Raw genomic sequence first — 123,410 nt, forward strand, 5'->3', positions numbered from 1 at the left:
TTCACCCCTACCATCCCTTGAATCACTCCATCTCAAACGGACACTACGCAGGGCGCACAAGATCACTTCTGACATCACCCACCCTGCACACTACGCCTTCCAGCTACTGCCCTCTGGGAGGCGTTACAGGACAATCTCTACCAGAACAACCCGCTTCAAAAACAGTTTCATTCCCATAGCAATAACCATTCTGAACTCCAAACGCTGAGGACTGTTGTTGTTGTGGATTAAGTATAACCCTTATGTATTTATGTATTTATGTATGTATTTATGTGTGATGTAAGTTTGTGTCTGTTTGTATGTACTATATGTTTAATGTAATGTTGGAACCTGTACCAAGAGCTGTACTGAAAACAAATTCCACCAGTCTGGCTGTGTGGTCATTAAATCAAATCATCAATCATCATCATCAAATAATTCTGTGCTTTATTATTTGATTCATGATCAATTAAAGCACATTAAGCACATTGGAGGAGAATCATAACTATAAATAGAAACATAGATGACTTTTTTTTTGCCATGGGTAGTGCTTGCAGGTCTTTCGATGTTCATGGATGTATTAAAGATTACTGCAAACAATGTTTAAAGGTGGCACCTAGTTTATTCCTCTGAAAGATGCTCACAGAGCGTAAAAAAATCTCCACCATATTTCCTCAGTAGGAGACCCTGGGGAAGACCCAGGACACGCTGGAGAGACTATGTCTCTCGGCTGGCCTGGGAACGCCTCGGGATCCCCCGGGAAGAGCTGGAAGAAGTGGCTGGGGAGAGGGAAGTCTGGGCTTCCCTGCTTAGGCTGCTGCCCCCGCGACCCGACCCCGGAGAAGCGGAAGAGGACGGTACGGTACGGTTTCCTCAGTAAATTTGGGCCTATGGAGCATACTCAGTAGAACCAATTGAGAACATGCACATCCACCCTGTTGCCTCTCCACACATTTAAATTAGATCAAATAATTTAATGATCAACCCCCTCTGAACTTAACACTTAACAAAAAGTCTCATTTAAGTTTTTGACTCTCAAATATAAGTATTGACTGTTTGACAGTGTTTGCATATGGTGGAAAATGCTTCTTTGGGTCAGCTGCAATTCTGAGTTTGACCACTAAACCAAAAATCTCTTCACAGCCAAGTGTTTCTCATGGAGGCTTTCCAACAACCTCTGTGAATAATGTTGCATGTTGTATGACAGGGGAAACTCTGGGCTTAAAGCTGGAGGGAACATGATTGATGCAACTCTACTGTATGAGTCATAATATCTACACCCATGTTTTCCTTGTAAGTCCTGATGCTGCTGACTCATCAGGTCGTCTGGATGTCCAGCTGTCCTGATTCTCAGCAATAACTCCCCAGAAAATCACCTACTGTGTCATCACCAACTGTCTCGATGGTGCTTCTGTTGTGTGTTGCACTGGAGTTATTCTCACTGTAGGAATGAAGCAGTTTGACCATCTGATGAATCACAATGGATGGACAGTAAGCTTGTTTTAACCTTTGTGTCGTCCTCCCGCGTCAAATTGACCCAGTCTGTTTTGACTCTTTCTTTCTTTCTTTCTTCCTTCCTTCCCTCCTTCCTTCCTTCCTCTGTCCTTCCTTCCTTTCTTCTTTCCTCTGTCCTTCCTTCCTCCCTTTCTTTCCTTCCTTCCTTCCTTCCTTCCTTCCTTCCTTCCTTCCTTCCTTCTTTCCTTTCTCGTGGACAACAGGAAGGTTAATGTGATTACAGTATATTTGACATGTTGTGGTTAAACTGTTGTCTGACTGAGACGCTGTGACAGAAAACTGAACTTCAGATCAGATTATCTCCAGCTTCCAAACATCTCCTTCTTCTTTACGTTCTTCGTTATGTTCTACTTTATGTTCATAGTAGAACTGCACACAGTTACGCTGCCTTTCTCACTTTTTGTCAACATTGTTGAGGACGTCTTGTTTGATCAAATTGTACTATTATTTATTATGGACAAACTGACTTGAGGATTTATTCACTAAAGTATGAAGAGTAAGAAGTAAAAAAAAACGAAAAAAACATACAATGTACAAAATACAAAAAAACCCCCAGTAAATCAGACCCTCACATCTCAAATTTGTATGGTTTCTCAACACATAAGATTGATAAGATTGGACTTCATGGTTAGGGGAAGGTTGGCAAAATGTAACACAAATCTGAATTCGGGAACCACCCTGAAGCAGTGTAGTTCATCCTGGTCTCATCACCTCCAAGGGCTTCATTTCAGCTCACGGCCCCCCTTGGAAATTCTCCTCCATCCTCTAGCAGTAAGATCCTCCGTGACCTCAGACACACGTCCAGCATTTCCAAACCACAGACTTTATCCAGATAATATGGGATTAAAATCAATTTCAGGAGTCAAGAGAGTGAAACCAATGAAACCTGAGGAATCTTTAGTTTGTGTACTGAGAGCGTGTGTGTGTGTGAAACCACATTATCTCCATGCTGTGTGTGATAGATGATCGTGGGTTTTCTCTCCTTTGACTCCTGGCAGCTGCAGTGACAGATGTTTCACTCGCTGTGTTTAGATATTTAGTGATAAATCCAAGTGTTGTGATTGGCTACTGAAGTGAAAAGAGGATGATATTGAGGTAGAGAGGAAGTTAGGGCAAGAAAGAACAACTGGCTCCATCCTGGAGGTCAAAATGAGGATAGAATAGCTTCATGTGCCACAGCCAGGCAAGAAAAAAAGATCATCATGGAGTCTTTGAGGCTCTGAAGTGATGACTTTTCTATTCACATACACATAATTTTAGACTGAAGGTGAATTTCAGAAGCGGCAAAATTGCATATGAGGCAAAGTGTGGACTGGGTCTAAAGGGGAGGTGTGAAGATTTGAACATTACCTGCTGCTCTGTGTTTTAAATCGAGTTCCTCTCTACATGTGGCTAATTTCTCAGCCCCATCCCAATAATAATTCTATTAATAATTAGACTAATAGATTTATGATAGATGGAAACATGCTGATACCAAAATATAGGCTTGTTTGGGAACCAATAATGAAACAGGAAGCATTCACATGTCAGCCCTACAGATAGTTGTATCCATTTTGGCACATCACCGCCATTAAAAATCTGCTGACTCAGCTATTAGTATTTCATATTTGCAGTGAAGCCATGGATGTACAGATAACTATGCCTGTATTATTTTGATACTGAAGACATTATAAATATATGATGATTCTCAGGCAAACTCTGCAGCCTTTTTTTTCTCTGGTTTCTACAGTATGTGGATTTATGGAGGTTTATTGGCGATAGACATGGGAGTAAAATGATATCCTTGGGACCTGTAAGTCACAAATGATATCAATATTCCTTTCATGTCTGTGAGTGAAGATTTAATCGTGTTTGGACTCCCAAGAATGATTTTTTGACTCTTCTTCAACTCACGCAGTAGTTTTGTCTCACCTTCAGCTCTCCAACGACCCTTGTGGAGGCGTTTGGCTTTGTTCTGCTGGATGTCCATGTCTATTACAGATCAAGAACCTCTCCAAATGAGGCCTAAATCACTAGCAACACGTGTGGACACGAATTTGAAAAATTGCCCAAGTAAAACTCAAGGAAATTTCAATTTGAAAATCAATCTCCTACTGTCAGGCAGAGTCTGTGAAGGAGCTTTGACAGCCTCTTGAAGAACATTTCTGTGTGGGTGTCTGTGTTGTAGCCTGGCTGGAAACTACTATGAGAATTCAAGATTTCTTTTATTCAAGCAAATACAGTACTTTGCATAGCAGCTGCTTGGCCAGCTGAGGGGTCAACCTATGAAATAGACCTCAGAGTCTTGTTTATCACAGCACAGTTAGGGAGAGACCAGCGAATTAGGCTGATCTGAACTTTACAATCCAACCTGACACACACGCAGTTGTTAAACCACAAGGCGCTCCACTTTTGGGACAGTGCAACAATCAGCAGAAACAGTTTGGTATTTTCCAGAGTGCACGGTGTACAAGTGTAAGGGAGATGCAAACAGGTGGGAGGCTCAATGAAAATTGAATCGTAGAAGTTGCGTTTCTGGTGCAACATGACATTGCTGGTATCTTACATGGAGTAAACGTGCAGCAATAACAAGGTAATGCTTAAAATGTAAAAACTCTATTTTAATTAAACACTTTTCATTCAGCTTATTCAGCAGTTGATAAAGCTGCAGCCCCTGATTTGACAAGTACGGCACCACATCATAGAGTCGTTACACACAATGCATTTACCTTCATTAAATCACCTACAAACATCTGTCTGCTACAAAGTAACACACACACACACACACATGTTAATAGTGGTGTCTCACATTTTATTCTTTACATGCATTTTGGTGAAATAGGATGTGATCATTTACAAAGTGAAATGCATTCAAATGACAAATAAAAGCTTTTAACATTAATGACATCAAGGATTTATGCAATTATGAGAAAGAGAGATAAATAAATCCAACTTTGCCCTTCACTCATCTCTTTGAAACTAATCTTGAATAAACCTGTGCACATTTCAGAACTTGAATTCTCTTTAATGTTGAGACGTAGTAGTGAGCTTCCAGGTAATAACATTACAGACTGAAATAACATGGCCGGGTGCAGAAAAGTGTTTATAGAATAATAGTAAGCAACAACAAAAGCCAAGATCAATTACAATCCTCATCAGAACAGATGTGCATATGGTACAATATTCATTAACTAGACAAAGTTCAGAGTTACTGCAGAAATATGTAAATGAGCTGGAACTGTACAAACCCCACGAGATAGACAGAGAGATGTTTGTTGGGTTAAAGAACAAATTATTCAACATAACCAGAGTTTGGAAGTGCTGAGCGGACAGTTTACTCAGGATGAAATGAAGCATCTTCACAAGACGCCTCTGAGATGATTGTTTGGGTTTTTCCAGAGTTTTTGCAGCCGGGTGGTTCATAGAAACGAACAACAGTCACTGAGAGGTTGCGCAGGTTTGACCCTCAGTACAACGTGTTTTTCACTTTTTTAACACGAAACACACATCAACTTTATTTGAGTTGATTTGTGTTTATATATCAGAGTGAATGACGACTGTAAACTTTGTGTTGAGCTGCCAAAGAACTGAAAACAAAAGAAATATTAGACTATCCATCCATCCTTTAACTCATTATTTTTTGGTGTTGTTACATCATTAGTATATCACTTCTTACTTTAAGCCATACATGCCAACACTATATTGTTCAAGTGTCATTATTCTTTATTTTTAAAAATTACATTGAATATGGAAATTGATGGAAAAAGTTTGATTTAACCCTCCTGTTGTCCTCAGGTCAAGGAAGGAAGGAAGGAAGGAAAGAAGGAAGGAAGGAAGGAAGGAAGGAAAGGAGTAAGGAAGGAGGGAGGAAAGGAAGAAGGAAGAAAGGAAAGGAAAGGAGGAAGGAAGGAAGGAAGGAAGGAAAGGAGTAATGATAAAAAGAGGAAGGAATTAAGAGGGAAGGAGGGGAAGAACGAAGGAAAAATTAGGAAAGAGGGAGGGAGGAAGGAAGGAAAGAAGGAACCGTCAAAAGAGATGGGGTCAATTTGACCCGGGAGGACGACAGGAAGGTTAAAAAATGAACCATGTTATACTTCAGATTATAGAATATGTGACAAAATAATCTTAATTTCAACGTCCATTCACTCAGAATAGAGATTCTTTTATCACACAATCACTGTGTAAACTGAACTATTTCTTATTTTCTCACTTATTTAGAGGAACTCTGGAGCTTCACCAGCAGCTTGGTTGTGTTTGATTCGACTTTTCTGCCTTGATTAATAACTTGACTATAATTTTCTCGCCTGTATTTATTGTTGAAGAACCTTATTTACTGCAAGACAACAGAAAATACATGAATTCTGAGGATAAATCTGATAATATTCTGCATTCTTGACAACAAACCAACAATGCATTGATCTACTGACAAATATTGTGATATATCTTATTCCTCTGTGCTGTATACTATTTGACTCAATCACTGCACACACTGCTCACACAACTCACTGGAGCACTAAATGTGGATTCATCTGCCGCTGAAAATACTCCCCAACAAATACACTATTTCTTCTTGTTTGTGAGCAGCCTTTTAGAAACATGAAACTATATATTTGTGAGGTAATTTTTAGCTCACTGCTTCCCAACCTGGACGATGAGATGGTCGTTTGGACACCAGAATACCTGCTTATAGGTTTACTTCAGAAATCAAACTATATGTTTATGAGATGCTTTAAAATATCTTCAGCATGAACCAATGGGTGTGGAGCTGACAGAAAAGGAAGGAGGAAAGTATTCAGAAACCTTACGTATGTGATTTGTTGACAGAAAGAAATAATATAGAATGATGTTCTTCTTTAAACTGATTAACATCTGGAAAAAGCTCTGTGGAGATCAGCATAACCTTGTGCATGCAGTATACATTAAAGACAAACTGGAATGACGTAGTTCTGTTTATGTTTTCTCAGATGGATCATTTCCCTTAAAGTCTGCACTTTGGTTGGCGATCATTTCCACAAATTAACTCTTTTTCCTGATGTTCAGGTGGTGCTTTAATATGTTCTCTAGAATAAAAAGACTAGGAACATATTTTAACTGTTAACATGTTTGACATTAGACATAAATCGGCCAAATTACATCAATCTCTTTTAATTTAGTGGATTTAATCGTCTGTTGCGCTTCATTATTGTATTAAAGAGTCTTTGGCAATGCTTTGGGGCCAGAGGAGAAAACTTTTCTTCCACTGCACTCACCCCTGAGGCTGAACTCCAGCCAGTAACTGACAGAATAACCCAACTATGCCACAGGCGCTGCCAAAGGGGCTTCATCTCTTCTTTCACAGTCTCTGGGGGATTGTTTCTGAAGGCTGAATAATATTCTTCCACCACTCTGGGCAAAAGAAGAGAGAAACGTGGGTCAGGATGCCTGACGGTCAGTACAATGTGTGCTTCACTACACAATCACGCTTTGGTGTTGAACACTGCTGGCTCCGTGTGGACAATAGAAGTCTGGTTAGCCAGCAGCTGATGAGTCCAAAGACTCTAAAACTCATGCCTGAAATATTTCAGTGTTCATCCTCCAACGTTCACCTCTCAGGGATGAAGATGATTGTCCAGTTAAAGTAAATTAAACAGAGGCGGAGAGAAACTGTACATCCAGGAAATAAATAACAGTATACCACACAGTAAATATGTCAGGTTTGATCGAAAGCTTCAGGAAACAAACAAGCAACCAAGAAGATGAACAATAAGAGAAACAAATTCATAAAGGGCTTTTTATGAACACAAAATGCACAGTTTTTGCCTCTCTGCATACAAAACAGAAATTTAAACAGAAATATTTTCAACTGAATATCATAAAATCATGCTGGATGATGTGTTTTGACCCTTTCCACTTGACTTTTGGAATGATTCACTTTAATGATTTTGGATTAAAAAGCATATTATCCAAATCACCACAGCAAGATCAACCTATAGGATGAAGATTTTTTGAGAATGATTTTGGATACAGTTATCAGGCTTTACTAAAACAGTTAAAAAGGGTCCAAAAAGTCCACTACAAAGATCTTTTTGTTTATTATCATTTATCATAAAAATACGAATAATAAAATAATAACTTAAGTTGATACTTTTTATTTAATAAAACAGTATTATTCAAAATCGAAACATTATTTAAATAGATTTGTTTACATATTCACTTTTCAAATATTGATTCATATTTGTGGATATTGTTATGAACAATCAAGTAGTTAAAATGCCCAGAGCTTTAGTGTCGAGGTTCTTTTTATGGGCCTGTAAACTGCTAATTATAATTTCCAAATTATTTTCTAGTGATTTTCCTGGAAAGAGCTACATCTTTTAGCAAAAATTGGAAGTAAAACAGAGATGATGTTCAATATTTACACTTCCAATTAATTTCAAGCATCATCACCTAACAATTAAGTCTTTTGGTCAGCTGAGCATGAAAAAAAAAGTAAAATACGGCTTATAATACAACAAATATGGAGTGATACAGTTTTAAATTAACATATGTGATACAGGTTATGAATAAAATGTACTTTGTGTTGAATAAAGCTTTTCTTTCAAGGACATTTCTCAACCAACAACTCAACACAGCTAACTAAATAAAAATAAAAATGTCTGTAGTTGGTACCAAATTACACAAATCTTCCAAAGAAATAATTAACCTGTAAAATAAAGTGTTGGAAAAATATTCCACACACCAAAAAACTGAAGCAAAATTGAAATTTATTACATGGAAGTGCAACAAATGCTAAAGCAGTTTGTTTTACAAACGTTAAATACTTTAGATAAATTGAATTCAAATGAAGTCTAAAATGACCACAGCAGTACATCAGGCCAGTTTCAGTGGTACTGCATCGTATATCAACCAAACATGTTCATGGGATCTGAGATATAAACCAGTAGAACAAAGGACACACATCGGCACAGACTGCAGCCTTAATGGGACAGAACCAGTTTGCTGATGACTAAGTGTTCTTCAAGAGCCAAACACTCACTGCTAATGACTGAAGGAAGCTCAGTTCTTAAGTCTGGGCTGCAGGCAGAGACATTAAGTGGAGAGATCATATTGAGAAGTCTTTGAGGGGTTTGGTTATTTTCTGAAGAGGCATGCTGTTGTTTCTGGTAAAAGTATTCGGGATGTTGAATGTAATTATGCATCAAAGCTTGTTGACAGGCTGGTTTGAACTCTATGAAAGGGGAGGAAGTGATGACTTTCATGGTTTCCCACAAGCTCAAACCACTTGTAAAAATACTAAAGTACATTTTTTCATAAACTGATGGAATAATAGGGACATACTGTACACTGAAATTTTGATTTTGAATAAATCTTTTTTTTTAAATATTTTGACAAGCAAACACGGATGGATTTTGATAAATGATTAAGTAAAACAGTTCTTGGTAGTGGACTCATAGCTTTAGACTCTTGTTGTACATACAGTATGTTTCTTTAAAGGGTCAATTTGCCCCAATCACAAAAATAAAACAGATATTCTCACTATTTTTTGTATACAGTCATGTAAAGATACTTAGTACAGTTGACCCGAAAGGAATTTCACTTGTGGTGCTAAAATAATACTAATCACCATAAACTTACATATGATGCACTAAACAGAGACATGTCTTAAGAAACAATATCCTGATTACTCACATTGGGAGCCAATCTGTGTAAGCAGTGGTGAAATGTTTGTTGAGAGGTCTGTGGATTATCCAAACTAATGGGGACATTGTTTCTGGAAAGTTTTCCAAATGTCACTTTTTGATTATTTAAGCACCATGTGTGAAATTCCTCCCACTCCCACTGTATTTTTTGTATTTGTGTGATGGCAGGAGATCCAAAAATGCTTTTGTACTCAATGAAGAGCCAATTTGGGCTTGACACATTGCACTCTTTCTAAACGCGATAAAAAATATCCTTAAAAGTCCTTTAGATTCAGAAAGTATCTACAATTTTATTTTGATTCAGTGCCTGGATTTGAAAGATGTGCGTATGTTCTGATTGATTACTGGAAGCTCTCAAAAGTTTTGTGCACGGCTAGACACAACATGAGAACATGTTTTTAGTTTATTTTTTATTTGGAATGATCAGTTAATGATAATAATCTCATCCTGGCAGCACACTTTCTTCATTTTGCTTTCATATAAACAAAGCTATGCTGCATAAAATATTGATATCTAATATTTTAATACAATCAAGATTTCTTGCTTGAACAGTGAATGTGTTGTCATAAATGACACCCTGTGTGATTGCTGAACTTTGGCTGATTGGAACAGGGAGAGCTGAGCTTCAGTGGCCGTTGACATCAACTTGGTTTCTATCATTTATGCTGAAAGTGCCAACTGTCATGCTCTGATTGTCCAATCTGGCAAGTGGAAAGAATCTCTGTCTTGACAAGAGAAAGTGCCTTTTAGGCACTGACCTCTTAGTGCCTCTTGAGTGATTTTTAAAATCAAACAGAACATTCGTCTCAGAAAAGTTGAGTCGTTTCCATTATAAATTCAATATGTGTCAAATGTGTCACTCAATCATATACATTATTAATATAGATATCTGATTTTGTTTGGGGAGTTTTATGAAAAAGCACCTTGATCGACTGGCCTGTGCTCTAAGGAAGCCTATTTGATTATATTCTGTTCTGATTCATCCATCCTGCTATTTCTGCTTTTTTTTTGTCGCCATGAATTGTTTCTCATGGAGGTGAGAAGGGCAGCAGATTGTGTGCCTAAACAGCACAGGGAGTTGGAGAATGTTTGGGTTTGTATGTACAGTCCTGATGAACCTTCCAGGACCCCATAAAGGCATGAACAAAAGCAACCATCCGGAAACATAATAACACTATAGAATAAGGCACATCGAATAGATAGATCATCAATATTTACATAGGATATGGCTCCACACACACATGCACAAACAAACATCACAGTATTAAAAAAACACCAAAACATAACAGCCTACTTTTTTGTCTACCTTTTTTTTTCTTGTCTACCTTCCCACCTTGTGTTTATCCTCTCCTCCCCTCTTTGCTCTCTCCTCTGCTCCCTTTCATTTCCTCTTAGTTACACAGTCTGGCAGCCACGTCAGCTGATTCTGTAATGTGATATGATACAGTAGAAATGCATCAACGCTCTGTGACCACCCCGCAGCTCTCAAACACCCTTTCATAACCAGAAGACTCTGGGATTTAACAGAATAATGTGTGACTTTATCTGTGATTATCATAATGTGGTATCCTTTTAATAATCATGCATGAAAAGGCAGATTTTTTCTGGATTTAGCTGGTACTTTTATACAAAGTGAAGGCAGTGCCTTAAGATCTTGGCTCCATTAGCTACTGTTGATGCATTTTACTATATACTATAAATGCTGTATGGAAGAAACCTGCGCTACGTAATTGGTATTCTGCCACACAAACTGAGCAATGCCTTGTGAGTTCTGACGACTAGATACAGAAACAAATCTTATATCTTTGCTAAACAGTCATTCAGAGTTTCTTCACCTTTTTCTGTTGTTGTACTTTCTATCATCCATGTCCATACAAACTCACCAAAGTTGCTTTTTCAACTTTATACAATAGCTGTAACCTCTGCTGTCTAGAAAACCTATACAGTATTCTGTCCTTTCGGTCCTGCTGGTATTACAGCCATATCAGAAGTAAAGGTTTATAATGTTGGGTGACAGGTCCAGAGTGTGAAAGGTTCTAGAATGTTTGGTGGCAATTCAAGATTGTCAGAGAGTTCTAGAATGTTGGGAGCAGTCCCAGAGCATCAGAGGGTTCTAGAATGTGGGGAGTAGTCCCAGAGCATCAGAGGGTTCTAGAATGTTGGGAGTAGTCCCAGAGCATCAGAGGGTTCTAGAATATTGGGAGCAATTCCAGAGCGTCAGATAGTTTTACAATGTTGCAAGGCAGTTCCAGAAGATCAGAGAGTTCTAGTATGTTGGCAGTAGTTCCAGAGTGTGAAAAAATTCCAGAATGTTGCGTGGCAGTCCAGAGTGTCAGCTAGTGCTAGAATGTTGGGAGTAGTTCCAGAGTGTCAGACAGTTCTACAATGTTGGGTGTAGTTCCCGATTGTCAAACAGTTCTAGAATATTGAGTAACAGTTTCAGAGCAACAGAGAGTTCTAGAATCTTGGGAGCAGTTCCAGAGCATCAGAGGGTTTTAGAATGTTGACAGTAATTCCAGAGCGTCAGACAGTTCTTGAATGCTGGGGGGCAGTTCCAGAGCATCAGAGAGTTCCAGAATTTTGAAAAGTGTGATAGTGTAAAAGGTTCTAGAATGTTGGGTGGCAGTTCCATCAGAAAATTAAAGCTTTAAATAACCAGTGGTTCCAGTGTTTCCCTTGATTCTGGAACGCATAACAGAAACCTCTTATGTCACTGAAGCCGCCAGCAGGATGATGTCATGACACTTTCCCAGAATGATGTGGCCAAAGTTCAGAAGCAAGAGACGGCTCCATAAGGTCTGGTCTGGGAACACCAGGACCGCTCTAGAACCTGGTGCTGTGGCTGAAGCTGTCGGACATGATGATATTCTTGTAGAAGTTGTCGGAGCGTGTGGAGCAGTAACCTTTTACCTTGTCGATCATCTGACTGACGGGGAGGATGGAGGAGGAGGAAGAGGAGTTGGGCTCTATCTCTGAGGAAGTAGAGGACGAGGAGACGCACTTGGGGCTGGTCTGATTGGAATAACATTTATCTGCAATCAGAGAGACATAAGCATAACAATTTAGTATAGTTATAATTATTCAACTGTTAAAAAGAAAAGGTGAAAATGTTCCTTTAATTTCATTAATGATGAGGTATAGTTGCAATCAAATAAAACTTGTCAACATTTATTTCAAGTTTTTAAGTATTGTATATAATAATATATAAACTAAAGTGCTTGGTAATTTGAGTCAAATAGAGATGATGAATTCACTTTCATGGGATTTATTAAATACCTAATCAAAAACATACACATCACTACGATTTCCAAATGAAGCGGCCACACAATAAATACTCTTTAATTGGGTGTTGTAATGGGTTTTTGCTGACCATCCATAATAGGCCCTTGATTCTGTTTCCTTATTCATAGAAGTATTTATAGAAAAGTCAGAGTGCAGTGTTAACCTCTAGAACAATTGGCTCTCTTGCGAGGCACTGTGGTAGTTGTCTAGTGTTTTTTTCCTCTTCTCTTCCAAATTGTTGGTTTGGCGTTCTTCCTTCCCAGGGTACTTGGAGCCAACCGATAATACAACCAGGCCGAGAGAAGCCACACTGGGTCACGACGAGGCTTCAGAACAGCAGCCTCATTTATAAAATCATATTTGGATTTCATTTTCCACTTGATCCAGAAATTACTTTTCAGAATGTGCACATACCTGATTTAGACAGACAACTGTGAAGAGTGGTATATTTGGATATTATTATGCTGTGGTGTTATTTGGACCTTGAAAGCTCTTATATATTGTCTTAGATTTAGGCGGAGATGTGTTTTGCTAGAACATCACAGAGCAGGATGGGAAGCATATGGAAAGATGGGTGGTGCACAGTGTCTGAGATAGAAAGCTTCATGGTTGACTACGTCATTCTGTTGAGACCGCCAATGAAAATATGAAGAAGCAGAACAGATATGTTTTGAAAGAAATTATTTCACTCTTGTATAAACTATAATTGACATTCTTTTCTGAAAGTATTCTGTGTATGATTTGTATAAGGCCATCTGGCACCGCTGATGGTATATCATCAACACAAATTCAACATATAACAGAGTTAATTGTCCATGAAACACTCCAGAAACCCTGAAATATTTTGGCGTGCAGCTGATCAAAAACAGGGATGGCTATTTAATATTGATGTGCTTAGGTTTTAATAAGTTTTTTTTTTCAAAGATTTATTTTTTAATTAGGGTTTGTTCTGATTATCCCACTACCATATGGTAAAGTGATTAATGTATTTTGTTGTATACAATGATACTTTAAAAATTCGATGATTGTTGATTGTCTTCTTGATTTTTTAACTTTCTCTGGGTTTGGAAGCTTGTATGAATATGCGGATGGTTGATCATAGTTACATATGACACACATAATTAAGATTGCATTCATTCATGCAAACAAAATATCATCTTCAGGAAACTTGAAACAACTAAACAGCAAACACCACCACTGAGAAGATGGTTCGTATTAGCTCAAATGCCGATTAGCAACTTTTATCTGACAGTCAATACATCGAAAGTGTTTCAAAGCAACATAAGGCAAGGCAAGCTTATTCATACAGCACATTCAGCAACAAGCCAATTCAAAGTGCTTTACATAAAACATTAAAAACACTAATAAAATGAAAAGGAAACACTCCACAAAAAGACAAAAAAAATGAAAGAGCCAAGAGAACAGAACATAAAAGTAACAGTGCAGTGTAAAAAATGGTTTTAAAAGGCATTGGCAAGACCTGCAGTTTGTTGGAGTTTGTTGGAAATATGTGGAGCAAAAAATTAACGCTGCTTCTCCATGTTTAGTTTTGACACTGGGACAGAAACTGATCTGATAGGTCTGAATGGTTCATAATGTAGCAGTAGATTAGAAATGAATTTTAGCTTTATAAATCAACAGTAGTATTTCTTATATCAATTGACAGATGGAAAGCCAGTGCAAAGATCTGAAAATGGGAGTGATATGAGCCACTCTCTTGGTCTTAGTGAGGACTTTAACAGCAGCGGTCTGTATCAGCTGCAGCTGTTTGACTGATTTGTACAGTAGTTGAGTCTACTGCAGATAAATCCATTTTCCCCCTAAATCCTACTGAGGACTAACTCCTTTAATTCTTGATATATTCTTTAGGCGATAGTAGGCTGCCTTTGTAATAGTCTTGTTGAAATTTAGGTCAGAGTTCATGACTATGCCAAAATTGCTGGCTTACTTTATGGCTTTTGACTTTTAATCGTTCTTCCTTGTCTCTCCAAAAACAATTACTTCAGGTTAGATTAGATTACATTAGATTAAAAAGTCTTTATTGTTCCCGAGGGGCAGTTTTATTTGCAACAGCAGTCGACAACCAAATTCACACCATAAAAAACACATCTTCTTTATCTTTATTTGTTGTTGGACTATAACACCCTGATGATATTGTTATGTAAATCTTTGTTAACAGTTTTCTATGATCTGAGCCAGTGGGAGCATGTAGATGTTGAACAGGAGAGACCCTGGAATAGTGTTTTGAGGAGTTTTTGTTCACTAAGATGTGAAAAATACCTATAGAGACAAAATAGTCCCTGCTCTTCTAGTAGGATTCAATGAATTTAAGTACTTTACCAGACTTTCCCACTCAGTAAAATGTTGTGGTTGACTGTGTCGAATGCAGTACTTAAACACAGACAGTGGCAGAATTTCAATGTTAGTATTACTGGATCTAAGTGGATGTCATTGAAGATTAACAAAAGCAGTCCCAGTGCTGTGGTGTGGTCGAAATCCTGACTGAAAGATAGCAAAACTGTTTTTTTAGTGCCAAGAAGCTGTTCAGGTGTTGTTCAACAGATTTTTCAATTATTTTAATTAAAACAGGAGCTTAACATTGGTGTGTCTAGATTGTTCTTTTTCAAGAGTGGATTGATGACGGCAGGTTTTAGGGCCTTTGGGTGGATACCTGAGAGTGAGACATATTGACAATTTATAGATAACCTGATGCCACATGCAACATTTTTGAAAAGTGTGTTGGCAGAATATCAAGGCAGCAGCAGGAGGATTTCAGATGTTGTTTAATGTCCTCCAAGTTTTTCATGGTTGACTACGTACATAAAATTATGTTATGGTATGTGAACTGACATACCATAACACATGGACAACATGTATCCCGTACCTGATATGAAGGCACTGACTATTTGTCTAATTTTCTGTATTTTGCCAGTGAAGAAGGAAGTAAATTCATTGCAGGCTTTGATGGATAGAAGATCAGACACTGCTTGCTAGCCTGTCGACAGCAGCAATCAAAGAATGTGCATTATTTCGGTTTGTGGTCAGAGAACAATGACCGCCAGTTCCAAATTATAATGCAATGTCTCTCTTTATAGATGTCATAATAAATCTGGATTTGTTTTTGGCTATCAGCTTTTCAACACTCTTTTCTATTCTTTCCAGCATGGCATTTCTCCATGGTGATCTTTTCATACCCGAGATCAGCTTAGCAGAAGGAATAAATCTTTCACTGATGTTCTCAGTGATATACCGTTTTGTGATTTCCTGTGTTTGAACATTTGTGTGCACAGAAATAGTACTCACAAATAAAACACAGGATGAACAGGTAGAGCAACATAAGTCACCACAACCTTGGAAATGTTCAGACCCTTGGAGATAATTAAGTCATGAGCGTGCCTCCTTGTGTGTGGGCTCCGGGACATATAAGTCCATAATTATCAAAAACACCACTGACCTGGGGGTTGTCAACATGAAGGTTAAAATAACCAACATTATCTACACAGCCAAAGTCAATATAGAATATAGAAAGCAGTTCAGCAAAGGCAACAAAAATGGCTGCAGAGTACTTAGGTGGCCTGTAGAATGTTTAGAAATATAGCTCCAGAAGTGAAATTCAGAGCTACATAAAAAGAAGCAACATTTTCACACGATATCTGTTTGCTTTGGAGTGAGTCATTAAACTAAGTAGAAACCCCCTCTCTTATGCAATCTAACTTCACTCAAAACAGAAGTTGGAAGGTGTTGACTCCATAAGAACAGCTGCACCGTTATCTTGGTCTGATTATGTTTCAGTTGAAAACAAAAGCACGATTGTGCGTGATAATAAAATAAGCTTTAGTTTTAGTTTGTAAAAGCATGATCAGTCCAGGCTTTTGGGGATAGGCTGTGGCTGAGTAATGAATGCTGAGTTTGATGAATCTGCAGTTTTGGTTGGGTGTGTCCTGACTCTGCAGAGTCACCATTCTTTTTGCATAACCTATTAAAGACGAAACTGAGGGAGCTACAGGCACACCGGGCCCTGGCTTGTCAATGGAAGAGAGTCATGAGTATCATCAGCCTTGCTGCATTTTATACACAGACAACAGCTTCAACTGGTCAGTGAACTGGACCTGGATGGAGGTGAAAGAGGTGGATCCCCACAGGTGAGGACTGAGCCGGTTCTCCTTCAAGATTTATGCTGTGCTGTTATGTCTTACTCTTACAGTATTTCAATTCCTCTTGTCTCTTGTATAGGGGATAGGGGATAGGGGTGAAGAATTTTACTCCTGATGTGTTGTGGAAAAGTCCATCCGCCTTTAAAAGATATTGATGATGATGATGATCCCAGAGGTTTCCAAAAAGGTTAAAATTCTCAATAAAATGCACTGAACATTTGAAAACCATATGTTCAGTGCTGAATCTCTGAACTTCTTTTCTGACTGGTGGTAGAGGGCCACCGATTGACACCAAGTGCTGACTGTTCAACAGATCAATAAAGTCTTGTTTCAACATTTCAGACAGTTGTTTTACAAGACCATTGGCCCCATGTGTACTATGATATTTTTCACAGTTCGGTGTGCAGCCACGATACGGGGATTCTTTGTGCCAAATCAGAAACCATATCCTTGGGAAAGCAGTATTTTGGTGTTTTAACTGCACATGCTTTTTACATCTTTTATAGAAAGTCACTCACAATCAGAGCCTTAGGCCCAGTCATTATCTTTCTTAGCGTTTTGTTTTCTGATTTCCTTTGTCTTGACCCCGAGAGGTTATTAGACAGAGATCCAGGGGTCCTGCATAAATAAATCTGCTTTCCAGTTGCAAACTTGGTTGTTGGAGGTTTTTTTGCTAGTTTGGCCTTTTACAACTATCCACGGCTGTGTCCTAAGAACAAGGGTTGAAGAGGCTCTCTGCCTAGATGATAATGCAGGCCAGCCGGTCACATTTCAAATACCAGGGTGCTGGGAAATTATTTACTCTTAGGCTTTCAACCAAGAGACCTCCAGGGAGGATCACCACCTGTAGATTTATTATCCGATACACAGCCCTCCTGTTTCTTGGTTGTCTTGTTGGTGTTGATTAGCCATGTATTAGTTTGATCTTATCCACTGTTTTGAGTACATAGTAAAGTGGTGTGTGTCCTACATGGTCCATTCACTTCCACATTCACTTCTAACAGTGAATATTGTCTTCCACACTGCAATCTCCTGTAGAAGTTTGTGGTTTGTGTCATCTGTGGAGAAGGTTGGCATCTTGGTGCCAATTTGCTTTAGCTATACCACATTTCCAGTCATTGCTTTACAGGCTTGTGCTGTTGGTAGGTCATGCTCATGTAGTACTGAGGTCATAAATGTTGAAATATGGCAATAGGTGACTATATCTACAAACATGTTCAGTTCCAGTAATTGATAAGTATCCAAAAGTTACTACTCACTTTTCCACATAAGAAAAACAAAAATATCAAATAAAAATTAAATGTGTCAAACATGAAAGTAGGCCGAATATCTTTGGGTTTTGGACTGTTGATTGGACAAAAAAAAGGACATTTTTTGCTATCTTAAAAATGTTTAATAGGTAAAACAATTAATTGAGTAAATAATTGTGGGATTCATCACTAATTAAAATCATTAACTACAGAGCCTTTGGGGGTACAATCAGGATTAGCCAAGAAGTGAGATAGATCAACATTGCTCCGATCAATGGGAGTGCAAATCAGCACACACACACGCACATTTGTACATCTAAAATTGATGCTAATTTTGGAATACCATCTGGAAAAAAATCACCCATTTTCAGGGGTAGGGCTGGGTGATACAACCAAAATCTCATATCCCAATATAGGTAATTTCATATTCCGATATCAATACCTATCCCAACATAGCACATTTGAATTCAGTTAGTAAAAAGTTGGTCCGTGGATAATATGAAACTATAGATATTTTTCTATCATGACACAACATATACATTTTCATATCACACAACTTTTGAGAGTTTTTTCTTCAAAGGTGTTGCTGTGAAGTACAATCATTTTTAGGTGCTGATGCTTTTGGACCAATGCTAGCAGCCTCCAGGGTTTTACACCTTAGAACTTTCCTCCTAAAGTAATGGAGCTAAACTAATACAATTTGGGGCCAAATCAAGCACATTCAATCTGTCTGCTGGCCCTCTGCAACCATGAAATGTTTAGCGTGTCATTGTAAAGCAGGCAATAATTCAGCAAACGCCTGAATCGTACTGTTCAGCCAAAATCTTCCTTGGCATGAATACGCAGCTCAATCAGTGCTCTTTGTCATTCCTGCTATCACAGCCTAATTAAACAATAGAGGAATTAAGTTGTCGTGTTGTCTTGGTCAACATGCAATCATGCCTGATTCCTCACATCTCGTCCAACTGGTGTCCCCGTATGACATGAAGCTACAGGGTCAAGAGACTGTTGCCTGCTGGCACACGCCACAGTCACGACTTCGCTAATTCACACATCCTGGAGTTCCACTGTGTCAGCACTGATTTTGCCCCTGGCTCACCCTGTACACTAAATCTGACTTTTGAAATGCCCTATGATTGGGATGTTTGTCCTGCATCCAAACTGAAACAGAGGCGTTGTTTTGCCATATCCGCCTAGAATACACTCAAGAGTGCACTTTAGCACAGTGTTGGAAACTTGAAGGTCATAGCAGCGGGGTGATGGAGGGGGTTAGGGTTTAAATTGTGTCAAACTGAAGACTATTAGTTCAACCTCTGGTCATAAAATACATCCTTTGGAATGGAGGGGTTCTCTAACCTCAAACATCTGGAAACTATAGAATGAAAAGCTAAAGCTGGCAAAGAGGTTCAGAGAGACTCTGCAGATCGAACCCAGAGAGAAAACCGAGAGGAGAGGAAGACTCCAGCAGCCACTACAAGACACATACAGATGCTGATTGTTTCCATTGTAAGTTCTGATCCAGTGATATGTCTGGAACCGACTGCACATACTTTTACAAATCCCTGCTAAGAATCTTTCTTTGGAGCAATAAAACACACAGAATGGGGAAAAGCCACATATATAAACCCAACAGATTTTATTCGTTACAACTGGTCAGTTTATATAAGGACCATTATGTTCGATGTGGACACAAACTCTGCAGACTACAATGGAAAGAGAGGGCTGTTGGTAATCTTCTCCTCCACATTTACAAGCTTTAAATGTCATAACAACGTGAATCTATAAACACCACATTGACCTTAAACCTTTTTTAACAATACATATAAGAAAGAAAAAAAAAGTAGCTCCTCCATCTTCAGGCTGAAGTGCCACTGACTGCTGGTAGATGCTCCAACTGACTCCCATTCAAAAAGCCTCAACTTTTCTCTACAAATACTAAGTCAAGTTATTATGGTTAAAGTCTATAAATTCAGGCACTCAAATGTTGGTGCTCATTTTGGAAATTTTTGCTCTGTTAACTTGATTTGAAAACTTACTACACTCACTGACTCTGAGACTCGCACTGAATTGGACTTTTGGACCTTCTGTGTCTCTTGTCTCTTTGTTTCCACTTCAGGAATTACATTAACAAGACCCTCAAAGGATGCTCACATGCAATATTTAGGTAGGTTTAAAGGATTTTCTATAATTCTCTTCTTGTCATTCAACAAATCCCATGTTTGTATCCAAAACAACAATGAATTGAGCTACTGACAGATATTGTGTGATATCTTATTCCTCTGTGCTGTAGACCTCTGTTGTTCTCCAAAAACTATTAAAAACATATCAGTTCGCCACACTGCTGCACTGCGTGACATGTTCCTTCATTGTGAAGAGTTTGTTTATGTTAGTTTGTTTAAATATGTCTTCAAAAACTAACAGCAAGCACATTTTGTGTCTCAGGAGAGTAATTCCGCCTCTGAGCATGTGCAGAGAGTGCAACGACACCAAGGCTTTGTACTCAAGTTTTAAACATTTTCATCAACATTTTAAAAAGGCAAATGCTAATGAAAATATCAATTAAAAGCCATTTAAATAATGCATAAGCTGTATTATATGTTGGTTTCCATGCTCTAAAATATCTCCTACTGTACCTGTTTAAACATGACAAACTATGAAAAGCCAGAAAAACTGGAAACTAAACTCTAGATTGTTTTTACAGTGTTAGGTCATGATTTGTTTATGTTTGTACATCGTTGGACTCTGCCAAAAACTGCTTAATGTCAATGTGATCAACGCGTTTGGCAGCAGCAGCAGCAGCGACACACTAGATTTTATTCTCTGCCAAGAAAAAGTTTCTGTCTCTTTTTAATATCCACAGTACATTGAGAACCATGAGAATATGAGCTGATGTTACTGTAGAGACAGAAAGGAGGAAAGAAGATGAATTATATAACTATAATGTTTAGGTTGAAATATTTATATATTTCTTTTTTTCATTTTATTTGAATGATTTTGCTTTAGAGATCACATTTCAGCTGGTTCAGGCATTGACCTTTGTGCTTCTTATTCCACAACAGGCTAAAACATTGTAAGGTATTGTGATGGCCTTAAAGTAACATATATGACTTGTGGAAGTGTATGGTCACATTTCTACTCTCTTTCCACTCCACTACATTTTAGAGGGGACTATCGTCTTTTCTACTTCACTACATTTATTTGACAGCTGCAGTTACTTTTCAGATGAAGATCTGATTTGACACAACGGATAATATAACAAGCTTTTAAAATATAACACATTAATAAAGATGAAACCAAACTGAGCTGCCAATAAAATGACAAAGACATCAGTTGGGAAGGTGCATCCGTCATGCCTGGAAACAAATCAGGTGTTACATCCAAAATTGTTTCCCATAATGCTCATCTGTGGTTTTTATAAGTTTTACAATCTGGATCCTGTTTGCGCTCATAACCGCCACGAGTGTTGTCAAGAAGTCACGCTGTAAAGTCTGATCACAGTTGAGGCCAATCTGACAGAAAGTGGTCATCTATGATTAAGTTTTATTTCCACTGGAGGATGGAGGATGGAGGACAGACCCCCTCCCACACGCACACTTACTTTTTTACAGTGTTAAAAAAAATGAACTAGGTTGATCAAAATGGATTCTGCTTTTGTGATTTTCATTCATTTATATCCTGTTATTGGATGTTAAACATAGCCAATGTTCCAAACTCTGAGGTAAATGTGTGTAAAAATGCTCCCTGTAAAACAAAAGCCAGGGAATCGGGATTCAACTTGCTCTCAAACACTTCCTTTGCAATATTTTTTACTTTTTTTTTTTTACTTCTCCAATGAGATCACATCATATCAACACATATCCATAAACAGTTGTCCATTCAGTAGTATTGGTTGCTATGGTGTTGCTGATATTTTTCCATGTGTTGTTCACATTGTCCACCCTCACACTTTGGATCTAATTCATCCTGCTACTACAGTTTGTTTATGTTTCCTACTGGAGTCTGAAGAAGCTTCCTGGAGCTGGCCAATCTGAACAGAGTGGGCTCATCAGCATGAGCACATGGGTCCCAACCATAGACTATATAAAAGAAATGGACGTAACATCAGTGACGTCACCCAGTGGTTTGTGGACTGCTGCTCAGAAGCCAATAGTTTTCTAATCTAGGCAGCGCCATCTTGAAAACTTGAAAACAAAACACAGATTCTACTTATATGGCCATGGGCGGAGCCATGGGTGGAGCGGGGAGGTTGCTATGGTTACGAGGGCTGGAGCTCGAGGACATTGGGCAATCAACCTGTCAATCAGGACGTAGCCACGCCCTAATGCATACCCTGCTTTATCGTCAAATATAAAATCAGGGAGGCCAAAATTTCACAAGTGAACATCATACTGCATTGAAGAAGGCTTTAAACTAGCGATTGAGACCATAAACACATTTTGAAAACGTTTACTGAGGTTAGAAATCAAGTGAGAAGTTAGTGAATTCTCCATTGACTTGTATAGAGACGGAAGTCCTTTTGACACCAAAACGGTCGCCCCCTGGTGGCTTTTTGATAGAATGCCGTTCTAAGTTACTTCCGTGTTGGCCTCATTTCAGAGGACCGGAAATCCCCGCCTGGTTGCACTGCACCTATTTCTTACTTTCCCCCTAGTAGTCTGAATAATTCACTGCTGTTTGGCGTTGTCTTGTCTTTCCGTACACTGTCAGTGTCTTTTTTTTGTGCTGATATGTAATCAATCATGAATTTGATTTTTACTGTGTGGGAAAAAGGACGTGTGGCGTGACAGCATGAGAATCTTTCAATTGCATAAGTCTCACAGTCAGTGTGTGAGAGTTGGCAGCCACGTGACACTTAAGAGCTGATTTATTTGGTTTCTTCATGAAAGTCCCACCTCCCCAGCCAAATCCTGTCTGATTTTACAAGCTAACGTTAGGTTGGCAGGCAGGCAAAGTTAGATTATGCTGCTGACCAACATTTTCTAACAAACTGAAACTTATGGTACAAATAGCCGCTGTCCCCTTGGTAGTTGTTCTAGGCTAACTAGTTATAAATATAAAACCTGCCCTATCCTCTTGCTGAAACTGTATCCTTTAGACACTACTCAGGGATGAAAACACCCTCCTCTACCTCTAAATTTGATCTGTTTTTATTTACAGATAATTCTTCTAAAAATATGCCTGAACTCAAAGATAATGCAATAGCCAGCGCTTTGTTGTAAAGCTGGAAATAAGACGTTGAGCTGATTTTAAGATAAATCCTTTATAATGCATTTATGTTTCACTACTTGTTACCAAAAACATGACAACTAAATTCTTATTTGTTACTTGCCAGATATATATTTTTACCTGTATTTAAATAAAGAAAATGACATGTCTACGCTCTGAGAACAAACCTACTGAGTTATCTTATCATTGTGTAGATCCACATGTTAGATCCTTGGCAGAGTTATCTGACACACTGGGTCATAAATCAGTAATAATGTGAGGAATGACTGAGAGGATAAGCCAGAGTCTGTATTTTTGGTGCTTTGGTAAGTCTTGCCAAACTTGGAAAAAAGATATACAGAGAAGAATTCCAGATACTGAACAAGACGCCGCAGCCTTCAAACTAAAGTGCTGCGTAAGCTAAACTTCACAGGGCAGTAGAGTTGTTTTTTAACATAAGAGCAAAAGATGAACTATCAGAGCTCTGATTCTTCATCAAAGTTGACAACAAATTTAAAATAAGTACAGGGTGACCATGAGGACACATATATCTAAAACTGTAAAGCAATTTAATTATTACAATGCAAGATTTTTACAACTCCCATCTGTGTTATGATGATTGCCAGCTAAATTATACAGTTTTACCCCAGAAAAGTTAGTTAAATAGGGGCAGTAGCTTTATGCTTCTGAGATAAAGTTATAGCAGAGATGTTTGGATTTGGGTGACAGCTTGCAGGGCAGTAAGATCTCTTATTCATATAAATTCCTGTAAATTAATCTAAGAGTACCCAAAGTAAATTGAAAGCTGTCCTTAAACCATCTGGAGGACATGCATAGTTTTATTTTGTGTGAAAAGGTTCACACTCAAATTTTTTCCTTAATGGTTAAAATCAATGTAAATGCTACTGACAGTAAGTGTGTTGACTTATCAGCTGGAAAATACAATGGGACCACAGCATTTAGTCTTCTTATCTAGTCCAAATTCAAAATTTGATCACCACATCCTGCAATCTGCTGTTTGTTCATCTTCAACCAGCACTTTTTGTGGCACATACAGTAAACCACTGTAACCTTCCACCTTGGTCAGTTTTAGGACTCTGAACTTTTCCTGCTCCTCTTTGGGAATCCCTCTTCCTCCCCATCACCACTTTCCGCTGCTGACTCAATTGTCAAGAACTAATAATATGCTCTTTAGTTGTAGTAGTTAAAAGCAGCATATCCTCATAATTAAACCACAGAATTAGGTCTAAAATTCATCCAGTAAAAAACAGCCTATAGTATAGTTTATGCCATCTAACTGTGAGCTGTGGTAGGAATGACCAAATGATCTCCATAATGAACCACAAAACCATCATATCATGCTTTCCAAAGTCATTAAAAATCACTAATTTAATGTATTATTGTGTTAAAAAACCCACTATGGTTAAAAAGTGGTTAAGTTTTAGGCACAAAAAACCAGTTAGTTAGGGAAAGATCACATTTGGGCTAAAATCATGTGGAAAAGTGGTTTATATTTCTTATATTTTTTATATCGCCATGGCAACAGTAAACACCACAATGTTGCAACTCCAAACTGCAATGATTCGGATGATTAGAGCGTATCATCCGTGTATTTACTTGTACACTGAGTCAATAGGGAGTGTTTTTGGGGGATGAAGTAGGACTGTATTGGATTTCTATCACTTAGAAAAATGAGTTATATGAAGTTTATTAAAATCCACTAGTTTGCTTTTCGTGTTGATGAGATTTCTTGATAATAATAATAAAGTTAAGCACTTTTGCCTGCATTGAACAGCCTACCCCGAATCACCAGCTGTAAAAAACGATTCTGAAAGTCAATACTTGGGGAAAAAAAATAAGTGTAAATGTGTGTACGTGATTATATCTGAAGTTCAAATCCCACAAAATGTGTTTATTTGGTCATGCAGAAAGTGTGTATAATCACCCAGTTAGAGAAAAATGTCCTGCTGGGATTGTGTGGTTGCGTGTGAAATGAAATATGGAAACAGACAAGTGTATTGATTCCTGTGGGTGCAGAACACACGCTAACACTGGCATATGTGGTCTAAAAGGCTGGAGCACCACATCTATCTACGCGTCAAGATTTACAGCGACATTAAGCATCACTGATGAGCAAATTCCCCAACGCCTTTGCAATGAAAGGAATTTGTTGACTGCGTTGATGATATGCTAGAGAAAGCACATGTTTTCCCTCAAGAGGTTACATTTGCCCTGCAGCTACTGCATCATGGGAATGTTAAATCAAGCTGAGTGTGATTGTGAAAGACACTGAAAGATGATTTTTTTTTTTTTTTTTTTTTTAAACAAATGAAGCAACTATGTTATATTTCAGGCAGGCTACAGAGTTAAATACACAAGCAAACACAGAACAAAGTAAAGAAGTTTTTTGTTATGTGTACCCAAATGCAGGAGGACTTCAGGCTGACTAAGGATAAAACAACTTCTTAATTAAAGACGTGTGCAAGCAACAAAAAAAAAAACTAAAGCTGGCAGGTCAAAGCAAAACTGAAACACAATACAACACAATCAGAGCAGAAAGAGTCTAACAACACTGCACTGAAAATCAAGATCTAAATACAAATTGAACTAATGAAACAACAAGGAACAGGTGACAAGATGCAAAGGAAGGAGGGCACTGCTAACGAGACTGAACGGAGAACAGGTGTGAAGGGGGAAAAGCAAGCTGAGGAGGAAATGCAATGACCCCCCCCTCCAGAAACACAATGAATACAATCCAACTAATAAAGGCATCTTAACCTTTGTGTCGTCCTCCCGGGTCAAATTGACCCCGTCTGTTTTGACTGTTCCTTCTTTCCTCCCTTCCTTTCTTCCGTCTGTCCTTCCTCCCTTCCTTTCCTTCCGTCTGTCTTTCCTCCCTCCATCCCCTTTTCTTCCTTCCTTCTGTCCTTCCTTCCTCCCTCCTTCTCTCTTTCCTCCCCCCTACCTTCCGTCTTTCCTCTGTCCTTCTTTCCTTCCTTCCTCTTTTCCTTTCTCCTTCCCTCCTACCTTCCTTCTTTCCTCCATCCTTCCTCCCTCCCTCCGTCCTTTCCTTCCTTCTTCCTCCCTCCATCCCTTTTTCTTCTTTCCTTCTTTCCTACCTCCCTTCTTCCTTCCTCTGTCCTTCCTCCATTCCTTCCTCCCTCCCTCCCTCCCTTCCTTCCTCCTTCCTCCTTCCTCCTTTCCTTCCTTGACTCGAGGACAACAGGAGGGTTAAATGACATCATGCCATCTCTTCACAGATACAACTTAATATACAGAGAGGAGGGCACTGCTAACGAGACTGAATGGAGAACAGGTGTGAAGGTGGAAAAGCAAGCTGAGGAGGAAACACAATGAAAAACACCCAAAAAAACTAACTAATAAAGGCATCTTAAATGATATCATGCCATAAGTCTTCACAGGCACAACTACAAACAGCTTTTTCTCCACTGAGTCCAGTTCAAACTGAAAGTGGATAAAAGGCTGTGGAGCCTCTGGGGGGCTGGTGGAGAATGGCAGCGAGGGACACAGAGAGCCAGACTGCCAACAGAACCGTAACATTTTTGCCAGTATGTGTAAATGGGCAGTGAAGTGTTAAATGTTTTGAGCGTGATCAGTTCACAGCCCATCTCATGTCAGTGTTAACGTCTTTATTATTTCACCGAGACCACAAGCTTTTCTTTAACCAAGTGTTTTTTTGTTTTTTTTTGTTGTTGCTTAAACCGCAGATATTGAATCCAGAAGAAAAATGTTGGCAGTGAAAAGTTTGCAGATATTAACGCCATGAAAGAGAGAAAATAAATGATAGATGGCTTTTTGTTTTTCCCTGAAATGGTGAAAGAAGAACTCAGACTCCTTAAATCTGCACTCATCGATATTCTTTTTTTTTAAATCAATGCATCAAATAATTTAGTGTAACAAGAAAGGTGTCACTTATTTTGACAAAATGACACAATTATTAACAACTCTACACTTCCCTTCAGATCTACACATCCTTCTAGCTCTCTGTATCAACTTTAAAAGTATATATATTATATGTCATTATACTATATGTTATTTATTTTTTGAGGCTGCAATGAAGTGCCCAAAAATATCAGCTATGTAGGTTTAAATAGTGGAACAGGTTAAAAAAAAACCCACTCAATTAAAGGATAAGTTTTTTATATTGTTCTTCTTGTCAGCACATGTCATGTTGGGATCATATAACAAGTATTATGTTTTATCCAAAGCAGAATATACCTGATTCAAAAATTATTTAAAACATATCAGTAAGTCACACCATTGTACTGGGTGACACATCACTTCATTATAAAGAGTTTTTTTTTACTGACAGGGCCCTTAAAAATATATTTAGAACATTCATTACTTTTTTTTTTTAAATTAACTTATAAATCTTTAATTAACATTCATAATTTTTTTTATTTACAATGCACTCATTAAACCAGGGGTGTCAAACATGAGGCCCGCGTGCCAGAACCAGCCCATGTAGGAGTCCAATCCGGCCCACTTTCCTTCCTGTCTTCTCTTCCTTCCATCTGTCTTTCACTCCTTCCTTCCATCTTTCCTTTCTTTCTGTCTTTCCTTCCTGTCTTCTCTTCCTTCCATCTGTCTCTCAATCCTTCCTTCCTTCCTTCCCCTTTCTTCCCTCCATCTTTCCTTCCTTTGTCTTTCTTTATTTCTTTCCTTCCTGTCTTCTCTTCTTCCCTTTCTTCCTTCCACCTTTCCTTTCTTTCTGTCTTTCTTTCCTTGAAGGAAGAGAAGACAGGAAGATCAAATCAGGCCATTTGTGACCCTGAAGATGAGTTTGACACCCCTGCATTAAACTAACACATTATTTTCTTGTTTATGGTTAAAATGAACCATCCAAATCCTCTGTATGGCCTAAACACCCCCCTCTATGTACATGAAATGGTTCAGTCCTGCCTCCTACTTTCACAGCTCCATGTCAGTACATTGTGTACAGTTAGTACTGGACTACAGGAGAGTTGATAGCCTTCGCAGGCAGAGGTGTGGTGTGACCTGTGTGTGGTGGTGGGGCCCCCAAAATCCCTGGTGGTCTCACTGTTTAGCTTGTTGTATTCATGAGGCTACATACATAAACTATAACAGGATTTCAATGTCAACTTCTCAACTACATCCGTACATGTTGGAGCTGAAATACGATCCAAAACGAGTGAACAACTTGTGGAAAACCAAACAAGAGAACACACACGTCTATTTTGGGTCATGTGCTAACAATCTGATGTCATCATCATCTCTGTTTACTGAACACCTTCAGCTGGAAGGAAGGAGAAAAAAAAAGTATCACGCATAGTGTGAATGGAGCCTGTTTGAAAAGAAAAAGCTTCCTATTCAGGAGTACAAGATGTTTTCATCACAGCTTTGAGGCAAATCTCTAAACTCTCAATCAGAAAACAAAAACATCTCTCCTCACCTGTTTCATCAGCTGATAATAAACATCACTCCTGTTTGAAACACCTGTCTGTCTGGTAAGCTGTTAATAGTTTTGTTTCTTACTCTGGTGAACAAATTACCCCAAATTATATCCTAGATTATGATTATTGTGTGTGTTTGTGTTTGTGTTTGTGTGTGTGTGTGTGTGTGTGTGTGTGTTTGATGGGGAAGTCCAACATTCACGATTGCCAAGACAGCTGGTGAGCAGAAGACAGAAGATGAACTAAATCCTTTGCAGCTGTGTGAGTTGGATGATAGTTCAGCTCTGGCAGAAATAAAACAAACTCACTTCTTCCACTTCTATAACTGGCTGATAAAAGAAAAAAAAAAGATCAAGGTTTGGATTCCTAAATGCCTTAAAAAAAACCCCTCCGTTGTCAAATTTGTCATTGACAAATCACTGTTCTTAAGGATTAAGTGTTTTTCTAAATTCTTTCTCTCATATGGAAACCCTTTCAGAAAATTAGATTAAGATGAATTTTTCACCTAAAACCAAAGAGAAAGATATTACTTCATTCCTGCACTGTTAAAGTCCAAGTCAAATTACAATTAGTCATTCATTTTGGCTATCAAAAATCATGTCAAGGATTTTTTTTTTTAAATGTAATGTTAATATCTAATCATTAAAAGGAAAACATCGGTAATTGGTAATAATACACAAATCATTAATAGCTCATTGTAATCCATAAATAATCATCATGTAATCAAATTATTAATATATTCAAATGGTCCTGTTTACACTGTTAGATGTTAATAGCTTATGACACCAATTAATTTCCTCCCTCAGATTTGGCTGTGATGTAGTCGAGCAGAGTGTGTTACAGAGTGAGACTAGACCAGCGTCTGCATTTAAACTCTTCAATGTGCTGCAGCTGTGTGCGCTGTGCAGCTCAGATGAGTGTGTGTGTGTGTTGATAGAAAAGACAGATCAGTATTTATATGGAAATATGACCATATTGGATGTTTCTGCACCTCAAACGTTAGCCCACAAGTACAGTTGGAAGTGTCCTTTATGTAGAACGTTAGGGTTAGGGTTTCTTTTTCTTCACCTTTCTTCACCTGTCAGACCTTCAGTTAATGTTAGCCTTTAATCTTTACTTAATCTTAACCAAACTATAATTTCCACATTCAGATCAGATATATCTTCACTTCTAAAGATCTCCAAATTCTACTCAGTCTAATCAGGCCAGTCGGGGTAAGGTTTTGTTTTACTGCAGCGAGTCTCCATGTCAATATATTCAACACCCGAGTGGAGTCAGATAGCCTGAGTGTATGTTGTGTCAGCTCTGATCATGTTATACATTATGTGTTTTGAGGTGAGACGAGAATATAAACTCAGTGTAGACTCAAAAGAAAAACTGAGGAAGGAAATTAGGAGAGAAGGAAGGGAGGAAGGATAGGAAGGAAGGAAGGAAAGGAAAGGAGTAAGGACGAAAAGAGGAAGGAATTTAGGAGAGAAGGAAGAAGGAAGGAAAGAAAGGAGTAAGGAGGGAGGGAGGAAAGGAGGATGGAAAGGAGGAAGGAGGAAAGGAGTAAGGACGAAAAGAGGAAGGAATTTAGGAGAGAAGGAAGGAAGGAAAGAAAGGAGTAAGGAGGGAGGAAGGAAGGAAAGGAGTAAGTACAAAAAGAGGAAGGAATTTAGGAGAGAAGGAAGGAAGGAAGGAAGGAAAGAAAGGAGTAAGGAAGGAGGGAGGAAAGGAGGAAGGAAGGAAGGAAGGAAGGAAGGAAGGATGGAAGGATGGAAGGGGGAGAGAGCAAAGAAAGAGGGGAGGAGGGGAAGAACAAAGGGAAACTTAAAGAAAGAGGGAAGAAGGAAGGAAAGAAGGAACAGTCAAAAGAGACGGGGTCAATTTGACCCGGGAGTTTTCTTTGGTGAGACAAAAAGAGTCAAAAACCAAACTGTAAAATCAGCTGTTCCTGTTTTATGTGAATAGTCGACAAAGAAGAAGAAAAGTCCTGAGCTTATTTTAGGAAAAAATAATAAGTAGATTTATGCTGTGAAATTAATTTCAATTCCCAGACATTAAACAGGTCAGAACCTTGTGTTTTGTCTATTTATTGCTCAGTTGGCTACAGAAGCTTTCATTTTATTTTTTATTGTCAGTTCAAAAGGTGAAAATCGAGCTTTCAGTCATATAGCACCAGACAAAAGTTTGGACACACCGACGTTGTTTTTATTTCACTTTTTGATTTATAAACATTGAGTTCAAGTATGTCTTCCACGCGTCTGCTTCGGATCCACTATTGTGTTGTGTCTCTGGTTGCTGTCTGTGTTTCCATCCACCTGTTACTATGCACATTTTCAATCTCAGAGTTTAAGCAGCAGCAATAAAACGCTGTTATTAGTTGGTGGATAGAGAGTGAAACCATTTAGTCTTTAGTTTTATATTAAATGTGCAATACTAGAGCAATATCATTTTATTGGTCTTATAGATTTCATTAGTTTATTGTATAATGGATTACCTAAGGCAGGGCTGTCAAACTCATCTTCATTCAAGGGCCACATACAGCCCAATTTGATCTAATGTGAGCCGGATCACTAAAAGGAGAAGGAAGAGAAGGAAGAGAATACAGGAAGAAAAGATGGAAGGAAGGAAGGGAGGAAGGAAAGATGGATTTCCTTTCCTCCCTTCCTTCCTTCCTTTCCTTCCTTCCCTCCTTTCCTTCCTTATTCCTTCCTCCCTTCCTTCTTTCCTCCCTCCCTCCTTTTCTCTGTCTTTCCTCTGTCCTTCTTTCCTACCTTTCTTCCTTCCTTCTTTCCTTTCCTCCCTCCTTTCCTTCCTTCTTTCCTTTCCTCCCTTCTTCCTTTCCTTCCTTCCTTCCTCCCTCTTTTCCTTCTTTCTTCCTTCCTTCCTCCCTCCCTTCCTTCCTTCCTTGACTCGAGAACAACAGGAGGGTTAATGACATCATCTCTTCTGCGATAGTGTAATGACACTTACTAGAGCTATTTATTTCCTAATATGCACAAAATAGGACATTTTCTCGTCAAATTTGTGGAAATTCAGTTCAAATTTGCTCTATATTTTGGTGGAAACTTGACTACAGTGTCCATCTGCTTATAATAGAAGAGTGACGTTACTGATTTACGCAAATAAGGCTTAAAATTAAACAATTTGACTGGCTGCATGAAAACAAATAATCTATCTTTGAAGACAAAATCTGAACATTTTCATTTCTCCCTTTTGGTTTCTCATTTTTCCTCAAACTAGAAGACAGGACACGTTGTTTACAGAGCAGAAAATAACTTAATTTATTTTTTAACGTCATAAAAAAAGCTGAAAAATTGACGTAAATTAAGTTTTGACTTTGCTGGTAATGTATCGTAACTTGAGATATCAGCAAGAGATTTCAAAGTTTCTGATTTATGAAAAACTAAAGAGGAAATAAAAACACTGTTAGGCACTAAAGCTCTTCCTTTATAAGCCAAAAAACATTGCTATTTTTGGTAAACACCCAGGCATGCTAAAACTTTATACTCTGTCGACCCTTTGCCTGTCGGGGGTTTATCACTTCCCAGCATGCATCAATGTCATTTCTGTTATGGCTCCATGACACATAAAACTAATCTGCTCAAGCTTTTATTTTTTTTATTAAAATAAAGTTGTGTATCTTGTTTTCAGAGTAATTTAGAGAGCAGGTGTTTGAAGAGATGTCTAAAGGGAAGTAATTACCTCAACCCTTGACTTCATGTTCATCTCTTGCCAAAATCTTCCCTCCACACATTTGTTGTTAATTTATATGAGCAAACCCAAAATTATGACATCAGTAAACCGAGTCGTGTGTAAACCACACCGTTAGCCTGCTGTTACTCTTCTTTGATTAACAATCCAAACAGATTGCAGTTAAACGTGGCAGATGTTAGCTTGGAAGCAGTCTGTCGGGGGGCGTGGGTGGGGGGGGTTGGGGGGGTGGGGCTTGTTTCTGCACCCTGGGTCTCTCTGGGTGGGTGGAGTTGTAGTTTTTTTAGTCATGTGTTAAATTGGTGAAAAAGTGAGCTCCTCCCCACTCAGTGTTTCTCAGGCTGGGAACAAGATGGGTGGCATGTGACATCACAGTGACCAGCCAATCACAACACACGGTGGTTGCTGTCCCAAAATGTCTGCTAGCAAAGGATCCTCTCGACCAATTCAAATTAGGTTTCCTCTTTTTATTAAATTTTCAGATTCACTTTGACCACAATCATTTTGGGAAATGCAGTGTGGGTCATATGGTGCTACAAGCGGGGGAACTTTAGCTTTACCTTCGTTGGTCCTCCGCTCTCGCTATTCGTTGATAGAGCTTTCTACACATCAAACACAGAGGTAGATACAAGAACATGTGAAACGGCCACAGAAACAGTACTGATTTGTGGGCTGCAACAATTACCCAATAAATCGATTAGTCTATTGACAGAAAATTGATTGACAAGCAGAAATCCCCCAAAAAATCAGCTGTTAAATGTGATAATTTGTCTGTTTTACATCATTGTAAATTAATATCTTTGACTTTTGGAGTGTTGGTCAACCCACTATACACCTTATAGTGAGTGTGTGTGTTTGTGTGTGTGTGTGTGTGTGTCACCTGTGTTACTGTGTCGTTTGGTGAAGGGGTTGAGTGTAGCTTTGGCCTTGGAGGTCCAGTTGGCGGTGCTGGAGCCGAAAGAACTGGACGACAGAGACTTGCCCAGGTTGTCTGAGCTCACCTTCTTGGTGTTGTTGGTGGCAGTCTTACTCCAGTCTGCAAAACACAAACCATCTGGTCAGAATATCACATTTGTGCATATTAATTATTTTTAAATGTCTTCCAGTGTGTCAGTGTCTGCATTTGATTGACATAAGCTAGCATGCTATCAGCAGCTAGCATGCTAACAGTTTTAGTTAACAAACTGCTGTAGCTACAAGTAAAGGAGAAACAGTGAGTCATTAACGTTTTAGGGACTTTTGAAGAGCAATGACCAAACCAGCATTTAATGAATCCAAAGTAACATTTCCATGTGTGTTTTCAGGCTGTTTAATATGTTGAAGTTTAACAGCTACGTAGCGATCAAGTCTGCTAACTCACATTAGCGGAGTACCCGATGAATGTTTGTTTGGTGGCTCGTTCAACACGCTAAAGGACATGACAAGCTGGTGTTCTTAACGTTGAGATAAGAGAAGACTTAAGAGGGAAAGTTATTGTGGTTTGTTATTCAGAGTCTGTGTCTTTTGATGAGAACAAGGTCTACTTTCTCTTTTTCTAGCTGATATAGGCCGCAGTATTATCTCTATAGGCACAGATTGGGTGTTTTTTCTGTTATAAAAACTTGCTAACTTATCATGTTTGGAAAGTTTTAATGATACATTTTTTGAAAAGAACAAAGAGGAAGTGATGTGTTGTTATTGCAAGAACATTTTCTTCTAAAAACTGAATAATTTGGTAACTGTAAAAATGTGAAAATATCAGAATAACATGAAAAATAAAGTATCTCGTTAAAACAAGAGGAGTTTCTCGTCATAACCAAAAAAACAAGAGTAAATATTCTTTGTAACATGTTGACCTAGCTTTCAATTAAATACCTCAACTGCACATAAACTTCACACTTTTATGCCAGCTCTTCTTCCCTTCCTTCCTCTTTCCTTCCCTTTCTTTCACCTCTCTGCCTCCCCTTCCATCTTACCTTCCCTCCAAAATCTCTGCCTACCTTGATCCTGATTTCAATCGGAGTTCAAGTTTCCTGTGGCCTAAATACCGTTTCAGGAGCTTTTCCAATTAAATAGTGAATGAAGACTTAAAGTTTTAGGAATTTTTGGTATGAAAGTCAAAAGTATAAAAGGTCTTCTTGTAAATGAACTGGCACCGGCACTTGAAGAGCAGCCGCAGGACTTCCTGATCTTTCGGAGACGACTCTGTTTTTATCTTGTTTTATTAGCTGCAAAGCCCAGGTGACTTAGGTTTTATATTTTAATAAAGTTCCTTTCTCTTTTTTCTACCGTTGTGGGAACTTGGCAGGAGTCCAGCAGACAGATTTGACTGGACTCCTGTGGAGAGAAATGAATCAGTAGCTTCATTGTTCTGTGGTAACAATCCAAGTAAACAGAGAGACAGAGACAAACAGGTACCTGAGTTATCTGACAGCCTGAAGCGTCCGCAGCAGAGGTATCTCCTCCACTGTTTCTGGACGTTTTCTTTCAAGGCGCAGTGGAAGATAAATATGAAGAGACCTGCAGAAAGAAAACAGCAGGATAAAAGCATATGTTAGGTGTGGTTCTAATTGTCTTTTGAGCCCCTGAAGTCTAGTAAAAGTATACTTTTTTAGCCAAAATGATAATAAGTATGACACAGTCTATTACTTTTTAGGTACTCTAAATTATTATTTTGGCTTTATTTGACAGTTTTCTCCTTGTAATGGGTCCCAAATGGAGTTCGAAATAAATGACTTTCTACTGGGCCAAAATAACTTTGCCAGAATAACACACTGGGCCTGATGCAAGAGTGATTTTCTTATTAGAAATCTATCAGATAAATCTATTACTATTATATTTGTCTCAATCACAAGCTAGAGACAGACAGTTTAACCCTTGTGTCGTCCTCCCGGGTCAAATTGACCCCATCTCTTCTTTCCTTCCTTCTTCGCTCTTTCAATTTTTCTGTCCTTCTTCCCCTCCTCCCCTCTTTGCTCCCTCCTCCTTCCATCTTTCCTTGCTTCCTTCCTTCCTTCCTCCCTCTCTCCTTACTCCTTTCTTTCCTTCCTTCCTTCCGCCTTTCTTTCCTCCTCTCCTAAATTCCTTCCTCTTTTCGTCCTTACTCCTTTCCTTTCTTTCTTTCTTTCCTTCCTTCCTTCCTTCCTTCCTCCCTCCCTCCCTCCCTCCCTCCCTCCCTCCCTCCCTCCCTCCTCCTTTACTTCCTTCCTTCCTTGACCTGAGGACAACAGGAGGGTTAACATCGATGTAAATGTGCTGCGGTTGGCTCCAGTGGTGGAATGGAAAAAATAAATTCACTCACTGTCACACTCATTGTATGTGAGTAAATTTACTTTTTACATGTACAAATGGATAAAAAAATATATTATATAAAGTAGAGTTGCGTTCAAAATAAGAAGAAACCTGAAAACAATCTCAATCTCAAGCAGCTCATGAATCTGTGTTGTGTTGTGTTGTTCACGTCGTTCACATCCTCCGCTCTGACTGGACAGATGTTTTCTAAAGTGTAGCCGCCGCACTAATGAACCAACAATGTCTGTGATTTGTTTCCACATGTTGTCGTTCTCCTTTTAACAGTCCCAGTGGGTCGTTAAAGACGCGTTATAGAGAAACCGGACTCTGCAACAGTCAATCAGCTTTAGTGGAGTAGAGTAATAAACAACTCTGAGCTTCTGTTTCAGCACCAATACAAACAAGCGTGACTGACTCTTGCTGGTTGTCGCTCGCACTGCGTTAGAGGATATTTGCACAGTGTGACGGGCGCTGGGCTGCAAATCCAAGTTTTAAACCAGTGATGTCAAACATGCGGCCCGTGGGCCAGATCCAGCCCGCCAAGGGGTCCAATCCGGCCCACTTTCCTTATTCCTCCCTTCCTTCCTTACTGTTTTATTTTCCTTCCATCTTTCCTTTCTCCCTTCCTTCCTTCCTTCTTTCCTTCCTTCCTCCCTTCCTTCCTTCCATCTTTCCTTTCTTCCTTCCTTTATTCCTTCCGTCTTTCATTGATGTCTTCTCTTCCTTCCTCCTTCTTTTCTTTCCTTCCTTCCTTCTGCAAATCCAAGTTTTAAGCCAGTGATGTCAAACATGCGGCCTGTGGGCCAGATCCGGCCCGCCAAGGGGTCCAATCCTCCTTCCTTCCTTACTGTTTTATTTTCCTTCCATCTTTCCTTTCTCCTTTCCTTCCTCCCTTCCTTCCTCACTTCCATCTTTCCTTCCTTTATTCCTTCTGTCTTTCATTCCTGTCTTCTCTTCCTTCCTCCTTCTTTTCTTTCCTTCCTTCCTTCTATCTGTCCTTCCATCTTTCCTTCCTGAAAATGAGATTGACACCCATGTTGTAAGCCCATATGAACGCCCCATAACTTGACGGCCAAACTACATTTTTAATTTCCAGATATGAGTTGTGATTTGCCTAAAGTCCTGTATTAATTGTGCCCTCTTCTCCGCCCTTTGCTTCATATAAAAAGCATGTTACACTTAAATAATCTCAACACTTTAAAGTACTCCATGGACTCTGACTGTTACAACATCAGAATCCTGCTTCCAAAAAATGGACTCCATCCATGTTTTGATAAATGAAACCTCCCCAGACGTCCTTGTTCTGTCCGAAACATTTGCTTTCATCTAAAATCCCAAATAATGACATTACCATAGATGGATAAAATTGTTTTTAGATGTGGTTTAAGTAGTAAGGGAGGCAGAGTCCTGATTTATGGAAAAAGACTACCTCACTGTCCATGAAATCATCTCTTACTCAAAGCACAAGAAATATGAATTATATTGTTTTGGACCTCTGTTTTAGGAGGAACATGCATGTGACCATTGTTGGTATGTATCATCCCCCTTTCGCCCCCTGATGCTTTATCAAAATAATAATGGGGGATTTTAACCTGGGCTCGCTCTCTGACAGCTGAACTTACTCCAGCTACAACAGTCTGGTTAGCACTAGTCAATGATAACATGTCTCCTCCCTGCATAAAAAAACAATTTTGTTCTGCTCTCTTCACTGAACTCTCAAAAGCGTTTTGATACCACTAAACATGAAATCCTATTTTATAAACTACAACGATGTAGATTTACACAGAGTCACGCCTAACTGCTGAGTTACCTTGCAGCGAGTTGAAGATGGAGAACAGGTAAATGAAGGCCAGACTGACGGGTCCCCAGGCGAACAGACCGAAGCCCCATGTCATACCCAGCAGGAAGGTGAGACTGACGACGCTCCGCAGGTTTCGTAGGACCTGAAATCACAACAGAAGAGCGAGAAACTTTACTTTGAGGGGCCTCTGAATTTCGTTTTTTAACAGAGTAAGTTGGTTATTTTATATTAACACTTACATACAGTTCATATTCTGACTCATAATTAGTCTTTACACTAATTTACATTAATAAAAGCCACATCAGTCATTAATAATAATATTCAACATGTTTGAATGCTGATTTTTGATTTTTTTTATTAACACAGGTCAAATTTGTACATTTGCATAGATCAGCTGCACAAAAATTAAAAACATAATGCATTTTATTTTCATTATTCTATACTGCGGGTCACATTAGGAAAAGTCCAGCTAATAGAAATGTGTATTGGGTGTTTTTACAGCTCTCAAATGGGTCAAACTAGTGTCTGCACACGTGTTCTTGTTTAATGTGTTGTGAGTTTTAATATTTTTCCTTCCTGTTTTATTTTATTCTTCCTTTCCCATAATTTTTTCTTTACTCCTTTCTTTCCTCTTCATCTTTTACTATCTTTAGCATCTTTTACATCTTCTCTTATTGTCTTCACATTCTTTTATAAGAGAACATTTATGAATATTTAACAGGTTGCTGGGTTTTATCATCCTACTTTTACCATCTTATATTTTATTGAACTTTATTTTATACCCAAGTGTTTTTTATTTTATGAATCTGTGTTTTTATTTGCTTTTCTTGTCTTAATTTGAAACTTTGGCAAGAAAGTTTATTGTCGTATATTACCATTAAAATAATCATGCTGCTGTTTTAACCATGAATACAAATTTTTAAAAAAGAAAAAGAAAAATTTGCATATTCGGATTCTGCTTTGGAAAATGGCAACTAGATGAATAAATAAAGAAAAGAAAGTGCAATATCATCTTTTCTTTGCACACTCTGTTGGTTATTGCTGCTTATAATTATTTAAATGTTCTTTGTTAATAGATAATGTGAAAGTGCTCCAGTTTTAAATCAATGATTACTTGCAATAGAGAATAAAGAAACCTGACACATTCGAGATGAGGTTTGTGACTGGTGACTTTGACTACAGACCTCCTCTCGTAGTGTGCGGTTGCTGCGTTTCCCGTTGCGGCCGCAGATCTGCAGCATCACCACGATGAACATGGCCACGTTCAGCAGAAACACCAGACAGAAGTAACCGACGCAGGTGGTGTAGAAAACAGCTTTATTATCGATCCAGCAGCTGAGGAGAGAAACACCAACTCTGAACCATGATCGCTCAACTGTCACACTAACATATGTTTGACTGTAGATAATTACACTGATTTATTATTGTAATTGAGTGGTAACTTACAAATCTGAGGATGCCTCTCCTGTGTCTCCTTTGCCATACTTCTGCAGTCTGTAAGAGTTTTTATCCACTGCAACAACAATCCCCACCAGCACAGCAGGAAGACCTGAAGGAAGAATCATCATCAAACATCATCAGAAATCCAGTATCGTTTTCCTTGAATCTTCGTTGCTGTAATGCCATTTATATGTGCTGCTGTCTGTTGCTGTATTTGTATGACTAACGATAAAAATCACAAATTGGCAGTGTCACAGAAAACTCTTTATGGTGTCTTTGAAGTTTGTGACAAAAATGTTCGCTGCTGGACATGAGAAATTGAGCAAATAGAGATAGAAGAAGACTTCATGGGAAGGTAGTAAAATACTTAAAGGTGTGTTCAAACAGAAAATCAACCAATTAGACCACTGAAGCCAGCCAGCTGTAAGATAGCTACAGTAGCATGATATGCACTGACCACTGACTGTGAATTGAATTTTAGAGTCAGCATGATTGCATATGAAGTCAATGGAAAGACATGATTAGGTGCAAATTTGCATGGAAGGATGCAAGGAAGACGGAGCAAAACATTTAATATATTTCTGTAAAACTAATTATATGATAGATTAGATAGTTGTGTCACTAAACATTGGTTATGTTGTAGTGGGACATTATATTATATATTATATACTCTGGAGTACTGTGCTGTTGTCTTTCTGTCTTAAATGGGAATGTCCTCTGTTGTTATATTTGTCTGACAGTTGCCAGAGAAACACAAGTAATATCCAACATAATGATAAACTAAACTAACATAAATGGTCCAACAGTCAAATGCACACAAATATTAAAACCAAAAAAAGACAACCCCCCCCAAAACACACAGACAGTGCATTCAAACAGAAAGCAAGGACAATTTTAGCACCTAAATATGCAGCAGAAAAATATAGTAATAAAATAAAATTCAAAAACTTTTAAAAAGTAATTAAACTAATCACCACCTTACTAAACAGGCATCGCAAAATTTAGCATGAGAGGGGTTAAAGCAAAAACTTCAGAGCCATCTGTAAATGTTTAGATTGAGGTATTTATTTAATCACATGCATTGATTTTTAACAAGCACTGGATGTTGAGAGAGCCTGACTGCATTGCACAATGGAGTTCAATTGAGTTAACCAACCTCATAGCACATAGAATAAACAAAAGTATAACAGTCACTATTTTAGCATTGCAACATATTTAAAACCAATGGCCACTCACCCCATCCGACGATGCAGAACTTGAGGATGTATCTGCGTATGTAGGTGTTGAAGACTTTGACCAGAGCGATGTACATGTGAATGGACTCCAGCCCCATCCAAGTGAATGAGGTCAGCAGGAAGTAGTGTAGGAAGATGGCCACCGACATGCACAGCCAATCGGTTTCCAGACTGGCCAACCAGCTGTCCAATAGGAACACCATGTTGAGGAAGAGCAGGGATGTGCTGAGGTTCATCAGGATCTTGGAGGGGTAGTCACGCCGCAGTTTTCTGTGGGGAGGAAAAGGAAAATAGATGTGGTTGAAACTGGATTCTGTTTACAACCTTATTTGTGGCGGTTTCAGCTCATTTTCAGTTTCACATATTCACAGTCACTCATCGTAACCACCTAAACAATTGGTTAGTTACATTTATTTTACATACAGTGTAGCTGCTGGAAAAAGTTCTCATGTTTCTCAGATTGTTGCCAATAATCTGAGGTTTTGATGCCTCCTTAAGTCTGAATGAAAGGTTTCTGTGAGCTTATCAAGGGAAGTAAATTATGGACATACATACGTTAACTGTAGATTAAAATGAGTCTAGTTAATAATCCAGTTCAGCAAAGCTCAGAACATGGATAGCACATTATGTAGATCAGTTTGAAATGTTCAGTGTTGATTTTACTGCTCCTTTTTAAAGCCTTGCAAGGCCAGGCACAGATAAGTTGTTAAGTTCCTAAAGTGGGAAAACCCCCTCTGTATTTCTCCTGTTATATGGCTACAGCAATGCCACAGAGTTGTACAGCACTTACTCAAACTGGGAGGTTTATGGATCCAGGTAGACTTTAAAAAACAGACTTTTTTGGTGTTTTAATAGGCAAACTAGTGCTGTAGCTGCAGTCTGTTTAACACACTTAGGGAAAGACCTTAAAATATGCCCACTATGGGAAATAATGAGCAGCACAGTCCTGCAGCTGAACAGCAGACTCACTCGAAGGCGATGTAAGTGAGCAATGTGGCAGCGGAGAAGATGGCGGAGATGCCGCAGCCGATGTAGGTGATGAAAGTCAGAATCCTGTTGTTATGCTGATCGATGTGAGGTGAAACTCCAGAGATGTCCTGGAGAGAAAGAGGCAGAGGGAAATGTAGTATGGTCAGATCACTTTAAGGACTTTATGGCACTTCACAAATGTTCAAACAGAAAGAGGAAGAGATGAAGAAGAGAACAAAAACCAAACTAAACTAAAAAATATTTACTGTTCCACATCTGTCTTCTTGTTTTATATTGTTTGGTTTAATAATAACTCTTAATGTTCTGAAAGACATTATTTCATATGCGATAAACATGTGAAAAATGAAGAGGACTGTAAAAATAACCAGAAATCATTAAAAATTCAGTGAATGCTTGAGAAATTTTGCAGTTTTTAAAAGACAACTGGGAGAAGTGCGTCAGGACAGCTGAGAAAAATCTGCAAGACATTTTTTGTTTTATTTCTAGCATGTGTAGTTCAGTGAGTGTGAGTGTTACCATGAGGATGCCAAAGTGTGTCAGGTGGTTACAGAGACAGATGGTCTTGTTGCTGGTGGATTCTTTGGATGCGTTGCAGCCTCTGCTGTTCCAACCTCCGGCTCCATCTAGTGGCAGCACAGAGGTGTTACATCACAGTCACCTCAGTACCTTTGACACTTAAAAGCTTTAAATAAGGCAGTAAATGTTTGTTTGTGAAGAAGATACTGAAAGAAAATGTTGTTGGAGATTTAAAAGATGTGTCTTTTCAAGGGGGAGTCTTAAAACAATATCAGATTAACACCTAAATGTGTTTTTCATGCTGCTATCATTCCTATTGTTCATACTGTCACTGCACCTTCTGTGTAAGTTGGCACCAAAATCCAGTGTGTCCACAGTCATGTTGTGCAAAAATGCAATTAAACATTCATCTGAAGCTTGTATGAGGCTTCAGCAGTCTGAGTTAGTCATAACAAATGGATATCTGACACATTTACAGTCTTTTTAGCATCAAATTCCCTCTTAGTGTTTCCCTGCTGAGCTGTGGTGGAAGTATAGAAACAAAAATACTTTGGCACTAAAAAGACTAACATTGAAAGATATCTACTTGATTTGAATCATTTGGACAGATATAAAGCTTCAAATTTTCACACAGAAGGAGGACTGTGGATTTTGTCCTCCATGACTTACATTTTAAGTGCATTATGAAGGGATCTTCTAATGGTCAGTATGAACAGGAGGAATAATTACAGCAAGAAAAAACTATTTGGTACCTGACTGTTGTTTTAAGATAACCTTGAAAAATTGTCAGTTTGCGTGTCTACAAGTGTGCTTAACTCTGGACATTTGTGAGCTAGGGTTAGGGTTAGGATTAGGCACTGTTTCTTCAGCCTACATTAGTTAAAATTCTCAAACTGATGAATATAAAACTGACTGGACACTCAAGAAAACTCTAAACCTGATGAAGTCAACATCTGCAGGAAGGAGGTGACAGAGCCACTGACAGATACCAAAAAAGTTATTTCACAACCAGCAGAGTCCCAGTAGATGAGACTTTAACAGATGGGATGCTTTTCTCAGAGCACTTGCGGTATATTGCTTCTTGTGGAGAAGTGAATGACTCCCTGCAGATGTGAGGACCTGTACTGAATCTAAAACATTCATAGTGACGACAGATGTAGACAGACTTACGGTTCATACTGAAGTCCCAGAACATGCAGATTGGCTTCACGTTGGGCTGACAAGATAGAAGAAAAATTAAATAGCATTAAGTTTGTGAGAGTAGCCGCTCAGATCCAACTTATAATCATTAGTCATGGAGAAGATCAGCTGGTAACTGGTTTAATTTCTAACATGATGTATTAGATTGAAGACATTTTCTTTACGAGATATTTTGTGTAAATTGTCCAGTAAGCTTCAATTAATATATTTAATTACCTATTTACTGAATTCTCTTTATACTCAAGACCATAAAAACTGGATTTTATAAATAAAAAATAAAGAGAAAAGACAAAAAAGCAACAAAATAAAATACAGTAGGAGAAAATTAAATTAAATTAAATTAAAAACAAATTAAAATTACACAAAAAAATAAGATACGAAAATCAGAAGAAGAATGACAAAGAAAATAACAGTAAACAAAAAAATGTATAAATTGAATCGTAAGTCAAATTAAAAAGAGAAAAGCTAATAAATAAAGGTAAAAAATATGAATGGAGAACAAACGAAATAAAAAGAAGACAAAACATACAATCAAAGAAGATGCAATGCAACTGAAATGTGATGCAATAAAAAGCACAATACCACTCAAACACACACTAGTAGACAGTTTAATCTGTACCTGTTCAGTGAGGTGAGCGATCTCGATCTCTACTGGATCATCGAGGTTATAAATGGAGAAGTTCCCAACGCTGCTGGCCACGACATAGCTGTTCAAAAACTTATCGTTCTGCTTTTTCTGAAAGAGAAGAAAGAAAATAAATCAATACTTCTATTTCTTCCTGGTTGTTTATTTCTTAATTTTTTCCCCCATGATGTGACCTGAGGCGGACTGACTGACCTGGAAGAGGTTTATGTTGTTGAAGAACATGAAGTTGATTCTGGACATAGATGATTTGTCGGCTGTGTTTAGAGAGGCTCTCGACAGCAGAGATGCAGGGAGGGTGACCTGAGCTAACGGGTTAACTCTCTCCGATTCAAAGTGAATCTGAGCGATGAGTGGAGACAATCAACAGTCAAACAGACATAATATAAGCCATTTTCTATCTACAGGTGACAATAAGAAGGTTTCCTATAATAAAATAGACCTTGGTGAACAGATGAAGCCTGACAGTCTCTGTGTTACCTGTGGGTCGGTGGTGTTTGGAAGCATGAAGGCGCTAAAGGACGTCCCGTTGAACGCAGTGGTGTTGAGGGCCGAGACTCCCACAGCTAGATGCTTGGAGGTGATACTGATGGACGGGCCATCGAACTCTATCTTCTGAGCCAGCTGATCAACAGCCTTCAGAGCTCTGCGGGAGGGACACAGACAGAAAGACAGTAAATTAGTATAAGTTTTCTGACTAGAGTAAAACAAATCAATGATTAAAAAAAAGAAGAAGAAAAAAGTATGATGCAGTACAATGTAGGTAAAGTAAACAAGAGCTCAGCAAAGGACAGTGAAGTACATTAAAGTTCTTTGCAGTACAGTAGAGTAGAGGTACAGTACAGTAAAGTAAAGTACCAAAGAAGTAGAGCACATTAGTAGTACAGTAGAAGTTAGGTAGGGCTCTTAGAGCTCTTAGCTTATGCTGCTATAGGCTTAGACTGCCAGGGGACTCCCATGATGCACTGAGCTCCTCTCTCCTCCTCCCTCTCTCTCTCTATCCATCCATCTATATCCATTAACATTCATGTACTATTAATGCATTAAATAACCTAAACTTCTTCCCCGGAGTTGTCTGTGCTTTCTGGTCTCACAGATAATCTGGGCCTGTAGACGTCCGGATGACAGATTCCAGTCCCGGACCTTCAATGTGCTTCATTGTTGATTTTCATTGTGCTTCTCTCCTCTATCCTTCCTTTCTCTCCTCTCATCCCCCTCTCTCTCTCCTCTCCTTCCTCTCTCTCCTCTCCTTCCTTTCTCTCCTCTCAACCCCAACCGGTCGAGGCAGATGTCCGCCCACTTCTGAGTCTGGTTCTGAGGTTTCTCCCCGTTAAAAGGGAGTTTTTTCTTGCCACTGTTGCTCATGTGGGAATGTTGGGTCTCTTTAAAGTTAAAACCTGAAGAGTTCGGTTTAGAACCTGCTCTATGTGTAAAGTGCCTTGAGATAACTTTGTTGTGATTTGGCGCTATACAAATTGACAAGATTGATTGATTGATTGATGATAGAATACAGTAGCGGTAGAGTGGAGCAGTACAGTACAGTAGAGTAGAGTACAGTAGTAGAGTGGAGCTAGCAGATGATGAACGTACGTCCCGGAGGTGGCAGCGAGCACCGTCTCGGAGCTCGTCATGACATTGGAGATGATGGTGACGACGGTGGAGGCCAGTGTGGAGTTGATCTTCGCTACATTCACCAGCTGCCCCACCTTCGTCACCACTTTGGACACCTGGAGAGAGACGCAGCACATGAAGAAGAATTTATTCCACCTCCATCTCCGCAGATTGTTCAATCAAACATAGAAAAGTGGACTCTCACCTCTTCATTGGACAGCTCGTTGTTGGAGATGACGGCGAGTTGACCGGCCACATCAGCTGCATTTTCTGCACAAAAACACACAAAATGACTGATTTAGCAAAGAAGGTACATATATTTCATTTTAAACACACAACTTCATAGGAAAGTGCAAAACAGGTAAAAGAAATGGAGTAAAAATAGGAGGCTGGGATGTGTCAAATATTCAAAAATGGTTTGGTGAAGCAGATTTTATGATCACATCAATCCAGTACTATAATTCTCCTGTTTCTCTTCTATTATGTCTTAATAGATCGGACACAGTTTAAACTATGATCCACTGAAAAGGAGTTATCATGATTTCATCTCCTGCATAAATCAGCAGAATACAGAGTTGTAACGGACCAGCCTGATGTGTGTGTTACTCTGTAGTGAGAGGCTGCAGAGTTGTCAACATATCTGAATGAAATGAGAAGCTGGGGTACAGTACAGTGTGTTTTTAGAGCATCATCTCTCAAACCAGCTGCCTCCTGTGGCCGACAACGACGCTATGAGAGCACTGAGACCGAACCAAAAACAGTAAAGTTGAAGCCGGACAGCTAAACAATGAGCTGAAACTCACTATAAAGCTCCATAAAGCCGAGAAGAGCTGTAGAGTCGCTGGTAATTCTCTGTAGGTTCATCGCTACGAGCAACGACCAACACATTACACACTGACAGCTCAGACACTGTTATTATGAAAATATGGATTATAGCCACTTTAACCACTTTAAGTGTTAATTTGAGATGCAGATTCAAACACATCTACAAGTCGGTGGGTGTTTAAATGAGACAGTTTATCTAGTTTCTACATTATTGCACCATTTAGAGCTTTTTCTTTATTGCACGACTCAATAAACAACCAGCTCAACCTTCACAGTTCTAGTGTAAGGAAGGAGGCACTGCTGGTCTTTATGTTTCCCTTTTCATGTGCTTATGATTGAGCTCTTTTATAGCACTTCAAATTTTAATTGTTCATTTTGCACTGTATGTTCTTTTAATAAGTTTAAAGCAAATCATTATTTTATGCTGCACTCTCATATTTTATGCTCCATTTAAGTCTAGCTTTTTGTTGTAATTGGGTTTTCTTGTTTATAATTGTATTTTTAAAAGCATTTTTTAAAATGTAAATCACAATAAGTTGCCCCTGTGTATGAAATGTGCTATATAAATAAACTTTGCCTTTGGTCTTTTATTTTATTTTCTTACACGGTGGATTATATTTTACTTCTCTCATCGTAGGTTATGTTCAATATCTTAGTTTGACTTGGCATCCGAGCGCACCGCTGCATTGTCTGGTCGATCATGACTTACATTGATCATGTTGGTCATGTGATTGCAGCTGTGTGCTTTACTTTGCATGAATGCACCACAGCATTGCCTTGAGGACCATGTGCTCATTGATCATTAATGCACTGTGTGATTACAGCTGAGTGCAGCAGTTTTTGCACTAATGCACCACTGCATCGTCTTGCTGGTTATGTTTTATTATGTATTGCTTGACTGCAGCTTTGTGTAGCACTTTTACCCCAAGACAAATTTCCCCATGGGATATTAAAGTTTATCTTATCTTGTCTTATTTGCACCAATGTTTAATGTTGTTGATAAAATTAATAAGTGTCAGCAGAAGGATGTTGCTCCAAAAACAGATGTTTATTCTCAGACCTGATTTCCACCAAAATACCAACAACTTTCTTTGCATTGCCTAATTGTAAAACCGCCCTCCTGTTTGTTCTTCTCCTTCCATCTGTGCACTCTGCAAACACTCTGAGAAAATGGAGTTACTGAATCTGTGCTATCTATCTCTATTATTTGTTAAATTTGTATATATACATATATATTTTTCTGGTTTAGATTCTGCCCTTCTTGCATCAATTTAACCTTGTGATTTACTCTGAGTTTGAGATTGGCTGATGGCTGAGCGTACCTGCTGACACCTCGATTGTGTCGATGTCCGTGCAGTTACTCAAGTCTGCCTCTGACCAGTAGGAGGAGTAGTTCTGTTTATTAATCAAACTGAGAAACAGAGAGACAAAGAGAGCATGACGACATGAACAAGACAGTTTAGATTTCAGGTGAAAATTTAGTATGAAAACTGTTGACATTATCTGTGTATTACATTTGACAGTGGGAAGAAAGAAGGAAAGTTATAAATAAAAGAAAGTCTTTAATAATCATGTTTCTGCCTTATTTCTGTTGGCAGCTCAGACAAATACAGACTATTTGAGAACTGACATATTAGGCTTTTAAGGGACCTGCAGACATCTTGGCCACTGTATCAATAACTCATAGATCACTATCAGTGGTGCAATAGCTCATGAGGGAAAAGCAAAATAAGTTCAGAAGATGAACTAGTCTGATTTATCAACAGCAGACAGTATCTTCCACTTAATAACCTTCTGGATGGGGTTTAATAAAGATCCCCAGTAGACAGCTTTGACTGCACACCACAGTGTGAGTCAGCAATTTGTTAGCACAAGGTGAGAGCAAACTGATCTATTGTTTGGTTTTCAGTGATTAATGCAGAATAGCTCGCTGTATCATCACGCTCAGAGGGAGAGCTCAGGGAATTAGATTTCAAGGCATGTTCTGTGCTGTAAATATCAGGATGAGGGTGACCCTGGTTGAAAACTGCTTCACTTTACAATCTCACAAAGAGCAGAAAAGACTAACTTTTTTTCCTAAAAGTATTATTGCTGAATTATTGTTGTTTTTCTTGTGAGGACGGTTAAGTTTTCCATTTCTTTATAGTGTCATTGCTGTGTGGTAAATAGGCTAAATTTGCATTGCTGGGTGAACAAAACATACATTTAACCACAATAAATGCATGAGCTGCAACGATTAACATCAAATAATCAATTTTGGAGTTTCAGACAGTTCAGATCAACTTGAGCTCAAGGAAAGTAATGAGCATTCATAATTATTCATTATTATTAAATCCAATACATAATCTGTAGATTAATGCATTATGAAAATTATTGTTAGTTGCAGCCCTGATAAATTTATGATAAGCTAACAAACTCAGGTCTCTCAAGTTGATTTTTATAACATCTTGAAATGACTGGAAACCAAACAAACATCAGGCAGGAAAAACAAACTTAAAAAATGGAAAATTTGATCAAGGATTTTGAAAATGATGGTTCTTTAAAAACTTTTAATAAAATGTTCTATTCTGTTCAATAAAACAGTTTCTGCTCTAATAAAAGGATCTTGATATAGTTTTAAGCCAAATTCATTCAGTTCAGATTTGTGTCATATGTCTCTGTGGATGTGTGTGTGTGTGTGTGTGTGTGTGTGTGTGTGTGTGTGTGTGTGTGTGTGTGTGTGTTACCAAGTCCTGGAGGTGCTCTGCTCCTTGTTGGGGAAACAGGGCAGGTTCTGAGTGACGGTGGGTCTGCTCTCAGGCCAGCGGTAGTGTGGCTGACTCTGCTCTGGACAGTTGTCTGTTGTCAGGAGTGGACGGAGCAGAGCAGTTATTCCACAACATACAAAACATATGAAAGAGATTAATTAAATACACGCTAAGCAAGAGAGACAAAGTTTCTCACCAATTAATTTGACATCGAGGGGGGTGGTCTGCATCTGCAGGCTGTTACCTATCTGTTCCTTATTACTGGCCAGTCTGGCAGACACAGTAGCTTCCCCCAGACTCTCACTGGTGATGTAAGAATAAACCAGCAGGGCCTGGCACGAATAACTAGAGGCAAGAGTGGAGATTAAAAAAGACTTGTACTGCTGCTGACAGTGTGGACTCAAAGCTTTGAAAGGATTATAACAGACAACAATCTGAATCATGCACAAAAACTAGTTTGAAATAGAAACACCCCAGAAACTCTGAGGGGGATAAAAATAGCTGATATATGAAGTATATAACAAATTCAATGCAGCAAAGTCACAAAATGATTGTTTTACCTTGTTTTACCTCCAGTCTTTACCCCAGGCTGGACACTGGAGAGAAGGAGGGTTGAAAGAGGTGAGAAAGCAGCAGTGGGAGTCATTTTAAGAGGAGGAAGATGTTTGCCTTTGTTATACACTGTATGTACACTTTGGGCTGAAATAAGTTCCAAATGTAAGGTTTTAAAAGCCCTTCAGTGCAAAATGACCATTATACATCTGTGAGGTCAATAAAAGCCCTGAAATGTTTTCTCTAAAACACTGTTGGATCTGTTTTGGAATAAAATAATTTCTACTGATGTTATTAACACTCCTGTTGTCCTCGAGTCAAGGATGGAAGGGAGGAAGAAGGAAGGATGGAAGGGAGGAAGAAGTAAGGAAAGGAGGGAGGAAGGAAGGAAGGAAGGGAGGAAGGGAGGAAGAAGGGGAGGGAGGAAAGGAAAGAAGGAAGGGAGGAAGGAAAGGAAGGAAGGACGGAGAATAGAAGGAAGGAGGGAGGGAAGGAGGGACGGGGGGAGGGAGGGAGAAAGGAAAATAGGAAGGGAGGAAGTAAGGAAAGAAGGACAGAGGAAAGAAGGAAGGGAGGAAGGAAGGAAGGAAGGAAGGAAGGAAGGAAGGAAGGACGGAGGACGACATGAGGGTTAAAATATCTGCATTCTGATACAACTCCCCACTATCAAGTATTTGCAAACATCAATTCTTTAGCACCACAGATGAATCTTAGATGCTTTACCTGACAGAGTCGATATAGACTGCATGTGTCCAGTTCTGAAATGTTTTATTCAGCTGTAAGGGAAAAAAACAACGAATAAAATTAGTTTCTTAACCAATAACATAAACTGGTATTATTCTAGATTTCCATCCTCTCTTATCAACTCCATTTGAAGATTCAAACTAGTTACAGTATCTCCACCGAATGTTTATCTTGATAAGCCAGGCTCCTAATATTCACATAACAGTAGTAGATGGAAGATTTTATTTTGCATTTTTTTGGAAAATTGTTTAAAATTGGCGCTACTGTACATTTGGATTTAAGTTTAAAAGCTGAAATGTTACTTTAACTTCAACTTCAACTTTATTTATATAGCACTTTAAAACAACCACAGCTGAAACAAAGTGCTGTACATAAATAGATAAAACAACACAGGAACATAAAACAATTAACAGGAAATAAATACTAAAATAATGCTTTATTGTTTTTAAAACAAATTAAAAACAATAACTAAAAAAACAAACAAACCATAAAACACTAAAACAGGAACAGAGTCTCACGCACGGTTGAAAGCCAAGGAATAAAAACGGGTTTTAAGACGAGTTTTAAAAATGGACAGTTTAAGTATGCTTTCTACATACTTTCCCACCATTTAATACAACTTTAAGCCTGCATTAATGATGTTTGGTCCACTAGTTTTCAGAAACAAGTAGTGAAGACAACACTGGCATATCAGCACCTTTAAGTTGAGTTGCTTATTTCCACATGCAGCAGTTACAGAGCAACATTATAATTAATTTAGAGTCATGTTTCTGTCCATTTGTCCAATATTCACTCTCTTTTAGCTCTGTTTTTGTTCTCTACCAACTCCTGAGGGAAACATCTGGCTCTTTAGCTGCTAAATGCTCCTTTATGTCCACCAGCTAACTGTCTGTTTAATGGTTGGTGCTGAGCAGGTATAGTGTACAGTGGCCTTTTACAGCTCTTTCTAAGCAAACACTTTAGAGTGCAATAAAAGTGTTTCTGACGTTCTGGAAAATAGTTTCTTGCCATTTGGGGGCCAATGACAGTCACCTTGCATACATTACCTTATAAAGGCATTATAAAGTACAGCACTGGCTGTATAAAGCTGGACATATCTTACCCAGAGAGCCACAGCTTGCTCGATATCAGCCTGTGAGAGCGACGAGCCGCCGTCATCCACCACAAAGGAAAGCCGGTAGTACAGCTCCTCTGCAAATGTAGATGAGTGGAAAGAAAGATACAGAGAGAGAATAGAAAATAATACTTCAGTCTCAATTTGGCACAGGCTATTTCATACGTATAATGGAACTTTTTTTTTTTTTTTCATTTTCGCACCAATGCCACATAGCAGGAGATGAATCGAGCAGTTGGAGCTAATCGAGTTATGTAAATATCCAATTTTACAGTGTAAAATGATGAAGGGGGGCGGGGGTAGTGTGTGTGGGGGTGGGGGGTGGCAGTCATTATGGTGAATGGGATCATTTTGAGTGTGTTAGGAATCAGAATAAGCTAAAGAACAGGTTTTCTGCCAACTGCTCTCTATCCGACTGTATCTTTAACTAAAAAATATATATATTTTTTAATGGATTTTACACTTTTAAACACATCTGTGTGGCTGTAGTCTGGCACCTCAAATATTTACTCCTCAATAACAGAATAACCAACTTAATCCCAAAATAAACACATATTGGATATAGAGACATATACAGCCTACTACTATTACTAAACCTTTAAACACATGGATGATTCTACTCTTAAAAATCTAAATATATAATTATTTATTAGGCAAATGTCTGAAGATGGTCCATAATTATAAAAATCTGTTATTTTATAGGTTTCTAATTGCAGAAAAGGTAAAGTTTTGATGATTTTACGCTGATTTTCTTCATATATGTTGAGTTGTATACTTGCCTTTAGCTCTATTTTACAATATTGTATGTTTAGATGACTTGCTGCATTTTGATTAAAAGTCTGAAGGTTAGAATTGCAATTAACTGGTATAACTGGTATTAATTAATGTACCAATTGAGCTTGGGCAAAATGATGGACCTTTAAAATAAAAGTTTTACCAAATAGGTTTTATTTGACCATGGAAAAGTATCCTAATTACCTTCTTTCTACCTATCATTTGGCTGCCATCACCCCATTAATTCTGGAGAACACTCAGATAATTAAGTACACCTCGCTAAAACTAATACAGTGCAATAAAAAAGCAATAAAATCAAACCCTTGTACTTATTATATTGAGACATAATGTTCAATGTTTGAGTCTTTTCTAAAAGGTTTTCATTTATTTCTTGTTGGTCTGGTGTGTGGTGATGTAGAGGTGTGGGTGTTTTGTCAATTATGTTGTTTGTTTAATTATTGCTATTATTATTTTTGTTAAAATGACTCTGTTGAAAACGACTTTGGGGCTTATTCTCTAATTACATTTCAAATAATTCAGCCTTTTGCTCATTTTAGACGGTGTAGTTTGTGCTGCTGTATAATTATATTCCTTTATTCAGACATATGTTTTTAATCTTCCATTATACCAATTGTTATTATACACCAATATAAAAATTATATCCTTCATGAAGGGAGGATTTATTGCAGGGATAGACTGTTAAACTGCACTATTTTTAGCAACAGGCATACCTAATAAACTGGCAACTGAGAGTATATTTGTCTGGATGAGTTGAAATAAATATTAAATCCTCTCCATAAATAATAAGCTAATGAAACATTCTTACCACTACGGCTTAACACATATTAAAATAATGCTTTAAAACTCAGAGCTTTCAACTGGAAATTGGTAAACGACACATGCAGAGTACATAATTACATATTTAACCACAGATCTATGACACTCAGAGACTGTGTATGTAATAACTAACAGACTTGGGTGGTCAGAAAAGTGAAACAGAAATGTCTACTGAACACCGAGAGCTGATTTTCTTTGCTGGAAACATGATGTTGCCTTTTACTTCACAACCATGGAAAGGTCAGATATTTCATAGATTTTTGGACTAGAAGACATAAATACTTATATTTAACGTGAAAAGGCAAAAAGTTCCTGCTGCAATGAACACCAGAGACTCGCGATGATCAGTTGGTAGTACATTGTACAAGTGTCTGTATGTATAACTCAAAAAAGTGTCTTTAGTGTGTCTTTCTCTGTGGTATCAAATTCCTAATTTCAGAATAAATCTTCTTATTCATTACAAAAATGTCTTTGTATAATGACTGAACCTCTTTCATTAGTCAAATAGTTATCTAAAACATTCAACATCTGATCTTCTCTTTAGTTAAAAACACATGTAAATAATGTTGTTAGTCCTATTATCTTAAATAAAGTGAGTTCTCCAACAACAGACACACAGTGTGTTAAGACTCTTATTTAAATGTCCCAAACAGCAGCCTGTTTTTTTTCAGTGATGTGGCATTTTAAAGCCTCCTGCTATGTATCACATTGGCCACTAGGTGTCCCTCTGGTATCTACAATTGTTAGTAGGTGCGATTGAACAGTCAGAAGACTTCTACTCCATCAGTTCTGGTGTGAGACCCTGCAAGCTGCAGACTTTATGTGACATGTTTTTCAGGAGTTTCGGGAGCAGCTGGTCATTTCAAACATTTTGACCAGAGTTATTTACTGTATGAGAGTACAAGCAGCAGAGCAGGACGTCTCTACCAAAAAGCTGAATGGACTGAAAGACTCAGAGAAGAACAGGGAGGTCGAGTCAGTAGGAAATGAGGAGGTAGAGACAGAGGGAAGTCCGTCTCTCTATAGCATAGATGCTGATGATGGGCAGATGAATGAGAAAGTGACAGTGGAAAATAAAAGACAATGGAGAGGAGTGAGGCAGAGTTGCAATAAATTTGTTTGAACTACAAGTACCAGGCTAAATACTGTACTACAGTCTGATTGGACAGCTCTACTCCATGTTAATGTCCTACAAGTGGCCCAAAATCATGACAACCAATCACCAGTCGCCAATACCTGAGGGATCCCATCCAATCTCCTGATTGATAGTAACAGTGTATATATACACCACTACAGCACAGGTCAAATACAAACTAGTGAATCTAATTACAAATATAAAAACTGCTATACTGCAAAACCCATCCACCTCAAGTAGTAATCTAATCATGTATTGAGTCTTAAAATCTTGTTTTTTTTAAAAGGAAAGTGAAAATTATAGGAAAGTGAATCATATGTGAAAATGTAGTATTAGTGTCTTTACTGAAAGACTTTTGTTTTAAATGAAACAATAACACACTATATAGCCAAAAGTGTGTGGACAAATGTACATTACAGCCATATGTCATAGTTCAAACATCATGAATATTAATCTGTTGCTATAACAGCTCACAGCTGGCGTTCCTGTTCATCCAAAAGGTGTTGGATGGGACTGCTGTCAGGGCCAATCAGGCTCTTCCAAACTAAACTGGGAAAACCTGGAGCTGGCTTTGTGCACAGGGGCATTATCACAAATGAGAAAAACACTGTTGGAGCAATTAGAATTAGGAGGCCAGGTCCAAACCATTAAAATTCGGATCCAGACCAGGAGTGCACTAACATATGTGGACAAGGATATCCCTATACTTTTGGCCATATAGTGTATACTGCAATCTGTAAGAATAAGTCATTAAGTTTAGTTTATATTTTCTTGAGTTAAACTTTAAAAAAGACTTTAAGACTTCATACAAATTACTATGATGATTATTTTTACAGTGCATGCTACTGTCATTACAGATGATTGTGTTTTTGATTCTCTACATCTACTGTTTCTTTTGTTACTGCATGACATACTGTTCCCCGATGACAGTCCACACAGACATGTAAAATGAAAGCGTTCTTTACATTGGCATGGAAACGTGGGTTTTGCAGCTAAATCCACAGTAGGGTATCCAGGAATAGGGCGCACCGTGGCCTTTTTGAGGGCGCCGCTGATAGTTGATGTACTGAATGCTTTGAAAGGAGCTGTTGTAGAGGAGTTCTTTGTGGTCAAAAAATGATGAGCATCAACAACCGCCGGTAGTGTAGGGGAAACATGGACATATTTGTCTTTGGTATTGCCGTCACTGTAGTCTCCTGAGCTCTGATTCCCACTGTGATTCGACTTAGCTGTGATCATACTAGGCTTTGAAATGGTTGAATTTGTGTTCACGCTGAGTTCTGGCATTGGTTTGTTGCCTGTCATGTTCCCCTGAGATGCTGCTTCAATTCCTGTGTCTATCAAACTTGTGGCATTTTTATCCTTTGTAGAGTCTGTCATTTCAATTGGAGCTGAAGAAGAGTCTTTGAGTGTTAGAACAGTGGTTGTGTTTGACTTGGAGAGGTATTTTAAGCCAGCTGTATTTGTGGTTTGGTTGTCACTCACAGGAGGAGGGAGCTCCTCAAACCCAGAAAGAAAATTTAGATCTGGGGCATCGATAGAGGAGCCCGAGGTGGAAGGAGGGATATTTAGGCCAGAAATGTGCAGGGGTTGTGGAATAACCAGAGCGGTGGTGGATTGTGTTGTTTCTGCAGCGCTAAGTTTATAACTGGGTTCAGAGGTACTTTGCATTTCAACAACAGCAGCTCCTGGATTCAGACTTCCATTAAACAATGCATCCAGAGTTACATTCTCATTGTTGTTAACTGCTGAAGAAGCCAGTCCGACAGCAGAGACATGTTCATCCGCAATATGGATTTTTGGAACAACATCTGCAGGGTCAAATAAAGTAGAGAGATGTGACAGTTTTCCAGTCACAGTGAGGTTATTTGATGCTTTAAGCAATAACATTGGCCCGTCGACCAACCTGGAAGCATTCATTGACTGTGAGTTGTTTGCAAGCTGTGGCGAAACCTTGTCCTTGTCATACACTTCAGCAGAAACAAGGGGTTGTAAGTGGCTAGATTTCAATTTGTCATGAGGGAGTGAGGTAGCTTGATCCAAAAGAAGTGATTGGCTGACTGTGATGAATTGCTGGACTGACATACTAACAGGGTATGTGGAGGATCTTTGGAAGGACTGCGAGTAGTTGTCCAGAGTGGATTGAGTTGTTGTGGGCTTGCTGTCAGTCGGCCGAGTGGGCAACAAGGGGCCAATCTCTGCCTCTGCCATGCCTGCAGACATCGCTGGCAATGCCGCCTGGGTGGGAAGGAGAGGAGAGAGAGAAGGGTTGATGATAGATGAGACGGGAAGGGAGGAGGTGATAATGGGGGAAGAGATTTCAGGAGAAATGGGAGAAAGGTGAAGAGAGGGAAAAGGAGGTGTGAGGGTTTCTGCAGGAGAAATAGAAGGCAAAACAGAGGGCAAAAGAAGTGAGGAAGAAAGTGGAAAAGAAAAGAAGTGGGATGATTGCTGCAGCAGCCCACCAATGTCAACATGTGCCTCCGCATTTTGTGTGTCCCACCCTGTCGTCTGACTCATGTCTGGTTCCTCACTTGCATCCAAAAACTGGCTCATGTGTCTTTGAGTGGTATGTGCTGAATTGTGTGTGTGAATCAGACGGCTGGGGTGTTCAGTGTGAGTTTGTGACAAGCCTGAGTGGTGCGTATGATCCAGCCCTGAAGCGTGCTGGGGGGTTGCAGTGCTAAGCTGTGCACTCAGTCTACTGTAAAGTGCCAGTGTCTGGGTCTGGGCCACGACAGAAGTGGGGTGATTAAAAGCATCGTCAAAGCCAGCGAGTGCCTGTGAGTCTGTGGGATTAGTGTGAGCACCAGTGGCAGTGTTTGTGTTCACCTGGTTGTTGGTGTATAAACGGGGGATTGCATGTGGCAAATTCCCTGGATCTCTGTTAAAGGTCAGGGTGGAAGTATGTTCTATTTCTGACCCCGATAAAGATTTATGAGCCAAGAAAAAAGTGTCTTCAAACACAGGATTAAGGGAGGATGAGAGGGAAGACACTGTGATTTCATCTCTCTCTGTCCACTCTGTCACCTTGGCAACTTGCATCATTGTGGCAGGAGGAAGAGTCTCTGAAGATACAGTTAGCAACAGGTCGTCAAGGTGATGTGACAAGGGACTCAAAATTGAAAGTAAGGGGTTTGAAGACAAAGAAGCAGAGTGCAAGGGCTGCATTCTTTCATTTGCCTGAAACAGAGCAGGGGGGTGTTCAGAGGCCCAAATGCCAGCTGCTGGCAGTGTTGCAAAGCCAACATCAGACTCGTCTGGCAGATGTGACTGGTCTGGCAGAGTATACATGTCACTCAAGTTTCTCTGATCAGACTGAACCAAGAACTGACTGACAGACAGACCGGCTGCATGAGAAGACGGCCACAAAACCTCAGACGAATCCATCTTTGACTGCAACAAAGTTGGGGATAAGGGTAAATGTGGTGTGGTTACTGGAGAACTGGATGACAAATTCTCCATGGATAATCCTGAGGGAGTTGGGTCAATTTGACTAAAGGAGTCTAAATAAATTTCACTTGGATTAACTCGTGGCCCAGATTGGGCATCAAGGAGTTGATTACTCTCGGAGAAGGGCAATCGACTCCTGAGAGGTTCTGTCAAACTTTTAGAGGACTCCTCAGCAGAAAGTAAGTGGTAGTCAGGGAGCAATGCACCATCAACAAATGGCATCTGAGATTCAGTTGGGGCTTTAGAAAAAAGAGGAAGTGACAACAAAGATGCTGTGTCAACTCTTGTTACCTCAAAGTCCCTTTGAAGGTTTTGGGAGAGAGACAGAAATGTCAACACAGATGGCTGAAACTTCCCGCTAACTCCATCTGAGTCTGGAACGTGATCAGACTCAACAACACCGTCTGTTTCTGAAAGCATTTGCTCAGCTTGCTTAGGTGAGGGAGGTAAGAAGAGGGAGGGTTGCTGAGGAGCAGTGGAGGGTGAAAGAGGAATGGAAGCAGACAAGACGAAAGGAGAGGAAGAGAAAGAAGGGATGGTGTTAGAGGAGTAAAGTGGAGGGTAGGTTTGAATTGGTAAAGAAACAGCAAATGGGGAGACTGACAATGAAGCAGATGCTGACAAAAGGGGAGGAGATGGTAAAGAGGAGATTAAAAGTAAAGGGGTAGATAAGGAGTCAAGAGGGGATACAGAGGTATAAGAAAAAGCTTTCGGAGAAACAGGAGGAGTGGAGAAAAGTGAAGGCCTATTGAGAATGAAGTGAACAGAAGAATGGAGTTGTGTATATGTGTCTGTACTATATATATATAAATTGTTAATCAGATTACTTGTGGCTACTGCAAGTTCAACTTCACTTTCAAACACACTGTCCAGTGGGTTTAAAGAAAATGAAGAACTGGATATGTTAGCTATATTTTTCTCCTGTTGCACTGAAGAAGATAGGATCTGTTCAGGGAAAACTTCTTTAGCAAAGAAGGCAGAGGAGCTTAATTGTACCGTGGGCAATGACGGCTGAATGAAGAGGAGGGATGACAGAGAGGGAATATGGAGAGATGCTGTTTCTTGAAAAGTCAATGTTTCCAGTTGTTCAGTGGTAGTTTGTGTGTAATAACTTTCTTGTAGCTTTTGTTTGCTGGAACTTGAGGTGTTTGCGACTCTGTAGTGAGTTTGAGCTCCTGTCAAAGTCTGAGTAACAGTTGGCATAGGAATTGGAGTCCTGCTGATGGTAGATGTATCTGACATCGATCTGTCTTTTGTGTGATTCAGAGGAAGCTTAATGCCTTCTGCTAAGCCAGTGTTTCTGCTCTCCGAGTCATCATGAAAATGAGTTTGGGTTGGCAAATGTTCACTTGTGACAGGAAGGGAAGCCGATTTATTGAGTAATTGTTCGTTTTTGGCATCAGGGCCAACGAAGGATGGGGGGATAGTGGCGGGTTCATCCAGGGAAGAGGCAGAATCAAACTCATACAAGCTGAACGTAACAACCTCCTTCTGGAGCTCTGTCAAATCATACACAAATGGCTCAGTTCCTGATGTGTACTCATCATTCAATGGCTCCAGAGGATCCGTCCAGTTAACCGTGGCAACAGTTTGGTTTTTTGCACCACTCATGCTCAGCAGGGACCACTGTGGCGCAACAGGTTTGTTCTTTCTGTTGCTAAGTGATGACAACGATGATAATAAGGATGAGGATGATGCCCCGACTGCTGGAGAAGATTCTTGTGTATGTAATGCCTCATCTTTATGTTGCCCCTGAGATGACCCCTGAGATGGGATTGAAATCCTTGATTCTGTGGTTGTACGGGTCTCATTGTTTGGACGAGATGTAGGCTGAACTGAAGTCTGTGAGCGACCAGTTGTGCTGGTCCCATGCAGAAACTCTGGAGTATGCGTTGCGTTTCTTAGCCCGGGTAAATGTGTGTACTCAGATGTGTGTTTGAGTTTGCTTCTTCGTGTAGTGTATGTAGATCTGGTTGTGGATTTAAGCTCTGTTGGCAAAGCAGGTTTTGTGACATGAGCCACTGTCCTAGCTGGTGCTCTAGTGGTGGTTGTACGTCTTGCCCCACTTGGCCTCTTCTTTCCCTGCCAGATCAGAGGGGTGGAAATGAACCCCAGGGAAGTCTTTGAGATACGATGGCTTCGGGGCCTGGGGAAGGACGCGGGAGGTCTAGGGGGAGATGGTGCAAGTGAAGATGGTGGTTCGGGGGCTGGAGCTGGAGGACTTGACAGACTGGATGCAAGGGACCTACGATGAAAGGCTCTTCCACGGAGTCTAGGAATGGAAGCAGACCTGGTTTGTCTGCCTTTGAAGGGTACAGGAGCTGGAGGTCTAGGGGCTTGAGAAACAGCAAACCCAGCAGTAGTTAATTCAAAAATACTCCTTAGTCTTCTGTGGCGAGCAGATGGACCCGCAGGTAGATGCTTGGACTGGTAAGCCAGGTGTTCAGGCTGCTGACGTGTAACTACAGGAGCATCACTGGCCGAAGCTTTGGTTGGAGACGCCATTGTGATGAAAAAGCAGGTTACAGATGATAAATAAAAAATAATAAAAGGTAGGGCAAAAACCAGAGTAGTATACACCTTGGAAATGATATCACATGGAACAGCCCAAATTTCCTTTAACCATGATTATTGTTAGTATAAGAAAATGTAACCTTGATTGCAGTTATGTAAACTTTTTTTCTTGGCTTATCAGAGAAAAGATATAATCAGTAATTGAAGCCAAAAGAAAAACATAGCAGGAAATTGTTACAGCATACATATTGGTAGATTGGTACAGTAAAAGCTAAAACAGTACAAACGTATGTACATTATGTATACAAGTAAACAAACCAGAAGAGACTAGTTTAGCCTGTTAAATGAAATAAAATGTTAGTACCACGACAAGGAAAACAGCAACTACTGTTATCAAATAATCTGAACACAGTTTAATTTATCGGATTGATAACACAGGGCACTAAGTGAGATTAAAAAAACTATTATATATTTAGTAAAATATGATTACGATAATACTAGATCAACTAGTCTTTTCTGGATGATTAAAAGATTAAAAGATTAAACCTGTGATAGCATAGATTACTATGAATGAGAAACACAAGGCGGAAGATGGAAATGACAAAAGAAGAGTGTATCACACAGACCTTAGTTACTAAACTAGGCATGCAAGTGTGTATCTTACCCCGAGAGGAAGAAGCAGTAACAGTTGTGTTAGTGGTTGGTTGGTTAGTAGTTACTGACAGGGGAGGAGATGTTACTGCAACTGTTTGTGGAGATGAAACTACAGCAGAAAAGAGGAGGAAGGAAGGAGTCCCAAAGATAAGGTAAGACAAGTTGAAGAGGTGTGAGATGGAACGTTTGCACAGTTTGATGTTAGTAGTGTGAGTGGTTTGGAAAATTGAAAAATCACCATTAACACAAACAGTGTTTTCTAAACCCCGCCCAAAAATCAAACACATTCTCAATCACAACGTCAATGATTAACACGGACATTTCACACACAAGGACAGAGTCTCCCTTTCCTTGGTTCATTATTTAACAAAGGAAAATAGTGATAGTCATTTGTGGTGCTGTATGCTGTTGAATTTTTGCTGATATGAAAACAGATGAAATCATTTTGCAGACATGTCAGAAAACTGGTTAAGCAAAGCTGCTTAATCTGTTTGCTCATTGTTAAGATATGCACTTGATAGCAACATGTTTGAAGTCATTTATCAAACAAATGTGCCAAACATTCACAGATGATTTAAGTTACGCAAATATGAGGATTTGACTATTTTTTCTAGGTATTTTCAACATTTTATGACATTTTATATAAATAGAAAAGGTCAATATATGAAAAATACAACTAGTATTATTATTTCTTAAAACCTGGTTAAGCAAATTATTGCTCATGCTTGTAACTCAGCCATAGCAAAAGGTTAATTAAGTTAACTGTATCATGCAAAAAGTTATTTAAACACTAAAGACTGCATTAATCCTCTGAAAAAAGCAATAACTACTTGTTAAATGTTGTGACATCATAACTTGGGTTTAATATTCGTATCATCAAAAGTGGAGCTGTACCCATAATCATTTAACCAGGTCAGGAAATAAGCTGACTTTAATTTCCCTTAGTTGTAAATTACCCAAGTTTTACTACTCAGTTATTACTGTTTGGCTTTGTAAGGATGATTTTTCCAAGCCTGGGGATGTGGCACAGCAGCAGGTCTGTACAGTCACATATTTACAGTTCAGTTATTTCTGCAGCTTGTTTGAGGACAAACTGTTGAGTAATCAATGACCGTATGATTTAATCACCCAAACATTCTCAACATCAACTGGTACACAGCCAAATTGTGTATCATTTTGTCCTTACCAGCATTTACACCAACCAGATTAAACCCACAAGCACTCATAGCAGCGTTAAGCATTTTGTATGTTAAAGCTAATCTGTTTTAGCAGCGGCTTCACTCCAGTGTTGTAGCTCTTACCATGCGTTGTAGGGTTAGTAGCGTTGTTATTGGTAGTAGATGAAGCAGTGGGTGTGCTGCTGGTTGTCTGTGGGGCTACAAGGAAGGTAAACAATCACAGAATATCAGAATATCATATTTTAGGCATCAACATGTGAGCAGATTACTGTATTGTCACGTCAAACACCTGCAATGAATTACAAATTTGTTTGTTGAATTCATTGCATGAACTATTCTTAAAGTTCAAGGGACAACAAGCTGTAGCGGGTACTTCTAAACATACAGTAGGGTCTAAAAGACTGAGACCATTTTCCCATTTACTTTTGGACTGAGAAATTTGGGAACAACCTGTGAACACAGCTCCATTGTTGGGACAACCTGCAAATGCAAAAGCTTTCCGAGTTTCATAGCTTTAACTAAAACCTGACTTGAATGATACTTACAAGTCAGAAGCTGGTAATTAAAGCCATTACAGCCATAAGATATGAGTGGCCTTACAGACTTGCACTATCAAAACTTCATGGCAGCTATGGATGTTAAATTGTGTTTTATGTCTGTTAAAAAGGTGAAATTATCAACTGTCCACTGTAGGAAATTCACAATTAACAGAAAACCTCATATCATGTTTTTAGAAAGACCAGTTGATGAGAAAACAGGAAGTTTGCTTGACACTAGCTTGTTTCAGATTTTGACTGAAGCTAGCTGAAAAGAAGCTAAACGTGGTGGTACTTCTGCTCTCTGTCAAATCTTTGTTCATATACTGTACCAACACCAACAAGTATTTGAGAGGAATGAAAATGAGTAAGATTTAAATCTACAGAAAAATAAAATGATTGCTAAGTTACAAATTATATTACAAAGCAAAATCAGCACCTTGACTTACAATGTTAGCTCATTGACTGTAGGCCTATATAAATATGAAAGATGCATCTGGACTTCCTGCCCCCATGCAAAAGTGAAGCCAAAATATCTCCTCTCCAGGAGCTGCCTCTTGCTTGTGTGACGCCATTTGGAGCCAGAGTCTGTGTAGTGGCAGGATGAAAGCCTGTGTGACACGCCCCTTTAGCTGCCCCACTATCTGATGGAGGTTTGAGAGTGGCTCCCTAAAATGAAAGTTACTGTCTCTGGGAAAAATGTATTTCACATGCATGATTTATCTTTGCTCATGTCTCATCTGTTAACATGGACAGGGGAAGAATTTATGACCTATAATGCTGCTGTTTTGGCTTCACTTTTGGGGAGCTGTCATGACCTCCATATTTATAAACAGTCAATGTATTAGCTAGTGACAATAGTTAGATATGGTTAACTACCTTACCATGTGGTGTACTGCTTGCAGAAGCAACATTAGTGGTAGATGATGCAGCAGCGCTGGTGGTGATGGCTATGGCAGTGGTAAGCATAACTGATTAGCACAATAAGTCAGCATGTCAGTGAAGTAACAAAAAATACACAACCACACTATGTTAATGGAGGAAGCTCCTAGCCTGATTGGTCCAGCTTTGAGCCATCTCAAAAGTCTTTGTTGGAGTTTGGTTTAATTTCTATTTAGCATGCTCATTTCTGTGTGTATTTACCATTTACAAGGAATAAAAATGCTATAACCCTACCAGACCCGGTCAATTAATCACTCAAAATAAATGCCCCCTGTGTGCTGAGTTACAAGTGAATAGGAGGCCATTTTGATAGACATTGTCGGCCTTTTAACAGCCAATTAATGAATAATAAATATTTCTATTCATCCAGTAGTTCAATAGCCACTTTCTGAAGTAGCTAAGTAGCTACTAGCTTCAAAACTATACAGAGCCCCCAAATTTGTGAAAGATTATATATTTGTATCTATCACACAAGTTATGGGCAAATTAGTTATATCATTACTAAAAATGATTCTTTTTTTTTTTGTAGGGTTTTGCTAACCCTATCCCTAACCCTGCCCACTCAGTGTGGGATTCATTGCTTGCAGTTAATGAAAGAAATGTGACAGGAGTGTGAAAACAAGGCATAATTGAACATTACTGTCTTGGTGTTCAGGAATATATTCTCAAAAAATGTTTAAAATTAGCCTTGATTTCTATTGAAAACCTTTCTGTCTCATCCAGGTCTGTTTTGAAGACTTGAGTTATTACTTTTTTTTGTATGGGAAGTATAGAGATGCTCATGGCCAACAAAGCAGCAAAGCAGAAGAAGCCTTACCAGTGGAGGAGGAGCTGGTTGTGCTGGTTGTGGTTAGAGGCATGCTAGGAGTGGTGGATGGAGATGGACTGATGGTAGTGAGGACTGACGATGACAAATCAAACATTACAGCACAACGAAAGGGACCACAAAGAAAACAAAAAAGGTTTTAATACTGCCAGGGCATTGAGTTATTCATTTCTTGCTCAGGGCTAATTATGCAGCAAAGCAGATTAAGGCCTTACCAGTGGTGGAGGCACTGGTTGTGCTTGTTGTGGTTAGAGGCATGCTAGTAGTGGGAATGGTGGATGGAGATGGACTGATGGTAGTGAGGACTGGCGATGAGAGAATACACATCAACATAAGGGACCACACATAGAAAACTAAAAGGTTTTTAATGCCACCAGCTGTTCTTTAGGTGCAACCAATGCTCTTTTGGGTGGAGGTCTTTGAAGATTTTTCACATGCTCAAGGATAATATCCCTCTCACATGTATCCCACTTCGAGAACAGAATTGTCCTTTATCAAAACAAAAACAAAAAAAGTCAAAGAACATAAACTGCTTTTCACATATTCCTGGTAACACTCATGCTACACCTTTTCAGATGGAAAAAGAATGACAGGATGGTTAACTAACTAATGAAAAGATTTGATGAACTCATTATTTAATGTGGTTGCAGATAATATTTATCTAGTCTAAGTCCTCCTCAGCTAAACATGTTCATCTGGAACAATTAGCTTTGAATCTTCTCCTAAGTAGATAATGGATAATACAATTTCAAAGTTTAACTTCTCAGAGGTGCAGTAGAAGTAAAAAAAAGAACAACTTTTGACAGGCAAGGTTCTGATTTTTATGAGGTTTTTACTTCAACAAAAAAAACACTAAATATAAATGACTTGTAATCTTACTTTTGGATCTTAAATGAGCTCCAAAATTGATTGAAATTTAGAGATAAGAGAAAAAGAAGAAATAAAATGAATTATTTGGCTTTAATTGAATAGAAAAACCATCAAAAAAAATGATCAGCACAGCGGCTGAACAACATTAATGAGATTTAGAAAAAAGGGGTTCAGGTGGGAAAAAAAGGAGGAAAAACAGGAAGCCAAAGGACATGGAGAAGGAGGTAAGATTAGGAGGAAAAGAGGCATGAGAAGCTATAGATAAAAAGGAAAGAGGAGGGAGTCAGAGGGCGAGGATGAGGGTTGCTTACCGTGGGTGGTGGCATTAGTAGCATGGATGGTGTTAGTGGTTGATGGGGTGGCGGGAGAGGAAGTGGCTGGTGGTAATGACAAAGGGGTTGGGATGAGAGAGAGAGAGAGAGAGAGAGGGAGAGAGAGAGAGAAAAAAAAGATGCAGAGGATGATGAATGTTTGTGAAGCTGCATGACAAAAGATCCTCTTCAGTGTAGAACCTTTAATAGATGGTAGGAGGTATGGAGTAGAAAATTCCTTAGTGTATTTTATAGTTTTCTAACAGTTTTGTGACATAAAATGGGCAACCGGTTGCTCATTTTAAAAGATGGACACCGAGGGCAATATTAGCCCAATACAAACAACATTCACATGAGTTGATCTACAACAAATGGGAAAAGTCTGCAAGAGATTATACAAGTGTGACAGTAACATTTCTTAACACAACACTAGAAAACCTCACACAAAGACACAACCTGAAAAGATTTAAGATAACATCCCTTTGCCAGCAGCTTGTGACAGTCCAAATCTAGACTTAAATGGACATGTAAGGGTCATAAAGAGCCTCACTCTTGCATTCAGACTGAACGGAAAGAACATTTTTATTCACACATTCTGTCTTTCTATGTGACTGGTGACTGGGTTTGACTTTGACTTCCACCTTTCTTATTCTTTGCTGTAGTGAAGAGAATTGGATTTTCCTGGATGGATTCACCTTTGTGTAGGTTAAGTTAACTGAAGCACACCTTTTCTCATTGGTGACCCTGGTGCATCAATGGACACAAAGCCTGGCATTCAATCAATGACCAAGACTTTGAGTTTCTAGGAGTGCCAGAGGTGTTGCTCTCTTCTTGACCCTGCACTCTAAAGACCGGTCTAATTCACAGATTTAACATATAAGCTTGTTGGTGCTCTCCCATGGCTCGTTGGGCTGCTGCAGTCATTTCTATTCTGCTTAGCTTAATTCCCTTCTTAAACACAACCCCACAAAAACTGACCTTTAGAGAAATGTCCCTCTGAGGCCACCATAGCTCAGTATAGTGTGAGAACTGACATTTAGCGAGTGGAGTTGGGTCACGTTGTCAGCTGGACCCAAGCTACTGTTCAGACCAGTTCCTAGCGGTATGTCCCGAAACGTGACTTCCTGGAACAAAGGTGATCGGCTGGAGTCAGATTTTCTTCAGGATCATGACCCCTGCATGGACAGTATCCCAGCTTTAATGTATTTGGGGTTCACTGCTGCAGCTGAACAGCACCCTGGGGTGATTTCCCTCCTTTGGATCCTTCACATGTGTTCTCTTGCAGTACTCTCAGGACACACAGGGATCATTTAAGGAGAATGTCATGGAGATACCATATCCCCAAAAGATTCTTTTCCACATCATTTACTGAGAGTTAGCAGCAGAAAGTAAATGCGTGTGACATTCCTACACTCTTTTCTCATCTGCTGGCACTTAATCTTATCAAGAAGGGTTGGCTAAGAAAAAGCAGAGAGGACCAGCTGTGTGCTCATTTCAACAAATTGGAATGAGATACTTGTCCGTCCTTTTTTCCATCTCTTCTCTTCTCCTTCATTATTCTTTAATCTGTCATTATTATTTGGATCAATCACTTAACTCTTTAAGGCTATGTCACACTTTGCGAATGTTGGGCCAAATAATACGAAATCTGATTAAATCCTTGGTCGTCAACCCAAATCAGAGTCCTAAATAGGCGACCAAAGACAGAGACAGCAATTTAGGACGAGATTCTTACAATGTGACTACTGCTACGACATAAAATGGCAACTAATACACTGGCCGGCAAGACATTTCATAAGTTCAGGGCGAAAAATAAACTCACAGTCTGTATAATAGATCCATGGCACACTAAAATGATGAAGGTGACTCTAAAAAACAGAAGTTTGTGTATTTTTGCTGCCTTTTCAAACATCAGAGCTGCAGCTTGATGGCAAGAAAGTTCAGAGCCCAGAATATACTCAGTGCTTTCAGGAACGTGGATGTTCTGTGAACCAAACTCAAGCCAGGTTGAGGTTACAGAGTTTCTCTGCACAAGACGTCCAGTCCATTTCAGGGGTTACACAGCATTAGAGGGTTCAGGAAACATTGGGCGCTCTGAGCATTTGAGGGTTTCCTAACAAGGCACAAAGAGATGAGACTGACAGCAAAAACCCTCATTCTGTGAAGCTGAATGTGAAGTGGATGGAGCCGATGTTGCCAAGGTTGAGAGTTTGACTTCCATTGAGTTCACTCATATTAAATATGTATGTGGTCACAAAGGAAAACCTCAGTTATATACATTCATCATTTTTGGCAGTAAGTTAGGGGTTCCATTCGCTGTGTACTTCAATGAAACATTCACAGAGTCCATTTCCCAGCATTCAGACTCCCATGACAATGATATATACTCCTGGTACCTTAAATTGCTTTAGATAATACCAAAAGGTTTTAGAATGAAAACTCCATAATACATTCTGTTTGGTTTAGAAATTCATAAAAGTCTGCATGAAATTGAGATGAGCTTAATTTCCAAACACTGTGTAGATGTAGATGTGTTATTTTTAACTTTATCAATTTCTTCTCCAACTAGACTGAATGTGTGCTTCCATCCTCCTGTCTGGTTTTGAGTGGAAAAGAAACATTTATACACTTGGCTGAAGTGGATAAAAGCACTGTTGTACCGCTGTGAGACACAAAAATGGCGAACTTCAACAAGCTAACATCAATGCTGTGACATTCCCAGCATTGTTTTGCAGGTATTTGGACACAACCATATTTTGACCTGATGATGGCGCCAATAGAAAAGTTAAGATGTAACAAAAGTTCTTGAGTGGAAAATGAAATTTCATGGCAATACATTTCACTTACAACCAAAACGGTCAACCTCATGGTGGTAATAGAGAAAAATCAGAGGACCACCAAAGTCATTAGTAATTACTGACATGGAACCATGATTGTCTGTACCAAATTTTGAGCCACTGCAACCAGTAGATGACATTTTACTAGATAATTGAAACCATGACCATAACCCAAGTTGCGAAGATAGTGTTAACAATGGAGGTGTGTTAATTTTTTCCTACCTGGGCAGCCCAGTCCAGGGGAGTCACAGCTGGTTGTGAGTGGTGTGTTGGGCGGGGAGACACCTTTGGGGGAGGGGTGGGGAGATTAAAAAACAGAAAGGTTAATCAGTTAAAATGATCAGGGAATATGGTTTAAATTTTGGGAAAAGGTTAGCAAGAAAAGAAACTCTGTCTCCTAGATATAATATAAACTGAATTGTTTAAGTAATAACTGCCTGGATTATGATCAAAGTCAATATTTTTTTGGATGAATGAAGCTACATTTATGTAACACGCTGGTAGGGAACAAGAAGGTTAGTGAAAGATTGTGGTTGCAGTAAAAATGTCAATAAACACGTCATGACTCATGCCTCAAGTCACTGCAGACTTTTTCTATATCAACTATAATTGATGACTGTGATCTTTTTCTGACCTCAACTACAAGCTGCCAATGCCTTAAAAACATAAATCAAACATTTTACAGGCTGATATTGATTTTGTCAGTAGAAAGATGAGATATATTGTCACTGAATTTTATTTTTATGTTCAGTATCAACATTTTTACATTTGCTCATTATTAGGGCTGCAACTAACTATTATTATCATTATTAATTAATCTGTCTATTATTTCATTGATTAATCAACTAGTTGTTTGGTATATAAAACTCAAATGTCTTGTTTTAGAGAAATTTGAAAATATTGTGTCAATTTTGAATTAATCAATAAAGTTACCCTATACCTATACCTATAATTTCTAGGAGACAGGATTGAAAAAAGCCAGGTATTCACACAGTGATTTAATTCTTTGAAGGGTTGATGTACAAAATTAAATGAGATGCCATAATTTGAGGTCAGTAGATTAAATTTATAAAACATTATACACAGCATTATATGTAAACTTCTACTTCTTATTTCAGCATCCATAGTGAAAGTATTAAAAAAAGACATGAAAAGATAGAAAAGGTTTTATTCCCAGATTTCCCAAAAAACATTTAAAATTCAAATTACATCAACAAAAATGATGAGATATATTGACTGAAAAAAATTCCACCTACAGCAACGTGCGTGAGTAGGCCAACATGAATCTTTGATATTTTGCTTAAAAGAAACTTTCTCACACTGGTTTTTGATAGCATGCTAATTCCCAATCAATCAGACTCTGTGGGTTGTGGTGGGAAACAGATTGGCTGCTTGCAAGGGATCAAACCCATGATGTTTCATTTCAGGGACAGTCTGTCTAACCCACTATGCGCCTACAGCAGCCAAAAATCAAGCGCTCCTCAAGTATTTTGGCCATTTGAAATGTAATCCTGAGCCTGGCGGCGGCCCACACATACTGTATATTCACTGGCCTTCAGAGGGAGTGGGAGACCAGCAGGCAATGAAAGCAGAGACTTTGTCCAGACTCACTCACACAGTAACAGGAGGAATGTGTTCAAGAGAATGTCATCACAGTGATCGGCCCAATGAAAATGCAGTAATTCAGTAATCGGGGATGGCATGTAGTTCAAAAGAGGTGAGGAGGACTGAGGATTGTGCCCAGTCATAATCTACCTCTCTCTCTCTCTCTCTTTTTAAATTTTTCTTCCTTCTCCTTCACCTCTTGTCCTCTGTCCTTCTCCTCTTTCTTCTTTAACTGTTTTTCTTTCATACTCCTCTCTTTGCCTCCTCCTCTTCTCTCCATTTCCTCCCTTACTTATACTTTTTATCCTCTTCCTCTAGTTAAGGACTTGCATTTACAGGCAAGGTGTAGACATTCGCTGTAATCCTATAAAAAAAAAATGAGAATGATGTCTTCTCATTTCTAGACAAAGGTGAATTAACATGCTTGTCAAATTTAACCTGTGTCTGTGTGGATTTACTAATTATTTTAGCTACCAAACAGTATTGCAAAACCTTATTAAAAACCTTTTAGCTCATGAACAAGGTGGTGCTGGAAGCTTGGTCAAACAGTGACTGCAGGGCTGGCAAACTAACTGCGAACATGCTAAATAGCTGGTAACATCCTAGCCTATAAAAGTTGCTCAGTGGTGCATGAAGCCCACTTTCTCACTGTGAGGAAATTATCTGGATGAAAGCATACTGCACACACTCTGTGAGCCCAATGAGCCCACAGAGCATGCTCACTAGAGACTTTCACCGATTAAGACGGCTAACTTCCGGTTTAACCCTCCGGCTTCATTGAATGTTGATAAATAAATTAAATCGTGGAGCTCTCCTTAGACTTACATAATGTGATCCAATCGATTGCAACACATTTCTCGAGGTTTGTAATGCTCAAAAAAATGAAAAAATGGATCCACTAATTTACAGTTGTCTCTTTCTCAATGTAAGTCTATAGGACATACAAGTCTATAAGTAATTCTATAGGTTACAAATGTATTCAAATCTGAAAATTCAAAGGTTGGTTCAAAGTTTGTATGCTTTAGTGTCAGTCAAAGCCTTTAAAAAAACTTTCTCCTATATGTGACCTGATGAAATACTGAAAGGAAGGGGAGGGTATATTTTAAGTCTTGCAGACCTACATGACCCCCCCCCCCCTTTGATCCCCTTAACCTACCTATCTCACTGCTCCTGCCTAAACCTAACCAAGTGTGTGTGCCATGTAGTGAAATGGGTGTGTCGTTTAGATACAGCGAGTCTGCACATACACCTACTTGGGAAGGAGCGCAGGTGTAGTCGTCCTTTAACCCTCCAGTTGTCCTCCCGGGTCAAATTGACCCCATCTCTTTTGACTGTTACTTCTTTCCTTCCTTCCTCCCTCTTTCTTTAATTTTTCCTTCATTCTTCCCCTCCTTCCCTCTTTCCTGCCTTCCTTTCTTCCTCTTTTCCTACCTCCCTCCGTACTCCTTTCCTTCCCCCCTTCCTTCTTTCCTAACTTCCTTCCTCCTGTCTCTCCTTACTTCCTTCCTCTCTTCCTCCCTCCCTCCTTCCTTCCGTCCTTCCTTCCTCCCGTCCTTCCTTCCTTCCTTCCTCCCTTTCTTCCTTGACCTGAGGACAACAGGAGGCTTAAACACGTAATGGTATGACACCACAACTTCTTCCATTTTGGACTCCATCTATTCTTTCTTCATACTTGTTCATCATCTTCTTCGCGATCAATTCTCCATTTCTCTTCTGTTCCCTTTGCCTTAATTTTGTTTCTCAACTTCCTCTTTTCATTTTCTGCCCTCTCTTATTCTCTCAATTTTATCCTCTTCCTTTTCTATCTTCTTTTAAATCCTGCCTCTCTCGTCCCGACATTACCAGAAATAAATTGCTTTGAGCAGCACATTGTGATTAGGGAAAATGAACGCTACCTTTGTGCTGCTTTAAACATCAGAAACTATTGGCTAGAATGGAAGCATAGCACTAATAACGAGCTATCATTAATGTAATCATACAGCTGCAGGTAGTGGACCACATTTCACTGTCATTACTGTCAAAATATGTGCATGACCTGCAAGAAGAAAAGTGGCATTTCAATTGTTCAAAATGCAAATGGTTGAAAGATAAAATAATAATAATATTTCTCTGTCGCTGTAAATAAAACATCTATTTTTTCCCCCTGTATGTTTTTATAAGAGTGTCAGTAGCTGATGAACTATAATTAAACTAATGACTCAACACCAGGCAGCACACTATAATTCACTGTCATTATTGCGAAAACATGTTTATCATTTGCAGAGGGAGAAGCTGTGACATTTGGCTCATATTTGGGTTTTTTGAATGTGGTTCTCTCTCAGTTAAAGTAATATTCTGCAGAATTTTCACATAAAATAATGAGTTGACACTTACAACAACACTGTGGCATTTTAACCAATATTAAGTTTATTAAAAACTTTTCCATTTGCTGTCCTGAACACACACACACATGGGTCGGATTTCAGCGGCAAAAAATATCTCGTACACGACTGGAAAAGACGGACCCAGAATTTTAGAAGACTTTCTTTCTTTGTGGTCTGGCGAGGTTACGGATGGATTAACTTTTAACAGCCGCCATTTCAATTAAGCTTTACAACATCATCTCCAGTTTTCTTCTTGAGCTGTTGCTTCTTTAAAAGGAATTCCAGTTTATTGCAGTTTGGGTTTTATTCTCATCGTTTCATTCCAACATTTGTACCATTAATAATACCACTGTTCTCACACTAGTCATTTCTGTAAGATGTTTGAACGTGGTGAGATCACAAAAAAAAAAAAAAAAAAGAAGTCTTGACAGGTCAGGGAGCAGTCAGACGTTAACAGTTTATAAACCTCGTTGACACAACATGCATAACCTTAATAAGTACATTAAGTGAAAGTTAATGCAGGAAGTAAGTGTGTTAACAGCTTTTTGGTCATAACTGTACCATTTTCTATTATTTTCTCTTCCAAATGAAGGTTTAGGGGAAGTGGTTTCTTTTTAGTGAGTCCCATCTTCCCACATCTCAGCTTCAAGAGAACAATGTTATAATCGCTGATACAAATGATGGACAAAACGAGATAAGTAATATGTTTTCTTTTAAGGAAATATCAAGGACAGAGACTGAAAGGCATCATCACAAAGTGTGTGTGTGTGTCTCAGTGTCCATCCTTTCCCTCTGGCATCAATAAGAGATGAAAGACCAGACACACCTATCAGAGCAGGCTTGCACACATGTTTAAAGGGTCATACAAACCTAAAATACACAAAGTACCTTCCCAAGTAAGCTAGGACAAACGCACAGACACACACACACGAACACACACACACACACACACACACACACACACACGCAGACACACACACAGCTCGACAGACGCCTGGCGACAGCTTTTTCTCTGCCTCCATCAGCACTGGCCTCATTACCGGACCAAAGAGGAACATAAAAATGGCTTCAAATGGTCCACAGCGCTTTGGTAGTCTCGTAAAAACAAAACAACATTTTCAGGGTAAACAAAATTAGGCGCACCTCTCCGTGTGGAAAGAAAAACGAGTGTGAAATGAGTGTACTTGGAAAAGACGCGACGGACTTGGAAACTCTAGTAAGTAAACATTCACTCCAAAGCCTGAATGTCCAGTTGGAGACGGGAAATCCACTAATAAAAACAAATGTAAAAATTGCTGCCAAACCTTAATTAAGTGTTTTATGCCTAAACCTACCTAAACCTTGTTTGAAATGAAGTACTTGACTCGACTTTGATTTATTATAAAGTCTGACCAAAGTCCCATTTAATCCTCTCTGCGGTAAAACAAAAAAGCATCAACATGTTGTGTTTAAGTATTGTTAATGGTTTCTTATTATAAGAATTAAAAGAAAAGAGTCTTTGGAGAAATATCACATTTTCTCCTTTTCCTCTCGGCTGGCTGGAGGGGCGTGTCGGTGTCAGAGATGGATTGACCTTCGCTGGAGAGGTTAAGATGGTGTTGGTGTTTGATTGACAGCAGTTGGAGGGTTTATCGGTGTCTATTGGCGCTTTTCCACTCGACTCGCCTCAACTCTTTTTTTGTGTTTCCACTAGGGATAGTATCTGGTACCTGGTACTTTTTTAGTACCTGCTCTGCTGAGGTTCCAAGCGAGCCGAGCCGATACTAAATGTGACGTCAACAGACTGCCGGCCACTGATTGGTCAGAAGAGTTGTCGCTGGAAGAGTCATGAGCCGTCCCAGCCATACGGCTCAATGTTGTTGCTTTGTGTGTGACAGAAAGCCTCATACAGCAGCAAGTACACCATTGCCTCCATGTCCTCCATTGTTTTTGTTTGTGTCACGTATAAAACGAAGTCACGGCAGTTTCGTGGAGCTGTTGCTATGACGACCCCGCCCACGTTGAGTAGGTACTTCTTTGTAATGGAAAAGGTCCTTCCTGGAGCCGAGCCGGGTCGAGGTGAGCCGAGGCGAGTCGAGTCGTGCTGGAACTGTGTAGTGGAAAAGCGCCATATGTTTGACTGACTGGCTATTTAGTTTCAATTAGACTTTAAAAAGACTTTTAAAAGGTTCTGACAAAAGATGTCATCCTGCAGATACAGCCGTCCTCAAATTAGTCATTCTGGGAGGTTGAAACATTCAATCTAGTTTATTTTAGTTTAAAAGACTAAACCAAACAACACTTGGTAAGCTCATTGGTAAGTCCTCATTGAACAAAATCTGAAACATGTAAGCTGCAATTTGGAAGGAGATACAGTGAACAGAAGATAAAAGCAAAGCAGTTAAATATAAACATATTTTGTTGGCGACAGAATCGCCACTGGAAGGACATTTGAGGATTCAGAGGCTTTAATGTAGCATGCTGTATCTGGTTCTGTAATGTGTAAATCAGAATTAAATCCAGTTTGACGGATTGTCTGGTTTTTGTTGTCTGTTTTTGTTTATGCTGTTTTTTTTTCTTTGCGTTCTGTTTTTGCAGTTTTCTTCATTTAGTTCTCAGTTTAGTTGTTTCTAACTCCCAGCCTGCACCAGTCCGGGTTTCTAAAGTATCTAAAAGTTTGCAGCATAGATCAAATGTGATCATTTATCTATTATTAAATGCATCTTTCAGCTGGCAGAAGAAGCACGTATAGAACTTGGAGTGGAGAATATCAACGTTTGTGCGAGGCTGTTGCTCCGAGGCTGAAAAATTGTCAAAACATTTCTGGCTTCAAATATGACCTTACCTACCGGCTCTAATCCTTTCTGGAGTTCGGTATACGTCCATGTAAAGAAAGTCAAAAGACTAAAAAACACAATATTTCACTTAGACAGTCCCTGCGGTGCTGCCCTTCTTCTACTCACTGCTCTGGACGACTCTTCATATCCTCCTCTTTGTCAGATCACATGACTTTTATTTGTGTTTAACGAGTGTTTTCACTATCTGTTAATGTAATCTGTGACCCTGGATTGAACCTTTGGCTCAGAAACCTGTGAAATGTTGGTGACATCTGCTCATTTCTAATCTCTACACAGCAGATCTCTGTAAATGTCGAAATGAGTCGATATGTCACCTTTTTGTTAACCAAACTAATCCTCTGTTTCTGTTTCTGTTTCCTGCTGCTGTAATCACACAGTTTCCCCCTCAGGGATCAATTAAGCTCCTCTTTGTTTGACACTAATTCTGTAATCAATGTGGCTGTGAGAGCATGGGAAGCTTGTTGGGTTCTGTCACTTTCTGCTGTCTTACGTTTATATTTCAAGTTGTTTTTTCACATACCTTTAAGTTGAAATATGCTCCAAAGTGTATCTTAATGTGGAAAGGGATTTTTAACCTTCCTGTCGTCCTCCCAGGTCAAATTGACCCCATCTGTTTTGACTGTTCCTTCCTTCCATCTGTCCTTCCTTCCTCCCTCCTTCTCTCTTTCTTTCTTTCCTCTCTCTTTCCTCCCTTCCTTCTTTCCTTCCTCCATCCCCCTTTCTTCCTTCCTTCTGTCTTTCTTTCCTTCCTTTCTGTCCTCCCTCCCTCCTTCTCTCTTTCTTTCCTCGCCCCTACCTTCCTCCCTTCCTTCTTTCCTTCCTCCATCCCCCTTTCTTCCTTCCTTCTGTCTTTCTTTCCTTCCTTTCTTTCCTCCCTCCTTCCTTCTCTCTTTCTTTCCTCCCCCCTACCTTCTTCCCTTCCTCTGTTCCTTCCTTCCTCCCTCCCTCCTTCTCTCTTTCCTTCCTTTCCTTTCTCCCTTCCTTCCTTTCCTTTCTCCCTCCCTCCCTCCCTCCCTCCTACCTTCCTTCCTTCCTTCTGTCCTGCATCCTTCCTTCTGTCCTTCCTTCCTTTCCTTCCTCCCTCCCTTCCTTCTTTCCTTTCCTCCCTTTCTTCCTCCCTCCTTTCCTTCCTTCCTTCTTCCTCCCTTCCATCATTCCTTCCTCCCTTCCTTCCTTGACTCGAGGACAACAGGAGACCTATATGTGACTCATTGGTCAACCTGGCAGCTGCACAGAGATATTACCTTCTCCAATTTTTAAGCGAGCAATCTGTCTCATATCAGATTTTTTTGCCAGTCTAAACACATAACTGCACGATAGTTCACAGTAACGTCACAGTCTGTCACACGCTAAAACTAAATGATATTAACTGCAGCAGAGACTCGCCTTTGACTGGTAATGTTATGTAATGTTAAATTAATCAACCACTTGATAAATTCACTGGGATTTGGCAGGTTGACGATGCTAACTTTCATCCCTGCAATCCTGCATTCACGGTGTCATCTATAAATATAATCTCCTTTACAACTTTTCTATTGCTTCATATCAGCACACTCCCACCTCGATGTTTCACAGTCAGCACTATGCAGTCACTGTGGTAGGTCTAAGCCAAACAAATTTATTTTGGATTCATCTGACGAGAGAATATGCTGCCAAAATTCATCAGGCCTCTTTTCACATTTCCTTGGAAAAGTTTAATCTAGCAGTTTTGTGCCATTTTATGAGCAATGGTTTTGAAACAATGGAGCGTCATCTGTAGAGGTTGAACTCATGCAATGTCTTTTACTTTGTCTGCGCTAATTGTAATTTAACACTAATTTCCACATCAATTATTGTTATATACTGTTTGTAGAAATGCTTCCTGCACACAAGCCAGGGCTTCAACTCATCCTGAACCTCTTCTTTGCAAACCTTTTTCTCTACCTTGCTGACAGGCTGACATCAGCATGCTTATAAACAGCTGTCCGTTCTGGTTGTTCATGTTGTCCACTCGCATATTTCTGACCTGATTCAAGCTCTAACACAAAATGTACAAATGCATCAGAGAAGTTGACATTTTCGAGTAAAGAAAAAGTAGTGACATCCTGCTGACATAGTTTGTTTCATGGTTTGTTGTTTGACGTAAGCTTCAGTGCAGCTGGAAGTGAACCAAGACGCAGGGTGGCCTTAAAGAGACAGGTACTGAAACGGCCTGTTAGAAACAGAGGCTGGTGGCAGTGTTTAGCTCAGTGGGTAGAGCATGTGTTGAGGCTATAGTCCTCACTGCAGGCAACCCCGGTTCAAATCCCGCACCTAGCAGTCCTATCCTGCATATCATTGCCCCCCTCTCTGCCTCCCATTTCCTTTCTCTCTCTCTACGAACCTGTACAATAAAGGCAAAAAGCCCAAAAAAATATACTTGGAAAAGAAAAAAGAAAAAAAAGAAACAGAGGCTGAACTGAGGGGCGGCATATAAGATCAGTATGAACTGTATAAGGAGCTTTAAATTGTAAATCATGCAAGGATATATAAGTAAAGACTCAGAATATAAATATAGACCTGGAAATGTACATGTCATATCCCCTTTCCCCAAGTTTTGCTGATATCTATATAGTGTGCTAAAGAGAAACATTTGATGCATGTGTTATCTTGAACTACATACACACAGATATACTGAAAAAGAAAAAAAAAAAAAAGTTATGGATTATTGCTGCAGGCTAACACGTTCTCGTCCATGCATCACAGCTCTGTTAGCGCAGGCAGATTTATACATGAACACACACAGTTACAGACGTACCCATACATCAGCAGGGTGTTAGCAGCACTCACCACTAGTTGGCGCAGCAGAGGTTAAGTGAATGCAATTAGGGTAGCAGACTGTGAAGAGAAGGACAGATTAGTGGACATCAGCATCTGGGAAACATGTCACTTCAGGAAAATATCAGCATCAATTCAAATTTGCAGAGAAATCGCAGATGAATTAGTCAATAATGCAATTAGTTAATAATGGCAGTTAAAAAACACAATGTCAATAAACAGCAGAGGCATCATGGGAAATAACATCAAAGTAAGGTCAGTTAATTAATAACAGGCATAACTTAAATAATCATTAATGTCATTAATAATCACAGTCATTTAAGCAATCAGGTAATGATGTGTTAAACATGGAGGGTAAAAGGTTTCAGGAATTAGACAGATCCCTCAGAAACAAAGGGATACAACATCCCTACAAGGAAGACATAAATGATGAGTTTATTATGTATGTGTCTCACCTCATGTATTGAGAATAAACAATCTCAGTGTGTGTGTGTGTGTGTGTGTGTGTGTGTGTGTCCTTTCAATTCAACCGCCAATAAAAATCTCTATGACAACGCAATGCAAGTTAACAAGGTCATAACTACCATTAAGGACGTTGAGGTCATGTCCTTTTTTGTTGACTTTGGGTTGCTGTAATTTTATTCTGCATACAAAAAAATTAAATGCTGAATATTTGGCATCCCATAAACCGTTCCAGCGGCTTTGGAAAAGGATTTTTATGTGGTTATTGTACTTTGTTGTGTAAACAACATATCAGAAATGATTATTATTAACATTATTATTCAAAAGATCTTCCAAGTAAAATCCAGCGTGAATATTAAATGTTTTTTTACCCAAAACTGGAGGTTGCGTTGGCCTCATTTGGAGACAATTTTCAACTTTTAAACAAATCCAAGTTTTATAATGAAATATATCATTATAATTGATATTCTGAGTGTGTGTTTTTACTTAGAAAATAAATGGTTTGGACAGGATTTGTGTCTTCAAGCTTGTGCTCCTGCCCCGTTGGGCTGCTGTGACAGAGTTGACATAATATGCTGTCATTGCAATAATGGCCTAAAGTCTGACAATAAGATTTTCCTTTAATTAAGTTATAGTATACTATGTAATTACACAGCATATATTTATGTACTTATATCAGCATGTGTGTGTACTCCATCATCTCATAAAGCCATCATCACGTCTGTTATTTCAGGTTTTATGATCATGTGTTCACTATCTTCCTTGTTTCTGTTTCTTGATTTCTTTTGGTATTTTTCTTTATGCAATATTAATGTCATGTTTATAATGTTGTTTTACACTGATGCACTAATTAATATAATTAATTTCAGTGCTTTAAATCAATGTGGTTATTAAAGCAGTTCATGCATGCTTTGGTTTACAGTCTCTCTCTCTCTCTCTCTCTCTTTCTCTCTCTCTCTCTGTCTCTCTCTCTGCAGATCACAGTAGATACAATTTCACGCAGTAAGAAAAGCTGGAGTGACTCTGTGTGTGTGTGTGTGTTTGTGTGTGTGTGTGTGTGTGTGTGTGTGTGTGTGTTTGTGTGTGTGTGTGTGTGTAGCAGAGAATCGGGCAACTAAGTGCAGATTCATGCACCCCTGGATTACCACCCCATCCCCTTCCCCTTCCCCCTCCCACACACACACACACACACACACACACACACACACACACACACACACACACACACACACACACACACACAGAGGCCCATTCTGCAGTGGGTACAGTACAGTGTTGGCAGGAATTTCACTAAAACCGCTGCGGCTAACCTCCTGCGGCTGAACACTCATTTACAGCGCTTTAAATAAGAGGTACTACTCTGTGGACACACACACACACACACACACACACACACACACACACACACACACACACACACACACACACACACACACACACACACACACACACACACACACACACACACACACACACACACACAGAGTGTAGTCTTACACTCTCTTTCACGGTTAATACGGTGAGAAAATGGTTGATTATGTAAACTTGGTTTTTAAGTGTGTCAAGAGTGTCTGTGGCGTTTTTGATTATAATGTTCTTATGAATACTGTGACAAACCTGACAGTAAATAATCTATTTAATCTATTTAAATGCATGTGATTCAATTTGTAATAGAGGTCATACAATTACCATACATACAATACAAGGAATTTGACCATCTACTTTTAGTGTATTTTATCAGCCAACTGGGTTTTTAGAACAGAGCAGGAATCAGAGAGATGGTTGGTCTGAAGCCAAACTGGCTGCTGGAGTCGATTAACTCAGCAGCCGCAGTCAAAATTTACCAGAATTCGGCTGAAGTCTGGTTGTATTTTTCCATCCTCATCGCAAACAGACTGAAACGTTTAGTACTGTCAGTTCCTGCTGAATATTAGCAATAAAATAAAGTCACAAAATGCCAATTTTGCAACTTTTTGTTATGTTTGACTCATAAATTTAGTTGCACAATGAAACCTGTAGAGTTTTTAATGTGTCAGCATAAGATTATGAATTCCTTGTTCATCTTCTGTTCTGAGGTCAGCTGAGATTATTTCATGTACTCACTGCAGCTGAGCGAGGTGTCCGTCTGGGCCAGAGTGGACGGGATGCTCCAGTAGTCGTTGTCCCAGTCGACGACGTTCCCTATCGAGTCGCAGGTTAACATGTTCAGCTGTTGAGCCGTCATGGCGTAATCCCACAGCCGCATGTTATAGACGCTGCCGTCGAAGCTATGCTGCCCTGGAGAGAGAGAGAGAGAGGGAGAGAGAGAGAGAGAGGGACGATAAAAATGTTTCAACCGTTGCAGATAGTATCCTGTGATTTTCCACCTCAGCGTGTTTCCAGGTGTAAAAAGTCGTATAAAGCCTTTTGTGTCTCCGGAGGAAGTTCATGATGTCACTGAAATGACATCACCAGTTGATGCTGAAGACTACAAGTTTAAAAAGTTAAAAATCTGGGGTTGCGGAGTTAGAAAGAGCGAGGTTAGCAGATCTCTGTAGCCCGCTCCTCATCTCTGCTGGAGTCGAGCAGCTCCAAGCCACATTATTACAACACTCCACGATATCCAGGTGCACTGTGGGCAATGTAGGCACCAGGTTTTGACAAAGGAGAAGAATGTGTGGAATAAAAAGGACAACATCTCTTTCACACTGTTCATGCTCTTCCTTCACAGTATCTCCTCATTGTCACTATACCAAACTTTTTTCACTTATAAACACCTCAGTTATTAATTACTGGGTGATTTATCATTAATGAAGCTTTCAGAGAGCAGAGAGAGCATATTGTTTAAGTTTATGGAGAAAAACATTCATCATCACACAATTAAGTATTATGACCCTGTGTTAAAACCTACAACAGGCAAAATCACTCCAATCAATTAAAAAAAAGCTCTTTTACAAAGGAGACAAAGAAGCAGAACTTTAACTTCTACTTAAGAGCTAGTTAACGCTTAAATATGGTCATTTAAATGCAATGAATTGTCAGTTATATAGAACTCCAAAAAGACTCAACTTTCACCCGTACTCAATCTGGTTTCCAACTACGTCTTTAGACTCACAAATCATCAAATCAAACTCTTTCTGGGAGGTGAAATATCTTCTCAAGACACGTAAAAGTACAAAATTAAGAAGTAATGTATTTGACTTACCTCCTAACCGGAACTCTCCACCTCCTGTTACCGAGCGTCCTTGAGATTGAGTGCAGGTCTTGGTCCAGTATTTGCTACCGAAATAAACCCCTATGCGGCCGTTGGCTGAGGACCAGAGCACGCAGAAAGGCTTCATGGAGGAAGTGAATTCAGCGGAGGAGATGATGGACTCGATGGAGCATTCCACTTCGTCAATAATCATCTTCATGGTGTCCTTGTCGGAGCCCAGACTCAGTGCTTTCTTGCTATTACTGTCAGTGTAGGTGAAGAGCCATTCTTTCTGTTGAGGTACAAAGACAACTATTAAGGCGTTTAGGAGGAAATACTACAGTAGACATGTGGATGTTTTTCCCTGCTTAACTTGCAGGTGTAGCCACAACAGTTATATCTGTAATTTCCTAAAAAAAAACAACACAATAGTTGGTATTTTGCCAGACGGGGAGTTCCGGTCCTCTGAAATGAGGCCAACGCGGAAGTAACTTAGAGCTGCATTCTAGCAAAAGGCCACCAGGGGGCGACCGTCTCTATACAAGTCAATGGAGAATTCACCAACTTTTCACTTGATTTCTAACCTCAGTAAACGTTTTCAAAATGTGTTTATGGTCTCAATCTCTAGTTTAAAGCCTTCTTCAATGCACTATGATGTTCATTTGTGACATTTTGGCCTCCCTGATTTTATATTTGACGATGATGATTTTATGATTTGCTTTAAAATCATTAAAAGGACAATTTAGTTTTATATTTATTTAGTTTTTATGATTTCACCACTTTTTTGCCCTTTGGATTAAAAGCAGACATTTTATGCTGGTACCATGAGAAAAAAAAAAGAATATCTGCATTTATGTGTATTTATACGTTTATTTTCACATTTTAACCCTTTTAAATTTGACTAAACCACATGGACACACAAAAAAACCCAACATTGACCCTTATATGAATATTTAAAGTTTTAGAGAAATACTAAAAGCTTTCAGGGTCTTTAATGTCAGCAGGATGAACCATAAGTGTGTGTGTGAGTATGAGATACCTGTTTCTGGCTGTTGCGTTCCACCTCAAAGCACAGTGTGAGTTGACTGAGTGTCGGTATGGTAACAGAGCTGGAGACTTTGGTGACCTTGCCATTGCCATTGGATATGCTGACCTTCTGGTTCCTCAGCGCCACAGCGACTAGCCAGGAAAGGCGAGAGGAGAGGAGGAAAGGAAGAGAAAGAAGGAATGGAGTGAAAGACCGAAAATGAAGCAAGCAAGGAGGGACGGGGAGACGAGAAGAGTGAACGAGAAATGGGGAATGGAAAAAGTTAGAAAGAAAGGAAAGATGATTGAGAGAGAAAAGCAAAGAAAGACAGAAAAGGGCCGATAGTGAAAATGTGAAAGAATAAAAGAGGTATGAGCAGGAGGAGGAAGAGATTACAGGACAACAACAACAGGAAGAAAAAGTGAAGAAAGAAATGAAAATAAGACAAAAACAGGAAGGAAGTAATATGAAGGGCAGTTTGATAAAGGACAGAAATAAAGGAAAGAGAGAATGAATAAAACGGTGGTTGATTTGAAGAAGAAAGCAGTTCAAGTAAGAGAGAAAGGTAGGAAAGAAATACAATCAATCAATACAATCACAAGAAAGAAACTGAATTTTATCATTTTTTAGGTTGAGAAAATTTAAAAAAGACACTTCCATCTAAAGATCGTCCAGTTCGCTACGTATTCCACATTTGATTAAAGTTTGACTGAAAATAGGAAAACACGAACACTGCAAGACTCAGGTTTAGAGGCTGTCTCACCTCAACTTTTTTTTTTCTTTAATCGAAACTTTGGACTGTCTCGTTTAAGTTCTGACCAGTTTTGATTATTTCCACTTCACTTCTGAGAAATTACGTTTTGTCCGTGATTTTGGCAGATGGCTAAGAATACTACAATACCCACGAGCCTCATCTTCGCTATGGAGAAGAAGCCAGTCAGAGGAATAATAAATTCAAAACGCTTCATTGCTCAGAGAACAAAACACAGTGACACAGTTTCTGAATTCATCCAAAAGTCAACCAAAATTGAAAAGTGAACTAGTTTAAGATGTAGATTTGTATCAATGATTGGATGTTTCTTGCTGAAATGCACCTCGGTAGTCCGTAGTTAACATCTACCTCAAAGTTTCTAGGTCAAAAATCTTCTCTTTGACCTCCGTTGTTCATCTTTTGCCCTCATAATTAAACCTGGAGAGTTTCATGCTGATACAAACAGTAGAAATGTGAGCAAGGTAATTCCAAGTTAAGTCCAAAACAGTTCCTCTATTCTCAAAAAATATACCTTAGAAAAACATCCACCACATGATGAATGTTTTATATCTATTCTTCTGAACACACTTCATTCCCAGGTATTGATGAATCACAGCTATTGTCTTTTTTTTTTTTAAACCTTCATGTCACAAAGCTTTTTCCCCCAGCAGATTGGCTCTGGCTTGAGCTGCCAGCCGGTGTGCACAACACTCACACATATAATCACACAGATGCACTAAAGCACCGAGCCACCAAACGCTGCTGTCAGAGCAGCCCAGTCTTCCTTTGATAGGCTGATACCTCTGACTGTCTGATGTTGATCCACCTGCCTTCAATCTATTAATTAATTAAGTGATTCTTTCTGGCAACCTGAGGACAGAAAAACTCAGAAACAAGCTAAAAAAATTGACACATCCAGCAGGTACTGAGCAACATCATTCATTTGGAGTCGTGTTTCTGTCCATCTGGTGAATATAAGTCCAATATTCACTCTCTTTTAGCTCTGTTTTCTACTCTCTACCAACTCTTTAGCTGCTAAATGCTCCACTATGTTCACCAGCTAGTCTACAGCTAACTGTGTCTGTTGTTAATATAAAAACATACTGATCAGTGGAGGTTTAAAGCTTTATATCTTTTGAATCCCAGGAAGTAAACTGAAAAAGATTTGTTTGTCCTATTTGTTTTCTGGTGAGCTGATAATTTTTTAAAGTGAATATGATACTAATGACCCAATGATACACATTAAGTGCACCATCTACCTGCTACACACCTCAGTAGGTAAAAAAAATACTACAGTGATGTATGACAATAGGCGCAGTTTGTTTTAGCTAAGTTTGTGTCTAAACTGATCCCAGACCTGGAAATCATATCTTGGCCTGCACCTACCGTGTATGAAGCTAACACTGAATCCTGTCTTCGGCACGCTGAAGTCGGAGGTAAACAAAAGCTCCATCACGTTCCCCGTCGAGTTCAGCGTCAGTCCTTTGGCCGTCAGCCCACAGAACTTAACATCGTTGTTTCCTGTGTTCACCACCACTCTGTCATAGATGCAGCCCGGCGCCTCCTCCACGTCAAAGTCCAGGAAGGACAGCTGGATTATGAAGCCAGCAGGGGCCTGCATGGTCCACTTACAGGCCTGGGAATTGGGGTATTTCTGGGGGTAGCAGGGCGACGTGAATCCCCCCTGGGACTCCGTCAACACCAGGTTACAGTTCGTGGAGCCACAGCCCAGCACTGGGGGTGATGATACATTCATGAACTTTTCAAAAAGGGACACTGAAGCTTTTAGGGCAAGGTTATACTGGGAGGTTGGATTACATCACTTAGCGGACAAGATGCTAGTAGACAAGGACACAAGGTGAAAGAAGGGTAGGATACAAATCAGGGAAGTAGGTAGATTTCAAGGGAATCCTTTTTGAGCCAAGTCAAGGAGGGCAGACAAAAGTTTTCAAGAAGGTTACGAAGACTTAAAAAGGACTCACGAGACAAAACCAAGACTTTTATACGAGACAAGGAGAGTAGTTTAGGAATTATCTTTAAGAGGTGGCACCCAAGGAATCAGGACACAACAAAGAGTAGACGAGACAAGACAAGTTTTGGAGTTAGGAAAAGGTTGAGCAGCCCAGAGAGGAACATTTCAATCAATCAATAACTGAGAGCAGTTTGATTGCTTTAGAGAGAGAAGTGGACGATCACAGCTGTCACACCAGCTCATACCTCTGTATGACTCAGGTTAGAAAACAACTGGAGAAGTAAAAACCATGCACATGCAGAACAATCCTGCCAGTTAGATTTTTAAAAAAGTCACATTTGTCTTTGAGAAATATTTGGGTAAGGACATGTAGTAGATGGTAAATGTTGTCTTAAATGATCCAAAACGGGAGCTACTGTATATGACGGATAAGAATAAAAGATTGTGCATTGCAAACCACAGCCAGTATGTTTTGTACCTCAGACTGCATGTATGGAGTCAAATTGTCCCCTTAAACTTATATTTTCCTATCAAGATGCTACTGCTGAGATTTCAAAGATAAATGAGTCATGCACAGTACATTTTTTCTCTAGAAGCAAACATTAAAACATATGCTGAAATTCCGTCGATCAGTTTGCATAGGCATCTGATTCTTCACTCGAAACATGAAACACGTTAGCCTTCATCAACAAACCGCTAGAAAGATGAGCCGTCCCTCACACACACACACACGCACACACACACAAAATAAGAAAAAGAAAAAAAAAACAGACAAGAGCTGAAATGGAAAGTGGAAAGAATGGTTTGTCTCACTCGCTTGGAGTAACAATGGCCTCCGTTGATCTCAGGCTCAGCCTTCGCTGCAGCCAAAACCATAGCCAACGCACTGGAAACGTCACAAACACGAGAGAGAGTGTGTGTTTCTGTGTGTTTTAACCCTTTTTCATCCAAGAAAAGCTGACTGAGGTCACATTTTTCTGCAACATGGAGCCTCACAGTGCCTTGCTCGTAGGCGTGTTGACAGAAGCTACTGACTCGTGCAGATTTCACCAAACAAGTCCAACAGTTCCGCTTTTAAAAAAAACCTCAAAGTCACTGCTCAAAATGCTGCGTGTGTGAATATTAGTTATTTTCACTTTTATAAGACTGCTGTAACGCTGCCTGGACCTCAAATTACAGAGAGACTGAAAAATCAGCAAATCCACAAAAATCAAAGTAGTTTAACAGTAAAACAGCAATAAAAAAAAATAAGTCCAAGAAATTTATGTACCAAGAAATTGTTGGGAAGAAACTTTAACCTCCATTTAGTCAAAAACGCAGTGAGCAAATATGTATTAATCTATAAATGTGCTATTTAAACAAAAAACATGAATAAACACACAAGTTTCCAAGCTCTTCTTAACAGCCAAAGAAGGTGTGTTTTCATTTACTGTGACAGTAAATCCTGCACCTTCTTTGATTTACATTCATTTATTCAATTTGAATGGAAGAGACATAATTTGGTCTCTTTTTCTCCTGTTTCTTCCTGTTTTAAATCTGCCTGCCATCATGTTTTCACCAAGTTCTCCAAATTGCCGTCTAGCACCTGTCTAGAAAGGTGCAAGATATAAACTTTTCAGACTCCTTTACTCCTTTAATTTGAAGCTGGTGAGTTTAAATAAAGTCTGTAAGCGCACACATAAGTATAAATTCTACACATGCATATAGAGCAGTGTTGATATAAAGTCTTCTCAGTCATTTTTCCAGCCAAAGGCATCAAGCGTTTGATGGCTCGAGGTTCTCAAATTTCAGAATTTGCTGCTTTTCTTGCTGCACAGAACGTGGGAACCGCTGCTCTTGGATACTGTGATGGACGCTTTTCAGTTTTCAGATGTTTTATAGACTAAATGATTAATCAATAAATGAAGAAAATAATCATTAGTGGATGAAGTAATTGTCCAGTGTGTTCAAGCAAATGTGCACATTTCTGCTGCTTTACATTGAAGTCAAACGCTTTTCTACTGTGAGTGTACTGTGTGTGTGTGTGTGTGTGTGTGTGTATGTGTGTGTGTGTGTGTGTGTTTTGGACCGAGCTTCAAAAAAGCACCAAACTCCTTTTTCCCACTAATGGAAAAACTAGAAGCAGCCACACGATTCACATACTGAGCCTCTCTCTCTCTCTTTCTGTGTGTGTGTGTGTGTGTGTGTGTGTGTGTGAAAGAAAGAGAGAGAGAGAGAGAGAGAGAGAGGGAGAGGGAGAGGGAGAGGGAGAGGGAGAGGGAGAGGGAGAGGGAGAGAGAGAGAGAGAGAGAGAGAGAGAGAGAGAGAGAGAGAGAGAGAGAGAGAGAGAGAGAGAGAGAGAGAGGGAGAGACAGAGGGAGAGAAAGAGAAAGAGAGAAAGAGAGAGAGAGAAACAAAGCTACTTATACTCTACAAGCTGAATGAAATCAGTGAATCAGACCAAAGAAGTCTACACTCCCCGAGAGTGTGTGTGTGTGTGTGTGTGTGTGCGTATGTGTGTATATATGTGTGTGCGCGTGTGTTTGTGTGTGTTAACAAGCAACATAATTTATCCCCTGAAAGCCTACAATCTGCCTCTCAAGTTTCCTCTGCATCCTCTCATCTACAAGCGCAGCTCTGGAGGCAGCGAGGCTTTCGACCCGCCGGATCAGCAGAAGCAAACACAACGACGCTCACATCAGGAAAGTTTTGTCTCCAAGTGTCACAGTTATAATAATCTCTACTTTCTCTGTATACTCTTCTGTGTCACATTAGCTGTAATGTACTTCATGTGGCAGGATACCAGGATACACTCATGAATCCACACTTGCCAACATCACTGTGCAGTCGCAGTTGAGGCAACAAGAGATTTACGTATTCTTGATTACAGAATAAATATTTTATATACTAGCAAACAGTTGGTTGGAGAGAGAGTTTAGTGTCTCTAGCCAAGTGTGGTTGTGGTCAGATGGCAAAAAAAAACCCCCATCTGACCACAAAAACTGAAATCAAGAAAACTGTTTATAAGTTTGGAATACAAATATACATGTCCACGTGTCGAATTCACCTTCTAACAGCTGTCAGGTCTGGTTTGGTTTTGGTTGGAAAAGTGATGTGAGTAGACGTCATAGGGTGTCTTCTATCCCCCTGTTCATTAAAGATCCTAAACAGGAGGAGGAGGTAGAGGAGGAGGAGGAGGAGTGTCGAGCTAGAATGAATGCTCAGTTTACTTTGTACTTTCAAGGTTATACTGTAATTGCAGTTTTCAGTTTAGATGCTTAAATGCAAAGGGTTCGGGTTATGGGTTAGGGTTGCTGCCTCTCTAATCATTGAAGTAAATCATTAAAAAAAAAAAGAAGAAGAAGAAGAAGAAACTTTGTATTGTTCCATGAGTTACAGTGGTTGTAGCCTGATTGGGAGCGTAGGCCTATCATTACACACAGACATAAATTTCAGTGCTTTTGTCGTATTTTTGGACATAATAGTCGGAGACAATTCTAACCTTGTGTCCACTGGGTCTCACACCCTGTTCTTTCCCTACTTTTCTGTCTGTACGTACCCAAGTCTATTTATGCTGGACCGGCTCACATACATGTGACAGAATAAAGAATAAAATCTTGCAATAAATTTTGTCTGTACCGTATGTTGCCCTAGCCAGGTTCTTTTAATTTTATACAGTGGGTGTGTTTGGTGTCTGTGTGTTCTGGTTTTTGAGTTATGATTCGGAGGATTTATTATTTCTTTAAAAGACAAACAGAAAAGTTCCAATCCTAAAAACAAAGAAACCGTCTTGAATCAGCCAGCGTTTGTGCTGACTGTGCAACTGATTTAACAAGATGGCTGTCGGGGATCTGGAGGTCTTTCTCTGTAGGTGATCTCCACACTTAGTCAGCAAAGCAAACTTCCTTTACTGTATCTTATTCCTTACATCCCTGCTGTGGAGGAAGCACCGCTGTTCCTGGTACACCGGTAACCACTGTTTGTCCTGCATCTGTCCTGCATTACCTCCTGCACACAGTGGCAGTTCCCCCTCATCTTCATGTAATTATCCATCATCTGTCCCCCATTAGCCACAGAGGGACACTGTTTCTTTAATATTATACAGTGAAATCAAATCAGCGCTTTGCAATGCAAATCTCTTAAACTGTTGAACCAAAGTGTTGCTCCATTCCTGATATGAATCTGACAGCTTAGAAGAAATAAAACATGATTTTTCAGTCAGAAGGAAACTCAAAACTGCAGCAGAAAGGCAGAATATTCTAACTTCAATGAACTAACTAACTTCAATGAAAGAAATAATCGCAGGAATTATCACGTCATTTGAAGTGAAAGAAAGTTTGCCATACATATGTAAATGAAGAGAAGATTTGACAGAAGATTTCATCTCACTGTACTTTAAAAATGACTTTTTCTTGTACCTCTGCTACTCTCTACTTCGCTTGAAAACCTTCTGACAACCACCAGAGAACATTTGTGAACTTATATTCAAGTAAAATATGGAGGAAGAACTTCTCCTAAATCGCTCTGACTTATTTCTTGTTTGTAGAAGTTCTCCAACAATGGGAGAAATTGAATATAATACTCATACATATGTTTTAATTAGTGTTAAATCACCTGAAAATAAGAATAGTTGTGTTTTCATTACTTTAGAATGATCCATTTATATCTATAGGGAGTGGGTCCACCTCCACGAAGCCCACCATGTTTCTACAGTAGCCCAGAATGGACAAACCAAACTCTGGCTCTAAACAGGATCTTTTGTGTAAAATTGATGCCTCTTTTTTCTCTGATTTCTTTGACTAGACTTATTATTCATGTTTAGTCCAAACATTATGATATCACCTGTCACACTAAATATAAAAATATGTCTTTTAGGTCCATGTGTTGAGATTTAAATACAAAAAATATCAAAAAGATTCAAAATATAATGTAATGTAAAGCCACTATAGGTCAAATTACAGTAAATGTGTCAAGTCTTCATGTCTAAAAACACTTCATCAGGCACACAGTGGAATTTAAACATAACTTTAAAACATTTAAAGCAAAATAAGCCAAATGTTTCAGCTTTAATTTCCTCCTGAAGTTTATAGTTTAGTGCTTTAACTATCAGCCTGGAGGTGAGAGGAGCAGGCTGGTGACATAATGCACACACATGCACACACACGCACAGTGAAACTTTATTTGACAGTGGGGATTGTGTGTGTGTGTGTGTGTGTGTGTGTGTGTGTGTGTGTGTGTGTGTGTGTGTGTGTGTGTGTATGGGCCAATCAGGAAGCAGGAAGTCCCCTGATGCAAATATATAACTGTGCTGATAACCAAATGTGGGAAGCAACAGGAGAGATTGGTTTCACAATCATCTGCCTCACTGTACAACAAGACAATATAACAAAGTACTCAAGTACACTTTAGAAATATTAGTATATGTAAGAGGGATTCCTTGTTCTACCTAAACCACATTCATGCCATGAGTGATTTCTTCCTTCTCAACATACAAAGCTCATACAAGCTCATGTGTGAACGTCCCCGCAGACAGCTATTGCACAACACTGCAAATCCTCTGAGGTACTTGAGGTTCATCAATAACAGGAATACATCTTTTCACATGACTTATAATGATTTATCATTCCAAACTTCTCTAATCTTCATGTGACCCGGAAATCCATCAGATCTGGCATCATTGAGGACGTTCCAGCGCTTTTAACTCTTCACAGAGGAGCCATGGAAACCAATTATTCCACATAAAGTAGCATGCAAAAAGTTTTAAGCACTTAGATGTTTAGATTTGTATCCATAATCCAGCCAAACATACAGCCAGAGTCATAAAGAACTATCTACAGCAACAAGAAGAACAAAGAGTTCTGCAGCAGATGCTTTGGCCCCCACAGAGTCTTGATTTCAACATCATGGAGTCAGTCCCAGATTGAACAGGCATACATGAAGAGGCAGAAAGTGTGAAACTTCTCCAAGATGCAGGAAAAACCGACCTGCTAAGTACCTGAAAAACTGTACAGTATCGCTAAGATGATTCCACACTGGTCTGCTGGCATTTTACTTTTGATAAGACCAGTTTTCTAGGACAGTTTCAAGTGTAAGACAAGACACTATACTGACATGAACACGGCTCGGAGTCGACCCTCGATGTATAAATAAAAGTTAATAACTCATTTATTTGATTTCGTAACCAACATCAGCCTAAAAATTTCAGGCTTTGTCACACATTCTGTAAATAAATTCATTTTCATTCTATTTGACTTGGCTTTGATTCTCAATCCAATTAACACACACAGGCTGAAATTTATAGCAGTCCACAAAGGAAACACTGACACAAGACTGCCAAGGCTGTAAAATATTAACATCTCAAATTAATTCCTTAACGCTGGAGAAGTCTTCTGTTGACTCAGTGACAAGCCGCCGTCTTCGCGCTGCCAAAACCAACCAGCCATCTAAATGTAAATGTGTGTATCTATGCCAGCAGTAATCCTGCAGACATTACACACACACACACACACATACACACACATACACACACACACGTTATTAATGATGTTAACTTGTCCTCTCCCTCTCTGCAGCTCTGTCTTGATGTCTCTCTTTATTAGTTAACAGTCCAGCGGCAGAGCATCGTTTCAACAGCATGTGAAGAGGAAGTCATAAAGTTTTATATTTGCTCTGATTAGCAGCAGTGAAGGTGACTTACAGCCAGCGAGGAGGCATTAAGGTGCCACTGTTGAATTAACTCCTTTAAAATGGGTACGATGAACGCACCTCTAATAGAGAGACATAAAATATGTCTGTTTTATTGCACTCCTGATCACAAACAGGTGGAGAGAGAAGAGGAGTGGAGATGGGAGGAGAAGAAAGGGGAGGGGAGGAAAGAAGAAGACAGGGAAACAAGAAAAGGGAAGAGGAGACATCAGGAGAGGAAATGAGGAGGCAAGGAAACAAGCAAGAATAAAGGAGATGGGAAAAAGAGGAGAGAGGAGACAAGGGGAGAGGAGAGGAAACAAGCAAGAATAGAGGAGATCGAAAAAAGAGGAGAGAGGAGACAAGGGGAGAGGATAGGAAACAAGTGAAGATAAGATAAACAAGGAGAGAGGAAACAAGAGAAAGTAGAGGAAACAAAAGACAAGGAGAGGAAAAAGAGAAGAGAGGAGACAGGATGAAAAACAAAAAAGAAATGAAGAGGAAAGAGGAGAAGAGAGGAAATAAGAGAAGAGAAAAAGAAAAAAGGAAGAAGAGGAGAGGAAACAAGAAGAGAAATGAGGAGAGGATAGTAGAAGGAACGAAAGGAGAGGAGAGGAAACAAGAGGAGAGGCAAGGAGAAGAAAGGAGAGATGAAACAAGGAGTGTCAGAGGTCAAGCAGAAGAAGAGAGGAAACCAAAGAAAAGGAAAGTAGAGTAGATCAGGAAAGGAAAGAGGAAGGAAAACAATGAGGGGAAAGGAACGGTTGACTGAAAACAAAAGGCAATAAGAAGGAAGGAAAGAAAAGGAATTGAGGAAACATGGGTGCAGGCTATTCAGGGAAAGAAGGAAAAGACAGCTTGATATTGAGAGGAAGTGAAAGTAGAGGGAAATATGGAGAAGGTTAATAAAGAACGAAATGAAATGAAGAGCAGAGCAAACACATCAGGAAAGAAAATTAAGGAAATCATTTGGGAAAAGGAAGGAGAGGACGGAAGGAAATGAGAAACACGGGGAAGGAAAGACGTCACGACCTCTCTCATTTACATTTAATGTGTGGAGGAGAGCACAGATGTCAAATATTGGAGAAGGAGACAAAGGTAGATGCGTGTGTGTGTGTCTGGCTCTGTGTGTGTGTGTGTGTCTGGCTCTGTGTGTGTGTGTGTGTGTGTGTGTGTGTGTGTGTGTGTGTGTGTGTGTGTGTGTGTGTGTGTGTGTGTGTGTTTATGTGTCTGTGTGAGACAAACAGAGCAGAGTGACGAGCCCCAGAGGTTTAGCCTAATTGACATAATGCAGAACAGGCACTGCAGGCAAATAAATTGGTGCCAAACATGAGAACAGGTGTGCGTGCATCCTCACACGCGTGTCCCTATAGGTTCCCCTCCCCGTGTTACAGATGAGAGAAACTCCATAAGGAGCCATTTAGTGTCTTTGACGTACTTTCCTGCTTCGACAAACAGGAATCAGGCTGAGATCTGAACCGAACATGCTGCTACAGTTTATCCTACTTTACCAGGAGCTTTGAAGGTCCTGTTACGGGTTTGAAAGCTATAATTGTAGCTAATAACACTGTGAGGTTTAAGAATACTGTGCACTGAGGAGGAGGAGGAGAAAGAGGAGGAGGAAGAGGAGGAGGAGATTAGTGGAATCCCTTAATTACGATAACTTTGATATGACAAATATGGCATTAATCCTCTCAGGAACACGACTCTCTGTACAAAATCCATCAAATAGCTGTTGAGATATTTCACTTTGGACCAAAGTGGTGGACAGAGTGACACTGCTATCTGCTAGCGTTGCTGAAATGCTACTTTCATGCACAACATAGCAAATATACACACACATTTAAATATATATACACAAGAAGAAGAAGAATATGCTACTGCAGGTCGCTCACAAACGTCTACAGTTTCTGCACAAAACAACATCAGCGAGTCATTCGCTTCAATAAAACTCGTCACAGACCAAATAAATCCTGAGCAGAGATGACTCAACAAACACTGTTTCAGGTTTTAGATTTCACTGTTTTGTGTGTGTGTGTGTGTATGTGTGTGTGTGTGTGTGTGTGTGTGTGTGTGTGTGTGTGTGTGTGTGTGTGTGTGTGTGTGTGTGTGTGTGTTTACTCAGCATGTGTGTGCAAGGCTGTTTGGATAAAGTGAGAGGTGAGATCAGGTTGGGCGCGGGCTACTGGGATGGCCTGCTGTTTTATAAGCTTCTGTGTGTGTGTGTGTGTGTGTGTGTGTGTGTGTGTGTGTGTGTGTGTGTGTGCGTGTGTGTATGAGTGTGAATGTGTCACTCTTTCATTCGCTTCAGTTAATTCACCCTCCAACATTTTCTGACACCTAAAGAGTCCTGTGACACAACCAACAGCTGTAAAACACGTCAGTTAGTTCAGAGGCCGAAGCTAATGACGCTAATGACCGGTACTGAGAGAGCAAGCGTGTGTGTGTGTGTGTGTGGCTGCTAATTACTGGCTTTACTCTGAGTTGACAGAGTTCGATTTGTCCCAACACTTTGTATGTCTTCATCGTTTATAATTGCAGCTTTCATTCCACCTTGATGTACTCATTTTCCAGCAGTTATTAAAGATTTGTATAATCAAAGCAGCACTTGAAATTTTAATTTTGAGGCTTTATATGTCTTTATAAGAGCACACAAGTACGAGCCATACACTCTTTTCTTCACCATTTGGTCTTTTAGCAAAGGTGAATAAGTACATGTATTAACTGAAGGCTGACTAAGCATTACTGTATTTCTAGACTTTTACCACTAGCTTCTACTGGTGACCGATATAAACTAATTATTATATTAATCATCATAAAGCTGATTGGTTTGTTTAGAAACTGTCAAAAGTAAATCACCACAGCTGACAATGTTGTCTTATACAGTTTAATGTGTTTGGTGAAGGTCAAGGGAAAACAATGAAACAAGGTGAATTATATGTTAAAAAAAAAAAGTCACTTCAAGAAAAAGGTCAGGGCTTCAACCTGCTCTAAACGCTTTGTTTGCAAAGTTACCTCTACTTCCTGCTTGTGATTACGTCAGATTGTTCACATATGCCAACAAATGGTTGCTAAGGTCATTACTAAGGTGTTTCCATGTGTTCACATTGTCCATTAACCCTAACCCAGATCTGATTCAGCTCCAACGTGTAGTTGAGAAGTTAACATTTGAAGTAAAGAAGGAGAAAAGAAATGAAATCCTGCTACTATAGTGTTTGTTACATAGCCTCTGGTGCTGGGGGAGGGGGGCCTTAAAGAGACAGGAGCTAAAACAGCATGTTTGGGACAGAGGCTGAACTGAGGGGCTGCATTAAACACACAATATAAGATAAATAAGAAGCTTTTAACATCAACCTGAAAATGTGCAGAATATGTCCTCTTTAACCCTCCTGTTGTCCTTGAGTCAAGGGAGGAAGGAAGGGAGGGAGGGAGGAAGGAGGGAAGGGAGAGAGGAAGGAAGGAAGGGAGGGAGGAAGAAGGAAGGAAGGTAAGGGAAGAAGGAAGGAGGGAAGGGAGGGAGGAAGGAAGGAAAGGGGGAAGGAAGGAAGGAAGGGAGAAAAGACGGAAGGGAAGGGAGGGAGGAAGAAGGAAGGAAGGAAAGGAAGGTAGGAAGGAGGGAGGGAGGAAGGAAGGGAAAGAAGGAAGGGAGAAAGGAAAAGAGGAAGGAAGGAAAGAAGGACAAAGGTAGGGGGGAGGAAAAAGAGAAGGAGGGAGGAAGGAAGGGATGAAAGGAGGGAGGAAGGAAGGGAGGAAAGGGAAGAAGGAAGGGAGGTAGGAAAGGAAGGATGGAAGGAAGGAAGGGAGGAAAGAAGGAACAGTCAAAAAAGACGGGGTCAATTTGACCCGGGAGGACGACAGGAGGGTTAAAGTCCCGAAGCTTGCTGAACTACAACATAATGAAATGTAAATGCATCACATTTCAACACAGTTGGTTTGTTTCTGCAGAAATACAGGAGGCAAAGTCTTTTGGTTATTTACGATGAGAAAGGGAACAATGGACTTCCTTCCCAAGTGACTGTTAACCGAAGTGGTTTTGAAACATATTTCTGTCTTTTAAATATGAAGGTTTAACAATAAAGAGAAAGGACTGGTTTACCCACTCATTTCAGTGTCCTCAAATGTTATGAATGGTTAAAGTGATGTAATGGATGTGTATCTACTTCCAGACGTATACTGGGAAATTGCCACCAGCCATAGTCCAAATAAAGCTATTCTGTGGTTGTACATTCTGTCCATCACCCACTTTGTAAAGTTTTATTCTATTCAACGGGACAGCTGGTAAAATGAGAGAAACGAGTGATGAAATTTCGTGATGAGCCAGCTGCTGTGGCTGAAAAACGCTGCTGAAATGAAGTTTTGTTTCCTGCAGCAGAACACTGAAACCTCGACATGTGGGTACACTTCTCTGTCAGAGGCAGCGCCGAACTACAACCCAAACTACTGTTCATTTACCCCGATCTGACAGAGACGGGAAACAAAAGGCTTTTGTTTTCACGCTGATGTGGGAGACAGGAGGTTTGGCAGCATCACAGCTCTGGCAGTGTGGCTTTCTTTCTTGGCTTTTTTTTTTATAAAAGAAGCTGCGATCAATGAAAAATGAGCAGAAGAGTGAAGAGCGTAGAGGAGAGAATGTTTTATTCCCTCAAGCCAGATTTACAGCAATAATGATTGGATGTTGTTAGTAAGTGGTTCTCACTTGCCTGTGAGAGTATATAAAGTATAACTGTCTGCCTGTGTGTTGGATGGACTGTACCATCCTGCTTGCCCAAAGCATTCTGGGATAAATTGCAAAACCCCTAAACCAGATCCAGATAAGCTTATTTTCATTGCTGCTCTGTTTCATGCTCATTTATTTTAACCCTGACATATTGTTCATATTCTGGCTCAATCAGTCTCTACACCAATTCACATTCATAAATTCCCCCATCAGTCATTAACCAATGTTTGATTAGTCTTTCTGTGTGATTCATCCTACAGAAAAAAGACATTCTCAATCACTATTTTATGGTCCAGGAGAACATTTGATAGAATATGAAGTATACAGCAGCATGTAAATGCTGATTTTTGAATTTGTGTTTGCATATATAAAAATGTGTATCAGCTGTACCAAAATGTAAAAAAATGATGCATTTCATTTCCCATTTTCTGATACCGTGGGTCACAGTAAGAAAAGTCCGACTATAAAGAAATGTTTTACTGTGTTTTTACAGCTCTCAGATGTAAAAACATGGGTCAAATTTCACCCGGAACAGTATGTAAGGGTTAAGAGTATCTGTTCTTCTAAAGGCCCATTTATGCTCAACGTTAAATACGGATCTGGATACAGACGGAGCCTTCTGTCCGTGCTCTGCGTTCATTTCATCCGTATTTCTGCACGTTTCCATAAAGCTTACGGATACGGACCAAACGGAGCAGTACCACCGGAAACCATGGGGGGCAGTGTTGCTGTCACTACTCGATACGTAGCTCTAGTGAGAGACAAAGAAGAAATAACAATGGAGGAACTTTTTGAGGAAAGGTTTTGCGAGTTGGTTAGAAACTTTAAACATATCATTTTTGTCTTTTATGCAAGAGGAACATTATCAATATCTCCTCCACAGTCGCCATGTTTGTTTTTGAGTTTGTTGTTTGTCATAAACTTTTGACTCTGTGCTGCCCCCTGGTGGATTTATTGGTTAACATCCATGCCAACGTAAAGGACGCATGGAAGTATGTGAGCAGTGACCGTAACATTGTTTGAAACGGACGGATACATTTTCGTACGTACGTTGAGCATAAATGGGCCCTTAGATGATTTGCTACAACCCAAACAACATATAGAGTAACAATGATATATATATGATACAATGAAAAGGTTGAATACTTTAAAAGAAGTCTCAGAAGTCTCTTTCTTTAATAAAGGCTGAACACAGACAGATGTCTCAGCTTTCTTCCGTGAGGTCGAACCATGTTACACTTGAGGTTTTTTCTACTGGCACAATGTGAACTGTGCAGGTGGTGCTGATGACACTGATTAGTGCTGGCATGTCAATTAGACACACTTAAAACAAAGGCCAAACCAAACCAGTGAAAAACTAAAGAACAGAAATGAAGGTGATACAATTCAGCCACAATTTCCAAAGGTTGTCTCGGCTTTCCATCAACATATTGGCTCAGTGTTACTCACCAAAATACAGATCATGTGTATCTTTTGTGGAATTAACCCTTACATACTGTTCATATTCTGACTCATAATTAGCCTCTACACCAATTCACATTCTTAAATTCAGTCATAAGTCATTAATAAATGATTGATTGATTAACCCTAAATAAGCTGTCAGAGAGTGTATTCTATATATTTATGGAGAAAAAAGACATTCACAATCACTATTTCATAGTCTTGCAGATCATTTTATAGATCCAACAACATGTTTAAATGGTGATTTTCAAATTTGTACATTTGCGTATACAAAAATGTGCGTCAGCTGCATTAGCATTTTTGTATATTGTGGGTCATATTAGGAAAAGTCTGGTATTTGAGGGTTAAAAGAGATTCTCTGTGCATCTTCCAGCAATGTGCAGCTGACTCAGATGCTTCCCAGATCAGGGAGAAGCAAACTTAAGAGAGAAAAAACTGGACTGCACACTGACAGATTTGCAATGTTTCAACAACAAGTCTTCATCAGAGTCTAAATGGAAAAAGGCAAATTGATAATGTAGGATAGGTCTACACTGAGTCATATCATTGGGAAGATGGTGGAGCAGGAATTTAACCCATTGGATAATAAGGGCAATGCCAGAGCCAATGTCCAGATGCCACAACTTTATAAAGACAAACATACAAATTTATTTTTCAGTTATATAAAAATCCGGCACAAGCGCTGCAACAAACATATATCATGTATTAAAATAAGCTTCACTAAAGCCAAAGGGTTCAACAGTGTGGAGAATATGAATCCAGCTTGCCTCTTTGTGAAACAGTGAGCTCGGTATATCACCTCCTCTGGGAGATTTTTTTTTCTTTTTCTATTCAACAGAACTTTAATGAGGCTGCAGAGCCGTGCCATAGCATAATCCATATTTTAAGTCCATATAGAAACTCTGTGTTCAGTTCAGATATGCAAATCTTTTAGAGAACTTTTGCTTTGTCTGACATACACGGGTATATATATATATTTTGTTTAGCATTTACACCATGTGTGTCGAAACATTAGTCCCTTTGCACTATTAAAGGATGAAGATCAGTCTTTTCTTTCTTAAATGTGTTGAAAAATATTTCCTTCCTTCCATATTTTTTAAAATCACCCATATTTACTAGCTTATAATCTTTTCCTGGCACAATTGCTACATTTTTTGTTGCATTACAGCTACCAATAGATCAGTGGAACAAAATGAAACCATTGGGAGGACTGTGCTTCCCATCACTCGCCTGCATTAGACAAGACACACTCATTAAAAAAACACCACAGAGGTCAGAAGAGGTATATTTAAGTGCCTTGGGACATTGTGCACAAGTCTAATATCTTTCTAATACTGCACAAAATGGACCAAAGACAAGATTGATTTTCTGCCACTTATCCAGGTCTAGGGTGCGGCAGGTTAAGCAGATTATGACAGAGTGTCTTCTCCTGGTTAGATATGCTAGAAAAACTCATAAGGACGACATCCAGGAGGAATCCTAATTAGATGTCCAAACTACCTCAACGGTCTCTTATTGAGCTTTGTCTGGATATCTGCCCAGCCACACTGCATAGGAAACTTATATCAGTCGTTTGTATCTGCCATCTAATTTCTTTTCGTCGAATACCCAAAACTCTTGACCGTAGGTGACAGCCTTCAAGCTCAGCTCCCTTTCCTTCAAGCTTCCCTCCATACCTCATTCCTACTCACATCCCTTCATCCTCTATTCCCTCCTCCTAATCTCTATCCCTATTCAAATCCACAGCATACCTCTCCTATCTCCTTCTAGGTACCATCTGGGGTTCGTAATCAGCTCGGGTGGAGACAGGCCAAAGACTGAACCTCCACCACTTTGAGCCTCCTTCCACGAAGTTTACATATGACATCCACCTTCACCCCTCCCCCGTCCGCCATCCCTCTTTTAAATCCATTCATCTGTCCTCAATATCCAATATCTCCTGAATTCCCATTAAACGTTTTAAATGACATATTGTTATGGCCTGGTTCTTACTAGTGAAGCTCAAATTAATAAACCAAAGACTAAATGACTAAAAACATCTGTTAGCTTAGCATGAAGAGTTATTTCTCAGTTACTGTAAACTGCATGGATACCACTAATACACAAAAACACACAAATGTCTCCAAGTATGCAGATAGAAATAAAACAAAGTAACATTTACAATCACGACTGATTGATTGTTCAATTCATTTTATCTTTTGACTCCTAAAACTGTTATTTTTGGAAGTTATTGTTACAGCCTGTGATGCTACGGTCACTTTGCCAGCAGCTAATTTACACATTAGTGAAAAAATAGTAGACACCAAGAACTTTATATGACCTGGTTCAGCTGTTGAACTCACTTTCCATCCCACCCTGACTCATGAGAGACTCTGAGATCCTTGAAATCCCAAACTTGGGGCAGTGACTTCCAACCCAGAAAGCAGGGGCAAGATAATACGGTTAAAAGAGTAATGTTACAATGTGTTTCTCATTAAACTATATGACTCTTTGACTGCCAATGACAACTTTCAGCATCATACTAATCTGTTACTGCACATGTCCAGTCCATTAGTAATAATAATAAAAAGGTTAGTTGCATTTTTGAGATTTTACTGTTGAGAAAACTTGTCAAGTTGCTCTCATTTGACCTGGCATGACCCTGATATCAGTATTGAAGGATTTACAAACCTTACTCTGATCTGTAGAGACTTCAAACCAAAAACCACATAAGCTGCAATAGCATGTGAATGAAAGTGCAAAAGGTCAAACCTTTCCTGTGACCCTGGAATTATGAAAAGGAAACAAGAGCTGAAAGAAATGGCTGAAAAGATTTTTAAAAAATATTTTTTTTTTCCATATCTGACACCGTGGCATGTGACATTTCACTGTGACTCAAGGAGCTAAGTGATACTTCTAGTGATAAATGATAGTTTACGGTTACGTTAAGATACTAATAATACTCTCTCTGCCTCTCTCAGACACTAATCCTGTAGATTAGTCTGCTTCCATCAACCTGCCCTTCTCTCTTTTCACCTTTTTGTCCTTTCTAGCGTTTCTCTCACATTCTTTCACTTGCATTCCTCTCTCCTCCCTCATTCATTCCTCGTTCTCCTTTAGCCCCTTTGTGTTATCTCCACTGCTTTTCTTTCTTTATCCCTTTCTTTGCTTTACTTCCTTTGCTCTCCTACAGTCTCAATACCGTTTTATCCACATACTGTGTATGTCTGTTGGTACAACAGCCTCCTGTGTTTGATGAAATGTAAGAATGTCTTTGTGATCAACGTCTGTCTGCAGTGCAAAGTCATAAAATCCAAGCACTGTGAAAAGTAAACCTACTTTAAGAATCCGTTAGAGGTTATACAAATTGTAAAAACCTCAAAGAATGTCTTCACGAATTGTAAGTTTCCTTTGGAGACATTATCATACAGACGCTGCTTTATGACTTGGATCAATTCTGTGTTATAGAGCTATAGGTTTTTACACCATGGTTTCCATCTTCCACAGTTTCCACTTCCTGGAACTGTAAAGCTTCATTTGGATAACCTCATAAGACCAATCAGGTCCAGGCAATATATCATCGTGATAAGTGTGGAATGTGATTGAGATTAAGTAATGTGTAGGACATTTTTTGAGCAACCACATCTTAATGTGCGATTAAACTGCCTTTTTTAAATACTTTCTCTCCAACATACCTGCTGAAATCACTCATCTTGTGTTTATTTTAATGAAATACTGTTCCATCATCCACTTATGTAGCTGGAGTCCCTATTTCAATGCAGCAAATCAAATTTTGCATAAAGGAAACTATCCTCCCAAGAAAAACAACATAACAGGCTTATTCAGTAAGTTCAGATACTGTATAAGTGGACAGATTTCCCTATTCAGAGGAGTGGCCGACGGATGCATTAACCCAACAGTGGACTTTACCATACAGGAGAGAAAAACTCAATTATGATCCTCCTCTAACATTAACCCTGTAGTTATTATTATAGCCATGACAATAAAGGAGCTTCACTTTAAGGAACTGGCACCTTTTAACCCACACAACAAGTTCTCTAACCTTAAAGTGATCAAAATGAGCATTATCACATCATAAAACATCATTATTTTTAGGGTCGCTAGTCGTCATAGTGAGTGCAGAAGGTCACACTGAGCTTGATAGCACCTGAACACAACACTGTGACATTTAAATTAGCAGCGATAAGCTCAGTTGGAGAACTTTAATTACAGGTTCACATAAGGTGACATATTTGTTAGCGAGCAGGCCAGAGGGAGGAACTGAACTCTTGCTCTTTTTCTCTCTCTATCTCAATCTTACTCGCTCTCTCTCTCTCTCTCTCCGCAGGTGAACGCTGACTCACTCTGCCAGGTGTTTGTACTCCTCCCTCTCCTCCATCCTCTTGTCTTTCACTAGGAGATAATTGAGAGTGGCATCTGAGGGCAGGTGGGTGGGGGGAGAGGAGGAGGAGGAGGAGGAGGAGGTGAAAGCTAGAGATGACCGAAGAGGAGGGAGGAGAGGAATGATCAAGGAGAAGAGAAGCAGGAGAGGACAGAGTGATGCCTTGTTTGTGTTTAATGCAACAGACACCAGACACCAGAGGGAGGACACAAAAGACCTGAAAAAATTGAAATCCTTAACAAATATTATAGTTTTATATGCAGGTTTATGAGTGAGGTGCAGCTTCACTACTTTTTCTGTACTAGGGGTTTTTAAAGTCTGACACTGAGCCCCCCCCCCCCCCCCCCTTAGACAAAAGTAAGGCAATTTAAAAATATGCAGAATCAGCTATTAGCAGCTCCATGGATATACAGACATCTATCACTGGCTGGGTTACTCTGATAGTTCTGCAGTTATGGGAAGCATTTTTTTCTGTGGTGTCAAAGCAGATTTATGGATGTTTATTATCAGAGGTGATATCCTCAGGAAGTGAAAGTCACACTAAATCTCACTATCATGTCAGTAAATCACATATTATACAAGTAAAAAGGTGTGATTTCTCTTCCTAAGACGTTTTTACGAGCTGTTTGTTTTCAAGTGGTGTCTTTACAAAAAATATAACAGTCACTGTATTGTGTGTTGGCTACTGTATGTTCCTCAATAAAAAGATCACACGCACTCTGTCATCTTTTAGCTCTTTTCTACTTCCGTCACTCTGATGTGTGCATTTATTTAGCAGGATGCGATTAGGTAAAACATCTGGTTCGAGACCCCCTCCGGTCTGAAAGGTGTTTCTTGTTTTGCTCCCTCAGCTGGATCTTGTTTCTCTTCTCTTTGCAGAATGACGTTTTGTCCTGAGTCTGTTTTCAAATGCATCTGCTGAAGGAGGTAGCGTGTGTGTGTGAAGTTTCTCTGTGCTCATTTTTATTTATCAGTTTAACCAGGCGGGAAGTTCTGGTCCTCTGAAATGAGGCCAAAGCAGAAGTAATTTAGAACTCCATTCTAGCAAAAGGCCACCAGGGGGCGACAGTTTTGGTGTCAAAAGGACTTCCGTCTCTATACAAGTCAATGGAGAATTCACCAACTTCTCACTTGATTTCTAACCTCAGTAAACGTTTTCAAAATGTGTTTATGGTCTCAATCGCTAGTTTAAAGCCTTCTTCAATGCAGTATGATGTTCATTTGGGACATTTTGGCCTCCCTGATTTTATATTTGACGACAAAGCAGGGTATGCATTAGGGCGTGGCTACGTTGTGATTGATAGGTTGATTGACCAATGTCCTCGAGATCCAGCCCTCGCAACCATAGCAACCTCCCCGCTCCGCCCATGACCCGCCCCATGCCTATATAAGTAGAATCTGTGTTTTTATTTTTCCCAGCATGCACCTGAAATTTTCAAGATGGCGCTGCCCAGATTCGAAACTATTGGCTTCCAAGCAGCAGTCCACAAACCAATGGGTGACGTCACGGATGTTACGTCTATTTCTTTTATACAGTCTATGGTTTAACCCTTGTAGCTACGAGTGTGATTTGGGACATCACAACTAGTTTGAAGCCAGAAGAGGTTCACTAGCATGAGGAAACATCCAGTGCACAAACACTGAGAATGGACTTCACAGTTAAAGGAAAGGAAAACCTTTGAAATGAATATTAACATATTCAGAGTTTCTCTCTTTTAATGAGTGAGGACGAGGAGATGTGTTAAGAATTTTTAACAAGATAATTGAACTTTTTGTGGGGAAAAACATCTTAAAACATGCCTGGAAGGGATATTTAACTCTGAATGCAAGACTTTTACTTGTAATTGAGTACTTAAGTAAAATATATCACTACTTCATTCACCACCATCACCAAAAAGAAAAAAAAAGAAAAAGAAAAAGAGAGCTCAGAGAAAAGACGACTGAAGGAAAAAAAAAGAAAATAGGCGAGAAGAAAAAAAAAAGAGTGATGAGGGGCGGAAAGCAGTCTGGCTGATAAGATCTGGATCGTCCTCAGCAGGAGCAAACGCCCACGTTGTGTTATGAAATATGTATGGAGCAGCCGTCCTCTGCCCTCTCTCTCTCCATGTTTCTATTGTATCTCTCTCTCTCTCTCTGTCTCTCTCTCTCTCTGTCTGTCTCTCTCTCTCTCTCTTGGTAGGACCACAGAGAGGAGGAAGACTGATGGGATACTTTTTAGTGTTTGCAGTACGATTCAAATGTCACATCTTGAAATTATGGCGTCACAGATGTGATTTTAATCATTCGTTGTTGACAATAGACTCACACAATATCCCTCTGTGTCTTTCTAAATCAAATCTGAATCTTCTTTCTTCCTCTAAAGAATCTAAGAAACAAAACACTAACCTTTGTTTTCAACTAAATCGCCATTAATCTCCGACTTTCTACGCGTCTCTAAATCACCTTCAGTCTCAGCACTCAGCTTAATTGAACTTGCTTTTTTGCTGCCATGAAAGCACAAAGTTGTCAAAAATCAAGATTAATGACCATAAATGATCATCTCAATCTCACTTAATCAAATTCCCTCCCGTGTATCTGTGGTTTTGTTTTGTGTCTGGTTTGTTCTCACACTAGCAAATCACCCTCAATCAAGTTTTCTGACTATTAAACCTTTTTGTTCTTTTAATTCATTTGTACTGATTTGTATATTTATTAATCTTTGTCCTATAGGAGAGATTTAAATACAGCTTGCATCCAGATCAAAAGTCTCCATCCTTTAATATGAATATCAGGAGATGAACAGCTGCTTGTATTAATTCTCCAGTCGGTGCCATTAAACCATCTCAGAAGAAAAGGGCACGACAAGTTACGGTCTCTTCATCCTCATCATTTATTCACTAAGTCTGTCTAGATTTGCTTTTTTCCCCACATAAAAACTACTTTTACACAATCAGGAAACAATATTTTAGTCTCATTTCCTGCGTTTCCACACAGGACTTCTCATGCAGGTGGATAGAAACAAACTTCATGACATATCTGGATGCACACAATGATCCTCTGCTCATGCTATGTTTCCAAATTGCACGCTGATGCTTTTAAAACCTCAGATGGAAAACTATGGAGGCTTGCAGTGATTCTTTGTGGTCTGAATTGAATTAACCATAATTAAAACCATAATTACAGCTAAACAATAAGGGATAGTGTTATATTTACATTGCTATAATTAGTAATTTCTCTCCAGTTCATTCCTGTCTGGGTGGAAAAGCCTCTGAGATCATTGGAGGACACTTAATTAAAAGACAAAAAAACAACCATATACAGATAAAAAAATATATATCTGCAGACTTTAGTTGGAAAGTACACACTACGCTAAGTAAATGTTTATCTTCTCTCTATTTCAAGCCACCAAACTTAAACTATAACTGTGTTTTCCTTGCCAAAAACACAGCTTTCCAGATTATATAAATCTTAAAAACGGCAGCTTGGCGTTTCAGTGTATACAAGGAAAACCAAGCTTTCACAAAAACAATGATGTGAGCTGGACTTTGTGCCGCCTAACAGATTGTCTCTGTGATTATCAATAAAGCTGAATACATGGCAGAACAAAGCAGCAAAGCATCGTGGGAATAATTTCAACTTCAATTTCAGCTTTATTTATAGAGCACAACATGGTTGATCCAAGGTGCTTTGCACAAAAAGGAAGAACACACACAGAAATAGAAACAACCCAATAAAAAAGAAATCAGAAATAAAAATGTATGGTCATAAAATACATAGTGACAGTTAGGCACAGTTAAAAGCCAGGGAGTAAAAGTAATTTTTAAGGTTTTTCTTAAAGCTTTCAATAGTAGGAGAGAAACGAATGGGGGGAGGAAGAGAGTTTGGGGGCAGCAATGGAGAAGGCCTTGTCTTCTATAGCACTTAGTCCTGGATCTGAGGACAGACAGGAGTCCCTGGTCAGAGGACTTAAGTTTTTTGCCAGTGTGGTATGGGGGTAATAACTCCTGATCAACAGATAGAGTTTATGCTCCATCATTAAATGACACCTGCATACTTAGGCTTTACACCATCAGGATTTTTGGGGCCGATCACCGATTAGCGAGTTTAAATAAACCGATCACCGATCCGATCACATGAGGGAACAATACGTGTATTTAAATAACTTCTGCTCCTCCTTGTGTTCCTTATCCAGGTGCCTGGTTAAATGTGTGATGTTGAAACATTGTGCAGATGCTCCTCCATCAGGTACTTTAGTGTTGCACAGCTAGAGAGAGCTTGTGTTTTATCTGTATCATGTACTCCGAAGAAGTCCCACACCTCTGACATGCAGCTAATGATTCAAAATTCAAAAAACTTTATCGTCCGTCACATCACAACAGGGCTCAAAACTAACTGTCGGATTCAAACAAACACGTCGGTGGTGTGGAACTTTTTCGGAGTTAAAGAGATAAAACACAAGTCATCTGTAATCTATGTAACGGGAGCATCTGCAACAAGTTTCAACATGACAATGACGACATTGATCGGACATTACAGCCGATCTCACAAATTGCATAAAATCAGATCAGCCGAAACAAACAAACTATGTCAATGAAAGGATGATATATGGTAAGTTAGACTGAATTAAAATGGTAAATGGTTTTTCTGGTTTTCCTAACACTCAAAGAGCTTTTACACTACAAGTCACATCCACCTATTCACACACACGTTCATACACTGATGACACGGGCTGCGATGCAGGGTGCAAACCTGCTCATCGGGGGTGGGGGGGGGACATTAACATTCACTCACCGTTTGCACAGCCATCGGGAGCAATTTAAGGTTAAGTATTTTGCTCAAGGACACATCGACATGTGCGCTGGAGGAGCCAAACGGCCGATCTTCCAATTAGTGGACGACCCGACTCTTGTGCCTCCTCCTGAGGCACAAGCCGCCCCACAAAACACAGTAAAGGTGAACACAGAGAGCAGGTTGAGCACAGTCATCCTGTTGTTTCTGTATTTTTGCTTCTTTGGTCTATTCTGTACACAACCTTTCCTATCTGTACATCATAGGAGAGGCATCACTCCTCTGTTGCCCTGTTAAAAGTTTTTTGTTTGGGGGGGGGGGTTGTCCTCATCTGAATCTAAGGGTTGAGGATGCTGTATTGCTGTACATCCTCCTCATGATGACATCAGAGTATTCATGCGTGCCCACAAAAGGCCGTCTGTTCTGGTGCCTCGGTTGCTAAGGTTGTTGCTATGATGCTTCCATATGTCGTTCATGTTGTTCCCTCTCATAGTTCAGCTCCAACACGTACAGGTATGTTTGAGAAGTTAACATTTTGAGTAAAGAATGAGACAAAGTGAAATCCTGCTTCTATAATGTGTAAACGCAGCCTCCAGAGCTGAAGGAAGCTTCCTGGAGCCGACCAATCAGGAGGGGGATCTTAACCTTCGTGTCGTCCTCCCGGTTCAAATTGACCCTGTATGTTTTGACTGTTCCTTCCTTCCTTCCTTCCGTCCTTCCTTCCTTCCTTCTTTACTTCCTTCCTTCCTTCTTTCCTTCCTTCCTTCGTCCTTCTTTACTTCCTTCCTCCCTTCCTTCCTGTTACCGTCCTTACTTCCTTCTTTCCTCTGTCCTTCCTTCCTTTCCTTCCTCTTTCTTCCTCTCTTCCATCCTTCCTTCCTTCCTTTCCTTCCCCTTTCTTCCTCCCTTCAATCCTTTCTTCCTCCTTCCCATCATTCCTTCCTTCCTTCCTCCTTTCCTTCCCCTTTCTTCCTCCCTTCATTCCTTCCTTCTTTCCTTCCTCCTTTCTTTCTTCCTCCCTTCCATCCTTCCTTTCTTCCTCCCTTCCATCCTTCCTTCCTTTCCTCCCTTCCTTGACTCGAGGACAACAGGAGGGTTAAAGAGACAGGGACTTACGACCAGCCAGTTTCAGACAGAGGCTGAACTTACAGTGAGTATAAGATCAATAAGGAGTTTTTAATAATAAACCATGTAAAGATATTCCAGTAGAGCCTCAGAATAAAAATATAGATCTGAAAATGTGCAGAAACTGTCCTCTTTAAAAGTCAGTATAACTCATGATGCAACACTGCCTCCGTTAAAAGCCTGATTGGTTGATTCTGTCTGACGTTTGCACCATAAAAGACTTTGTGTCCAGCCAGGTATCTGTCACTCCTTATAGATGTTGGCTGGGATTCAGTTTTGTTATTTACCGACTGAAGAAAAGACAAAGAAGAACAAGGTTTATGTTGTTCCTGTGTCTCTCAGTGTATAGATGTCTCCACTAAAATCACCTGGAAACCCTACAGTGGACATGAAATCAGCTTTTTTAAAACCTTAGATGAGAACCTACAGTATAGTTTTAGTCTCTGCTTCTTCTCATCCAAGTGCAGATTTAGCTCCACACGTCAGTCGCTCTGGTAAATTGTGATATTACGATTAAAACAATTAACGCATATTCAAAAAAAATCTCTGCAGTATTTACGAGAAATTGTAATTTTGCTAATTGACCACAGCTTTTCTACATGAAAAAGGTCAAATCAACAGACCGCTTGCGATTTGGACCAAATGTCCCATTTCATGACGCGGTAACTTGCGGCTCATTTGAATTCAGTCAGTCAGAAGAATGCAAGGTGATGTTGTTTAGACGGACGGAGGAGATGGACATCATTTACCTCCAACATAAAAATGGGCACTGAGGGAATTGAACTATATATTTTTATGTCAATAGATTTATTTTAATGGCATTATTGAGTTATTTTATTTGGTGATGATGTTAAGGTTTATTTGATGAAGGCTTATAAATGTGACTTTAGTGCAGTATTTTCTTTTTTATATAACTTTGAGCACTGAAGATATGACTATACAATAAGGTTTTATCAAAAGGAAGTGATTACATTGGTAGCAGTTTAAAGAAAAGAACTTATTATTTTCCATTTACTTGCAATTTCCCCCCCCAATTCCTGCTATTTTACTGCAATGAGAGCACATAAAAAATATCAAAAATAAAAATTGAAGAGCAGTTTTTGAGACAAGCCACTGCAAAATCAATCATGTTTGGCCACAATAATCACAAAAAACCCTCTGCAAAATCCTGGAAAGACTGACACGCACATCTTGTCCAGTAGCTGAGTCCAAAAACCTGCAGTTTACGTCCTATTTGTCAAAGACATCGCTCTTCCTGAATATAATAAAAAAGACTATTTTTGAAAAAGAAAGAGTCTCACAGTGTTGCCGAGGTCCTCCAGAGGTTCTTGGTCCTCAGTCGTCTCTCATCACTCTAAAACATTTACAGTTTCCTGATCGTGTAACGTTAAAACCTACAGTTTATCTACTGGTCAGCAACACACACACACACACACACACACACACACACACACACACACACACTGGTTATGTTCTTGTCACTAAAAGCACAGCATACACCACTAACCTCTCTCTCTCTGTGTGTGTGTGTGTGTGTGTGTGTGTGTGTGTGTGTGTGTGTGTGTGTGTGTGTGTGTGTGTGTGTGTGTGTGTGTGTGTGTGTGTGCTGTGGTTTAGTGCTGCTGGGAACTTTACGAGTGTGTGTGAACCGCTCGGTTTGGCCTGAGGCTGCTGGTAGGGTATGGAAAATACATTAAAGACACACACACACACACACACCTACACACACACACACACACACACACACTCTTCCCCACTCTCTCTCTCTCTCTCTAACTTTCTTTTTGAGTTTTAATTTTTCTGTTTAATGAGCGTTATTGGCTTGAGCGTGGAAAACACCAACAGCCAAGAATCTCTCTGCCTTCTGTCCCTCTCTCCACCTCCAGTTCTCCTAAAATATACCCAAAAGTATGTGGACACCCCCCCCCCCCCCCGTTTTTCCCTCTTTTCCAACATGACACTTCCCAGTGCACAACCCCCCCCTCCCCTCCAGCTCCATGAACAAATGGTTTTCCCAGTTTGCTGTGGAAGAACCTGACCTCAACCTCATCCAACACACTAGCCAGACCTCATCACCCAAAAATCAGCGTTGGGTGATAAAGTCTGGAGAGCGGAGGCTGTAAGTGCATTTCCATCCACCTGCATGAGGGTGGATTTGCATTTTACACAATAAAAACACTACAGAATGCTTTAAAAAAGGAGTTTCCTGTTATATCTGAGGTGTAAAAGTAGTAGTGTGGATACAAAAGTGAATATAAACCTACTTGATGATCTGTGTGGAGCGATGAGGAGACTCAGGTTCCTCAAATTAATGCATGGTTTTTTTTTAATTGTTTGAGCTTTGACTGCTGCTTTACTTCTATAATACCTCTTCTTCATGTATTTGATTAAAATCTTGTCTTGTCATCGCGGCATCGTTAAAATAAATATCACATGTTGGGAGAAATGTCCACGTGTCCACATACTTTTGGCCAGGAGTTTAAAGTGTTTAACAAGAAAACCCACTGAGAGAGAGAATAAAATCTTAATGAAACACTTAATGAAACACTACATATTAACTTTGTGTGTGTGTGTGTGTGTGTGTGTTAGTGTGTGTGTGTGTGTGTGTGTATTTTCATGCTGCATTTAGCACATTTTCAGCTCGTCAGGCAAAAATTTGCTTCTGCTTTTTTGGCAGGATCAACTCTCTCTCTTTTTTTTTTTTTTTGTTGCACTTTTCACTTCACTAACATGCAGACACACTAACTTACAACTGCTGTGACATCATCAGTTTGCACACATACACACACACGCACACGTACACACAGGCTCAAAGGCACACTGGTAGTGCTTTTTCTTTTTTTTAGGAGTTCAGGAGTCATCAAGAACAAAGGAAACAACAATCTATGGAATAACTGATTGATTGATGAATAAATGAGAAATTGATGATATGAACAAACAAACAAATGAACAATCAATACACTGACCAATAAACAATGTATTACATTAATGAAAGATTGATTAAACATTAAAAGACACAAACAACAATCCAACAAAGAAAGAAATAAACTTCTCAACTGAACAAACGACTGGACGAACTATCAAACCAACAAATCAACTGTCAGTGACGATGATCAATGATCAACAATCGAATAAACACACAATTAAATGACTGAATAAAGAAAGGAAATAAATGATAGACTGACCAAATGAATTAATGAACATTTTACTCTTCCTTCCTTCCTTCCTTCCTTCCTTCCTTCCTTCCTTCCTCCCTCCCCTCCTACCTTCCTTCTTTCCTCCGTCCTTCCTTCCTTTTCTTCCTCCCTTCCCCCTTTCTTCCTTCCTTCTTTCCTCCCTCCCTCCTATCTTCCTTCCTCCCTTCCTTTCCTCACTTCCTTCTTTCATTTCCTCCCTCCCTCCTACCTTCCTTCCTCTCCTCTCTTCCTTCCTTCCTTCCTTCCTTCCTTCCTCTCTCCCTCCCTTCCTTCCTTGACTCGAGGACAAGAGGAGGGTTAAATAGGCACAGTGACATTTACCCAGCAGCAGCGGAGGGGCTCACAGAGGTCAAGCATCAAAAAGTTGAAAGGGAATCAACTTTTGCTCGAGTACAACAACGACAAACGTCACGCTGCGCTGGCCAATCACATGACAGTACATGCAAGCTCACATTCCTGGTGGATTACTTTGTAACATGAACACCGTGTTCAGCTGTTTATCTCACAATCATCGCTACAAAAGATAAAACAGCTGCTGCTGCTGCTGCCGTGATAACTTTCCAGAGTTGTAAAAATCCTGTCTGTGTTTTGGCCTCTGATAAGTCCTCACGTACATTAATCTATAACTCTCAACTCCACTTCCTTGATTGTATAACACGCCCCCACCGAAACCCGCTGCACCTTAATGCCAGACTGCCGTACTTGGTCTGACGTCCGCCCCTGTATAGGTCACACATACCAAAATAGCAGTCTGATGTGATGGTGCTATGTCTAGAGTTGGCTTGTTAATGACAGGAGTAAGAAATATACCCCAAAACAAACTGGAGCTTTCTACACATCATCAACAATATGACATTTAGTCTAAAAAAAGCTCGTGATAGCAGTTAAAACCCATAACTGCTCTAAAAAGATTCATTCCCAACACTATTTTTAAAGCATGGATGAAAAGCGTGACTCCTGTGATGTGTTTGTTTGATGTGATTAAAAGAAGAAACCAAATGGAAATGATATCCGACTGCAGAGTTGTGACTTTTTCTTTCTGCAACATGACGAGCAGCTTTTTTTTGTTAATGGAAGCACATGACATGAAGAAAACGAGGCATGCTCGAACACAGAGATGGAAAAATCAGAATGAAAAAAAAAAAGGCGATGGGGAAACAAGTGTGTGTGTGTGTGTGTGTGTGTGTGTGTGTGTGTGTGTGTGTGTGTGTGTGTGTGTATGTGTGGAATATGGAAACATGGAAAGAAGAAAAGACACAAATGAAAGATGGAAATCATATAAATCACTGCTGTCAGACAAAAGTGCTGCATCTCTAGGAGCTCTGCTTTTCCCATGGACATTGAAAAATGCACATTATTTTTATTTTTTTTGTGAGGAAACAGCAATACAAAACTTAACCTCTTATTCTTCAAGTAAGAAATGCAACATTTTTACCCGACAGCAGGGACACAACAGAACATGAATGACAAAACATGCAAAACAAAACATGAATGAAGGCAAAAAAATGGATGTAAACCAGAAAATAACAATTATTCCTCCACTAATATCCACAAAAAGGACACTGACTGAACAACCATTTGATGATAATTAAAGAGGCACTTTGCTATAAAGTGCAAGATAATTCTGAGTTTAATCATCACATAAAAATGAGAAAATTACACCCAATTTACTTTTTTTTTTTGGTCATTATTGCCACAGTTCAGCTTTCTGCATTTTATACACTGAATAATTGAATTAAAATAATGAGCTCATTTTGCGCCTGTGGCCTCTTCAGATTAAAAGAAACGCTCACCCAGATTCATTTTCCAATAGGAGGATTAAATGTCACAATATCTCCACATAATATGATGTTAATTGTGGCCACTAATGTCATTACACCTAATTGTTCACTCACTTCATTCACAGCTCTGTTCATTGTCTCGTTGGCTGAGGGCTGCACATTATTTTATTACATTATTTTTTGTCAGAAGAAGAATTTTGTTTTTCAGTTTTTGTCGAGTTGCTCTCACAGCTGTTTGTTTTCTAGAAGATATTGAGATGAATTGTGATTGATTTCTGTTTATAACGCTGTCTGCACACATAATGTTGATTAATGGTACTGTAGGTGTGAGTATGTGTGCGTGTGTGTGTTTACCGCCTCATGCAACACAACAAACCACATTTTTTGGCATGCACACGCTTCCTTCCTTCCTTCCCTGACTCGAGGACAACAGGAGGGTTAAAACAACACAAAAATCTCCATTTTTCTCATTAGTCACCTAATTGCTCCCACTGTAAAAGAAATGTTCTCACTTTCTAAAACCATCCCATCTTATCTTTGTTATCCCTTTTTTTGAAAACCTTCCCAACTTAAAACAATAAAGCCTCCCTTTGACTTTGAATGCATGCTTAAATGCTTAAAATGCCCTCACTTGAAAAAATACTACCTGCACATTAAAAAAAATATCCACACCAAAAAATTCCTCAAGGTGTAAAACTCAAATTTGTCCTAAAATGTCCTCACTTTCTAGAATATTCCCATTCAATAATGGTCCTCGCCTCTAAAAAAAAAAAAAAGTCCTCATTTTCTGTGTCCATCTGTCTGTTAGACTTTGATTTAAAGTTGTGACTCAACCAGCTGTAGTTTTAGCACATTTAGGACATTATATGCTGACGTAACCTGAACATTTGTCTTTTCATTCAGAGTTTGATTTCAACTAAAGTTTTTCATGTGTGTGTTAGAGCTGAACAAGCAGATGTGGGTGTGATAGGTAGATTTCGATTACATTTTAATAATGTGAAAAGTTTCCATTTCTGCCCTGAATTATCAACTCAGCTTTGTCAGTTAAACAGCTGTGAGAGCAAGTTTTTTTTAGTTTTTCAAGTCCTGTCATATTAATCATTCAATTAAAGACAAAATCCATCTTTCCTGACACTTCCTGTTCAGAACAACATGGTGGCCGAGCTGGTTTCCTACCGTTCTTGTGCAGACACATCCACAGCAGCACCACCGGGACGACATGACGGAGCCTCCACCTTCCACCTCCTCCGCCGCCGCCTGTACGGGACTCCCTGAAGAAGAAGAAGAAGAAGAAGCAGGTAAGAAGACGATGTCGGTCAGTATACAACACAGAACTATATGAGCTATAACAGAGGCTGATGTGCTGTTTAATGTCTGTAAGGAGAACACAGCACTTTTCATACTGAAGTCACTAAATGCACCATTTGTTTCCCAATATAACACAAAAACATCAACATTAAGAAAGGATCCCATCAATTACCTCCACCCAACACTCAAACTGCACACAAACAAAACAGGGACCATGTGTATCATTTAGCAAATAACTGATTATGATTACATTTGTTACCATGTTTTCCATAATAACTGTAACATACAGTACAAAAATACCACTTAAATTGCTGCATTTTAAAGCAATAACCCTAAAATCACCTTAGATCTTCATCATTAACGACCTGATACCTTCAGACATTATATTAAAAAAATGTTGTAAAGCAAATTCAAACAACTATTTCAAATGAACCATTTGTTTTCCCAATATAAAACAATAAAAATCAACATTAACAAAGGATCCCATCAATTACCTCCACCCAACACTCAAACTGCACACAAACAAAACAGGGACCATGTGTATCATTTAGCAAAAAAATGTTGGTTCAAACTACTATTTCAAACGTCCAAAATGAACTCTTTCCATATTCCAGCTCCAAATATTGAATCAGAGATCCAAAGTGGAAATAAAAATGTCTTCTCTGAACAGCTTCTATATAAGACCCCTTCCCATTGTCCCGCAACCGTTTAACCGTCCTGAAATGAATGTAAACCGTCCCAAAATCAAATGTCTAATTGTTTCTTTACTTGGACAACGCAGCGTTTGCCCACTGCCTCCAAATCACTACTTTTTTAGGGTGTTGTTTTTTAAAAAAGGATGACCGGGCCGACATGAATTCTTTCCTTCGTCCAAATCAAGTCCAACTCCATTTACTCATGAGAAAACAAGGATGCATGATGACACCTTGGTGTGGCTACTGCAAACAGATGGAAACATTAGTTGCTGTAAACACATGTAAATAAATAAATCAACTGGAAGTTTCCATTACTCACTCCACCACCATCGTCACGAGCTGCTGTGTTTTACTTCAGAGATTTTCTCTTTCGAAGTCAACAAATAAACACGGACAATGTCGTAAACGTGTGTGAAGTGTTCTTTTTCTTTGTGTCTGTGTGTGTGTGTGTGTGTGTGTGTCTGTTATGTCCACTGGCAGCGAGGTAAACAGCTGACCGGGGATCAACGCTGGATACCACCTACGCTCTCGTGATGGCCCTGAACACAACGCCTCAGGGGAGCCAATCAAACTGCACCATCAGGCAGTGATAGTGTTGTTACAAGGTGATACTGAATCTGCTAATGAGGCGAGAATCATTATTCAGATTCAAGATTTAATAAAATGCTGTCAAACCTCCATCATGTGACCAAAACAAGAAAAACGTTCACTTTCATGGTTTTGTGACACATAATAAAATTAAACACCTGATCAATGTTAAATAGTTTGCTGCAGGACCAGATCACGAATGATAACATTTAAGAACACACTTCAGTAAAAGTAAAAGAAATAACTTCTTTAATGTTCCCAGCATGACCGACGCAGCAGGGTCACACCTTTCTTCAGCTCTATACTTTATGTTTTATTCACACATCAACTCTGTTTGGATTCTACCCGTCGATCACACACATTACGAAGACACCTGACACCCGAGTACAGCGCTGTGTGTTTTCAGAAGCTGTCAACCGTCTGACACCTGAGTTCTTCTCTTATTGTCTTTTCTGTTCAACTGAGATTAAAACAAAAAGTTCACAAGACCTTGAAAACAAATAATCCAAAGCTCAAAATCTTTTCTAAGAAAACAGAGATCATAAAAGATGGATTTGCTTTGATGAGTTTTCCTACAAATTGTCTTGTCTTAGTAGCAGCATCAGTTTTAGGTTTTTAATTATATTGAAATACTTTAGTTATCATTTATATTCTTCTATTTTATTCATATTACATATTAGCAGTCATTCCTCATATTTGAATGTTACAGTAGTTCCTTTTTTTTAGCTTTTCTTACCTTGAAAAACACATTTACTGGAAAGTTTTGTACAATTTTGACCTCAAAGTTGCATTAATTTAAAAAATCAGCTTTAAACAGGCTCAATCCCTGAATAACCAGTACATATGTCAGTCTTAAGAAACCAGTAATGGTCTAATTGCTCCAGCATGTGCAGGAAAAATCCCCGTACCGTATATGTTTATTGTTCTTGGCATTTCAGCTCACATTTGTATAATGAGGAATAACAACTCTTGTTTTATCTCAACACATTTTTGCTTTCTGAGTTCGCTGTTACTCAACACAGCTGCTGTTATTTGTGCCCTGGGACTAAAAAGACCTGAAAACCACCTTGTTTACACAGAAAGCCCAAAAGAGGTTTGAAAAGGCCGAGGTCCAAATAACATGTTTGGCAGCTCAAAGGAACAGTGTGTTGATGTGACTGTGCAGCTCCAATACACAACGACTGTAGCCACGCATGTAAAATGGAGCAAATACTTCGACGGGATGTTAAAAACCAGTTTGTCTCATATGTTCCGAGACCGTGGTCATTGTGAAGCGCCACCACAGACAAAGCAGAAAACCTTTTTAAAACAAACATGTCGTGAGCAGCACGTTAAGAGGATCGACGGCAGCAAAAGCAAGAGAACCGCTTGTGTCTACAGAAGAGGCGTTCAGGTACATTGTTGAGCGTAGTTCAACTGGGCTTTGGAACCCAAAACACTAGGGCTGTGTTCGAAACCGCATACTACATACTTCTATACTACATACTTCTATACTACATACTTCCATACTACATACTTCCATACTACATACTTCTATACTACATACTAAATACTACATACTTCTATACTTCTATACTACATACTTCTATACTTCTATACTACATACTTCTATACTACATACTACATACTTCTATACTACATACTACATACTTCTATACTACATACTACATACTGCACACTAAAGGACCAGATAGTAAGCAGACCGTTTACACTGTAGTAAACTACATGATTACCCACAATGCATTTCATCCCTACCCGAGCTGAAATCATCAGGCTGAAGCTGATTTCATTTTAGCTCTAACTCTGTAAATATACCACTTTATCCACATTTCTAACCTTTTTAGGAAGAAAGTAAAGTAGCCCTTTAGATCCACAATGTGACGCTAATTTGTCCAAATAATACCTGTTTAAAGTTTTGTTCCTGAGAATTCGGAGCTAGCCTTAGCGAGTAACGCACTTCCTGTCATTTTCATAAAATAAAACTCCCGTCACTAAACATTACACCGACTTTACTGATCCAGATGGTCGCCAGTGCTAATGCTAATATTAGCCCACGATGCTCAAACCTCCAGCACATACACACATTGCATGTATGGGTCAATGATGTGATGCAACCCATTGTCAATCGGTGTAACCACTATTTTTTCATAAAAATCTGATTATATACAGGAAAATAAATGTGAACTAAAATGTGGACTAAATATAATCCACTTTTGCAATGTAACACTGTGGTTTTTAACACATTATTACATCTTTTGTTACATATTACTCAGGAAAAAAATGGTCAATTTTGACAAAATACTTTAAAAAATGGTGCAAAAGTCATTCCAAATGACATAAAACCAACCTTGTCAACCCTTATTTGTCACTGACACTCTACATTCAAAACCGTTGTACTGTATCTGACCCCAAACTCACATCCACAGCACTTTACAGTTTACAGTGTTCTGTCACCACAGCAGTTCTTATCTGTGCAAAGCAATTAACACAGTGGTCAGAAATGCTAATCATGTCTTCTCACACTGGCTCAGTTTCTGATCTCTCTAGGCTACGAAAGCGATGGGTTGATGTGTTTTGCTGTCCGAGCACAGACACACACAGTCTTCATCTCCTAACCCAGACATACTGTGTCTTGTAACTGCTTTATTTTTATAAAATAATAGATTATTTTAATGTTAATAGTGAGTTATGTTTGTTTTCTCTTGTTCATTTAAATCCAGCCTGATGCTAATCTGAGCGCCGCAGACTGTGAAACTCTAAACACAGCTGCAATTAAGAGTCTCTGAGGGCTAGTTTTAAAGTTCATTTCATTTCATTAATTACTTACAGGTGTTAAAAGTTATTTGAGTGTTAGAAAGTCAGACTGCATGACAGGATTATGATATTATAATATTATTATGACTATGAAGATTATTATTAATTTAAAGACTTGTCTGACAGCCTTGGAGAGTTTCTACAACATCCAGCTGATAGACTGAACATGTTTTTTAATGAGGAAGCATCCATGTGTTAATTTATTAAATATAAACAGTACCAAATTAAATCAGACACACACACAGTGGTCCACAACTGGTCACATTTACTACACCTAGTTTACTCCTTACATAGCTACAGTCAATGTCATGGATGTCAATGCGGCTAAGACGTCATAAACTTAAATTTTATGGTGTGTTTTCTGTATGTTTGGTTGTGTTTTGTATTGTTCCGTTTGTGTTCTCCTAATAAGTGTGTACATCATCATCCTCGTCAGAGATGAGGCGTGATATGACTCAGAGTACACAGTGAAAACAGAGCTTCACATCAAGAATGGACACTCACACCTCATGACTAGACAGAAAGAGAAGTTTTAGCATCACAATCAAGTTTCTACACGAGGAATTCGGGTATGTTTGACGTAGCTTACCCATGTTCTGTAAGTGCTCTTGATAGATAATTTCTGTCATGTTGTTGGTGTGTATACTCATATTCACACCTCATATCAACCATATTATAGTTTTTCAATGTACTGAAGCAGCAATCAGCCCGATCCGAACAGGTGCTTCGCTAATTCCTAAGAAAGCAGGGCTGAATGATGTGGAGGGGGTTTGTAAAGTAGCTTTTCAAATCAAATTTAACAAATACTGATCTCGTCACGTTGACAGAGCAGGCGGGACAGACAGTATTTTGGTAAAGTGGACAATAGTGTGCCCATAACTATCTCCAGTAATGAATCTTAATGCAGAGTGATATACTTCATCTAAAGGTTTTGAGAGGGGAACTGGCCGCCCGCCCGTAAAAATAACATCCCCATAATCCAATACAGAGAGGAATGTAAAAAATAAATTGATAAAAATCCATAACTTCACTAAAATAAACACAAGAAATCGTTAGAAATTTCAAAATCACTCTGAGAATAATATTACTGTTTTATTTGCGGGTTATCTTCCCCTAAAAGCTTATAGTTGGGGTCAAACCAGGACATCCAGTAAGTTCTGGTCCTGTTTAACTCTGAAGTGGAAACCAGCATATAAAGATAAGAGCTGCTGGTCCTGTGTGAAGCTGCTGTAAGTTGAGGAGAAAAAGAGATAAAAATCTGTGGTAATTCAACCCAACACAAGACATGAAACATTGCTTTGACTTAATGGGGCGGAGAAGTCAATTTTATAGCCCAATATCACGAATCACAAATTTGCCTCAGGGGGCTTTACAGTCTGTAGAGCAATACATCATCATCTGTGCTCAGACCCCTGCTTCAAATAAGGAAAATACCCTAAAAACACTTTAAAGACAAACTGACAGGGGAATAAGTGGAAGAAATGTCTGGAAGAGCAACAGAGCACAGATCCCTCTCTCAGGACAGGAAGTTAGAGTATTGGGGTATCCTAATAATGATCCAGATTCATCCTCTCAGGGCCATTAAAATCTGAATTATTAGCTAATGCATTCATTTTTCATCGGAGTGCTTTTAGAGCTGCAACTATTAGTCGATAAACAGAAAAAATAAATCAGCAACTATATTGATAATTGTCATTTTTATAGCAAAAAAACCAAAAGCACTCTGGTTCCAGCTTCTTATTTGTGAGTATTTGCTGCTATTCTTTTTTATTTTTCAATAAATTAAATATATTTGGAATTTGGGAAACTTTTTTACTTTATTTTAGACATTTTTCTGCACACTTTTTGATACTGAAAATAATCCTTAGATCTTTTTATATTGAAAATCTGCTGATAAACTTTAATATCAAACAGTTTCTTGCAGCTTAAACACAGTAAAGTATGTGGATAACCTCGTCAGACTGTTGATTAACACCTTATATCGCTTTCACCTCATAAACATAAAAATAACCTGCTCATTTCAGAACTGATTGGTAACAATTAACTAAAGTTAAACCAGGTCTGTTTTTTATATTCTTTGTTTTCTTCAGTATTATCTCCTGAATGTATGTTTAATTTAGCTCCATGAAGCATATAACTGTTTTGAAATGTGATACACAAATCAAATTATCATTATAAAGTCAATCCATCTTGTAGCTATTGAGATATTAAATGCATTTTTTAACATCCTAGTGTGGTTCAATTAAATAAAAAGGCACATCTGTGAGCAGAAGTAGCTTCAACTCCTTGATTACAAAGCACCAGCAGTAACATGGCCAGAGGTCAAAGGTCAGGACATGAAAATTAGGTTGTTGCTAAGCAGGAAAATGACATCATCACTGCACCATCTCCCCCTCTGAATCACCCCTATTATCAGAGTCACAGTGAACCTAAACACTGAAGTCTAAACGTCATATTTGGTGTTTTGGTTGGCCCGCCGCTCCTCTGGCTGACATCGACATATTTAGCTGTCTCTGCTGTCAGCAGACTGTAAAACTCGGAGAGTGACAGCTGTGTGATGTCGACGCCATAAAAACAGACGAGCGGCAATCAGAGCGGCAGCAGAGAGGGAACATGAAGGCAGCTCCTCCTTCAGATTCAGTGTTAAAGCATCAAAACACCAAACTGTAAATCACACACACACAAGTAGAGCTGAAATAGACGAGAAGCAACTGAATGCATGACTGGATTTGACTGTTCCTTCTTTCCTTCCTTCCTTCCTTCCATACATACTTCTTTCCTCATTTCCTTCCATCTTTCCTTGCTTCCTTCTTTCCTTATTTCCATCCTCCCACCTTTCCTTCCTTCCTTCTTTCCTCCCTCCTTTCCTCCTTACTCTTTTCCTTCCTCCCTCCCTCTTTACTCCTTTACTCCTTTCCTTCCTCCCTCCCTCTTTACTCCTTTCCTTCCTCCCTCCTTCCTTACTCCTTTCCTTCCTTCCTCCCTCCCTTCCTTCCTCCTTTCCTCCCTCCTTACTCCTTTCCTTCCTTCCCTCTCCCCTTCCTTCCTTCACTCCCTCCTTACTCCCTTCCGTCCTTCCTTCCTTCTCTCCTTCCCTCCCTCACCTGAGAAGGGTTAACATCATTTACTTTTATTTTTTCCCAGTTGGTGACTGATTAATATTTATTAATCATTTAGTTGATGAATCCATTACAACATTAATCTGAAGCTATTTCAATAATAGATTTATCATTTTGAGTCATTTTTAAATGTACCTGCTGCAGTAAAACAGTGACTTTCATGGAGGAAAAAAAAAAGTTTTCTGTGTCTGTTTGTCTGGGTTCTGCTCATCTCTTAAACCTCGGAGAGATCGACACAAGTCACCTGTGTTTGTCTCCAGATCAGTGGAGGATCTCAGCGGTGTGTTTGAATAACTTTACACTGCAGCTGTACATTGACTCTGTGTCTGCCTGATCAAACTGATGAATTATTAAACACACGTTGGATTTGAATAAAGGGGGGGAAAAAAAAGAGATGGATACAGAGGAGGGAAGTTTGAGACTTACTGAACTTTTAATTATAAGTTCTTCATACTCTCTTAGAAACACAGTGTGTGCATCATAAATATTTAAACCAGCGTACGGAGAGAACAAAACCCGGTTTTAATTTCGTCGTCCCGCTTTGTCGTGTCCAGCGCCGCAAATTCATGCAGCTCCTGACATTAAAAGAAAACTTGCCTCTTTGTCAAGTCATGCGTCTTGTTTCCTTGTTTCCCCTCCTCCCGCCTCCGTCTTCAGTATGGAAATGGGAGTGAATGACAGGCAGAGCGAGGTCATCGAACACGACCGCATAAAGAGAGCGATTCATGTGTCTGCAGGGCTGGACGGCAGCCTGCTAAACCCTCCGCCTCGAGTCAGACATTTTGTGGCTCAGAAGGCCTCGATCACACACAGTCACACTGAGCGTTTCACACCAGAAAAAAAAAGAGGAGAAATCCACCTTTAAGATTTAAGAACTTGAAGGTTGTGGTTTTACAGGTGTGGCTCTTAAGCTTTTTCTGTCATTCCGCCCATCCCAACCTAACCTGCTGACAATTTTGGGAACATTTATGACCAAACAAGCCAGATTAAATGTTTTCTTACTTAAATACCATCAAGGAGAACACTGATTTTTTTGAGTTACTGTTGTGCAAATGAAAAATACTGGTTAGATTTTGCCCAAACTGCTGAGTTTTTGGTCAGAAAAGACAAAACTCAAGAGAAAATTGATCATCTTTTTAAGACAAACATGCAAAAACTGCAGATTGTGTCTTTATCTCTGATCTCCAATTGGTATTTGACCTTTTTATTACCTGTAACCACAACCTTTCCAAACTTTAAAGGGGCCTTATTCTGCCTTTTGTGATTTTCTGTTCTTTTTATCCTGTTAAGATATGGGATGTTAAAATGCTGCCTTTAAATAAAAAGCCAGGGCTGCTCTGTTCCCTTCATGTGCAGTGTTTTTTTCTACCTCACTGACATCATCTTATCACACATGCCCATAAACAACCGTCCAACTGGTTGCTAAGGTTGTTGCTATGGTGTTTCCACATGTTGTTGACACTGTCCAACCTCGTATGTCTGATCAGATTCAGCTCCGACATGTATGGATGGATTTGAGAAGTTGACATAGAGGAAGAAGTGAAATCCTGCTACTACTATAGTATGTTTACGTACTGTAGCCTCCAGCGCTAGAGGAAGCTTCCTGAAGCTGACCAAGCAGGGCAGAGTGAGCTCAGCAGGACAGGACAGGGCCCCATATAGTAGATACAGGAGCTAAAGCAGTCTTCTACATTAAGCTAAATTTTAAAACATTATTTTTTTGAGCAAATACGACATGCATCCACAGCAGGGGTATCAGCCTTTTTCTGCAAATACCTCCATCAACACCAAAAGGATAAATTCTCCTCCAACTGGGCATGTGCAGAAGACAGATGACAGAAAACCAGCGAAAAACAAACCTATATACTGTTTCCCTCTCAGCTGCACCTTTCTGACATTTAGTTTATTGTGAACAGATTCAAGCCAAAGTATAGAATAACAACACTCACACCAAACTTGTTCCTCCTACTTCTTCTTCCTCATCCAACTGCTACCATCTGTTTTGTCAGCTATATGAAAGTTTCTATACGGCTCTGATTTCCACATACAACCATCACAATATCTGCTGTCAAACCAG

At 39.3% G+C, this 123,410-nt stretch overlaps 1 protein-coding gene across 1 annotated transcript; it reads right to left on the reverse strand.

The window, feature by feature from the left end:
* Positions 1-11,949: 11,949 nt before the first annotated feature.
* On the reverse strand, positions 11,950-114,037 carry adgrg6 (adhesion G protein-coupled receptor G6). The gene is made up of 27 exons (XM_053336468.1): positions 113,986-114,037; positions 84,132-84,479; positions 82,007-82,146; positions 80,980-81,259; positions 79,899-80,072; positions 67,955-68,017; positions 50,854-50,942; positions 49,731-49,783; positions 49,016-49,051; positions 48,652-48,800; positions 48,435-48,546; positions 47,031-47,119; positions 45,089-45,153; positions 44,863-44,999; positions 43,753-43,918; positions 43,468-43,614; positions 43,249-43,365; positions 42,600-42,645; positions 41,430-41,536; positions 40,893-41,020; positions 39,925-40,193; positions 38,695-38,797; positions 38,433-38,583; positions 37,258-37,390; positions 34,575-34,676; positions 33,058-33,213; positions 11,950-12,184 (listed from the first exon to the last, which is right to left on the reverse strand). Exons 1-27 carry the CDS (start codon positions 114,002-114,004, stop codon positions 11,976-11,978), a joined length of 3,588 nt encoding a protein of 1,195 aa, XP_053192443.1. The 5' UTR covers positions 114,005-114,037; the 3' UTR covers positions 11,950-11,975.
* Positions 114,038-123,410: the final 9,373 nt, after the last annotated feature.

This window comes from Scomber japonicus, chromosome 17 (genome assembly GCF_027409825.1).
Source record: "Scomber japonicus isolate fScoJap1 chromosome 17, fScoJap1.pri, whole genome shotgun sequence".
Classification (NCBI taxonomy): domain Eukaryota; kingdom Metazoa; phylum Chordata; class Actinopteri; order Scombriformes; family Scombridae; genus Scomber; species Scomber japonicus.

What these genes read in the sequence shown, in the direction of transcription:
- adgrg6 (XM_053336468.1), bottom strand. An exon ending in ACGAGCTGTCCAATGAAGAG is followed by an intron (nt 45,000 to 45,088) that starts GTGAGAGTCCAC and finishes GTCTCTCTCCAG; the next exon opens with GTGTCCAAAGTGGTGACGAA. An exon ending in TCGCTCACCTCACTGAACAG is followed by an intron (nt 42,646 to 43,248) that starts GTACAGATTAAA and finishes CTATCTTGTCAG; the next exon opens with CCCAACGTGAAGCCAATCTG.